The sequence below is a fragment of the Sceloporus occidentalis genome, unplaced genomic scaffold (genome assembly GCF_023333645.1).
Source record: "Sceloporus occidentalis isolate IW3139 unplaced genomic scaffold, rSceOcc1.0.p SCAF_6, whole genome shotgun sequence".
In the NCBI taxonomy this organism is placed as follows: domain Eukaryota; kingdom Metazoa; phylum Chordata; class Lepidosauria; order Squamata; family Phrynosomatidae; genus Sceloporus; species Sceloporus occidentalis.
Genome location: NW_028316986.1, coordinates 123,279,490 through 123,423,668, shown reverse-complemented (window position 1 = coordinate 123,423,668; position 144,179 = coordinate 123,279,490). Strand labels below are relative to the sequence as shown.

Here is a 144,179-nt window from a genome sequence, read left to right as displayed (position 1 = left end):
GTAGCATCAATACATTACAGATGATTTGCAAATATTGTGACAAACTGCTTTGCAAATAACTAATTAACTCCCCAGTAACTCAGTTGCTTGCAAAGTATATTGGAAAATGCAATTAGAAATATTCAGACTATTTTATTAGTTTCATCATCCTTCCTATCATTTCAATAATTTTGTGACTTTTACCTGGTTTTTTTTTTTTCACCTTGTCTGTATATCAAATGTAGATGCACTGTTTAATTTTTGAAGTGGTTCTATGAAAAGTTCTCACATTAAAGAGCTGTATATTTCAAAGTAAATGTCTAAGTGTGGGAACTTGGCCAGGATATTACCATCCAGTGTGCAAATCTCACCAGAGACTGGTTCTTTGCCATTGTTTTTAATTGTCATCAGCTTTGAATTATTTAAATGCCATTTAAATCATTTAGGTTTAAATGATTTCTTTAAAATTTGAATGTCATCAACTTTGATGTAAGATGATCTCATGAATGAGAAACTTTCAATACACCCTGCTATTAACAGTCCTGCTCAAGTCCTGCAGATTTGGGGCCATGACTTTCTTGACTGAGGTCTGTTCTTAGTGCACACACAGGGCTCATTCACACTATGAAATACAGCAAATTGTCGATCGAATTATATGACCGTCGTTCCCATTTGAAACTGGTTCTGATCCTGGTGCGATCGATTGCAATAGCAATGAAGCGAGGCAGATGCAAAAGAAAAAAATGCTTTTTTTCAGAGAGTAATTTCAAAAGGGGTTCTTTTGAAAAGAATCAATTCCAAAGAGTGTTCAGCAAGTGGGAACGACAAACTGGAATCACATCATTCTTGACTCCTTGCTGAAAGGTACTAAACCAGTGGTTTGTAGGCCCGACAAGATGTCTTGGGAGGTGTGCTGTCTCCCTGGGGCAAAGATCTGTGATGTGACGGAGAGGCTGACAAGACCTGTCAAGCCTACTGACCATTACCCCTTTCTTTTGGTTCATGTGGGAACCAATGATACTGCAAGGCACAGCCTTCAGAACATCATAAGGGATTATGAGGCTTTGGGTAGGAAGTTGAAAGAGATGGATGCACAGGTTTTCATCTCTTCTCTTCTCTCAGTCAAAGGGCATGGTCCAGAAAGGGAGAGGAAAATAGCTGGCTCCGTAGATGGTGTCACCAAGAATGGTTTGGATTCTTGGATCATGGGCTGCGGTTCCATGAGGAGGGACTTCTGGCAAGGGATGGGTTGCATCTCACACCAGTTGGCAAAAACGTTTTTGTCAATAGTCTCAAAAATTTGATCAGGAGGGCTTTAAACTGAGTTATGTGGGGAAGGGAGACAGTATTCTGGAAGGCAAAAGGGCTGGAGAAAATAGTCAAACTGACATAGAAGGAACAAAGCAAATAGTGCAAGGACCCAAAAGTGGGAGGCAAAAAAACTTGCACAGGCAGCAAGTAAAGGGGACATATGGTCTTCGATGTCTCTACACTAATGCACAGAGCATGGGAAATAAGCAAGATGAACTCGAACTCCTAGTACAACAAAGCAAATATGATATAATAGGCATCACTGAAACCTGGTGGGATGAGTCTCATGATTGGAATGTGGAAATAGAGGGGTATAACCTTATTAAGAGAAATAGACCAAACAGGAAAGGAAGAGGAATAGCCCTATATGTCAGGGATATTTACACCAGTGAAGAGATCCAGGACATCAATCCTGGAAGCCAGGTGGAGAGCATATGGATAAAAATTAAAGGGGAGGGAAACAACAAGGATGTTACGGTGGGAGTCTACTACAGACCCCCAAGTCAGACGGAGGAATTGGATGATGCCTTTCTAGAACAGATGACCACACACTCAGAAAGGAGAGATGTAGTAGTGATGTGTGACTTCAACTATCCTGATATTTGCTGGAAGTCAAACTCAGCCAAATCCTCAAGGTCTAGCAAATTCCTCACTTGCCTGGAAGACAATTTCATTGTCCAAAAGGTGGAAGAGGCAACAAGGGGGTCATCTATTTTAGATCTGATTCTAACCAACAAGGATGACTTGGTTAATAGGGTGCAAGTGGTGGGATCATTAGATGGAAGTGTCCATGTTCTCCTGGAGTTTGTTATACAATGGAAAGGAGAAGCCAGGCATAGTCAGACATGCATTCTAGACTTTAGGAGAGCGGATTTCAGTAAACTTAAAGAAGTATTGAGGGTGATCCCATGGTCAGAAATACTAAAAGAGAAGGGAGTTCAGGACGGATGGGAGTTTCTCAAAAGGGAGATACTGAAGGCACAATTTAAAACAGTTCCAATGAGAAAGAAAAATCGGAGATGTCTCAAAAAACCAGGATGGATGATTAAAGAACTTTCAACTGAACTAAGTTTTAAACGGAACATGTATAAGAAATGGCAAAAAGGGGAAATCACAAAAAAGAAATTCAAAGAAATAGTAGGCAATTGTAGGGGTAAAGTCAGAAAAGCTAAAGCACAGCATGAGCTCAGGCTTGCTGGAAAGGTTAAAAAGAATAAAAAGGGATTTTTTGGATATGTCTACAGCAAAAGGAAGAAGAAAGAAACGGTAGGGCCACTGCATGAAGAAGATGGCAAAATGCTAACAGGGGACAGAGAAAAGGCAGAATTACTCAACACCTTCTTTGCCTCAGCCTTCTCAGAAAAGGCAAAGGGTGCTCAATCTGAGAATAATGGAGCAGAGGACAGAACAGGGGAATTTCAGCACAGAATAAGTAAAGAGATAGTAGAGGAATACCTTGTTAATCTAAATGAATTTAAGTCTCCAGGACCAGATGAACTACATCCAAGTAGGGTTGCCATATCCCGCCTGTGGGCGGGACTTTCCCATTTTTGGGCAGGTCTGCACAGTCCTGCCCAGGTTTGGCCCCGCCCCCAGGATTTCCCCACCCCCGGGCTGAGGGGAGGATTCCCTCCCCACTTGGAGGACAAAATTGGGGGGCATGCTTATCAAATTTGCAGATGACACCAAACTAGGAGGAGTAGCTAATACCCCAGAGGACAGGATTGAAATTCAAAATGACCTTAATAGATTAGAAAGCTGGGCCAAAGCTAATAAAATGAATTTCAACATGGAGAAATGTAAGGTACTGCACTTAGGGCAGAAAAATGAAATGCACAGATATAGGATGGGGACACCTGACTGAATGAAACTACATGTGAAAGGGATCTAGGAGTTCAAGTAGACCACAAGTTGAACATGAGTCAACAGTGCGATGCGGCAGCTAACAAGGCCAATGCGATTTTAGGCTGCATCAATAGAAGTATAGTGTCTAGATCAAGGAAATTAATAGTGCCACTCTATTCTGCTCTGGTCAGGCCCCACACAGCCATGGACACTCCAGTTTTATACACACCCTTTGCATGCAAATGAATTACTCCCCCTGGTCTTGCACCAGTTTCATTATGGACCTCAGTACACACATGCAACTGTCCAGATAAACCCCCACTCCCCCAGATTAAAGTCCTGAGGTGATTAAAAGGCCCGAATTCAGCCCCAGTTATCCCATACATCATTTGGAGAGCTCACTGTGAAAACTGGATGAGCCCATTTTATTTGGCCCATGCAGACATGCCTGAAAAGAGTCTTCTGGCCCAAAAAATTCATCTTGCCCTTTGACCAACAATCTACACTTGACACAGCACCCATTCACTCTGTTAATTTTTCATGTATGCTGGCTGTAGCTGAGATTTATGTCCTTTCCCCACAAAGTGAACAGGCAGTGTCCCTGTCACAGCAGGTTTAACAGTTATTTTGTCAACACCAGCCTGGTTTATGAGTGGATAATCCTAATGCTCAGCTTTCCAAATCTACAGTTTCAGAGTGGGGGTGGCATCACAGTGTAAATATTCAGATGTGTGTTCCTTTCTTTCTTCTTCCTGTTATAACAGCCATGCTTTCTTTTATTTTTTTCAGGATGAGCTTTATGAAAGACAAAAGGAAGAGGGGAGACTTTAGGTTCACAATGCATGCAGGATATCTAATACATATTGTTGCCAGGTTTTCAAAACAGCAATAAGGGACAATCAAAATTTGTGACATACAGGGTTGGCAATCAGAAAGTGACTATGAACAAGTATGCATTCTGCCTAAATTGTTGCTGGGTCATCAAGTCATTTATGTCTTATGGAGACCACTGTAAGGTCTCCGTGGTGTTTTCCTGGCAAGATTTGTTGTGAGGGTGTTTGTCCTTCCTTTCCTCTAAGGCTGAGAGAACGTGACTTCCCCAGGGTCACCCACTGGTTTTCCATGGCCCAGCAGGAATTTGAATTTTGGCCTCCCAGTGTCCTACTCCAACACTCAAACCACTACACCACACTGACTCTGTCTAAGTACCAAATAAAAGTACTGATTTCAATTAACCTAACCATGTATTTCTCTGTTAAAATTATCATGCTGTTCACATTCATAAATTACATAGTGCACACACTTCTGTCTTTATGAAGAGCCCACATCCCAAAACACGGGACACAGGGGGGATCTTATTCAATCGCTATAAATAGAAAAGCTTTCCAGACCTATAACAGGGGACATCCCTTCTAATAAGAGACACCAGCCAGCTCTATAAGGGTCACTGCTTATAAAAGGGATACCTGGCAACCCTAATATACCAAATAACAAATCCATCAAAACTGACACTTGGTCCCTGACTAGTGTTCACATCCAAATATGACATACAGGCTATGTATTTCAAGATTTGGGAAGTTCTTGCTGAACTACCCTCTTTGGAATTGGTCCTCTTCCCCTTTTCCCTATTGGGTTACAGGTGTTCTGAACCCATACCAGGGGGTTCCATTTTTGAAGCAAAAAATGGATGTTGTCATTCCAAATGCTTCAACTGTTCCTCATATTCTCCTTTAATGGTGATCAGCAGCAATAAAACCATAAGCCAGTTAATTTTTCAATTTATATTTAAAAATAATAATAAACAACAATAATCCAATTATGAACTAAAATAAAAAAGATGCTTGCATCCATTTGCTTTTATTGAAAGATCTAATATTGACAGAGGCACACACACTCAAATGTGTACATATTTCTAAAGTGGGTTTAATATTTTTAATCCTCATTTGGATAATGAGGGTAGAACTGGAATAGCTAATACTACAATGAAATCCTCCACAGCTCTGAAAGAAAGTACATCTCAATTTAACAATAGTCAAACAAATTCTCTTCCTTGGGAATTTAAAAAAAACAATAACTTCTTTCAAGCCAGCCAAATTAGGCAAATCTGTCTGCAACGGCAAGAAACAAAACAAAGCATTTTATTATAGTACTTTCTATTTCTGGCCCAAAATACAGTTGCTGAAATGTTGGCAGCTAATTATGTTAAACACAAAATGGTATCAGATTTTATGCTTTGTTACTTTTTTGGTCAGACCACTTTTCAACTAACCTTTCTGCTACTTATTCACTGATTTCTCCATATCCCAACTCAACACATAATTTCTTCCTAGCTGCACTCTCTTTCTCTCTCCCTTTCTACATCTCTTCTTACCCATTTCAAATTCTTCATCCCCACCCATTCTTATCTTGCTCATGTGTTTTCTTTTTGTTCTTGTCCAGCATCTTGTATACTCCTCCCTGCATTCTTCTGGCCTCCTTCCTTCTTTGCCTTCCCCTCTTGCACCTCATCTTTCCATCTGAGCACTCTACTTTGCTTTTGCCCCTCTTTCATGCACTCTCTTTCTATTCCTCCATGGGTCTCTAGTTTCATCTCCATGATTCTCTCCCTTTGCTCTTTCTCCACATCTTTCTTTCTCTTCTTACCCCTTGTCTTTTCTCATCTCATCTTACCAGTCTTTCCCCCTCCTCACTTTCTGCAAAGGCAGACCTTCCTCCTTCCCTTCCTCACATGTGTTTGGACCAGAAGAAAGCTAACATAGGGGGTGTTCCCACTTAGGGTTTAAAGTGACTTATAATGCAGCGACTTAAAATACAGCGATTCTCAATTCGCTTTCTTAATCTTTTTTTTTTCAATCGTTCCTATTTGTGTTGATGAGGGTAAACATTCAGGGTTAATCTATCTCTCTTTCGTTCCCATTTCATTTACATTGATGTATATTTAAACCGGTTTTACTTGCCATTCATTCCCATTGGCTGTCAATCAACATAACATCATCATGTCGTCATTAAACTGTGAATCAAGTTTATTTGATTTATCCTTGCCCCCCGTTCCCATTTCTTGTCCATTGTTACCCTCCCTCCTTTTTTGGCTTTTTTTAAAATAAGCCAATGAGAAGCGCTTATGCGCATACCCGCATATTTTGCCTTGCTCTCTAGCTGTTTCCAGCTACTCTTCCAGTCATTGTTTATCCCTTCTGCCTTGTTTATCCCTACTCCTTCTAATTCTCCTACTCTACAAAATGATTGAAACCAGCGATGCTGTGCTGCTGATGTATTATCTTTTTTGTATGTTGTTTCAAAATTGGTTGCAGCGGAGAATAGAGGTTCTGGGTATCCTTGATGCTGGCCGCTCCGACATCGCTGCCCAATTTGATCTTATGGATGGTGTCCTGTCTTCCTATCTGCATGGTGTTCAGAAGTGCTTCGAGCCGATGCTGAGAAGGTGGTGGATTTATCCAAAAACCGATGTCCACTGTAACGTTTTTGCCAGAACTGTCTGGTTAGACTGGGTGTGGAAAAGGTACTTTCGAATGCCACGAGCTGTATTTAATATGATTGTGGAGGAGCTGCGTCCTCACCTAACCCGTAGGGACACAAGACTGCGGAAGGCCGTTCCAGTTGATAAGCAGGTCGCCATCGCCATATATTTCCTTGCTCATAAGGGATCCTACTCCACTGTTGCAACTTTTTTTGGAGATGGCAAGACTACAGCTTACAAAGCAATTATTCAAGTGGTGCTTTGCATGGAAATGGTGCTGCTCAGAAGGGCAGTCTACCTTGGTGATTTCAGAAAGGTATGCTTATTAATATGTTTCCAATAACCATGACAAACACATGTTGTATTTTAACCGTGCAGAATATGCTCAAAATGCTCCTTCTTGCTCATTAGTAATGATTACCTTAATTCTAATTTGATGTGCTTTTAATAACATAAATGATTATTGAGAAATAGATCATACTTTGTGACTAATCTACACTGTACTTTTTCTTTAGACATTTACATTTTATTTTTATCTTACTTTTAGGTCATGGTTGGCTTTGCGGATTTAGGATTCCGACAGGTGGTTGGTGCAATCGATGGGTACCATATTAACAGCTTATGTCCTGTTCATCAGGGTGCACAGTACATCAACAGGAATCCGCGGCACTCAATGATTCTGCAAGCGACATGTGATCACACAGGACGTTTTACAGATATTGTAACCGGGTATGCAGGAAGTAACCACAACACCTTTGTTGTCAAAGAGTCCCCCATATTCCACACTTTGAAAGCAGGTATATATGTACCTGGTTGTCCTGGTTGACAATTGTTGGGAAGCAGGTTGGACCTATTCTCCTTGGTGACGGAGGCTACCCAATAAAGCCTTGGCTGCTCATCCTGTTTAAGGTCGGAGATAGCAGGAGGGAGGGGGTGTACAACAGAAAACACGCGAGGGCCAGATGCGTGGTGGAACATGCTTTTGGCAGATTGAAATCGAGATTTCGTGTTCTGACAAGCAATCTTGAGGTTGGCACTGAAAATGTGAATTCTGTAATTGCATCCTGTGCCATTCTGCACAATATCATAGAGACCAATGGTGACATTCTGAGAGGAAAAAATGATTCCCCTGTTAATTATGTTGTTGATCCTACAGACTATTTAACTGATGATGAGGAAAAAAAACAAGGGGAGGAGATAAGGAACGCGTTTGTGGATTATTTTAACACCAGACACCACTGAGTTTCAATAAAAGTTATACATGTGTTTCAGCAATATTTCACTCATCTTGGTCCTTCATCATGTTTTTCTGTAATTTACATAGTTTATTTTTTCAGGATATATATTGTACTCAATAAAATTATAACAAAAAAATCAATTTGTGTCTGTTCATTGTAAAAGCATACATACAGCAAAAATGAGTAAAATAGCTATCATACATTTTAATACGTAATAATATTTGAAATGTAGAAATGTATTCAGAAGGCCAAAATTTAGGATTTCAAAATGATATTGTTCATTAGCCCTTTGCATAGGAAATGCTACTTGCAAAATAAATTTTAAAGAAAAAAAGATATCATTTCATGCATATAAACAACTATTATTTTTTTTAACTCTCTAATTATCCAAAGGTTCTAAATGATGCATTTGTATGCATTGCTTGTCCTCCAAAATTAGGGCATTTGCATTACGGCATTGTAATGTAACATATTATAGCATTGAAAGCAGTCGAATATATCTAAACGCTATATAAAGTGCAAAATAAATTGAAAATTTATCTTGCAAAATCAGCTAATGTTATGCAACATACTTAAGCTGTGCTATTGAAGGAAAAGAGACATGGAAGCTGTGCATTGCCCTCAGATGCATAATAGCAATTGCAAGTGGAAATTGCAATGAAACTTATTTTACAAGCACAGCCATTAATGGCTTGCAACCAAAACCACACTATATATGCTGAATTATGCAATGCTAAAGATACTATGCTGTTGCTAGTATTCCAGCGTTCTTCCATTCCAAAATTTTGGACTTGAATGCCCGGTCCAGCCCCCTGTATATGCGCTTATTCGCGTACCCTATTAAGCGAATGCATTTTAGTTTTTCAAAATTACAGCGAGACTCAACGACACAAACTTAAAAAACTTTTTGGCGCCACTCTTAATGCCCTCCTCTTGAGCCCTATGGGACTATAAAAGGCAGGGCTGCAGGGACACAGATTTGTGGGTAGAGAAGATGGCAGCAGTAAGGCGACACTGCTATTGGAGGACTGAGGAATCAGGGTTAATGCTATGCATCATTCGCTCTATGCCTCAGGTGGTCCCCCAAATAATGCAGTCCACCCCGAAGAAAAACATACATTTTCCATAGGGTGGCTGCACTTATGCGGACCAAGGGCGAGTACATCAGGAGCGGGGAACAGGTCCACTCAAAATTCAAATATTTAAAATCTTATTTTTATGCATGCATTGCTCGTCATGGGGTTGACTCCCCCCCCAGTCCGAAAAGAGCCTACATTTCGACGAAATGAAGGAACTTTGGTTAATGGTGGGCCATCCTCATCACAGAGAGAGATATCCCGTGGGTAAGAAGCTTTGGACTATATTTCATTATTCCCTACCCCATTAATAGTTTAAATTAATTTTAAAAAATATTCAAACATTTATTGTAATCCATTACAGGTCGGGGACCCTCGCCGCCACCACCCCGAGCTGCGGCTGCATCACCGCAGCATGAGCAAATACATGGTATGTTTGGTTAAACACAAACAGCTAATTTGCGTTTAATGATAAACTAAATATTGTTGTTGTTGTTTGTTGTTGTTTTGCCATAAGGCTGGACAACAAACCATTGCTTCTTCCTGTATTACATTGGTATTTTACACAAATAAATATCATAGAGGTTTGGAGGTGTAGGACAAGCTACACGCTCTCAGCTACATGCTAGGTCAAGTTACCATGGTCTCCAAACGTATTCTGTTGCACTCCTATGGCATATCTTTGCAACCCAGAAATTATGTATGTAGGAAAAAGGTGTTTCTTTGGAAAAAAGACTTTAAAAGAGGTTAGGAGAGTGTCAGCTATTTCCTATGAATGTATAAGGGTATTACAAAAACATGGCTACACTAGTGGGGCATGTTTTTCCTATTAATGACTTAGCCAGTGTCCAATGATGGGTAACCTCCCAAATTTCAACAACTCTTGTTGAATTGAATGAACTTGGACAAGTGTGACAAACTACACTCTCTCAGCCACATGCTAGGTCTAGTTAACCTGATTTTCAAATGTATTCTGCTGCATTCCTATGGCATATATTTGTAACCCAGAAATCATGTTTGTAAGATTGACTTTATTTTTGGGAAAAGGCCTTTATAAGAGGTTATGAGAGAGTGAGTTCACCAATGTCATGGCTACCCTACTTGGGCATGTTTTAGAGTTGCTTAATTATAAAGTGACCAATGGTGGGTTACTTACCCAATTTCAACAACTAGTTAGTAAAGAATTTAGAGAAGTAGGATAAGGAACACTCTCTCAGCCACATACTAAGTCCAGTTACCCTGATCTCCAAAATTGTACAGCTACAGTCGTGTGACATAGCTTTGCTGTCCACAAATAATGTATGTTGGCAAGACCTTCCTTTTTTTTCAACAAAAGGGCTTTTAAAGCCCTTTTGTTTATAGGTTTATAGAGTGAGACTCCACCAATGTCAGCAATTTGCCATGAATGAACCAGGTTACTACAATGACATGGATACCCTAGTGGAGCATGATTTCTGAGTTAATGACTTAGCCAGTGTCCAATAGTTTGTTACTTGCTCTAATTCACAAATTCACCAAGTTACCACAGCACCAACACTCCTAGATTTTGAGGTAATGAGCAAACCACACTATCTCAGCCACAAACTAAGTCAATTGGCAATGTTAACCATACCTATATCAGCTGTCACATGTTCTTTCATTCGATGCAAAACATTGAGTTGAGTATGAAAGCACATAAAACCAGCGTTACAATTACAAACAATTTCTATTACATTTTCATTAATTGATTATTTATTACAAGTAGTTATATCTGGTATGTGGACTGATACATATGCTTGGTGATTTTACAATTGTCAAGATTGTTATATTTTCATGAGTGTTTCTTTGCTGCTAACCACCTACCACTGAGTGAACAACTCAAGTGAGGATTTCAGAAAAGGCAGTGATAGGGGAGGGGGGGGCAAGATAACAAATCAAAATGCTTATTTCCCCACATCTCATTTTTTTAAAAAAAAACACTTTCAAAAATTGCATTGAATTTTGTCAGGGAAAGAAGTATTTCACTTTATGACTTAAACTTTTCTTTCTTAAAAAATGTAGACTCTAATGTAATCAAATTCAACACATTGGTTCCAACCTCAATTTAGCACCATCAATGTAGATGGTGCTTTACAAAGAAGAGGCATGGTAGATCTCTACTACTAGAAGGGGTTTATACTCTAAAACAAGTGTAGACAAATGACGGAAGAAGGGAAGAAATGAAGGCATGGGTAAGCCAGGGAACAATACCTGGTTACTTCAATTTAATTGGATTACTCCACTATGGTACATACTCCAGGGGATGATCCAAATCCTTCTCAGAAAATACCAAATTTGCAGGAGAGTCTAAAAAGCTATCCGGGAAGTGGTCATGTTGAGACATTCTGGGAGGGAGGTTCAGGTGTAAGAGATAGCAAGGGGAAATGAGCAGAGTTGTTTCAAGAAACAGAAGACCTTTGGACAGTTGACGGTGGTAGAGCTGGGCAAAGAAATATTGCAGCAAGGGGTAGATCAAGGGATATAAGTAAAGATAATCAAGGAAAAGAAGCTTTTGTGGGAGCTGAGAGCGGTCAGGGCACCTCTTGAACCACCACACTTTTGAGTTTAATTTGTTCTGTTTAGGCATGCTATGACTTCAGGCAGACAAGCACAAGTCTTATAAAATTATTAATATCACTGTGTAAGAGTAGTTTATATGGGACTCAAGGACATCATGCTGCAGTTTTCACCTCTTGGAAAGAACCGCTTCCTGGGAAGTGACATCTATGCCCTGAGATTTAACAAAATCACTATGTGGCCACTTACTGCAATCACTCTTTGACACATTTCATACAGAGAGTTCCCTGTATGGTAGCAAGTTCAGTCTTGTTAAAACCCAGCATGAAGAAAACCTCCTGGAAATCAATTAAGTTGCTATTTTCTGTGGAGCAAAGTATACTTCTCCTGCCTGATTACTCGTTCTGCCCTTTTCCCATCAGATCAACGTGAAGTAGTTTCCAGTGTCTTGTGTACACAAGATGCTATAATAAATGTCTGCATATATAAATAATTGATTTACCACCTTCCTGTGTTGATATCAGAGATGTAAATGGAGTTAGTGCATTCCATATTCAGCTAGTTCACCCAAGCAGATTGCATTGTTTCCATCTCATTAAATTAAAAAAGAACAACGACGCTGTTCCTAAACAAAGTGCTTCCTGCACAACCCTCACCCCTCATATTTTAATTAATCTCATCTTTATAAACATGACTAAAGTTTTGCAAGCCTTCCAAAATGTAGGTTGCTTCACTATACACCTCAGGATTTACAACTTTTGGCCCTTTAGATTTTGGACTGTAATTCTCTTCATTTCTCACCACTGGCTATGCTTACTAGGGATGATGGCACTTGCAGTCCAACATCAGCTGGAGATGCAGATAAATGGCCAGAAAGAGCTTCCATTTTCTTAGTTGGTTTATTCAGTGTGTTTTAAGCAAATTATACAAATATTGGTTGGAATTTTCTACCAGCTATGTAGCTATGTAAGTGAGGTGATTATGTAGCTGATGCAGAATTCTGGCCAATATTTGTATCTCCCAATCTGTGACCCCCCCCCCTCCCAAGCATCCCAGCTTACTAGGTTGCATTATGAGCCTGTTCCCCTATCAATTGGAAACTAGCTGACTGCCTTTCCCACTGATTCCTTTGAGTGATCTCCATTGCAACAGTTGAAAGAAGGGTCCCCAAAACTGCTCCTCTCCCTGGTGTGGTTCAATCTGCTGCTTCCCAGTCAACAGGGAGAAAGACCCCTTTTGTTCACAGTAGCTGCTGCCCAGTAGGTAGGATCTGGGAGACTTTCACAATCCCTACATGTTCCTAAAGCAGTGAATACATAGGGACCATGAATACAAACTGTATTCATGTAACTCTTAGTGAATCCTGGCCATTGTTATCTTAAAAAATAGAAATAATTTTTTGTTGACTATTCCATTACCAAGTCAACGCTTGCTGACAGATTGTGCATGTCCTTTGTGAGAAAGAGGCAGTGTACCCTTCAATGAGTTTAGGACTTTCTAGAAGTTACTCCACTTCATAGCCATGTGAAAATGGTAGTAATGGTAATTCGTTCTGGAAAATGGACACAAGTATACTGCAGGTGCTTGACTTTTAACAACAGCTGGAGACAAAAACACATAGATAAAAGAAAAGGTTTAGTGTCAAAAGGAACAGTGTTGTGAAATATGCTAAGGGCACTTCCATAGTTAATTAGTTAAACTAATTGAACTGAAAAGTGTTATGCTGTTGTTTGAGTTGCTGTAAGGAGTTGAAAGTTCTTCCAGTGTTTGATGTGATGAGTCATACACATATACAAATCTCTGTTTGATGCTGGTGCTATCAAATAATGGAAATGCATGTTTTACACCAGCCTTACGTCATTAGAGTAGCACGGACTTTAGAGAATAGCTTCACTTGGTGCTTTGTAAAATCAGGTAGAAGACTGCTGGTAGCCCAATCTAACACTGCCACAACTCAGACCAGTGCCACAACTCAAATCAGCGCAGACTACTGTAATGCCCATGTTAAATGCTTTTGGAAACCACATAAAATGTACATGTAATTAGAACTGACACATTTTGGAGTGTAGTAGAGTCTCCTTCCTTGGAGGCCTTTAAACAGAGTCTGGATGGCCATCTGTCAGGGATGCTTTGATTGAGAGTTCCTGCATGGCAGGGGGGTTGGACTGGATGGCCCTTGTGGCCTCTTCCAGTTCTACAATTATATGATTCTATGGCCCATTACAGACGGGCATAAAAGTACGTGCTCAGCACGTACTAGGGTTAGAAAGGGGTGTCCCTTCCGGACGCCCCCAACCCTAGTACGTGCTCAGCACATACAAAATGGTGGCTCCCATTCCACATGGGGGCCGCCATTATGACGTCACGACCGCATCGTCTCAGTTGTGACGAAGTGGGGCCGCGCGAGGGCACCTAGAGCCCCCTTTCTGCGGCCCCGGAAGGAGCTCAGTTTCGGCTGCGCCCAGCGTTTACATGGCTGTGCCCAGCGACACAGAGGAGAAAGGGGCCAAGCGGCCCCTTTCTCCTCCTCCCCGCCGTTGCCGGGTGTCCTTGGGGCTTGAAGCCCCAAGGACACCCCTTTCCAGGCCGCGGGGAAGCGGCCTTTTGACGCTTCCCCGCAGCCTGGAAAGCGGCGGATCGGGACCTCAGAGGCTGCCGGTCTGGCAGCTGAGGCCCCGATACGAAATGTGGGGAAAGGGGCAGGTGCAGGCCGCCCCAAACTGGCAGTCTGTAACCCGCCTATGATTTCCTCTCAAAAAAGTAGTTCCCATTTCCTCCCCTCATTCTTCAGCAAGGAATTACAGACAGGGCAAGGTCTAAATAAAAGATTCTATTACCATCACTTACCCCATCCATTTCTGAGTGTTTTCTTCCCTAGGTATACAAGTTCCAGTTGGGCTTGAGCATGGAGTCCTTTACCAAGAGTGGTTGGCAAAAGAAAGCACAAATATTTCAAGCATGCTTTCTGTTCCTTATTTCAGTCATTACAGGAAATATATTGTCCTGTCTTATTTAGGCTGTAACCTGAGAGCAGGGAACTGCTAAATTAGCAATTTATAAGTTGCTTTGAGAGCCTTTGTGGATGAAGAGTGGAATATAAATACTCTAAATACATTGTATAGTTGTACCTGATATGCAAGAACAACCAAATGATGGGGATTTCCTCTCTTATATTTGTGCTATCTATTTATACCACTTGATGGAGTGGTGTAGGTGTAGTGGTGTACAGTACTATGTATGTATAATTAGAACTGCAAAAATGTAGAAGTATTAATGGTTTGTGCATGACATCTTGAAAAAACACTGCCATCTCTTCAGTAAAATTTGTAACTTGAATCATATACTGAATGACACACTGTGTTTTAAGAGACTATAATTCCACACACAGTTAATTGGGACTAAAGATATTTGAACCCAGTAGGGACTTAATCCCAAATAAACATACATGTTTTGAGGATTCTAAAAAAGCTGTATTTATTAACAGTAGCAGCCTGTGGCCATGGAAATGATAAATTTGCAGAAGCATATAGGATGAGCTGGATGGGAATACTGTAAGTTCACTACTCTGTCTTAACAAATGTATACAGGTGCACTCCCATCAATTATCAAACAAATGAAATAAAAAAGGGCAAGGAATTGGTTAGTTCTTGGTGCTTTTGTCTCATTTCCTAAAATGTTGTTTTTAATATAATTACTATAGACAAAAATATCACCTAGATAATTAATCAGCTTTGGAGGGGGGGTCCCCCTATGATTAAAATATGTGTTTGTTGTTGTTAACTGCTCTCAAGTCAACATTGACTCATGGTGAACTTGTGGATGAGGACTCCAAAACTCTGCTTTTCACTGCTTTGCTCAGATTCTGTAAACTCATGCCTATGGCCTGCCTGATTAAGTTTATCCATCTGGCACGCAGTCTGGCTGCCTTCTACCTTCCCTAGCATTATTGCCACATTATGCCTTCCCATGATGTGGCCAAAGTACACCAGCCTCAGTTTTATCATCTTGGCTTCCAGAGAGAGTTCAGGCTTAATCTGATCAAGGAACCATTTGTTTGTCTTTTTGACTGTCCACAGTATCCTCAGCACTCTCTTCCAGCACCGTATTTCAAATGAGCTTATTTTCATTCTGTTGGCTTTCTTCACTGTCCAGCTCTCACAACTGGGAAAGATAAAGTTTTGACAATTCTGATTTTAGTGCTCTGTTGTATATCTTTACACTTTAGAATGTTGTCTGGTTCTTTCATGGCTGCTCTTCCCATATTTGTACTCCACACTTTAGTACATTGTTCTTAAAATTGCATCATAAATCACTGCCATGTTTCTCAAAATACCAGATTTTGCCTTTCCATCTCTAGCAGAGTTGGTGAGAGGAACCATAGAAGTCCTGGCTGTCTCACAGTTGGCTACACTAATGTAAAAGCTGAAAGAAATCAATTATTTCAGCCAACTTCACCATTAGTTTAATTCTTCCAAGCAGATCTTTTCCTGAGGGAACACTATTCACTAATGTTAGATGGCAGCTAGTCTGGCAAGCAAAAAACAAAATCAGAGAAGAAAAAAATAGGAAGAAGAATATTCTTGTAGAATATTCTCCAAACTAAATTTGGCTCTTTTGCAAGCTTTATAAAATTAGGCTCTTATATCTAATTTAAACAGGCAAAATGTTTTCATATAAATGAGCTTTATTAACTAGAAGGGACGTACAGTGATCAACTGTATTTGGCTCTTTGGTGATGCCCATCTCATTGCTGGATCTACCTCTCCTTCCTTGCTTGATGGCACTGGTTGATCCCCTGCGATGTCATAGTAGCCTTGACTAGTCACACAGTTCCTGTGGAAACAGAAGATGCCTAAACAGTTGAATGAATTCCTTGGGAATTTTCAAGGAAAGGCTGCGCAAACATTTTTGCATGTATACAGAGATTTATAGAGGGTTCAAAGCATTCCACATACTGTAAAACAATTACAATTTTTTAAAAACTCTCCAAAACACATTGTACATGGGGAAAGTGGACTTCATAGTGTTTGTTACAGTTGTGTGCCTTCAAGACATTTCTGACATATGGTAACCCTAAGGCAAACTTATCGCAGGGTTTTTTGTGGCAGAATTAGTTCAGAGTGGGGTTGCTCTTGCCTTCCTCCAAGGCTGGAGGGTATGACTTGCCTGAGGTCATTGAATGGGTTTCCATGACCAAGCAGGAATTTGAAACCAGTGACCCAATCCAACACTCAAACCACACTGGCTCTCAAAACAGTTTGCAAGTAGGGAAAGGGGACTTCATAATGTGTCTTAGTGCTATCTTCACATTTGTCTCATCACTTGGAGGTAAAGAAGTTTAATTCACAAAGCAGGTCTGGACAGCTGGACAAAGCAGGCGCTGCTCTAGACCTCTATAAACCAGGAGAGCTTGATTGTGTGTTCTCAAGGTGGTTCATACAAGTGCCTAGTTTATATAAAATTGAGTCATGAAAGGGAAATGTCAGCCTGTAGTGAAGAGGAAGAGGGCAAAGGGGAAAAGTCAGCTTGCATTGTGTAGACATGCAGATTAATTTTTTTAAAAAACCAGTTACTGCCTGGACATATTTGTTGTGTTGAAACACATCTTAACAGAGAAGGCATGGCCTAGGTTCATTACATTCCCACAGTGCACCAGAACTCTCTGAGAGACCAGGCTGAATATCTCACCAAACTACAAATCCCAAGATGCAGTAGGATAGATTCATAACAGTTAAAAGCAGTGTCAAATAATTCTGCAGTGTAGATAAACCCTGAGAAAAAAATGCCACCTAATTCAGCTGGGCTTATTCAGATCCTGTCTTAGCCTCCATGCTACAGTAGCTCTAGATAAAGAATTTGAAATTTTGAGCATTGGTTCAAAATAGATGGATTTTTGCCATATGATTCTGTAATTGTACAACTCTGCCTCTTGCAGATGTGAATGTAAGATGCAGCGCTTAGGAAGGAACTATCCTTTAGAATTGCTGGAGGCAAAGGAAATGTTTTATTTCTTTGACAAACAGAATGAAAATAAAAATGCACAGATGCAGCTAAACAATTCCATTTTGACATAAGTTACAGCATGTAACTTCAGTTGTACTGAGATAATGACTCAAGACAATATATGCAAAGGGATCTTGCAGCACCTTTGAGAAAGAAGTTGGTAGCATAAGCTTTCAGACTTATGATTACAGTGAGCCCTTGGTATCCACTGGGGTTTGATTCCAGGACCACCTGTAGATACCAAAATCCGTGGATGCTCAAGTCCCATTAAATCAGTGGTTCCCAACCTTCCTAATGCCGCAACCCCTTAATACAATTCCTCATGTTGTGGTGACCCAAACCCATGAAATTATGTTCATTGCTACTTCATAACTGTAATTAAATAGATGTTTTCCAATGATCTTAGGCAACCCCCATGAAAGGGTCATTCAACCCCCAAAGGGGTCCCGACCCACAGGTTGGGAACCACTGCATTAAATACAATGACATAATAAAATGGTGTCCCTTGTATAAATTGGCAAAATCAAGGTTTGCTTATTTGAATTTGTATATTTTAAAAATATTTTCCAGTTGTGGATGCTTGAATCCATGGATAAAAAAATCTGTGGATATGGAGGGCTCAGAAGCATGAAGTGACTTAAGTCTACTAAAACCCATGCTATGAACTCCTTTCTCTCACTGTCAAAGATGCTACAAGATTCCTTTGTATACTGATCCAGACGAGTATAGCTATATCTTGGAATCACTACAATGAGTCAGGTTGAATATTTTGCAGTCTCTTACTGCCACCGTATGTGATTTCTTGCTACTGCACATTGGACCACATACTGTTTTCCCATGCTAAACAGTAATTATCATCCTGGTTAGTGAAAGGAAAGCTTGTTATAGCAACACTGTAGAAGAGAGAATGACAGCAGTTCCTTCTTTTCTAGTCCTGTACTATAACTTTACATTTTTACCTCTATAGCTGTTAAAGATACAGGAGAGTTGCCTTATTGCATGGTATCCCCTTGGACACTTTCTCAAAACAAGACTTATTTAAAGAATTTATGAGACTGAATGATGGTCATAATCCAAGGCAACAGTACTATGTGGCTGTGCTCTCAGGGACACTCCATGCTACTGAAATGGCCCAAGAGACAGAAATACATTTTTCCCTTCAAAGCATCTTAACCTAATGGAATCACAGTTACAGAGCAGTATGTACAAAAACTTTCCCCCAAAAATGATATGGTACTTATACACAGAATATATTTTTAGTATTCAACTTTTGAAAAACATTTATTATTAATACAACTGTAAGATATTTTTTAAACCAAATGTTGATTAACAATTGCAAGGCCATACTTAAAGAGGTGACAAATTTGCTTTCAGCTGTCAATTGATAAGGTAGAAAAGGGTAATGAGAAGCAAGCAAAATCAGAACTTTTGAATGCATAGTCTTAAATGATGTGGTTTCTTTCCAATATTGTGGTAAAGTATTTTTCAGTTTCATTTTAGTGCAATCCTATTGATATAAATTCAGAAGCAAATTCAACTGAGTTCACTGGAAGGTACAGTATTCCCAGGTAGTGTGTCCAGCAGGAGTGGGCAATTGCAAACAGGGCAGGGTATGTTTTTCCTTCCTGCACCTTCCCAATGAGTTGCAGCAAAGCTTTTCGTTGTGCCTGATGTGGTGTGATGTCACTTCCAGATGCCATTTGGATGATTTTTTGTCTGTTTTGAGGAGGTTTGGAGGCCCGAGGGGCTGTTATGGGGCAAAACTGTTAGTTTGGGGGAGATTTGGGGTAGTTTTGGGGGAAAGTGCCCCAAAAATAGCCCACAAATAATGTTAAAAATTGAGGGGATTTGGGAGCTTTGAGGGGTTTAGAGGGGTCCCAAGGGCTGTATGACATCCTTGGAGCCCACTTTCTCCATTCCTGGTGAACACAAGTGCACCAGGGCTTTGATAATTCACTTGTTTTATGTATGTAAAATATGACTACCATTGTTAAATAAATATTAGAAAATACCAAAGCTGTCTGTAGAATATTGAACTTGCTTCAACATGTGCATATATGTACTAAAATGAACAAATAAACAAAAAAGTCGGCAAAGTACAGCATGTTGATGTGTGTCTCTCATTTGTGTTTGCTGCTAATAATAATAATAATAATAATAATAATATTTATTTGTATACTGCCCTCTGGCAAACCAATCCGGGCGGTTAACAACAGTAAAATATAAAATATGACAATTAAAAACACTTTATCCCTCCCCACCTTAAGACAGTATTAAACAGTATAACATATTAAAAACACAATATCAAAGCATAAAAACAACAATTAAAAACTAAAAAACCTGATATCCCTCTGTTGATCCTCAACCATCACTAAGATGGGGCCACGGGAGGAATGAGGGAATCAGGGAACCTGGGCCGGGATGGTTAATCTGGAAAGGCCTGCCGGAAGAGATCCGTCTTGACCGCTTTTTTAAAGCTGTCTAATGATGTTATCTGACGGATCTCATTCGGCAGGTCGTTCCAGAGTTTGGGGGCGACAGCAGAGAACGCCCTCTGGGAGGTCGCCGCAAGCCTAGATTTTAGAGGCTGTAGTAAGTTCCTCCCAGAGGACCGGAGAGCGCGGAGAGGATTGTACGGGAGGAGGCGGTCCCTGAGATAGCTTGGACCCAAGCCATTTAGGGCTTTAAAGGTGATAACCAACACCTTGTACTGGGCCCGGAAGCTGATAGGCAGCCAGTGGAGGGACCTCAAAACCGGAGTAATGTGGTCCCTCCTAGATGTTCCTGAGACAAGCCTGGCTGCCATGTTTTGAACCAGCTGTAATTTCCGAGTCAAGCACAGGGGTAGCCCCATGTAGAGTGCATTACAGAAGTCAAGGCGTGAGGTTACCAGCGCGTGCACAACCGTCTCAAGATCCCTTACTTCCAGAAAAGGGCGCAGCTGGCGTATCAGCCGAAGCTGATAACAGGCACTCCTGACCGTCGCATTTACCTGATTTGCCATCAGGAGCAACGAGTCAAGGAGCACCCCCAGACTGCGAACACAGTCGCTGGAGGAGAGTGTGACCCCATCCAGGACTGGAGGTTGCAACCCAATTCTTGGTTTCGGGGCCGCTACCATGAGCACCTCCGTCTTGTCTGGATTCAGTTTCAATCTGTTTTTCCTCATCCAGCCCATTACCGCCTGAAGACATTCATTGAGAGAAGAGATGCCATCGGAATTCAAGGCCGACGAACGAGATACGGAGAAATAGATTTGGGTGTCATCAGCGTACTGATAACACCCAGCACCATGACTCCGTATTATCTCACCCAGCGGCTTCATATAGATGTTAAATAACATCGGGGACAAAATAGCCCCCTGAGGAACCCCACAAGTGAGGTACCTCTTACTGGAGCTACAGTCCCCGAGTAGCACCCTCTGAGACCTGCCCGAGAGGAAGGACCGGAACCACTGCAAAGCAGTGCTACTAGTCATTAGCCCTTGGGAAACGGTTAGATTACATTACAGAGTAACTAAATTGTGCCCTCAGACCAGGCTCTGATCTATAGTCTGCAATAAGAATCACAGATTATTCCCTAAAGTGTTTATGTAGTAACCCTTTCCAAACAGCATATTTAGAAGCAAAATGTCAGCAAGTTCTTTCAATAAGAATGCTGTAAAAACAAAATCAATTTTCTCTTGCTGTGGCTGTGGTGGATCATACAACAATTAACACTGAAAAAGCACAACAGAACTCAGCACCTTAGTACAACAAAAATCAACAAGGTTTCTCATTCAGTGAATACTCTGCAATTGCCATCTTGCTGCAATTTCCAAGTAATCAAAAGCTATTTCTATTTTTCTTTAATGCACTAGCTTTAAGCATTCCCTGGTATCTTCTTAACCTAAAGGAAAACAAAGAGCAGATAACTAATGTTAGTATTGATTTTCTGAAAGGTTCTGTAATAACTTCTTAAACACACTCCAGCGATCACACTAAATGATAAAGTAACCGAACAAGCATTGTGCATCATATAAGCATTCTGTCTGTTTGCCAATAGCAGGGAAAGTAACTACCAGGAAGGGGGGCAAGTTTTACTTCCATGATGCCCATTTCACCTGTATCAACATGAAAATAAAGACAAAACAATATGTGTGGTCAGTTTTCTACTAACTCCAGCTTTCATAGATGTTAGAGCCATTTGGAAGAACAAGAAAAAATAAGCCTTACAGTTGCAGGTCTTATATTTCAAATCTAGTTGTTATGAGCAAATCAACCAATCCAACTTATCACTTCAAAGATCCTAACACTAGAGAGATTTTACAAAACTTGGCTTCTATTGACATGAATTATGCTAACTAAAGGAGTCATACAATCAACACATTAGTAAACTGCAGAAAGAGATATTGCATAACAACCCTTTCTTTCCTCTCATCAGTAGCACAATCCTTTCCCAATGCTCTCAAAGTAATAGATAGTGACAATGTAATATTATTGTCAGTTATTGTTGGTCTTGGTTGTACATGTTTGTAATGACTGGTAATATTCTTTAAAAAATCAATAAATACAATAAATAAAACCATTGCCACAAGCACAACCCAACCTATAAACTTGTTAATAAGGGGTTGAATTCTCTCCCCAAATTAACTCATACATAACATAACACATTCTCTCAGAGGCTGACAGCTTAAATTGAATAGTAAAATAAACTCTGGTTCAAAGCTATCACATATACTGGTGGTGGTAATGATGATTTATATTTTTATCCCACCTTTCTCTCAATCATGAGGCTCAAGATGGTTAACAGCATATGTAAAACAATATGCAAAAGCTGCAATAAAAATATAAATATAAAAATCATTTCAGAAACTATTATTATTATTAACTCAAAGCAGCTTATAATTTAAAAGAACACAGTTAAAAACATACAAAAGTGAACATCGAAATAGAATGAAACTGTTACAGTATAAAAACACATTGCTCATTAAAAGAATAAAATGCAGTTTAAAAAGATAAAAGTATTTAAAATTAAAGCACAATTAAAGCAGTACAACATCCCCAGCCCATTCTTTAAAGACTTCTGTTTTTAAAACTTCTTTGAATAAAAAAATGTCCTTTAAAGCCCTAAATGGCTTGGGTCTAAGCTATCTTCGAGACCACCTTCTCCCCTACAATCCTCCCCCGCACTCTGCTCCTCTGGGAGAGGTCTACTTCAGCCACAAAAATCTAGGCTCTTGGCTACCTCCCAGAGGGCATTTTCCATCCTTTCCCCCAGACTGTGGAACGGCCTGCCGGATGAGATCCGTCTGCTTACATCCTTAGACAGCTTTAAAAAGGCTGTCAAGACGGATCTCTTCTGGCAGGCCTTCCCAGAATAGAGAACCTGGCCTCAGGAAACTCCTATCAATAGATACCGCCGCTCATGTTCTTTGACCCTTGGGTAGGCTTGCCATATCCCGCCTAGGGGCGGGACTTTCCCGGTTTGGGGTGGGGCCACACAGTCCCGCCCCAGCTTGGCCCCTCCCCCAGGACCTCCCCCCCCCAGCAAGGCCCTGGAGGCAGCTCCACCCCTCCCTCCCCATGGCTGTGTGCCACCCTCCCCGCCTCCCTGCCTGACTTAAGCCTAGAGAGCAGGTCTTAAAGACATCTGCCACTCAGAGCTATTGCCAGCCCACTTGGTGTATATACCCTGCAAAAGGCATTACTTTCAGGTTACAGTGAGCAAAGAAAAAAAGGCCATCAATCGTTCCTGTTTCCCTGGGAGTCTAAATGCCTCCTCATCTTTTAAATGTTTACCACTCAGTATTCTTGTAATTCTTTATCACAGGGTCGTTTTTGAGGCCCTAAACACCTTTCCTTGTAATATGCAAATTTCTCCCGAAGCTGACCAATGGGAAAGAAGCAATCAGCCCCCCTCCCCTTGGGTTGGTTTTCAAGGGCTTGGAAGGAAGAGATTTTTGCCTTGCAAGTTGCTGGTAAATAATAGAAGGCTTTGGGGTAGCAAAGGCTGCAGAAATAGTTTGACTCCCCCCTTAAACATCCATGGCTCAGTGCTATGGGATTCTGGGAATTGTAGTTTCTTGTGGCACCAGAGCTCTTTTGACAAAAGGAGACTGAATGGAGGCGTTGCCTGGCTGGGGGCAGAGCCTCTTGCCAGCAGTGAGAAGGCTGTGATGATGAGGAAAAGCAGGGGCTCCTCTGGTGGTCCTGGCCACTTCCCTTGGCTCCCTCCCTCCTTCTCCTCTTCCTCTCAGAGCTCATTCACACTCCCTGGCTTTTCTCTCTCCCCCCCCCCCTCTGCACTTTGAGACCCCTTTAACTGCCAAAGCTCAATGCTCTGGAATTCTGGGGTCTGTGAGGCATTTGGCCTTCTCTGTCAGAGAGCTCTGGTGCCACAATAAACTACAATTCCCAGGATTCCATAGCACTGAGCCCTGGCAGTCCAAGCAGTGTGTTTTGGACACAGAGATCCTCCAAATGAATCCAGTCCCTAGCTTTTATATCTCTCACACACACTGCAGGAATAATAACCCACTTTGAGACTGCTTTAACTCAGTGCTAGGGAATCCTGGGAATGCTAGTGTTTGGGAGACATTGAGACTTCTCTGTCAGTGATGGCTCTGAGGCCACAATAGACTACAATTCCCAGGATTCCCCAGCACTGAGCAGTCTCAAACTGGACCATTTCCTCAGTGTGGATGCACCTGGGGAGGCATTCTGGGCACTGCAGTTCAACTACGTTTGGAGGGTTATGGGACTCCCTGTCAGAGATAGCTCTGGGGCCACAGTGTACTACAATTCCCAGCATTCCCCAGCACTAACCCAGGACAGTTAAGTCACTCTCAAACTGGATTATTTCCTCAGTGTGGATGCAGCTTTGGTGAGGAACTCTGGGCATTTCAGTCCAGCTGTGTTTTATTTCTGCAGTGTATTTTGGACCAGAGACAAGGTGACCAGGCATCCTCCTCCTTTTCCAGGACATGTCCTCTTCTGTCAAATTTCAAAAGGTCCTCCATTTGGATCATGGCTAAGAAGCATGGATTTATAAGTACATGGGTGTTTTTAGCTTTTATTTTTGGCCATGTCCTACATTTTTTTTGCTTGGGTGCCCTACATTTTGGGGTGAGGGCATTGGTCACCTTGGTCAGAGAGCTTTCCAGGGGTTAACTGCCATTCTGCTGTGGTGCTGGAACAAACCACCATTCCCAGAATTCCATAGCATTCAGGCAAGACAGTTAAAGTGGTCTCAAACCAGATTATTTCTCCAGTGTAGATGCAGCCCAAGCCTTTTGCCTCTCTTATGCCTGAGATTTCAAAGCCCAGCCTTGGCACCACAACAAACTACAAATCCCAGGATTCCATAGGATGGAGTGATGAGAGTGAAAGCAGTGTGGCAGCAGCCTAAGTGTGCTTAATGCAGTTCTTAACATGGTGCACCTCTTGCCTACAGAGTCTCACAAGACTTTTTTGTTTAACAACTTGTACCCATTTCATGTCTCCTTTATTTAGTGGGGAGGAATACAGACAAAACAAGTCAAAATGAAGGAAAACCAAAGTCCCTTGACCAAAGGGTTTGGTTGTGGAATAAGCCTCTGAAATATGCAAGAGGCAATGTTAAAATAAAGCCATGTTCAATGCTCAAATGTGCTGTTTGGAATGGGGAGAGGGGGTGGCCAGAAAGGGAAGTACATTTCCGTGATCTGTCTAGGAATAATGTCAAAATGTCCTCCATTTTGATCATGCCTAAGAAACATGCATTTATATTAACATTTCTAAAAAAAGTCTCAATTTTTTGAGTGTCCTCCATTTTTATAAAATGTGTCCTACATTTGAAAATGTTGTCCTGCATTTGTCCTACATTTGTCCCGGTTTGGAGGTCCTACCCTTGGGTCAGTTTTAACTTGTATGGTTTTAATTCTTTATTAGATTTAATACCTTTTTAAGGGGGGGAGGGTACTAGGGATTTGGTATGTTTTGCGTTTTTAACTTGTTAGTCGCCCCAATTGTTCTCAGAGGGGCGGGATACAAATAAATTTTATTATTATTATTATTATTATTATGTCTTAGCTTGCCAGTGGAAGGGCAACAAGGAGTGGGCCATTCTGGCCTTCCTGGGAAGGGAGTTTCAGAGTCCAGAGGCAGCCACTGAGAAGGCCCTCTCTCGCATCCCCATCTACCATGCTTGTGATGGTGGTAGGACTGAGAGAAGTAGGAGTTTATCACACAGTGACCTGTGTGCTGTCATCCCAAAAATGGTTAAAGTGGAGTCACTCCAGAAAAGCAAACCCATTTGCTAATGGTTATCACACGCAAGAGCACAACAAGGGTTTAAAGGCACAGTATTTAGGGTTAGATTCTAATTTGGCTATCAGATGGGTGAAGACAAATCCCCATTGCTTAGCATGCTCTAAACTGTCACTTCCACAAGTGCCCTCCCACATGCTGCAGGGAGGGAGGGAGGGGAAAACAGGGAGGGAAGCCTCTTTGCCACAAAAGCCACAAAAGCTGTGTCTGAGGAAGGCAGACAAAATCCGTCAAACCACAAAGACACACACATACACACAATAGTCACATGCGTCCTATTTCCTCTGGGGCTGAGAGTGTGATTCTCTCAAGGTCAGTCACTGGGTTTCATGACCAAAAAGGGTCCCTGTCTGTCATCCATCCATCCATATCTGTCTGTCTGTCTATCTGTCTGTCCATCCATCTTTCTCTGTGTGTGTGTCATCTATCCATCCACCTACCATACCTATCTATCTCCGTCATCTGTCTCTCTGTGTCATTTCTCTCTGCCATCTATCTGTCTGTCTGTCTATCTATCTATCTATCTATCTATCTGTCTATGCACTTACATCTCTCTCTCTCTCTCTGTCAGAGAGAGAGGGTCCATAAACTTTCCTGGTTCCAGTGAGAATGAGCCTCCCAGATGCCTTCCTTTTCCAGGATATGTCCTCCATTTCTCCCTCCTTTCCAGGAGGACTTCCAAAATGCTCTTTCCAAGCTCCAAAACCAGATACAGACACACAAGAGAGAGAGAGAGAGAGAAAGGAGGAGGCTGGGGCCAGAAGCCTGCCTGATTCCATGTCCTCCATTACTCCCAAAGGCTTCCTCTCTGCCTTCTCCCAGGAGAAAGCAGCAAAGAGGAGGAAAGCCAGGGAAGTGTGTGTGTGTCCCTTTAAATTTTCCCTTTTTGGCAAGAAAAGGCACCCCAGGAAGCGAACTCTTCAGGGGCTTGCTCTCCACTCGGCTGGCATTATGTCAAAGGAGTCAGTTCCCAAGCAAAAGGGACTCCAGGGACGTAGCCAGGAAGGGGGGGGGGTCTTGGGGTCCAGACCCCCCCCTTCCATTAGAAAAATGAATGGTGTGTGCTGCTGCGCCACCGTGCCCAAGCCCCATTATAATGGTGGCACTTAATCTGGAACCCCCCCCTTCCCAAAATCCTGGCTACGTCCCTGGGGACTCCTAACTCCAGTAGTTTTGCAAACTTACTTCCTCCTCATTGGCCTCCCATTCACCCCAGATTCCCTGGGTATTAGCTGCTGGGTCCTTTTTGAGGACAGCTGCGTTTTTGCCCTTGAACCCTGGATGACCCTGCATTGCCCCCACTTTAACCTTCCAATTTTGCCTCTTTTGATAAACTCCGTAGTCTCTCTTGATGGTCTCAGTGCAGACTGCCATACAGAGAGATATGGTCTGCCACACAGCCTGGACCTGAGCCATATAGGGCTTTGTGGGTCATAACATTATTTTGCAATGTCCTACATTTTTCTTGAATGTCCTATATTTGGGGTGCCTTGTCCTCATTTGCACTTATGAGATCCGGTCACCCTGACCATGGTGTAATAATAGTATTATTATTAACAGTAATATTGCTATTAATAGTAGTAGCAGTAGTAGTAATAGTAATAATGGCCAGGGGAGGCAGTGTGGTGTAGTGGTTTAGTTGTTGGACTAGTGCACTGGGAGACAAGGGTTTGAATCCATGCTTGGCCAGGTAAACCCACTGGGAGACCCTGGGTAAGTCACACTGTCTCAGCCTCAGGGGAAGGCAATAGCAAACCCCCTCTGAAGAAGTTTGACAAGAAAACCCTATAGGTACAGTTCAAAGATATAGCAGTGTTAGTCTCCAGATTCAGTATGTAGAGAGATATTGTAAATACATCTGAGGAAATAGACTGAAGTCTACAAACGCACTTGCTGCCAATTTCTTCCTGTCAGTTAGTCTGAAAGGTGCTACAAGATCTCTCTATGTAAAGAAAACCTTATGATAGGGTCACTGTAAGGAAAGGACTTGACGGCACACAACAACAAAAACCACACACAGATAAACACAAAACTCCACACTACTGAAGGGAAAGCACTGCTCCAAAGCACAGAAACATAATGTAACACTTTAATATTATTGCCAGTTGTTGTTGGCCTTAGTTGTACATATTTGTAGTGATTGGTAAATTGGAGATTATCACACTGCCCTCTTATAGTGCTGCTGTTCCACTTTTACTGCTGTGGCTGCCTCCTGTTGCATTCTGGGATTTGTAGTTCAGTGAGGCCTAAGAGAATCCTAAATGCCCCTTATTGAACTGCGTATCCCAGAATGCAGGAGGAGGCAGCCAGAGCAGTTACAAGTGGGGTAGCAACAGTTTAAGAGCGTAGTGCAATAATCTCCACTGTGTTGGTCCTAGTTTTATATGTGTGTATAAAACACCTCAAGCAACAGCCCAGAAGCTGCTATTAAACATTTTAAGAGGGCGGGGGGAGTAAGTGAGCAAAGAACTAGAAGCCGGCGCAAGGGCTGATGGGAATGCCACTTCTAAGGCCGCTCGAAAACGGCGCCTCAGTTCGAGGCGGCCTCCAGCGAGGTCACGTGACCCCCCCGTTGCTATGGCGACCTGAGGACTCCCTCCCTGCGGCCTGCTACCCAGCGTGGGCCCAGTCATGGCGCCTCCTCCTCCTCCGCCTCCGCCTGCGCGGGTGTTTGCGGAGTCGGTGCCTCCTCCTGCTGCGGCCGCGGCGGGGGAGAGCGAGGCTCCTCCGGGGTGCAGGGAGGTCCGCGTGAGCGGCAGCGCCGAGCTGAGCGCCGCCCCGGACCGGGCCAGAGTCACGGTGCGCCTGAGCAGCCGCAAAGGGGAGGCCGGCGCGGCACGGAGCAGCGTCGCCCGCAGGCTGGACTACGTCGCCCAGGCGGCCCGGCAGCGCGGAGGGGTCCCGGTGGGTGGCTGGAGGAGAAGGAAGGAAGGAAGGAAGGGCGGTTGGGCCTGACAAGGCCTTTGGACTTCAGCTCCCAGGAGCCCCGGCCAGCTTGGCCCACCGCGAGGGATCCTGGGAGATGAAGTCCAAGACCTTAGGAGAGCCATCATCCTTTTTCCAGGACGTGTCCTCCATTTCAGGCTTCTGCCCAGGAGGACTTCCAAAATGCAGGGCAGGTGGTTGCACTGGATGGAAACAGTCCTGCTTGAGGGCGCTTGGGCTGCCCTGGCTGGCTGCTAGGGAATCCTGGGAACTGTAGTTCTGGGAGGCGTTCAGCCTTGTCCTGTCAGAGAGCTCTGGCGCCAGAATGAACTGCACTTCCCAGTGCTCCCTCCCTCGCGGCTTAGACAAGGCAGCTGAAGCCACTCAGACTGCGTTGTCCCTGCGGCGTGTTTTGGCCTTTGGTAGTTTTTGTACCATGCCTATATAATTATGATCTAAACTGACACTTACTGCAACATGAGCTAAAAGGATTCCCAGAAGAATTGTACAGACAGTCTAAATTTGGGATCAGAATCAATAGCTCAAAATATAGCATGCAGTAATAGGCTTATATGATTAAGTTTTTAAAAATCAGGGTAATTATGAATTTCTTTAAGAAAGGTATATCTCACTAAATCGGTACATGGCTTCCAAGATTTAAACTGTAGCTATAAACTTTGCACTTGGACTCAGTCTCAAAGTAGAGATTTCAGACTAAATGAATTAGACTAAATGAATTAGACACTGTGATGGCTCTATCCTATGTAAACTTGAGATTTGTAGTTCATGAGGCATTTAGAGCTATCTACCAAAAAGCTCTAGTGTCTCACTAAATCACCCATCCCAGGATCCATAGGTTGCGTGAAATTGGTGTCAAAGCTCTATAATTGTGTAGTCTGAAAGAGACCCTGGCTATCCGCTACAGGTATTAGTTTGTACCTAAGATTTGATGTTAAAGAAGCAAATGAAGGCCTCAGAGTAGTCCTAGCTCTAATTGTAGTCATACAATTGTAGTGGTAGTCCTAACCCTAGCTCTAAACCTAGTTGCAGACCTATTGAATCAAGAGGAATTTGGTATTTTCCATACTTTGGCTCAGTCATTAATCAGAATAAACACTGCAGTCAAGAATAAGAAGAAGACTAGGATTTGGAAGGGCAGCTATGAAGGAACTAGGCAGGATCCTGAAGTGTAGAGGTACTAAGTTAGGATTGCCCATGCCACTCTGTTTCCCATTTCTATAGATGGTTGTGAAAGCTGATAGGAGGAAAATCAACTCGTTTGAAATATGGTGCAGGAAAAGAATTCTATGGATGCTGTGGACTGCTTAAAAGACCAATAAATGGGTCATAGAGTAAATTAAGCTTCTCCCGCCTAGAAGCTAAGATGACTCAACTGAGACTGTTGAACTCTGGCCATATCATGAGAAGAGATGACTCTCTAGTAAAGACAATTATGCTTGGAAAGGTGGAAGGCAGCAGGAAAAGAGGAAGACTACATTCCTGATGGATAACAGTGCAAGGGTAGGCTTAATACTGAACATAAAGAAAACAAAAATAATGACCATGAAAGAAATATATAAATTCAACCTAGATAGTCAAGACACTGAAGTAGTCAAAGTGTTCCTGTACCTTGGATCAAACATTGACTGGAATGGAGACTGCAGTCAAGAAATCAGAAGACCAGGAATGGGAAGGGCAGCTATTAAAGAGCTAGACAAGATCCTGAAGAGTAAAGATGTACAAATGAGCACTGAAGTTACAATCATCCAAGCCGTTGTATTCCCCATCACCATGTATGGATGTAGGGACTTGGGGGGTGGGGGTGGGGTGCGGTATGTCTTCAAGTCTTGGAAATGTTTTCAAACAAGGTTTGCCATTTTCCTCCCTCCTCTTCCTCCCTTCCCTTCTTCTCCCCTCCTCCCTCCCTCCATTTCCTCTTCCTTCTCTTCTTTTCCTCTCCCCTCTGTACTCCATACTTTCTTGGTAACTTTCTTCAAATGAGGTTTTCCATTGTTGTTCTCTGAGGCTGAGAGAGTGTGACTTTGTGTGTGTGCGCGCGCACTTTCAAGTAGTTTCTAGGGACTCTTTCCTTGGGGTTTCTGGTTACCTACATGGGGTTTTGGCATGTTTTGTCGAGGGGTTCTGCCATTGCAATCTTCTGACACTGAAAGAGTGTCACTTTGGGGATGAGCATGTGTTTTGTGCCTTTGAGTTGTTTCTGGTGACCTACCATGGAGTTTTCATTGCCATCTTCTGAGGCTGAGAGAGTGTGTCCTGCTCAAGGTTCCCCCCCCCCCCCAAGTGGGTTTCATAGCCCACCAGATACTACATTTCTGCAGTGGGCATGAATCTAGAGAACCAGTCCTCTTGGTCTGGAATATCAGTATACACAGGGTGTTCTATGGAGGTCATTCACAGAAAATGTAGGGCATGATCAAATAAACACTTAAAAAAACACTCCTGTAAATGTATGCTTCTTAGTCATGCTAAAAATGTAGGATATTCAAGGGAAATGGAGCATCCGAAGTCTCACGCTCAAACTGCTGGCTCTCTTTGCTCATGTCCTTGTGCTGAGCCTTCTGTGCTTTATTATGCTTGTTGTTGTTGTTGTTGTTGTTGTTGTTGTTGTTGTTGTGTGCCTCCAAGTTGTTTCCAACTTATGGGCCCAGAGCACCCTTCCAAGCACCGGTTCCTGGCGACCCCAAGAGGAAACTATCATGGAGTTTTCTTGGCAAGTTCTGTCGGAGGGGGAGGTTTGTTATTGCTAGCCTGAGGCTGAGAGAGTGTGTCTTAGGGTTCCCTCTGGAAGTCCCGCCCCCAGAAGGCAGAAGTCCCCCCCCCCAGAAGTCCTGCCCCTGGAAGGTGGAAGTCCCACCCCTAGAATTCCTGCCCCTTGGAAGTCCCGCCCCCAGCACCCGGAGATGCCCAGTGCAGGGATGCCACTGAGTTTGGGCACTCAGTCTCTGAAAGGTTCACCATCACTGTCATATAAAGTTGTCAATGTTACGATCAGGGTAGCGATGCTAAAAACACCCAATATATTCTTAGATTGCTGTGCTATCTTGATCATGGGACAGTTTTCATAGTTGTTTTTTTAATGTCCCTCTGAACACAGTTTTGTTGAAATTCATGATGCCTCCTGCGTGAAACATGAATATAACACTCTTCTGTGTTAGTGCTTTGGATTCTCTGCTACAGTGTAGGTTTCTAAACGTTATGAAATGTGATGCCAAAAACCAAAAGGATAAGGTGGCACCCTGTGTATGCAGATTGCAAACATATCACGGATGTTTTGCCTCCTCTCTAGGAAGAAGAAAGTCTTGCAGATGCTCATAGTAATATTTCATGTGGTTAGCTGTTGCATACTCACTTCCAAGTTGCAATAATACATAGGGCCACATGAGGACAGTATTTTTACTTGTCATAAATGGAGTTTCGAATCTAAAATCATTGAGGAAAATATACTAACCAGTAGTTGAACCCTTGATTTTTCCTAAAGAAAGTTTGTATACATTTTTCCTTAAATTATTTTTACAGGTTTCTTCTTATTATTAAACTACTCGTTATTTTTAAATTACCTCCTTTGTTCAGTATGAACAAGGTAACATTTTGTTAGCTTATAATTTGATTACCGTAATAATTTCATCCTCGAATTATGCTTGTGTTAGCACTAAAGATGTGAGTATTGTACTTAAAATTGCTGTGTTTTTGTCCTAGGAGAACAATGTGACTGTGACAAAAAACTTCAGTAGAATTGACAAGGCTTATAAGATGGAAGCAGAGGCAAGTATTTACCATATGTGTGAGCATGGGCAATAACACCATGGTAGTTTAGTAGGGAAAAATAGACATTTGGACATGAATATCTTATTTTGTACAAAAATCATTAAATCATTAAATATAGTTGGGTTTCTTTTTTAGATTATGCAGTTAGAGTGAATAAATTAACACTGCTGTAGAAGTATATGACTATAAAGCAATGCAGATTCTTACATGGCACAGTGGTCCATCTCAAGGAGCTTACAGAAATTTTACAAACTTTAATGCTTTCATGTATGGTGATTTAGCAGCATTCCAAGAGAGGTTTATTGCATTAAGAGTATTAGCGTATTTGTCCACTTCCTATCCCACTTCTGAAACATTTGTATTCAGGTTTTTTAAATGAGAATGAAAACTTATTGATATTATACCTTTTTAAACATTTTGCATTTTTGAAGACTGGTATTTTAACTAGTCTTGTATTTTATTAGTACTCTGTTTTTCCCTTTTTGATGAATATGATTTAAAAACATATCCCTTAAAAAGGAAGAAATAAGAACAGTATAGCATACTGTTAAAAGCCCTTTCCCTATAAACTGTTTCCAAAGGCTTGTCAAAATAATTTTAGAAAAATCTTCACCTGCCACTGGATGGACACCATGGAGGGAGCCAACCTGGCCTTTCTGGAAGAGAAGTCCAAAACACACTGCAGAAATAATCCAGTTTGAGGATGCTTTAATTGCCTTGGCTCGATGCTAGGGAATTAGAGGAACTGTAGTTTTGTGAAATATTTAGTCTTCTCTATCAGAGAGCTCTGGTGCCACAATAAACTACAAATCCCAGGATTCCCTGGCACTGAGCCAGGGCAGTTAAAGCAATCTCAAACTTGATTATTTCTGCAGTGTGTTTTGGGCCAGAGTTCAAAATCCAGGGAGCAGCCACCAAGAAGACCCTCTCCTGTGTTCCCACACCTGCCTGTGTGTGTGTGGGGGGGGGGTGCTAAGATCTCAATGCCCAGGCTGGCATGTCTATAAGTACAGCTCTTCAGATAACCTAAACCCTGGTATGCTAATTTTTGATCAATTTGGAGCTGGAGCACTGAAAAAAACTTAACTGAATTTTTTTCACATGCAGGTGTGCATTACATTTAGTGATTTTGGGAAAATGCAAGACGTTTGTAACCTCCTGGTTGAAAAGCTAGATAGTTCTGTCATCATCAGCCCACCTCATTTTTATCATACACTAGAGACTGTTGATGCTCTTCGGTAAGTTATTTTTCTCCTTCTCTGAGGAAAGTTAAGTTTCTTCAGTTAGATTTACCAATGGTACTTCCAGTGTTCCCTGAAAATGTTTATTCTGTTGCTTTGTCACATGTTCTGTGCCTGGGGAAGGAGAACACAGTGGGCAGGGAGATTAAGTTAAACCTATTTATTTGTTTTGTATAAAGCATTTCTATCCTCCTCTCTAACCATGAAAGCTCTCAGGGTACCTTACACAGAATAGTGAGAGAGACCCTGCCTGTAAACTTATAGTTTAAAAGACATGGCTCTAAATCCATATAATGTTTAGACCCATGCTGTAATGTTTTAACAACTGTTTTTAGAGTTTTTATCTTTTTAATTTTTTGTTTGCCCTCTTGAGTCCCTATATTGGGAGAAAGGTGGAATATAAGAAAATTATCATCATCATCATCATCATCATTATTATTATTTATTGTGATTTGTTTTAATACTATAATAGTTCGATTCTATTTTGATGCTCACTTTCTGGATGACGACGACGATGATAGTAATAATAGTCTCAACTAAAGTTGACTCAAATGCTCAGTTAGTTGTAAGCCAGTGTTTATGTAAAAGCTGTTGACTTAGTAGATTTAATCTAGCAGAGTCTAGATGTTAGATCTATTCTATGGCTTATGTGGAAGAGGGGACATGAGAAGAAAAGCAAGCTCACACCCCAGATCTTAACATAATTTTGTCTTTGTTTTAGAGTTTTCCTAATTTAAATAGTCAATGGGCTCATTCCCACCGCAGTTTGCTGCGAAGCGTGATTTGGTGCAAACGACCCTCATTCCCATTTGAAACCGCTTCTGATCCTCATTGGATTGATTCCAGGACGAAAGAAGTGGGGTAAATGCAAAAAAACAGGGTTTCCTGACACTACTTTCAAAGTGTTTCCCCCCCCAAAGAATCAATTCTGAAGCGTGCCCAATAAGTGGGAACGCCAGATCAGAATCGATTCTTTCCAAAAAGGGGATAAAGGAGAGGGACAAATGGCACAGGGTTGTGTACCATTCCCCCCCCCAGAGATGTCACTCCCCCCCCCCCCAAGTGCTGCCTTTTTGGGTCCTTCTTTTTTTCTTTTTTTTAAATCATATTTAACCAAAAAACTGATAGATTGGTCAAGCACCTACTTGCAAAAGCCTTTGCAAGTAGTTGCTAAATCATTCTATTGATTTTTCGGTTAAATTTGATTTAAAAAAAAGAAGCTCCCTTCCTCCTCCTCCTGGCCTTCTCTCCATCCTCCTCCTCTCTGCTCCCTTCCTCAGCCTTGCCTTGGTCCCAGAGTAGAGTCCATGGCAAACGGAACACGGAGACTGGGAACGGAGCCTTGTCTCCATCCTCCTCTTCTCCGCTTCCTCCCCTGGCCTTGGCCTGGTCTACACTCTGGGACCAAGGTAAGGCTGGAGGAGGGAGCAGAGAGGAGGAGGAGGATGGAGGCAAGGCCAGAAACAGAGCACGGAGGCTGGGAACAGTGCCTTGTCTCCCTCCTCCTCCTCTCTGCTCCCTCCTCCAGCCTTGTCTTGGTCCCAGGGTAGAGTCCTCCTTGGTGGTAAGGACACCTTCAAGGCTCCTTCTCATCCTCCTCCTCCCTGCTCCCTCCCCTCGCCTCTCTGCTCTGTTTCTCTGTCCTGTCACTGCTCTGGGACCAAGGCAAGGCCGAGGGAGGGAGCGGAGAGGAGGAGGAGGAAGACTGAGACAAGGCAGAAATGGACCGCCAAGGCCAGGAACGGAGCCTTGTCCCCCTTGGCAGTGAGGACACCTCTGGGCACCTTCAAGGCTCCTTCTCCTCCTAAACCCATCGTGGTTTAGGCTGCATCCACACTGGAGAGATAACCTGGTTTAGCACTGCTTTAACTCTTTCTGGTTCAAGGCTGTGGAATTCTGGGAGTTGGAGTTTGTTGTGGGGCCGGGAAACAGAGCGCTGTAGCCGGAGGAGGAAGCGGAGAGGAGGTGGAGGAGGATGGAGAGAAGGCTGGGGGAGGGGCAAGGCAAGGCCGGGAACAACAGCCGGTCAAAAAATAGCAATTCCAAAAAAGGTCCCAATTCATAGTGTGAATTAGGGACCTTTTGGAATCGATTTACATAGAGGAGCGGAGCCGGATCGCGAAGTGGATTTTACAGTAATTGAGAATGACCCCAATAATAAGGACAGCTTCACCAGATCCAGTGGGTGGCCTTGGAGTAGTCACATGCTCTCAGGCTCACGGGAAGGCAATGGCAAACCTCCTCTGAATAAATCTTTCCAAGAAAACCCCACGATAGATTCGCCTTGGCGTCTCCATAAGTTGGAAATGAATTGAAGACAACAGCAGCAGCATGGAAGAATTGAAATTGTTTCAGATGTGCATTATGAGATAATAATGATGTGTGGTCTGCAGATTTCTTGAAGCTGTTGTCCTAAATACACTTGCCTTAAATCAAGTCCCTACTTACTTGTGAATATACAGGTGTAGTTTTCTTTTGTGATTTTGTGAAAAGTAGGATAAAAGGTAGATAAATAATGGTTTGAATGGACAAACTATTTCCTGTGATTCAACAAATGGAATCTTTCTGTTGTTTTCTTTCCAGCCGTCAGGTATGTCTTGCTGCTGTGGGAAGTGCCCAACAAAAAGCACAAGAAGTTTGCCAGTTGTTTGGCCAAACTTTGGGGAAGCCTTTGTTAATAAGAGAAGAGGAAGTGAAGGAATGGGAAGGCCATCCAGAAAGTCATATGGCCAGTTTCTCAGACTCACCCAGTTTGCAACAAAGACTCCAAAGTGCTACCATCTATGCCTCTTCAAGGGTATTTGCTGCTTTTGAAATAAAGGGTGACAGGAAGAGGAAAAAAGCAGCTCTTCTAAATTTGAGCTGATTTATTACTGCCCTTCTGAATTTGTATTCATTTTCATTGAAAATAAAATGTTCCCAAGAAGATCAGCTTCTTTATCCATAATCAAAAATTGAAGTGAAAATATTTCTTACTTTCTTGGTGACTGAATAAAACTAACCAACTCATCTTACACTGGGCATCACATGCAGTATACAGTTAAGTTTGTGTTTTTCATAAGAGGAATTCTCTACAAGAATCTCTTGTATTCATAAAAACATTCCATTCTGTTCAGGAAATCATATGTACGATCATGTTGTTGCATAATACACTCAGCCCCATATCCACAGATTCTTTATCTCCAGATTCAAGCATCCACAACTTGAAAATATTCCTCAATACGCATATATATTCCGAAGAGCAAACCTTGTTTTTGCCATTTTATATATGAGACACCATTTTACTGTGCCATTGTATTTAATGGGACTTGAGCATCCACAGATTTTGGCATCCATGTGGGGTCCTGGAACTCAACCCCAGTGGATACCAAGGGCAGAGAAGGAGTGGATACCAAGGGCACGCTGTAATATGCTGTTTATTAGATGTTTTATTAACTTATTCAGATTCTAAAAACTACTATCCTAAGTTTTAAAAAACAATTGTGCCAAGCACCTTTTAATGGTGTGAAGTAGTTTTCACTGAAAAGTCTTCAAGTGGCCTACCCACACTGTATAGAGCTAGATTTAGACTTGAGTCCTGTGGAGGAAGGGGGCAGGGTGGCACCTTTCTATACTGGGCTGGAATGTTGAAGGACTCACCAGACCAGTTTCATATGGGAAAAGGAAGCCTGCTCTGGAGCCCATTTCCTTCTGTGAATGGGAGGAAACAGGGACGTAGCCGGGGGGGGGGGGGAGTCTTGGGGTCTGGACCCCCCTCCATTAGAAAAATTAATGGTGTGTGCTGCTGTGCCCAAGCCCCATTATAATGGTGGCACTTAGTCTGGACCCCCCCCCTTCCTAAAATCCTGGCTACGTCCCTGGAGGAAAGTCTTGATCAGAATTATTAAACAAGGATATTAATGTACTTGATAGTTTACTAGTGACTGGCCAGCATCTTATTGAGGGACTGTGCTAGCATACAGATAAGTGATGGAAGTGGCTGCTCTTTCTCTGATATAAAGTGTGGTTCCCCTAGTATAGCCAATTGTTTTGCAAGGGCACCTCCCCTAACATTTGATTTCATGAGTGAGACATGTTCCAATCTTTTCACAGCAGATGAGTGAAAGGCATAAAAAATCTATCCTAGTTAACAAGAACAACCTGGACTGTCTTTGTGGACACACTGCCAGTACAACCTTTGAAAAGGTGGCAGAGTAGGTTTTAATACCTCCTTTGGAAGATAAGCCAAAGTCATCATGGAATTGAAAATGGCATCAATGAACTTGTTGAGATGGATTCAGGGAAGATTTTTTGAAATTGACTGTTAGGCCTAACATGATGAGAAGATTGAGAGTATAGTCGTGATGAGATTTGCCCCTTAAATTAACAAGAAGCTAATAATAATATCATAACAATAGGATTTATTTATATGCCGCCCAATCACTGGGAATCCGGGCGGCTTACAACAGAGGGGATAATAGATGGTTCTCTGCCCTCAGGCTTACAATCTAAAAAGACACAACACAAAAGGAGAAGGGAATGGTGGGGGAGGTGGGAATCAGGTCCAGCATTCTTCTCTCCCTCTGAGGCCTGGACAAAGGCAGATGGACTGGAGGGAGGGCTCTTCTTAATCAAGGCTGGGCCTGATGGCGTTATAGTTTGTATAGGGAAACTTTAACCTGCTCCACCTGAGCCAGGCAGTGATGATAGCCACACATTCCTGTGAATACATGAGGCACTGTGGACAAACTAAAGGAAGAATATGAAATTTATAAGCTCTTTTTCATATATAGCAAACAAAAGAAAGCATCTCTGTGACAGCTGAATTCCTATGTGAAAATAAGCATCTTTCAGGTCAAGCATTGCAAACCAGTCCCTTTCCAGCTGCAGGGGAAAGATGGAAGTCAGTGATCATCTCTGTGGTCCAAAATAGAATGAAGTCTTTCTAAGCAATGGCAAAGTATCAGGAGAAAAAGCCCTGAAAGATGGCTGTTACTGAAATGGCACCTTTCAATTATGCCTTTCTTGAGTAAGGTATTTACTTCATCAAGCAGGAATCAGTTGGGATTAATACTAAATATCCGTTCTGGAGAGTTTTCTCCAAATACAATAGCATAACCCCTCCATACAGTATCAATGACACGGGTGTCCATGGTCATCTTCAACCCATTGATGGTAATACTAGGCCAACTTGTTGCCAACATGGAGAGATGGTGCAAAAAGAGGAACACCAGGTGAGTCACAGATGTCTCTTGCGTGGGTCCTAGCTCTTTTTCTTGTAAGACTGTCGGTATCAACCAGAAGCTTCTTGCTTTCAGGAAGAAGAAAATTATTGTGGAACTAATAAAAGCCTAAAGTACAGTATGACTTCTGCACACCCAAAGAGGGCTTATTCCAACCAGAGCAAGACCTACTCACTTGGTGGTGTGATGGAAGACAGTTTGTGAGTCATCAACCTCTCATCTGCATCAATTCCAGCTTCTAGGTTTAGACTAAAGCATGATCTGCTGAAGGAATATTGCACAGAGGCTTTTTTAAAAATTGTATGTTAATTTTTATTCTATTTTTTTGTTTTGAAGGAAATTTCTGCACACATGTAAACTTCACTTTCCCTCAGATAATCAAGCTCATTGCAACTTATCAACATATCCATGGAATTCTATAAAGCCCTATACAGCTAAGGTTCAGATTATTTGAAAGAAAGCTTGAAGCCACCCCTGCTCAAGATGCCTTGGGACCACAGCAACCACATGTCACAGTCCTCAGGGCATCTTCTACTGCAGGCCAAAATTGGAGAAAAACAACTCTCTTTTTTGGGCCAGGTTGCAGAGGTCTGGGCGCACCTTTGGCATGTCTTGGGGGTATGCATCATCTAGTCACCATGCCTCCAAGCTGCATGAAAGCCGGCTTTTTCTGCCTGTCTATTCCGTCCCCATATTTCCTCGGTTGAACATACCAGAACCCTAAGATCTTCAGGGGAAGGCTTTCTCTTGTTCCCACCATGATCAGAGGCTTGTTTGGTGAGGACACAAGAGAGCGCCTGCTCAGTGGCTGATGATATCCTCCCTCCCAGAGAGGCTAGACTGACCCCCAATCTGTTTTTTCTTTTGCTGGCAGGCAAAGACCTCTCTTTTCAAGCTGGCAGTTAATATGTAATTGTACCCAAGGGGGTTCTTACTAGTGATAGCTTTTGTATGTTTCTAATAGTTTTATACTTTTAGCTTAGCATGCTTTTATTTGTTTTGTTTTTTTAACTTGTATTATTGATTTGATGTGTTTAATTTTCTCCCAATTGGGTCCAATTTAGGAGAAAGGAGGCATATATATAAATAAAATAAATAATCCTAGTAGTGTAAAGCATCTCAAAATGGAAGTGACAACCTTTGCAAACTACTATTTTATAAAGAGGCTGTGCAAATTAGAAGAACTATCTGTTGTAATTATACTCTCTTTAGGCCCAATGTGACAACTATTCTGTATTCTCTGTTCCCTAAAGGGAACAAATGCCATTTCTTCTGCTTCAATAAAATCTCTAAATAGCAGATTCTCCAAGGCTGTTTTATACGCACACAAAAGGACAGCATTCAAATTAACTAGTTTTTATTAGCATAAGCACTGCATTCTGTATTAAACAGTTTGTGACTTTGACAATATTTGCATTCTCTAAAAACCATATTAGCTGAAACGTATTGGATTCGGAACAGCCCTACTGTTTTCGGATAGAATGGACCTAGTAGACACTTACCATTGCAAGAAGCAGACCATCAAGATTTTCTCCCATTCTCTATTCCTTCAGGCACTAACTGTACTTCTTGAGGTTTTTAAATTGACAAAATTGCAGGGGGAAGTGGCAAAGAAAACTGTCTTTTCATTTCTTCCATTGGAACTCTGCTGAGTCTAACCCACTGCCTACTTAATCTCAGTATTTACAGTGAGGACAGAAACAAACAAAGCACTTAGAAAAACGAGTTTTCTATTTATTTAAAAATAGGTTTGTAGTTACTACATTGCAGTGACAGTAATTCTTACACATACATTCTAGTTTGTATAAAAGGATTCCAAGTATTATTCATCAAAACCAACATAGGTGTTTCACATAACAATAAAAGTTTTAATCAGTATGTACAAAAAGAAAGGGCACTGTTCATCCAGGTGAGAGACTGCACTTTATAACATGATAAAGCAGAAAGTAACGTTTGACAAAAATTATTTTTTTTTTGTAAAACTGTATGCTATGTTTTGGATTTACATCATACTATACAAAATAAACATAGCATTAAAATGTGTCAGTTTCAAAACTCGGTATTCCAGACAATTTCCTTAAGTTGCTCTATAATATGTCTCAACATTAAGTGACGATTTAAATAATTCACTCAAGGACCTACTTGTCAGGTTTTTGCAGTGTTATGGTCCAAAAATGTAACTCTGAAAGGTGTATCCACAGCCTATTTTTATTAAATATGTGTTTGATACATAAACCATGTTAATTGCCTTCTGTGCAAGTGTACTAATTTGGTGCTGATATTTTGTCTTTAAAGGTACAGTATTTCATCAACATAAAAATAAGTTTTTGTAACATAGCTTAACGTTTCCTGATGCAATTATCAGCATTTCTTTAAAAAACCCAATATTTAGTATTTGCCAATTTCTGTATCAAAAGGAAAAAATGTTTACTTTCCTCTAATTTGACACAAACAGCTCCTAAATTATTTACATTTTAAAGAGGCAGATTTGGTCTTTGTAACATGTTCAAAACGTTGTCTCTCCTCTATGGTACTTTTAAAATCACAAAAATCTACAGTGAGTTCTATCCATGGTGTCTGTCAGCTCATGCAAAAATATTTCCAGTAGCAGAAATCCTGCTCTCATGTGCAACAGGCAAATTCAATACTTGAATTATGCTTGTGCAAGAAAATCCATTAAAGAATTTTGACACTAACGTCGTGTTGGATTTCACCCAATAACCTTCAACCTTCCTGAAACACTAAAACTGATCTGAGCTGAACTAAAAAACAAAAATATGAGTGCTTCCAAAGTAAAAAAAAAATGATTCACAATTTTAATAGTAATTTTAAATCTTGATTAAAATACAAATTATGTAAAGTTAACATATTAAAAATGCAATACCAGATTTTTATATTAGAAATAATTTTCAAACTTGACCACTATATATGAAATGTACACCATTTTTTAAAAAGTATAAACATGTATATATACATTATTTACAGCAAAAAAAAAACTGAACAGCCCTTTTATCAGATGAATGCTTAGGTCCAATTAAATGAAGTGCAAGATTAAGAGATACATGAAAACATATAGTCTAGCCCGATCCAGTCGGTCTCATACATACACTGTTGCACATACACAGCTATCCCACCAGCGCAGCTTCCATTTGTGGGGAACTCTGCTGATGGAGATGGGAAACCAGGGGCAGGAAATGTCTGTATGTGCTGCTCCATGCAGAGAATACAAAGCATGAGTAGATTATGCCCTAAGTCATCAGAAATGAGTTGTGTTTCAAAGCTGAAGCTGTAGATCCATCAGCACATTGGGATTTATTCTAGCCACAGAAAACAACATCAGTGAGTTGGGTGTACATGGGACACGACTGGGGCCTTTAACATTTAAAAGCCACTTTAGATATACTCAAACTTGTGAAATTGAAAGCCCACAATGATACTTCATGAATGCTGGTATTGTAACATAGCACATACCCTATGTATACAAAATACATATATGTGCCTGTTTATTTTAAAATATTGAGAGTATTTTTTCAAACAGTGTGTTACACCAAATAAACAAAAATAATACTAAATTAGCAACTGAATGTTCACACATGGATAAGCTGCCCATATGGAACAAATAACTGTTTGGGAAATTTAGCTCACATTGGCCCACTGCTATAGGAAGATAGTTCTTGTAAAACTGCAGTCGTTTATCATAGTATGATGATAAAAACTATTTATTCAATATCCAATATTAGGCTGATATAATTAAAGCTATATTCCTTGGAAACAATTAGAATGTAAGCCTACTACCTATGCTTTATCAACCAAATACTGGGCTTGCAGCTACTACTGAACTGAGTTACCAAGTTGCTTCTCAGAGGACATGGAATGTTCTGCTAACCAGACACCACTATGTAATAACCAATGGTTAACATTAAAGTAATTCAGCAGCCAAAATGATGGATTAAAGGACTACCCTGTATCAGAAGCAGTACCAGTACACAACCTTTACCATTTGTTTTCATAACTGAAAGATTTGTAAATCACTTGAATGAATAAGTGGAATTACCAACATTAATAGCATCTACATGTTATCCATGTAACTGTGCCATAAAATAAATAACAGGTTTTTCTTGAGATAGCATTTATCCGTAACACATTTCTTATATTTCCCATCCACCCAAAGCTACCAAACCAGTATTGCTCACTTTAAAATGTGCTAGATGAAAAGTTCACTGTGTTGATACAATAAGAATTTTGAAGATCACTCAAATCCAGTATCATTAAATCCTATCTGTGCAACCTAAATCACAAGAAAAGCTAGCATTTTATAAGTGTTGTTTCTACCCAATAAATTACTGAAATAATTTTTTGAAAAATTAAAAGTGAACATGAATTCTTAGTGCTATTCTTTGCAGATAACTTTTAATTTAGTAGTTTTGAAAGGTATAGTTTTTACACTCTGATGGCTATGTGTGCCATTTCATTTACCATACTTGAGGTGTTGTGTATGTGTACACATATCTACACATACACCAAGTGGGACACACTTATAAATGGAATACCTACAGCAATAGAATGGGTATCTTTAGGATTATGAATAAAATAGCATCAGAGAATCAGACATTTCAAACTGACCAACTTAAATGAGATTAAGGAGAGAAACAGGCCATGGTCCCACTCTGGCGTTTTGCCGTCACAAAAAAGAAGTGGCAAATTGCCACTCTTTTTTGCAGTGGCTTTTCCTGCCCTGCCAGGACTTTCTGATGCTGCAGCGGCACACGGCATCTAAATGCCACATGCTGGCACACATGCAGTCAACCATGTGGCTTCCTGGCGGTGTATGGGTGTGTGCCGTCTGTATGCCATGCCCCCACACCTCCATGGGTGCAACGCTCTTGGCCTCTGGGGCTGAATGTACTTGTAGTTCTCAAGACTGGATTGGAAACTGCATGTGGTACTAAACAGGTAAAGATGCCACAATTTGTGGTAAAGTCGATAACTGATTTGGAGTGATGGCAAACAGAATTACCCTCCCCTTTCCACTAATGGAAGCACAATAGGTTGACTCAGTTTTCACAATGCACTTCTAAAAGTTGACAGCACCATGTCCCTTTTGTACAGAAGTGCACATATGCACAAGTAGTCCACTGCTGCAAATGTTCATCAATTGATCAAGGCCAGGGTGTTTTCACAAAGAAACTTTCATTCTTGCACATCTGTTTTTCCCCAAGTGTGTTAAATGAAAAGCGTTGTTACATTTTTGTACCATGCAACTGTTTTACTATATATTTTTTCCTTTCAAATTGGACTATACTTTTAAACAACAAAATTGTATTAAAATTTTGGAAGTATAAAATAAGTAAATGTACCATAAACAAATAAATAACTGTTTTTTCCATAGCAGTACATACAGCATTACATTCCCCTAAGTCATATAGTTATCATTTACAATAGACAACTTAAGCTTACTAAAGATGCACAAAATAACAGAATACAAGGCACAATCATAAAGTGGGATTTTCCTTTAGGGTGTTTATATTGACTCATGTCAGCTTGATAAGTATACTGTAAAAAGTGCAGAAAAACAATGTGCAATGAGAATACTGTATAAAACATGATTGCATAAAAAGTGATTTGGCCTTTATCTTAAATGACTGAAAATAACCAATCTTCCTCTTAAAATTATAGTATGACATTTTTAAAATTCTTAATATTCTAGTACTATCTAAAAAGTCCTGAAAAAATTATACCTGGGTAATATTGTATATTTATGTGCTTGTGTACATATTCAATATATACATACACATACACTTCTTCTTAAAGTAATTTTAGTCAGTTTAACACAATTGGCAGAAATAACTAATATCATCATAACATAAACACCAAAATCTCAAATTTTCCTGCATTTTCCTTGATCCCTTTAACTCAACGTATACTTTGTCCTCAAATATTTGTTAAAGGATCCCACCAGTGCATTACCTGTATTTATTACAAAGTACCAGTAGAGATGATTTTTCAGAACAATCTATATTTTGAACATGGGAGTCATAAACATAATTGAAAACTGTATGCTGCACTGACACTCAGAACTATTCCACTGCACCGGTTTTCAGTCTTTGGCACGATAAACAGAGATTTGATTGATATGAGAATGAAGGTCTGAAAAATTAGACATATTAGTCAAACTTTTTCCAATGTGGATATATATATATATGTGTGTGTGTGTATATATATCTACATATTTATGTATAAATATATAGATATACACACTGTGATTTCTCTCTGGTAGAACATAGATAAAACAACCTGTACTACATTTTGTTTGTACAAAGCTGTGTGCCCAAACACTACTGAATTAAATGTTACTGTATTAGCAAAGTTTGGTAATTTTGCATTTCTTCTCAATAGAATTTACTGCCATACTCTGCTAATACCCTGCAAAACACAGATACCACACTCTATACAAATGCACTGTACCTTTCTCATTCAAAAATAGTTCTGTTCTCAGTCTGTAACATTAAAAATTCTCTTATTTTAATCAAATAGAGATTGTACTGTTCAAAATTACAGTAGCATCTCTGGAAATCAAGAGTTCCATTTATACAGTCTTTGATACCAACTGAAGTGAATTGAAATGCATAACCTACTTGGAGGGCAATAAATAGCAAAAGTTTAAAATACATACTTCTTTCAAAGAAATGTTTCATTTGTTTTTGCTATACTTCTCCAAATCAGAAACTAATCTCATTTGTAAATAGCAGCAGAAAGCAGTATCCTTAGTTTTTCAGATTCCTCAGTTGTACCCACTTATCAGCATTTTTAAATGCCAAAGTTACCAACCAATCAGATTGGCCTTTGCTTTTTCAGTCAACTTTCGGACTCTGCCTCTGCTAGATGTCCCAAATGTCAAAGAGGTGTCTTCAAATAACAGCTGCCTTTGTTCCTCCTCTGAGTCATCTTCATTGTAAAAAGCTGTCCTCCTACCCTGGTTTCTAGTTCTCATATGAGGTTCAGAATCTTTAAATTCCTCAGGCTCTTGTTCCTGTTCTTCAATTGGCCCATCTGTCTTTTTTCTCCTGCTTCTTGTCTGAATCTTAGGATCTGCAGAAAATTTAAGTTCCGATCCAGGCTGTTCTGCTTGCGGCTTTCTTTTTGGCTTTCTGCCTACACGCCCTCTTCGCTTTAATATGTCTTCTTTCACATTATTTTCAGAGAGAGAATTGCATGCAGTAGAAGCACATGCCTCCTCTGTTGGCAAGCCTTTAGGAGTTTGGTTTGTATTCTGCTCTAAACTCTTTTGCTGAGCAAGTAACAAGCTTTTTGGTTTCCTCCCTCTTTTCTTGTGCACCACTTCAATAGTAGCTGTAGTCTCAAGCTTGGGTTTCCGTCCAGGACCCCTCTTAAACACAGGCTTTGAAGATTGTCCCCCATGTCCATTTACCTGGATGCTTCCTGAGGCCAAAGCCACAGCGCTCTTCTTGCAATCTGCTAAAAGACAGAACAACATGTAAGAGGTTTGCATCAGCTATATTCAACAACACAACATCCAGAACTCAACTATATTTAACATATGGAATTGGGGTGAGCTATGAATTTCCCAACAGTCACCTTCTTTGTATTATCATATAATATGCATCAGCTGTGTAAACACACCTTCCCCATTTCGTATTATATATCTCTTCACCTTGGGAGTATAGTCAGATGTGACTGGACTTTTGCAATATATTATGAAGAGACATGCAAGTGAATGAGTCAAGTTTCAAAGAGCTGCATCCCCAACAGTTGATGTATTCGAATCACCCAGCCAAAAAATTCAGAGAAGGAAATTCACAGCAATGGCGCCATTTGACACTTACTCACAGCATTAGAGTCATATCTTTGCTTTCAGTGAAAACAACACAATATCCAACTATGCAGAGCTGGCAAGGCAGGAAATTAAAACGTGACAGGCAAGGGAAGAGAGTAAACCAACATGATCAAAAAAGAATTTAGAGTCCTCCCTATCCAGCTGGCACTTGGGGAATAACCCATGGGTTTGTTGATCACTTCTCCTAACCCATCTAGAGAAGCATCACTAGGGATATACCTGCTTGGTTCTCAGTTGCAAGAAAATAATGTTGATTCCTACCTGGTCAGGTTGGCATGGGGGATAAACCCAATTGTGGTGGGTTGTTCCTCCATGCCATCCCAAGAATAGCAATGACATCTGTCACAACCATCTGATCACCAAAATTATGGTGACTTCCTACATTCCCTTATCTTTCTGTCACTTTTGAAAAGGAAATAGATGGTATGCCTTGTAGTCTCATAGTGCTCTAAGGTGAATGCCATTACTGTACCAAAAGTGGATCTAGAAAGATGACTGAACATCTGAGTGACTAACTGGAATGGAATCGTTACGTTCTTTTTACATGACACAGAGAACTTAAATGTGATAGTCACATAATCCAAGACATCCTTGATTATCAGAAAAGAAGACACTTGAATTATTTCAATAACAACAAGTAACTTCAGTATAACACTAAATATTTCCACACAAACACCACAGACAAAATGAGATGCAAGATCTTGATTCTTTGTTCCTCAGAGCTGTGAATCAGTTATGACCTGCAATGGTTGCAGTATTGAGGATCTACCCAACAAGTGAAATTTGGCACCATTTTTTGAATCCTAAAAGGTTACTGGATCTCTTATATAGACTGGTAGAGATATTTTAAAATACACTACAAAATCAAGATTCCTTATGGAATCTTGATGAGTACCTTAGAGCTAACAAGGAAACCACAGCTTTAATTTATTCTTAAGTAGTGCATGTCAAGGAACAACAACAACAACAATTAAGAATTTTTCAAAGGATGTGGCATGGAGGACACTGCTGACAAGGTCATATACAACATTAATTTTTTTAAAAAGAAGTGCAGAACAATTCCAATTACAGAATGAAGCAGGCATCCAAAAAGCTGCATTACAAATGGGACTCACCTGAAATATACAACATGCACTGAACACATAAAATGAACGATAGGCAAAATTCTAGTATTAATTATTTGAGCTGATAAACTATCAACAAAAATCCTTTACATCAACTCTTTTAACAGATTACATTAAGTAAAGCTGCAGTATTGCCATAATCCTAATATCTGAAATATTAAAAAGAGTGCAGGATATCTTAAGAAGTGTTCATCTGAAAGTGCCACTGACTCAATTTTTTTCCACTGATTAAAACGATTTCTTACCAGCCAATAAATTAAAACTTTAGTCAGGAAACCTAATAATGCAATTTGCCCTCCTTGTTACTACATACTGCAAAATAAATGTTTAAAAAACCCAGAACAAGCTCACCCTGTGGGTTGATAGTGGATGATTTTGGTTTACGTTTAATTTGTTTATCCTTTTCCACATTTTCTCTTACAGTATTATTCCTAGTGTTGTGAGTGTAATTGGTTTGATTAGGAACTTGCACCATATTCTGGTTCCTGGAGAGTTTGGTGGAATTCTCTGACACTGTGGAGACAAAATTATAATGAATGGATATTTAAGATCAAGATCTTCAACTAGTATTACCTACTCACCAAGCAAATAAATGTTATTAATGTATTAAATATCCTTTAATAAAAATGGATGAGGGGAATCCAAGATTATTTCATTTGTTCATCTCTTTCTTCACGATTTACATAATAAGACTTTTTAATTTATAAGCTAAACCCAAGTTCCTTCCTCAGTCAAAAAGTACAGAAAAGGGTGGATTTATGTTAATGTATGCCCCAACAGTTGACTCTAGCTGAGGCTAAAATTAGATTTAGATTTGTGAATTTTATAACTGATACAGGCTGACTATTAATGTGTATTACCTAGATTGTTCACAAGGTAAAACAATATTAGAATGCAATAAAATAAAACAAGAGAAACAGATAAAACGAGTTTAGTAGCACAAATATATAACACATTACACATCAGGTAATAAGATAACATTCCTTAAATAAGATAACATTCCTTAGAATTTTTAAAAGCCTCTTCTTGCAAATATCTCAAGTTCAGGTTGCCAACACTGAAAATGTCCCTGAAAGCTGAGCAGTGTAGAGCTATAGAATGTTTACAATAGGAGCCATCACGGATTTAAAAGTTGAAAGGGGTGGCAACGAATTCACCCACCTGACATCCCCTGGGCAACAGTACTACTAGGTTTCACAGTTAAAGGTTTTCCTGATGAAGAAGTGGAAGGCTGATCATTAGCAGCCATTTCTGTAACTGCTCTTGTACTTCTTGTTCGGACCAAAGTCACAGAGTCAACAGCTTTTCCATTCATCTGAGCAGCAATGTTCCTCAAGGATGTTCCACGTGTAGGTGCAGAGGACGAAGGTGCAGAAGGGGGTTCAGCTTTCAGCTGTGGCTTTATTAGTCTCCGTTTTCTATCCGGACTACAAATAAATAGTAATAATTGGAGATATTTTATAGTGCAATGAAAGCAGTATGTCCTGTCATTAATTAAAAGCTTTTCAGATTTTATTATTTATTTATTTTTACTTTGATTTCCTCCTCCACCTGGATGAGCATGTGTGATCTGATTCAACCAACCACTCATTCTCAGAGTTTCCTCAGAACTTAAAAGGACTGGTTTCAACCTTTGAAGTCTTTGGTCCAAGATGCCTAAAGAAATGCCAGCTCCCACATGTACATGTCTAGGTATTAAAGGCTGTCAGTGGAAACACATTCCCAGTTAGTTTGTGATCAACCTGATAAATGGTTGGCAAACTCAGAGAAGTCTGTTGAAGATGCCTGGCTCTGGAATACTCTCCCTAGAAAAGTCTATCTGGTACTAAACTTGAAAACCTTAACTGCCAGGCTAAATTATTTTTATCACCTAACCTTTACTGCCTTCTAATGTATGAACTATTCAAGGTTTTTTGCTTTAAACACTGATTTTATTGCTTTATTCAGAAGTTTTAATTATTAAAATAAATTATTTAAAGTCTTATTTAATCACAGTGGCATTGCTAAGGTTGGTGTCACCTGGTACCAGGGTGAGGGGAGACTGCCTTGCCTTCCTTCTCCCTCAGCTGCCCAGACAGCTTGCTGCAGGGGGCAGTGCTGCAGCCTCCAGAGTACCCATTCGGGGACTAGTGCAGCTGCTTTCCAAGAAGCCATGACAGACTGACCCTTAAGGCATAGCCCCCTCCCCCAGCAACAGTCGCTGCTATGGGGGGGGGGGCATCACTGCGGCCTCCAGTGGGCCCATTTAGGATGTGGTGCCACTGCTGGGTGAGTGAAAAGGGGAGGTGAATCCCTTTTTAGCTATCCAAGTAGTCATGCCAGTCCCTCCAGGTGCACCGCCCCACTGGGTAATATCCCTCTGAAGTTTCACCCTGTGTGGTTTTGCAGCCACCAACCCCCATCTAGTGATGCCTCTGTTTAATCATGTTTTGTCTTTAAAGAACATTTTTACAAACTGAATCACCTGAAAACATACTCTCTGGAGTATTCAATGAGTTATCACCCACTCCAACATTAACACTTGATAACATTAAAGAACAACCAACATCCAACAGAAGGAAAATGGAAAAACAGAAATGTCTTCATCGCAACAGTGTCTATAAATCTAGCCATCTTCACCTGTTGAAGTAAAATGAACAAAGTATCTGTGGCATCATAAAGGCTAACTGTGATCATAAGGTCACAGGACCTTGAGTTTGCTTCACTGGATGCTTAAAGTTTTACAGCTAAAATGTAGACAAGAATATGCAGTCTTACAGCTCCTATTTCATCCGTACAAGATGTAACATTTCCAGGGCCCCAGTAGCCAATCTAGGAGCCTGGGGGCAGAACAATGCTTTAGATTGTGTTGATATTATTTATTTAAAATAATATTCTCTCCCTTATTACAAAGAATGTAATTGTTTAAAACTAGCAAGATTCCAACCACTGCTTCTATCTCCCATTGTTATTATTTCATGCTTAAAAATGTATGATCTCCTTTCTCCTGATGTATTTCAGGAGGTGAGTAAATGAAGAAAGAATTGCCAGTAAGATGGGTGTCAGAAAGCTTTAATAGGTTAGTCTGGTTCTCAAGTGGAGGAAGGATAGGGGTAACAATTCAAACTGTGGGGGTCAAAAAACCTCTGCTGTGGTACAGCAAATCGGCAGCTGGACAGAATAAATTAGCAGCTCCCCTGGCTCTTTTCTGGGGTCAAGATGGCAAACCTCTTTTCATATAAAGTACAGGAGTAATAAAAGCAGGTATTAAGTACTGCCATGCCAATAGAAACAAGCAGGGCTTTGGAATAGTGGTGATTTGGGGGTTACTACTTGTCCTGCTCCAGAGTAAGATATTTTTTCTTAATGTTACTTCTACTCCAGCTCCTGTAAAAACCACTTACTCCTTTACTCCTTCTACTCCTACTCCCCAGCCCTGGAAACAAGTCAGATATTAATCAAATCTAACTGTTACTCCCAATCAGAGCAGACCCGCTGAATCAATTGGAACTTAAGCCAATATTTAGGTAGATTCCATTGATTTAACAGATCTTTTCTAGTTAAGACTAACACTGAATTTAGGCCACTGCACCCAGAAGAACAACATGATGTACCATACCTTGATGCAACGCTACTAGAAACAGAACTGCTTCTACTTCTTTTCTTCCTTCTCTTTTTAACTGTGCTTCTTTTATGAAAGCGCAGAGCAGATTTGTAATCTGATAAAATTGAACTAATGTGTTCCTCAAAGAAGGCAGACAGGCGCAGGCTCATGCTGTAAATCTATTAAAGATTTTAAACAATATGAGAGTAAAACATGAAGAGTTTATTTCAAATGTTAATTTCTTTCTATAAAATCTTTTATGATAACCTAAACAAATAGATGGATATATAAAGACAAATAAACTTATATTGCTGGCATGGCACTTGCAAATGCAAGATCCATCCAAAGGTTCAACATAGTTTACTCTCCACCTGTTCCCATCCTGCACTCACAGAGATAAAAAAAAAAGTGGTGATGAGGGTGGGACTGGTGGCCTTTGCCCACTTCCCATGCAGCTCATGTTTTACAAGTTGTGTTGAGAAGAAAGTGGGAACAAGCTGGATAGTGATAGGAGGGAGAACCACAATGACCCCACATCCTTACTTATTATCGTTGTCACTGTTGTCTGTGCATGCAGGAAGGATCGATGGAGAAGTAAAACTCTAATCTTATAAGGCAACTCCACAAGTGCATATGGAGCTAATACATCACTCCCAGAGAACTGTGAGTATATTCATATCCAACCTTATTTTTGAATATAATGCCTTGATGTGAAACTCCTAGAAAGAAAACTGCTTCTGCTTTTTTCTTCCTCCCTTTAATTGTCCTTCTTTTCTGACAATGCAAAACAGATTTGTAATCTGATAAAATGGAACTCAAAGCAGGAAATGTACTATTGTGAAATATTCTCCTGATTCTCTGTCCTGTCTTTCAGTTCCAACATATAAACCATTATCATCATCTCAGTAGACAGAAACTCAGTGAAAGATATCTAGACAAAAGCTAGAAATGATTCTTGCATCAACTGGGATACATGTATAATTGTAATACAAAAAGGGAATACAAAATACCACCACAATTATTAAATACAGTGGTACCCCGGGATACGAATGCGCCGCCTTACGAAATTTCCAGGTTACGAAAAAAATCCATGTAAAAACATTTTTCCGGGTTACGAAAGTTATTTCGGGTTACGAAAAAAAATTTGGTGCTTTTCGGCGCGATTTCACACGGAATCGCGGCTTTCGCTATTAGCGCCTAAGGGCATTTCGGCTAGCGAAAGTTTCCGGGTTACGAAAGCGGCGGCGGAACGAATTAATTTCGTAACCCGGGGTACCACTGTATAAACTAATAGGAAAAAGCCCTAAACACAGAGAAAATCAATTTACTGGGGGGGGGGGGGGGGAGGGGAATGAAAATGAAAATCAGTCAACATCTAGCTTCATCGCCTTTTTTCCAGTACTTATTTCACAAGATGTTAGAACTTTATATCATCAGAGGAAAGCAGCTTTGTGACCAAGAACAACATTTCCATAAACAAACTGAAAATCCATACTGTCCTTATTAAAAGGATTAACTGATTTTTTTGTTTGTTTTATGCATCTGCACAAGGCATAACTCTCATGTCATATTACTTTTCAAATACACTTTCATGTATCTATGAACAGGTTATATCAAAGACTGTTCTAGCAACAGAAACTGTGAGAATAAAAGAGTCCTTCCATTTATCAAATGTTTTTAGATTTCTTTATTTTACAAAATATGTTATTCTCAGGTAAAATTAACTAAGGGCCAGTAAAGACCGGCACAGTACACCAGCTTCCTGGTGGCGTGGCATACAGACAGTGCACACCCCAACACCGCCCCGAAGCCAGCATCATGACACCCTGCTGCCCACATGAGGGCAGGTTTTCAGTGCTCCAGCAATGCAGCGTTTAGACACTCCAAGCTGTAGGAGTACCAAAAAGCCATAGCGTGGGCAAAAAGGGCGGATTTTTTCTGGTGCAAAAAGAAGCAGCATTTTGCCGCTTCTTTTTGGGCCAGAAAAACGCCCGATCAGGGTTGTGGCATTTGGTTGATCCAGTAATCAAAAGGGCAACATCAAGCCGCCCTTTTAGGGCCATCTGTTTCAGCCCTAAGTCTTTCTAATGCTTTAGAATAAAGCATCTCAGATGTGCTTTGGTGTCCATACAGTATCAGTTGAACACTATGCTCAACAAAACAGCACAGCAAAAATCAAATATGTATAAATTATGAAGCCTTACTCTTGATCTTTTGCATGGTGTATAAACTTTGGAGTTGCTGAAGATTAGTCTCACATCTTTACACAACTCCATTGGGGATTCATAATTCCCTGCTTCTAGTGTTTCCCGAACAGTAGCAAAATCCATTGGTGTATCAATGATGTCTCTGTAATCCTTGGTTTAAAAAAAAACGGCAACAATTTTAATTCATTTATTTCAAACATATAATATTACATTATTATTTTATGAGGAGTGATTTTGGATAAGCTTTTAGGAAAATAAAAAATGTGGACTTAAACTGTACTTTAAACCCAGGAGCATATCATCTTTTAGGAAAAGGTCAGACAATGTACAAAAAAAATCCATTTTTTATAAACATATGAATCCAACTACAAGCATGATGATTATAGTAGAAAGGAGAAAAAGCTTAATCTCTCACTTAAAACTAAATGTTGGACATTAATTTTTTTTAAAAGTAGCAGTCATTGTTCTGCTTTAGTTTTTAATGTGAATGCTTCAACAGAAACGTAATAGTTTTAAATACTCACTGGATATTCAAGTAGATCCACTGGCTGGCGAAATGGTTCAGAATCCTCACACTGAAAAATCAGATTTAACAATTCCTGACATTGCCTTTTCCATGCCTGAATATCATAGGATTGTGCTCTGTTACGCAGCCTCCGCTTTGGCTGATGATCCTGGAACAACAATAGTGAATATGCCTTATTTTTAAAAAGCAGCTAGATACAAAATAAAGAGAAAGCTATTCTTTTTAGAATCCATTATCAGCTCTTTGTTTCAACTTTTACAGCCCTACATGATCTAGCTCATCCCTATTGTTCAGCCTTCATTTCCTTTTACCACTTGCAGGACAGTTTGTTTCTGTATTCATGGCAGCATTTTTTATATTTTTTATGTCTTCATATTCCTTTTTAAATATTACACTGTTGGTTGTATCTCAGTTTTATTTTTGTACATTAATGGTTCTATATAGATAATTTACAATGGTTATGATCATCACCATCTGATTTTCTCTTTATCAGTGATTTATTACCCATCTTGCTAATGTGCACTAGAGACATAAATTAGGCTGCATCTGCCCTACAGAAATGATCCAGTTTGTCACCACTTGCCATGGCTCAATGCTTTAGAATTCTGGGAATCGTAATTTGCTGTGGCATCAGAGCTCTCTGGCAGAGAAGGCTAGATGTCTCACAAAACTACAATTCCCAGGATTCCATAGCATTCAGCCATGGCAGTTAAAGTGGCGTCGAACTGGATTATTTCTGCAGCCTTAGTGTTTGTGTGGGATCAACAACAGTTTTACCCTAAAACACTAAAGTAAGCATATCAGTTTTAGTGTAAATCTGCTAGTGGCAGACTTTTGTTTCAAGCCTCTCCATTTGTGGAATTATGATAACAGCAATTATTAATATTAAGAGTTGCTTATGCAAAACAAGTATTACCTTCCTCTTTCTAGTGGAAGTGCCTGGTATGTTAAGGTCTTTCTCTTCTTCCTTTGAGTAATAAAATATTAATTATATGATGTAAATTTATTAAACACTTCAAAAAAACACTTAACTTCAGTATATTTCATATTTGCTTATTCAGTTATACTTCCTTCCTATGTTGAGTAAGATGCAAGACATGTGAACCTCATGTGGAACCCAAATCACAAACAAAACATACAAGTAAGAAAGGAGAATCATGCCTTTGGAAGTTTCCAGGGGGCATGATTATCCTCCAGACCCAACATCCATTCATAACTTGAATTTTTAAATAAATAAATAAAAATCCAAAAACTAAACCTTGATTGACATTGACATTTTATAGAAGGGTGTTGCAGATATGGTATCATGGAGGGTCCTGGAACCAAACCTCAGCAGATACTGTTTCTGTTACTGTTTTGTGACAAATGAAACTGTGACACAATCTTTGGCAACAAGAACATCTGTGGATGAAGATCTGAATTATCTCTATGGAAAGCTAAGTGGGGTAGATCTGAACTTGTCAGATATGGCTACTACAATGCACCTGCATCATACGCAATAAGCCACGGTGCGCCCTGGAAAGGGGTAATAAGCCACAGCGCGCCCTGGAAGGGGTAATGGCATGCGCACCCATGGCGCACACACTATGCCACACTGCAAGCATGAGCCCCATTATTTTTAATGGGGCTCGAGTATACATGGATTTCTCCTTACTTGGGGGGGGGGGGTGGATCCCCACATAAGGGAAGGGTCCACTGTACAATAACAAATCAAACTGAATGATGAAGAAAGTGATATTCAAGTTAAGTAATCAAGGACCACATGTGGGAAGAGAGTAAAATGGTTTTCCCATCAAATGAGTCAGAACCAAGACAAAAACCATCAGGTACCTATTCACCAAGGTATGTGAAAAACGGGAGAGGAGGCTATTAGATCAGCCTACAAAGAGCACTAGTAAGACATGACATATAAGCATACAGAGATATAAAGCCTTAATGAAGAAAAAAAAGTTTTCTCTTTCAAAGGCAAGAAATTGGCGGATGATCAAGACTTTAAGCGGACAATTTGAAAAGTCCTGGATTCAAAGAAAGAGGAATGATAGCACTAGTGCTGTTTTGCTTCATGGTGTAATACACTGGGGTCATGTTGTCCATCACAACACTGACTATCCTTTGCTTTCAACTCAAAAGCTCTGAATGCCTTGATAACTGCAGGGATCTACAGGACAATGAGAAAGAATAAGAAAATACAGTCAGCCCTCCGTTTTCGCGGGGGATCTGTTCCAGACCCCCCCACTCCACAAAACGGAATTTCGCACATATTCCAGCCCCATAGACTTGACTGGGGGCACGTGCCCACGAGTGGCTGCAGGCGTGCACCCCATTTTAATCCCCTCCATTTGCTCCTTGCGAGTAAATGAGGGTTGTGGATATAAAGTCAGCGCAAACGTAGGAGCAACTGTAGTGTTCTTTCTTTCTGAACATAAACATGGAAGTAGAAACAGTATGCTCCCAATCCAAGATCTACAACATTCATTGTGACAGTAGCAGACGAAAGATGTCAGTGGTGTCAGTGAAATGGAAGTCAAGTGCTCAGACTGGAAAGTAAAGTGACAAACACTGCATCTCCACTCAGGCAATACCTCTGGTCCCATATCCATCTGCAGTTGCAGATGAACATATGCTGAAGCAAGTTAAGAGGAGCATACATGAGAACAAAGAATACTATCATGATTAAGAGCCTCTGGCGGATGCAAATTGTAGACATGGCTTCTGATCTGACAGTCTCTAAGGACAGCAGCTATGTGATCCATCAGGAGAAAAGTCCTGTTCCAAGTGGAATCTGTGGTCTCTCATAAACTGAATCATGCAGAGGAAGAAAGTTATGATTTCCCCAAATTGATATACAGACCTAGATCTTCCAGAAAGGAAATGATGCAATCCCAGTCCTGTGCTAAGCAACACGAAGATTGTACCAGCTGCCAGTTATCCAGTCATGGGAAAACTTGGTTCTGAGAACTATATCCATAACTGCCATATTTTTCATCAATACATGTGGCAATGCAGACAGCTCAAATGGAAGAACTTTGGACTAGAAGAACTGTTTGCCAAGGATGACGTGAATGCATCCATAATATTAGAGATATATGGGGATGTGTACTATTTACACAGACATTGTTAACTTTTATTCCCATTAACCAAACCATACAGAGAGAAAAGAAGATAAAATGACCATTCAGAACTTCTTCACCTTCATGAAATCATCATGGGTCCAGAGGACGGCGACCAAAATGGTGAAAGATCTGGAAATCCATGCTCTATGAGAAGTGACTGATATGATAGCTCTGTTTAAATATTTGAGGGGATGTCATACTGAAGACTGAGAAAGCATGTTTTCTGTTGCAGAGACTAGGACACAGAGCAATGGATTCAAACTACAGGAAAAGAGAGTCCACCTCAACATTAGGAAGAAGTTCCTGACAGTAAGAGTTTGACAGTGGAACATATTCTGTCAGAGTGTGGTGGAGTCTTCTTCTTTGGAGGTTTTTAACTAGAGGCTAGATGGCCATCTGGCTTGGGTACAGGGCATCATGTTTAAGAACAAGTGAAACTCTAGGAATCAATGGCTCAAGGAACAAAGCAACACAGAGGCACTGTGGTTCGCAGCAAAAGAATGGTCTTGGCCATTCTGATTCATAGCTTGCTGTAGGTCAGCACAGCTGGCCCAATTACCTCAACTTGTTCCTTTTATGGCCAGCCAATGCACCTCCTAGTCTTTTGAAGCTGGAGGTTTAGCCTGCAATGCTTAGAGGATTTAAGTGGCTGAGCCTCTAACTCCTGCCCTTGAGAAGCTTCCAATAGTTACAGAGCTCAAATCAGAGTCTGTTTTCTACTCTCCTCTTCCCCTATTTCCTATAAGGAGGCCTCCTCCAAAAGGTGACACCAAAAACTATGTCTCAGAAATGGGGGAAAAAATGTTAGCAGATGGAAAACAGTGGTCAGAAGAGGGAAAGACACAGCATACATATCAAAAGTGTGGGATTCCTACCAACTGTTATTCAGTTCTGAAATGTTCTGATTGTATGGCTGCACAGGTACAAGACCCAACTGTATGAGTTACAGAAACCATGAAGAAACAGCATGACTTCCTCAAAAGTTAGGATAATGCATCCAGGACATAATGGATATGAAAAACTCAAAGTAGCAAGTAGAGGTGTAAACCATGCTTGGCGGGGGATGATTTTTCTTCCTAGGTTTTTCACAGGGGAAAATTGATTATTTTTTTTTAAAAATTGAAAAATGCAATAACTGTTCATACTTTGTTCACTTAAAAGCAGTTCTCAACCTTTGCTCCTCCAGATGGTTTGGATTTCAGCTCCCACAAAACCCAGCCAATAACAGAAATGTCCAGGAATTTTGGGAGTTGAAGTCCGAAACATCTGGAAGACATTAGGTTGAAAATCCCTACTTTAAAGACATAGCCATGTTAGTCTAGAAAATCAGTATGTAACAAGATCCTGAAGCACCTTTGATACTAACTGAAGGAGAGGGGTCAGTAGCATGAGCTTTCGTAGGCTTGTATCTGAGGAAATAAACTCAAGTCTATGAAAGCTCATACTATCATTTCTCTTTGTTACTTTACATTATACATAAGATATATACAACTTGGTTTGGCACAAAAGTATCTTGTTTGATACTGAAAGTACAATCTTTTAACACTATAATAACAAATTAAACCTATTTTCAGAACTTTATTTCTGTTACAAATGGAGCTAATAATTATAAAGGAACCTCTTGGTTTGCCAGTTGAGAAACAAACAAATAAACAAAAATGGAAACCAAGATTTGTAAAACAGAAAAGAATACTTTATATATCTCCAGTGTCAAGCAAACATAACACATTTATTCCTATAAAAAGAACTCAGAAAAGGAAACTAAGATAAGGAACTATGAAGTGAAACTGACCGCCCCAAAAGGACAGATTGGGGCTACCCCAAACCTGCTCGTTCTGGAGCCACGGCAAACAGACGTTTGCAGCCTGGCTCCCTCGGTCTTGGACAATGCTCTGAAAAGAAGCATGTTTTTAACACTCCTTTTGAGAGTGGCTTTTCCAGGTTGGAGAGGCTTCTGGGTGGCTTTGGGGCATGTGTCAAGATCACCATGCCCCCAAGCCACCCAGAAACAGGCTTATTATGCCTATAAAGTCTTACATAAATGTCTTCCTAATTTTTGGGGCAGTCAAAATCTTATCTTAGACATATTATTCATATGTCTAAAAAAAAAAGGGTCACTATCTTATTTTCCCCATCTTTTCAGGAAAAAGGGCTTCAGAAAAACATTTTTTCCTAAACTGATGTTTCCCCCTGGGTCTTCACATTCTAGTAGCAAGAATCTGCAAATGCAACATAACCATATGGCAAAGATAGAAAGGACAGCTTGCTTACCTGTAACTGTAGTTCTTCGAGTGAAGCCTCACAACTGGATATTCCCGCACCTGTGGAAAGCAACTTTGGAACCTTCTAGAATAGCTTATGCCCTTATGTAGAATCCAACATCTGACTCTGAGCAAGCCCTAGATTCCCTTGAAGCATGTAGAGCTCTTGCTTTCTAGACAGAATATCAAATTTGAGGAAAACAAGTAGACTGTTCATATGTTGCTCAAGTCTGAAGCTGGGTCTCTTGGTATTGCCAATTCAACTTGCCTATGAACTGACTGGGAGGCCCCCCCTCCATCGGTGTTAGAGTCCATTTTACCAGGGCAGCAGCTGCTTCTTCTACCTTCCTTACGGGTGTGCCACTGGATGATACTTGCCAAGCTGCTGTGTGGTCACACTCCTCAACATTCATTTTGCATTAAAGACTTGATGGTTGGTCCAGAGCTGATACAGCATTGGAGAATGGTTTTGCTTTTAAGTTTAAAGTGATCTCCTTGTTCACTGCCTTCTGGTAAGAGCATTTTGCTTCCAGCTGTTTAATACAGTCGTTTGGTTATATGATTACACATGTTTTTAGTTTGACACTCCCATCTCTTGATATGGTAGCCTGCTAGTCTCCTAGTTGTGTGATTCAGAGAGACCACAAAAGAGGAGGACAGCGGTCATTTGTGAGGTCACACAAACCTGACCACCCTCCCCTCACATGTGTCCTGCTTTCTTTGGTTATGGGATGCTGCAATATAACATCCTTGGGAACTGAGGCAGGAACAGAGGGATATAGTTGGTGGGTGGAGCTACCACCAAAAATCTTGCCTAGCTAGAACTCTAGAAGATTCCAAAGATGCTCTACACAGGTGCAGGAATAACCAGTTGTGTGATTCAAAGAATAATCAGTTCTCAGAGTTTTGGAGGGAAGAGAAGCTAATGTTAGAAGGGTCTCCATGGAATCAAGATCCACTCTCAGTTATCAACTATCATTTCCAAGGTCAGACATTAATGATATTGCTCAACTACATTCATTCCAGTTCCACCAAAGATCTACAACCTGCAATAATACTTAGTACTGCATGAGATGCAGAAATATTTTATAATATACCAAAGAAAAGCTTTGTCCCCACACTCAAGAATCATTACATACTAAATTAGCTTACCTCTTCCGAATCAGACAAGACTTTTTTCTTCATTGCATTATAAAGCGGGATTATGTCATAGCAAGTCTGATCTCTGTTTAATACAAATATTGCATTAATGTTTGCAAAATTTCAAAAATGAAAATTATCTTAAAATACAAGTTTTAAATGTTTTGCCTCCTTTGTATCCTTCTATTATTTAGTTTATAATAGCTACAAAAGCTGGATCTTACCACCAAAAAATCAGTTTCCAAAAATAATTCCTTACTATTAAAAACCTATTCCTATCATATTAGAAACGATGTACAGCATTCTGTTATTAACACTTAAACATTTACAGCAGAGGTGTTCAAAGCACAGTCTATGGGCTGCATGCAGCCCCAGGACCCTCTAGGTGTCCCCACTCCTCACTCCAATGCTTTAAAAATTATCTCCGTGAGTTTGGAGAGCATTTCCATCATGTCTGGATGCCCAGGGGTCATAAAAATTGCACATTTTTTCAAAAACATTTTATTTAACCTCAAAATGAGTCAGGAAGGATCAAAACTATGATGAAATGCCCCCATGCTCCCTAGAGGCCATGGAGGGGGGAATTTCTCTTTTTGCAGGTACAGGAAAAGCTGCAGCCCTCAGTCCTGGGCGGTTAATGTGGCCACACGGCCACCCATAGTTGCCCATCCAATTTACAGTAACATAATAAGGTCACATCTAGGATATCAATAAATTACTTGAACTATTGGTTTATTCTTAACACAGGCTGAAGGATACAAACAAATCCAATTCATGTTGGCTACATATCTGTATATATCAGCTTACTTCATGAATTGCAGAAGGAGATCTGTGACAAACTTCGCTGATTTGACAATGGGACTTCCTGGTTCATTGAATGTTCGAGTATTATATTCTATATAGCGGACTTCCCACATAAGTGAAGAAAGACGCCTTTTTAAAAAATGGAAAAAAGAGGTTTGTGAATGAAATACAGCAAGGGAGAGGAACTATCTATTTAATTTGAAATACATGTCCATCAAGCTTAATGGAAACTACTTTCATTTAGAAGGATAATAATGTTATAGCAACTTGTAATAACTAGTTTCAATTTAGAAGTGAAAAGTGCACTCTGTACTTCTTGAGTAATTTCTCTGTATTACTGTTTCACTTCTTCCATGGCAGATCTTTGGCAATAACAGCAAATGTGAGTGCTAAGCAAAGGTGATCTCTGGTTCTAATTAAATGGTTGTTATGCTCTCTGTTTTTACCTTATAATACCTCATAATATCCATGTATCATCACTAACGTGGTACATGGATATTGTAAGGGTCAAAGAGAAAATTTAGAAAATGAACAAAAAAAAATGAAAAGACTTATCTCCTATGTATTCCATTGTAATTTATTTTTATTAAACGTTTATACATAGCCTTCATTTTTGAAACCTAAGGTGTCTAACAGAAATAACAATGAGAACATTGTATATTTATTTAATTTTATTTATTTATTTATTTAATATTGTTTAAATGAATGTATTTATTTAATGTACATGAGTCCAGCTTTAAAATGAAACACAAAAACAACAACTGAAAACTGCCATAAAATAATTTTAAAAATTTATAAAGTAAACTTTTAACTTTATTTTATTTTAAAAATAAATTGTATAAAACAGTAAAATATTTTGTATTCAAAAGCTAGTTCAAAACATTATGTAAAAATATATACCAGATCTCTCCCTTGAAAGAACATTATGAAAGAAAATGAGATTGACTTCCTTTGGAAGACAATTCCAAAAGCTAAGCCACTGAAAAGTCCCTCTCTTTAGACTAAGTGCATCTCAGGAGTGGTTGGGAAATCCAGCAGATTTTTGAAGATTATCTTAATTGGTGAGTCGGGTTTATATTTGAGAAAAGGATTCTGCAGCTATTCTGGTACTAATGCATGCAGGGCTTGAACAGTCATCATAACCATTTACAATTATACATGGAAACTAAGTAATCAAGTGCAGCAGTTTCAACAAGAAAGTCACTCCATGCACATGGTCCCTGTTAACAATAACCTTGATACATATGGAACAAATGAATCAAATGCAAAGGCAGCTTTATGTACAATACATTGTAATACTCCAGATGTAATTATGTAAAAAGACAGGTGTTGGAGTAGGCAGAATTGTAATTATAAGAGGAACAAACCTGTAAAATCTATTTTCCAGTCTCTGCTTAATTGTGCTGAGATCAGTAGGATATGCCACCACAGTACAGTACATTGGATAAGCTTGGAAATCCACAGGTGCCACAAAAGCAGAGGCAATATCTAAATATGAAAACAACAAAGATGTAATTACTGCATCATAGAACAGCAATTTTTTAAAAGTTGCAAAAGTATTTTAAAAGAAACACTGAAGTCTGGAGCAAAGGGGCAGGAAAAAGTGACTCAATCCTAAATTCTCTGAAAGATGACTAAAACCCTACTGTCCGCACAGCCTGCTCCCAAGGCAAGCCAAACACCCATGGACTGTCTGCACCATGAGGTGTCAAGCTGCACTGCATAGTTGTTGTTTTTCTCACTTTCCCACCACATATGTGCATCACTGCACAAACACATTACCTACATCTTCCTGCTCAGATGCCATTCCATCAGATGCCCACCTGTAAGACTGGCCAGACAGTCACATGTTTGATGTACAGGGCATTGGTGCACCCAGTGATACATTGGCAAAACACAAACATGGAGGTCCCCCATACATGCCCCTTTCACTCCCTGTCATCCCATGCCCTCCTGTTGGATTGTCTGGCTTGGGTATGTTGCAATTATATCCATGGCATAATTGACCATCATGATTTGCTCTGCTGCAGTCCCATACTGACGTCTGGCTGTTTATACTCCAGTGCGATGATGCACATTTTCTGTCCTGAGTCAGAGTGTCCCAGCTTCCTTTTCCTCTGATTTTTAGTGCCAGTGTGGCTTCATTTCGCTTCCATCCGGTTTCACCTCATGTGTTGTCTAAACACCTTGCCTTCAAAGCAGTAAGAAGCTGCTTTATTTGTCCAGTGCAGACTACCCCATAGTAGTTAAAGATAGATACTAGCTAAAGATAGGTACTTTTAAAATAAATTTTCTAAAAGGACCGCTAAGCAGTCTTTCTTGATCAGATATTTGTATTTAAGTTTGTTGTTGTGTGCCTTCAAACCATTTCCAACTTATGGAAACACTAAGGCCGTAACAGGGTTTTCTTGGAAAGATTTGTTCAGAGGCGGTTTGCCACTGCCTTCCTCTGAGGCTGAGAAAATGTGACTTGCTCAGGGTTACCCAGTGGGTTTCCATGGCCCAATGGGGGTTTGAACTGTGGTCTCCAGAATTTCAAGCCAATGCTCAAAGCATTATGCCTCACTGCCTCTCTTGTATTTATACACCAATGTTAATGTGTGCTTTTTCATAGTCAGTGACACAAACGTTATTTCTCCCTTTAGAATGTTTGAAAAGTGTTACAGATTAACTGGTCTCAGTAACAACATAGCCTTCAGTAAGTGCTTCAAGAAAAGCAACAAAGATCAAATTTAAAAAAAATGTTTCAATTATAGATAATCTAAACATTTAGAAAGCATCGATGTAAGTTGTTATATTCATTCATACTAAACATTACCTAGAGTTGTAAGTTGGTTTATCCCTGAAATTATTCTTTCACATTCATCATCACGACTCCTGGAGCCCCATTCTCCATCCAGAGGCTTATATATCAGTGATCTGCTCTCAGCACTAGTTAAAGGAACACTAGTTCCAAGTTCCTCTGGAAAGACAGCTGAAATGAAGCATAAAATGAACGTAACAGCTGGTACAGTAATCCTTGCAAATGAAAGTACTGCATATCTATATTAAGGAAACAATGATATGAATAATCCATGGCCCACTACTATTTATGAGCAGTAGCTGATTGTGATCATTATGAATATAACATTATACATGTGGGTGCATGCACATTATTCAACATTTGTCATTAACATTCTATATTAATAATTTGTAATCCACTCTGAGCATTTCTGAAGAGTGGGATTTAAATACAACAACAACAATAATAATAACAACAAGAAGTATCATATTTAAGGTACAGGTAATACCAAATGCTTTGTTATAAGGGAGGTTAATTTGTCCCTTTTCTGACATTACCATAAAAATGAGCAAATTTTATTTAACATAAACTCGCAGAGACTGCTGTCCAATTCACCAAATGTAGGCTGCAACAGACTAACGTTACTACCTCCTTGAAATCTCTTCTTTTATTATGTCAAAACTAGCCAAGGAATTTTAGGAAACAAAACGGCATATTCTTATTGGATCAGGACTGAATGAAAGTCTTCACAATGTTACTATATGTCTAAACACTGTTAGTTTGTCCTTATTTTTACAGCATTTTAAATCCTACAGTGAAGTATATTGGTAAATAAATAAGTCCATCTTCACATCATGCAAGCATGACAATTAAGTTTTAATAACTGGTCTGGACTCCTGCACTAAGATGTTTAGATTTCTAGGGAAGGACTTGAGAGTACTCTTATTACTAATCTTAATAGCCTTATTTGAAGCAAAACATTAGAAAGGAAGAATGAAACATAGAGTGGGAAAGGAGAGTATAATCCTCTTCCAGCATTAAAACAGTATCTGCGTAAATGTAAGCCAGTCTTGAAAAGTGTCATGTTACATTGTTCCTTTGTTAACTTCAATGATTTCCACACTTATGGTTGAAGCTTCTGTGACTCTCTACATTTTGACTGCCACATTCATAATCATGAGTAAACAGCCCTCATTCTGCTTTTGGAGCTGCAGATTTGGATGTGGATCATCCTGCCCATTCCCAGCATTAGAGCTGGTACAGGCAGCTCAATGTTCTTTGACTGCTCTGTTGTTAAGGTTTACAGCACAGATTCATAATGATCAAACCTGCAAACTCATACCAGTCTGTCTAAAAGGAGGAAAAGACTGGTACATAGAAAACATCAAGCTTAGAGGATGGTGGCCATCATTTCTGGCTTTTCTAGCAATGGTGGATACCTACTGATGAGTGTGGCTGCTCACATTATTTAGATAATATGAATCATAGCAAAGCAAACTGAAAAGAGTTTGACTTTTATAAACCACATGGAGATTTAAGTCTACCAAATGAGATGATTTACCATTCACCAACTGATTCATTGGTTTTAATCTAGCTGGGACAACCAATAGGATTTAGGCTTTGATGTGATAATCAAAATATGATGACCTTGAGAGTTAAGGTTTATTATCAAGGCGCTTACAGAGGAATGTATTGTTAATTCTGAAGTTGGCAATTTACTCTAGCAATGCAGCGGACAGAAAAACTTGGGAAAATGTTTGCCTCTAAAGAACTTCATATTGCACATGGCATATTGGAATTCAACATGTTCAGAGCTAAAAAATGCACTTTTCAATATGTATATAAAAATGGTTTTTGAGTAAATAACAAATCATTTCACAGTTTTACGAATGTATTAAAAATAGCTTTGTTCCCCTTCTTTACAGCACAATCAGCTTAACTTCTTTATGGTTGATCACATACGTACATAGTAAGTTCTGTCTCCTTTCTGTACATCTAGGGGAAAGTAGACACATACCATTGTTTGGTATTGGCTCCATATCCCAAGGACTCATTTTCTCAGTGTCTCCATTGTCCCAACTTCAAGAAAAAAGAATCAAGTTTAAGTTATTAGTGAAATTACTTACATGAATATTTTGAGGATCAACACATATTATACTTTCACGTTTTGAAGAAGATAAAAGAATGAGATATAAAAGGAGAAAAATAAACACTATATATATAAACAAAGTTACTAACCAGACATTGTAGCACTGAAACAAGCTGTCAGGATAATCAGACTGAAGAGGCTCTTGACTTTCTATTGTTCCAAACCACCAAGCATCATCAATTACTGATCTAAATCGATCACCTGGACAGAAACATCACACTATTTTATTAATCTGTGTTTTTTCATAAATGTTACCAGTAATTTTAGATTCAACTAACTACTTCACAAACACAAAGATGCAAGATGAAGAACAGATCCTAACTTAAGATAAACTGACAGAGGAAGGCTCTTTCTCAAGTTGAGACTTACTATGGCATGTCTATTTTCATATACAGGGAACAATATGAATAATATATCCCAGTACATTCCTGTAAGATTTTTAAAGTCTTCCATAGCCTCTCCTAGGATAGCATTTTCACAAACATTCACACACGTAAACGAACACTGCTAAAAGCTGTTCAAAATATAGCAGATATAAATACTACTCTTGTAGCTCAAACCATCTTGAACTGATAAACTGGCTACTACAGTGGAAATGGAACAGAGGTTAGCATTAGGACTGAATTCTGCACCTGGGACTTTGTGAGCCAGCTATCTACTCTAGGGGATTTTTCTCTAGATTAGATACAGACTAATGATTTCAACTTAACCTCTGTCTCCTTCCTAACAAGTTCAACAGGTATTCTAAGGACATGAACAAAATCTTAAATTCTTACTATTAAACTTGCAATAATAAAAGGAAAGAAAATAAAAGGAAGGAAAAACAGCATTCATCTATTCATTCATAACACGCTCCCAAATTAAATGTATTACACTGGCAAATTAGATTTTTGTGTAACTCAAAAAGATGAAATACATCCAATAATCAGCAATGTTAACATCTACAAGGGAGGAGTGAACAAAAAATGGGTGAGGTGGCTGGATAAGCATGAGTCTATCAGTCATGATTTAGGGCCAAAACAGATGGCTCTGAAGGGGCGGTTTAACACCACCCCTTTGATCACCAGATTGGGGCTGCAGCAACTACATGCCATGGCCCCGATCTGGCTTTTTTACTGGCCCAAAAAGAAGCGGCAAAAAGCCAACTTTTCCACTGCTGCTGCAGCTTTGCAGTGCTCCTGTAAACACCATACTGCCAGAGCACTGCAAAGCTGCCCACTGTGTGGTCAGGCAGGCAGCTTCACCGCAGCTTCCTGTTGGCTTGAGGGTATGCATCATCTAAACGAGATGCCCCCAAACTACCAGGAAGCCGTTTCGTCCCTTAGTTAATTTTCAAATTCACGATTTGTTATTTATCAGTTTATTAAATTAGAGATTTTCATATAGACATTGTGTAATTGTATAGAAAAGGAACCTATATTGCTATCAAATGTACTAGATCACTGTTTATTATAGAAACTAATCATTCTAATTTTGATTTAGTGTTGTTGCTGTTTATTTTTATTTAGTTATATCCCACTTCCCCCTAAAATCGGGACTCAAAGCGGCTTATAATTTAAATTAACAATAAAATTAAAAGTATACAAATGTGAGCATAAAAATACAATTAAACTATTATAGTATTAAAACACATCACTCATTAGAAGAATAAAGTGTATAATGATAAAATTGTTTAGAAACAGTTCAATCTTGTACTTTACATTAAACTGTATATATTACATTGCTAATACAGTATAGGTGCTTAAAAGGACCGTTTCCTTCAAAACATGCTAATAACCCACTTCTGTTATAATCAAATGAAATTTTGACACACTCACACACATACAATCACTGGTATATGATTGTATCCTAAGAGACCCACCTATGTTCCATCGTCTGTGTTTTGCATCATCAAATTGCTGCCTTAACACCAGGAAATCTATAACATCTGGCATATCATGATACCTACATACAACCAAAATAATATGAAAACAGTGCTTACTATTTTATAGTCAATTATATTTGAAAACATATCAATTCCAACATAGAATTTAGCAGAAATAACAGATTCACCTGGGTTAGAAATATATGTTTATTAACAGAGATCAATCAAGAACAGATTAAAAAGTGTGGGGTGGATGGAGGTAACCTGGAAGTGAGCTGCCACTCAAACAACAGAATTTTCCCTTCCTCTACCTCCTGCTGCCTCTACCTGCTCTATCCCCCCCAACCTGGTCCCCAGGGAATCCTTACTGTTGAGACATGTAATTCAACTCCGCTCTCCATAACTGCCATCCTCCGGCCTGAGAGGAAGGAGACTCCTCCCTCCATAACTGCCATCCGCCAGCCTGAGAGGGAGTTCACCAGGCAGGTCCAGCTCCATCAGGGCTAGCCTGGAAGAAGGAAGAGCCCTCCCTCCAATCCATCTGCCTTGGTCCAGGCCTTAGAGGGAGAGAAGAACCACTAGACCTCATCCCCTTTCCCTCCACCATTCTCTTCTCCTTTTGTTTCGTGTCTTTTAGATTGTAAGCCTGAGGACAGGGAACTGTCTGATTAAAAATAATATTGTAAGCCCTGAGAGCCATTAGGGCTGAAGGGCGGGATATAAATACCTAAATAAATAAATAAAAATAAAACTGATGGATGCTATTCAATAATATAACTCAATAAATTTCATTACAGCATATTTCAAAAATTTACAAAACAACAATTTAGTATTTGACTATAATGCCAACTGCTCCATGAAGAGCAGGAGTTTATTTTTCAGAAGTTCAAAGGTATGAACACATGAAAACTACTTTTAAACCAGGTTCATTTTACAAGCACTTCTTAATTTATCTACAGCAGATCTATTACAAAAGAGGAAACACTGTGTTGTGTGACTAAACACCACAATAGCTATCAAACACTATGTTGTATGACTAAACACCACATTAGCTATATGTGAACTTTTATTTTCCTTACTTCATTGTAAAAGATCCTCCAGTCAGTTTACCAGTATCTGGGTCAAGAAAAGCAAGTTTAAGGCAGCAAAGTGTAGGCAGCCCAACTTCATATTTTATTCCAACTATCTTCATCAGCTCTTGTTCCTAACAGAAAAAAAAATATACACACATATATATATAAATATTTTAACCCACCTCTTCAGCTAAAGAAGGCTATCCTAATTTTAAGTCTAGTTGGATCTACCCTGTAGATATGTGTAGGTTTGTAGCAAGGTATTTTTTTTTTTAAAAAAAAATTAAAAATTAAAAAGAGAGATGAGAAAGAGACATACCCGTAGTTCCATTTTATGCCATGGCTGTTTTTTGGGATTAATGCTATATATTTTGTTCTTCTTTGCCATTGAAACGTATGCTTCATGGCCTTGTCGGAAATAGTAAACCTGAAAAACGTAAAGCAGAATTTAAAACGTGGATTACTTACTGTGAAGATCCATTCCAGAACACTGTCTCCCAGGCCAGACAGGGAGTAACATGCCCTATTTTAAACTATTGTATAACTGGCCCCTTCCCCAGTACTTTCACAACCAAGCACAGGGAAGAAAAATTAAGAACCTAATAAGGAGGCAGTGTTGGTAGTGGTCTAAGTGTTGTCCTAGGACTCCAGGAAGCCAGAGTTCAATTCCGTACTCAGAAAAAGAAACCCAGTGGGGGGACAAATCACACTATCTCTGCCTAAGAGGAAGGCAATGGCAAGCTGCCTTAAAAGATATTGCCAAGAAAACTCCAGGATAGGTCAGAAGTCAGAGTGAGCCTTGAAGTTACATAACAAACAACAAACTGAACTGACAGAGACTAAGAGGCAAAGCAGACTGCCCCAAAGGAGTGCCTTGCCACTGCCTCTTTGAGCACCAGATCAGGGCCATGTCAACCACAAGTTGTGGCCTCAACCTAGTATTTCCCTGGTGCTTTTGCCACTGTGGCAGAGGTTTTTCCGCATTTTGGAGGCATGCAGAATCTAAATGCCATACCGCCAAAATACTGCAACACTGCCATCATGTGGTCAGTTGGGCAGCTTCACGGTGGCCTCCAGGGGCTTGGGTTGCATTGAGCATATGCCAAGCCCCCAAGCTGCCAGAATGCCAGCTCTTTTTTGCCAGTCTGTTCAGCCCCTAAGCCTCACCTAGAGTGGGTCTGGATGTCTCTTTCTCTGCTATGTACCGTAAAAGCCTACATGTTAAGTAACAAATGTTTCATTCTCCAAACCTCGGAAGGAGCTGTCTAACAACAGGATTTACTCACAAGAAATGCAAACATAATTCCTTGATAGTTCTTTCCCTGTGAGACTTAAGGAACAGTCCACAGCACTTGATATTAATCTATTAGTGAACTACTTCCTGTAAAACTCATCTACCAAAAATATCTTAAACAGACTGTACTTACAAACACTTAAAGTGTTCAGCAGCAAATATGAGACCATTACTTTTCTATTTAAAAAGCAGATTTTAAAATAAAAAACCACTGGAACACTCTTCTGCCACATACTGATCCATTAAATTTGTAACACCTAGTGAAAAGTTATATTATGTGGCTGATGTGCAAATGTCAGAAAGAAGCATTAGATGAAGTTTCCTACTGCCTTTGTGGAGTATAAAGTGATATGCAATCACCCCTCCTTTTTTGTGGGGGATCCATTCCGGACCCCCTCGCAAAAATGGAGTTTCGCATATATTCAAGCCCCATTGGTTTGAATATAGGTGTGGGCATGTGAGGGTGAGCAGGTGCATGCCCCATACATTCTCCCTCCACTTGTCCCGCAAGGAATGTGAGTCCAAAGACCACGAGAATGGAGGGGGGACCATACTTTAGTTTTGACAAGTGCAGAGATTTATATGTTATGGAAATACAAACTTCCATCACATGGCTAAGAACAGTGGTATCATTAGGAGGGTGCAGGGGGTTCAGATTGCACCGTGTGACACCCTTGGGAATGTACACCTGGTGGGATGGTACAGGGACTGGCTTGGCTATTGGACAAGTGAGAAAGGGCATACCTCCCTTTCTCACTTGCCCAGCAGATGCACCACACACCAAATGAACCCTATGGAAGCCACAGAACTTCCCCTTCAAGCAGCAGCTGCTTTCCATTCAGAATGGGCCGTCTGGAGACTAAAAGCATTTTGGCCAGATGGTGTGCAGCCAGCCAAGTAAGCAAGGTAGGAAAAGGGTAACAGGGACAGTCCTCTACCACCTGCAGCCTTTTGAGGACCTATACCAAGTGACACCAACCTCAGTGGTGCCACTGGCTAAGAGGGAAACAGTTATCTTGCCGTACACAATAAAGAGGACGTAAACCAACAAGAGATTCGTAGTCCTAGGTATGTAAATTTTAATTGCCCTGTGCACATTCAGGCTGTGACATGCTCTTTTGGAGGAACAAGATGAACTTTAACAAAAGAAAAGAAAAGAAAAGAAAAGAAAAAAGCCCCCTGGAACTGTAAGGCGGAAATGGGTCTAAAGATAATATACTTGGAAAACAAAAGAGGCCCTATAATTATTTCACACAAACTGCTGTAAACATCATACAGAACTAAGAAAAGGTTTGGCTGTGTTCTCATTCTCTGATTTAGCATAGGGGTAAAACTTTTTTCCCCAAAAACAAAGGAGGACAATCAAACAGCCAGTTCTGAAAAATGCACTCTCTATAATGTAACTGCACTTTTAGTTTGATCATATTTGTTACTAGAATGCAGGCAGAAAATATATAGCAAAAATCTTGTAACATCAGTTATGACCATGTCACACCATGGCTTGCTTGTAGGAGGGCTAGACATGTCATCCTTCAGCAGCCCTTTTGTATAACTATTTTATTGTTATTATGTTTGTTGTGCTACAATTGGTGGGAAGGCTATATTTTTTGTATTCAATATCTTTTTTTGTAATCCACTTTGAATCCGCGAGAAAAAAGTGGAATATAAATAAATAATTTATAGTTCCTTTGTGGGTTTTTCGGGCTATGTGGCCATGTTCTATAAGAGTTTATTAATAATTTATATTTATTATTATTATTAGCACCACAGCACTCCTTCAGTTGCTGTGGCTGTTGTTGTTGTTATTATTATTATTATTATTATTATTATTATTATCTTAGCAGGTCAAGTACAGGAGATAGCTTATAGCTATGTCACTTTAGCTATCTACATCTTCCACACAGTATCTTGGCCAATGTTTAAAAGAGAGCTGTGAACTGAGGTAGTGCCTTCTATGATTTCCATGCAACTGTGGATCTCTTGCTTAAACTGGGCTTTAGCTTCCGAAACACATATCTATTGTCAAAACTTTTAAAATGATGACACAATGATCATTTCACATTAGAGCTACCTCCTGTATATTTCTACGTTATCTTATGCAAGTGCCTCTTTCCAACAGGGATATGCAAAATTTTCATACAGCAATGACTTATGGGCACATTATGTATACTACACTATTTGTGATTTAACACACTAAAAAAGCAAGCCACAAAAGCTCAAAACTATCTACAAAGAGAGAGTTCAACCGTGAGCATTTTGAAGCTTACAGTGCATGTTCAGATGAGTGAGAAAAAGACCACACTTAGAACAATTTCCAGGCCCAATTTGAAGTGTGTGTGTGTGTGTGTGTGTGTGTGTGTGTAAATAAAAAGGAAAAGCTTTAGACATCTCAAGACCCCCATAATTCCTGACTGTTGGCCAAGGTCTAATATATATTGCAAAAATAATCGAGTTTGAGGCTGCTTTAAATGCTCTGGCTCAGTGCTAAGGAATCTGGGAACTGTAGTTTAATGTGGCACCAGAGCTCTCTGACAGATAAGGCTAAATGTCTCACAAAACTAATGTTCCCAGGATTCCCTAGCACTGAGCCAGGGCAGTTAAAGCAGTCGCAAACTGGATTATTTCTGCAGTGTGTTTTGGACCCAAGTTGGCACAGGGATCTGAAGTCCAAACAAAGGACCAAAGGTTGAGAACCACTGCAGAACATTTTGGTTTTAAAGATAGACTGTCAGAATGACCTAATACATTGCCACATGAAAGCCTAGAGTAAGGGCAGCACAGAAGACAGAAAATGAAATACCTCATCTCCCATTTGTGGTACAAATGGACATCGGCGGGGAACAGGATCTGTAATCCACACTGAAGGCAGCCATTCTTCCAATGTCAAGCCATTTTCTGCTAACACTCCCACAGGCAACCTCTAAAAAAACCCACACAAATCTAAGTAAAATCTACCACTTCAAGAAACTGCCTTTAGGGCATCACTTACACCCAAACACTTAGAGGAAACTATATTTAATTTGTACTTTGATTAGACATCCTGTTGGGGGGAGGGGGAAGAGGAGAGACATGAAAGTGTATTGCAATAGCAGCAAACCTGACATTCTACTTTTATGCACAGAGTTTAAAACTACAATGGGCCCTTGGTATCTGCTGGGATTTGGTTCCAGGATCTCTCCCCCCCCCCCAATGGATACCATCATGGATGCTCAAGTCTCACTAGATACAATAGCATAGTGAAATGGTGTATCTTATATAAAATGGCAAAATCAAGGTTTGCTTTTTTAAATTTATATACTTTTTGAGTATTTTCCAGCCGTGGATGCTTGAATCCATGGATAAGAAACTTGGAGAAAACTGCATTATGTTAACTGTGATTAACATATTGCCCCTTAGAGGCATAGTTTGTTTTCTTCCACAGCATGAGTTTTCAGGTCATCCAGTAAAAGCTCATGTAACAGGGGTACATTTAATAAGAGAACTGCCCTAGAGCATGCTCAGGCTGAGGTCTCTAGGATGTGTGAGAGCTGCTCGGCTCTAATATAAACAAGGAAGGTGTGAGGAGCAGAGGGTGGTGCCATGGAACAGCCCTTCAAAAGGCAGGATGCCAAGCAGGAGAGAAAGGGGAGGAGAACATGAGATAGTAGAGGAACAATACAAAAGAGAGAATATAGAGTACAGAAAGAAGGAGCCGACAGCCTTCTCTCAGCCCTCACAGCCTTTGGATATGTCCTGCTGTGGGAAGCTCAAGAGGACAGCACAAGCAACAGACCCCAGCAGAGTGAGTAAACAGCTGCCTTTCATAGGGAGAAAAAACCTCTTAAAAAGAAAAGCCATGGCTTAAATGCTAGCACCATCTAGCAGTCTCTGGTGTTATAGCAGCTCAAGCGTTTGCTGAACTGAGCTTTTATTACAATAGACTGGAGGGCTTGAAATCTATTGGTTCTCCTTGAGACAGGGAGAAAAGGCCATGTTACTTGAGTTTCAAGGAAAGCTGTTTTGGAAGAAGTAATTTGTAAGTACCAAATCATATAATTCACTGGCAAGAGGAGTATAATACTTTGTATAAACCATGTAAGCTGCAACTTTTGATGTCCCTTTCCCTATGGAGGGGGGTAAACTCCAACAGCTTCATAGTTCAATTGCTGGCTGGGGATGGTGCAATTTGTGATATAATATAGACAGCCTTCCGTCATCCGCAGATTAAACCAACCATGGTTTGAAATATTCACACACACACACACACACACACACACACACACCCCAAAGGCAAACCTTGATTTTGTCATTTTATGGAACAGATACATTTTACTATCCCACTAAATATGAGACTTGAGCATTCACAGATTTTGCTATCTATTTGGGGGGAGGGGTGTTGTTCTGGAACCAAACCCTAATGATATCAAGGGCCCACTATCCATCTAGAAATTAAGTTAAAGAAAATTATCATAAAATATGGCAACTGGCAAGCTGTCAATTATGATCTGATCTGGAACTCTCCTCTACTCATCGATCCTGACACAATGTACACTATTCTCTCATTTATCAAATCGATTTTGTTTTTCTTGTATAGTGTTCTGTGTAGTATCTTGTGTACATCACACAGCAACAATGCCATTTAAATTCATTCCAATTCCAGTGTGTAAAATAACAAAATGTGGAAAGGCTGAAGGAGAAGAATAAATATTTCTGCAAACCACACTAAGTAAAACAGATCTTTGGCATGAAAAATCTGAGCCAAAGCAACATCAAAACCTTACTGTGAAATATGGATTGAAAAATCGAACTGAACGCGTGCTACAAATGAGATCCAAAGAACTAAATTTTCTATGACAGAATGGAACTATTAATCCAACTCTATGACCTTATTACAGATGAATATTCAAAATTTAAAGCATGTATTAAAAATGACATCTCACATACACATTTTCAGTTTGCAAATAATGTAAACATGTGTTAAAGCATTCATATTAATTAATCGTTCATATTAATTTAATGCTAAGAAGAAATTAAGCAATATTACTAGAAGCATTTTTAAATGTTAGGTATCCTGTAGCTATAATACAACCTTTTGTTTTCTCTCTTTGGGTTTCCTTTTCTTTGGTGATGTTGGACCATCTTTTTCTTCAATACCTTTTTTTCTTTCTTTTCTGATCTGCTTTTGCCTTTGTTTTTCAGGACCTTCCTCATCTTCTGAGCTACTCTCTACTTTTTTTGTTTTGATTTTAGGAACTTTCTTTGGTGGTTGCAGATTAATTCCAGCATCTGCTGTCCAATCAGAATAATCACTAGAATAATCACTGGGAAGAGAAAAATTTAATCATTACAAGTTTTATCCACATTGTAAAAAAATATAACTTTCCAGTTGGATTGGAAGTCCAGGAAAATGGTGCATGGAGTAAAATCCAAAGGTAGTGGATTGCTCCACCTGCCATCCTGAGAATGAGTCCCACTCTCACACTAACTTTATTGAAATTGAAATGGGGTAAATTTAAGTGCTGAATATTACTGAAAAAGGGGCTCTTTCAATTTCACTCAAAAATTATACAATATAATTATAACAGGTGAGCAGAAACAATTTCAGGAATGAAAGTTAACTAACATTAACATATTTGATACTTTCCCCTTGACAGAGCAGTCATTTTTCATACATCCATGAGGAGAGGATTCCATTGCTGAAGTGCCACAGCTGAAAATGCTCTCTTCTTTGTTAATACCCAAGGCTCTTGAAGCAGAGCTTCTCCTGATAAGTTTAATTCAGAGACGGATGGATTTGGAGATATGTCTCTGCAAATATTGTTTTCCAAACCATTTAGGACTTTAAAGATTACCACTAACAATAAGTAGTCATTGTTTAGGAAAACAGCTACAACTGTTAAAAGGTCCGCCCAGCCACTGAAATTAATTGAACCTCAAATGACTGAGTTGATTCAAGAAACAGCCTAAGCTACAGATCTGCTCTTTCAGAGGAATGAAACTCCCGTGTTGTTGATTCACACTAGATTGTCTTTATTATTAAAAAAAATAACCAAAAATTAATTATAAATCAGGATTAGATCCTAGAAATAACTGTCTACATGCAAGCAGTAGAAGAATTCAGGACAGCAGCACCTACATGTTATGAAAACATCACACATGACAACCTCTCTGCTTTCAGGGTAGACCAGAAAAGAAGGCATGGATTATCAATTAAAAGAGAAAGGTTAAAAAAAAAACCTATTTGCAAACAGCCTTTTGGATCCTTATTTAAGTTTTCTAGAGCATTTCCTCTTCTGTCTAAATCTTAATTTTTTTCTGTCTAAACAGTAATCAATATTGCAAACTATGAGATTTTTTTTTTAATTGACTAGCACCAGAAAAGTATCTTAAAAGTGAATTTCCCTGCATTAAAGTAACACATATATAGCTTATTGAGCCATTCTGTCTCCCATGCTCTTTAACATTTACATGAAACCGCTGGGAGAGATCATCCGGAGACATGGGACGCAGGGTTATCAGTACGCTGATGACACCCAAATAGTCTTCTCTATGTCTCCAACTGATGCAGTGACCAAGGATGGCATCTCTCCTCTTGTGGCCTGTCTGGAGTCGGTAATGGGCTGGATGAGGGAAAACAGACTCAGCCTGAATCCAGAGAAAACGGAAGTACTTGTGATAGGTTCTTCCGGCCCAGGGATGGTGGTGGTTCCACCTGTCCTGAATGGGATCACGCTTCCTGTGAAGGACTCAGTACGCAGTCTGGGGGTGCTCCTTGACTCGTCGCTCCACCTTACATCTCAGGTGGATGCGACAGTCAGGAGTACCTGTTATCAGCTTCGGCTGATACGCCAGCTGCGTCCCTACCTGGGCAGGAGGGACCTGGAAACTGTAGTACATGCTCTGGTAACCTCTCATTTGGATTTCTGCAATGCGCTCTACATGGGGCAGCCCTTGTATCATACCTGGAAGCTGCAATAAGTGCAGAATATGGCAGCACAACTGGTCACTGGTTCATCCAAGGCCAGTCATATAACACCGGTCCTTAAAGACCTACACTGGCTGCCTATTCGTTTCCGGGCGCAATACAAGTTGTTGGTTATTACCTATAAAGCCCTAAATGGCTTGGGCCCAGGTTACTTAGAGGACCGCCTCTCCCCATACAATCCGCCCCGCACACTCAGATCATCTGGGCAGCAATTGTTAAGAGCTCCAGAGGTTTGACTAGTCACCACCACCAGGAGGGCCTTTACCACCTCAGCCCCCAACCTCTGGAACTAGCTGCCTGTCGAGCTCCGCTCGGCCACCTCCCTTGTCCAATTTAAGAAGGGTCTGAAGACCTATCTTTTCGAGCAGGCTTACCCCTGACTTCCACCCCTGGATACTCTCTCCCCCCCTCCTTCGTCAGCATTGTTCAGCTGGCATGAGTTTGGGTTATTGGGTTGCTGTTTTTACTGTATGTTTTAACTGTTTTGGATTTTGTTGTATGCATTTTTGTTGTAAACCGCCTTGATTTTCTTAGAAGGGCGGTATAGAAATAAATTATTATTATTATTATTATTATTATTATTTACTCCTCCCTGCATTTTTACTGAAATCTACAACTTCGTAGTACAAAAAGAAACAGCCATGCCCTTTAACAAGAGCATCATAATATAAACCCCAAAGAAAGGAAAAGAAAAACAACAACAATTAGCATCACCTGGCTTCACATTTTAGGTACTAAGTATTGAGGAGTCTTTTTGAAAAAAACATTTCTCCAAAATTTCAGCAGGGAAGGAGGGGCCCAATGTGAGGCCTCTATATTAGCATAAACAATAAAGGTAAACCATATATTCAAAACTGTTTCTCGTCTTTACTCCTTTGGCTTGTTTTAAATTATAGGCAAGTTTCTCGGCCAACGCAAGTGACCACATCCTATCTAGCTAGGAGCATAGGGACAAGTCATTGACTGTTGGGCTATTTCCGTATATGCCACCAAAAGTAAGAAGAAAATTAATTCTTTGTGGTGCAAATATGCATTATCATATTTAGAATAGAGACGAGAGAAGCAAAGCATTGTACCACTTAACATTCTGATTTGTTGCAGCAATTAGCTGTACGACCTTCTTCCAAAACTTGCTAAATTTGGAGCATTCAAGCCAAAGATGTTTCAGGTTATCTTTAGTACCACTTTTTCCCCAGAACAAAGTAGAGACATCAAGGACCATTTTTGCAGGCTTGTCCAGAGACCAGTATCATCTATGGACTAATTTTAATGTATATTCCTTGTTGCTGGAGGAAATGGAGGAGTAGGAAGGGAGGACCAGATTTTACACCATTGCTTTTCTGTACATGATTTACATATAGACAGAATGCATCCTCACATTCAATCATTTACCTAGAACTGCCATCACTGTGCCATGCCTTCCCCTCATCTTCAGACGTTCCACCGCTGGCAACAACTGCTTCTCCCTCCTAGGATCAAAACAGTATTTTCTTTATGGCTGACTTTGCTTATATTAATAATAACAAATACTACCATTTAACATCATTCACCCACACATTTGTATGTTTACATAAAATTTCCACAAAAAATGTGTGTTCATATACTAGTACATTTTTTCTCATCTTTACAGAACACATCTTTATTAGAAATTGAGAATTAAGTTTTACAATAGCCTTGTTCAATGAGAACAATATTCACAACTATTTTTGAAATGTGAGTATACATATCTTAATCCATTATCACAAATACACAGCAACCCAAAATATAAATGCCTTGTAAAAGAAAGGCGATGACTCTCCCTCCTATGAAAGCATTCAATAAACAGATTTCTTTTGGCTCCAAAGAAATGCTAAAGTATTTGCCCCAATGTTAATTCAAGGCTCCTTCAAATACAAGGGTACCCAATTTAAGACATGGTGGGCAATTTTCAACATCTGGGAGGCATTTTTGTCCTTTTCCAGGGCCTAAAGGGCTACCTCCCAAACCTACATCCCACCATGGCAAAACCATGCCCTCTAGAGAGTGTGATTTTCCATTTTTATGAAAAATTTTACCCACGACTCTGCCTACCAGTGTGATTCCACATACAATTCAAAATGCTAGGTATGACCTAGATTACCCTGTACAGCTTGTATCTAGTCTCTCTGAAGGACTATATTTTTCCATTAAAGCCTTCTGAGGTGCTGGGGTCTTTGAAAATGTTGTTTTCTCAGTTCTGCTACCTTCTAACAATTGCTAGTGGAGGTGTGAAAGAGATGTGGTTGTTCCCAGGTTCTAGAATTTCCTATCGGGTAAATTCAGGCAGTTCTTTCACAACTTACTTTTTTGCCATAGAAAGGGATGCTAACTGTTGTATTTTATTTTACTAATAAGTTCTGAAATGTTGCTTTATATTTTTAACATAACAATTTTATTTTATTGTAGGTTTACTTGAATCTCATTCATGGAAAAAAGGAGAATGTAGATCAAGCACACAAATGAGCATTAAACTTATCTCAACACTTAAGCTTGTGTTATTACTCCAAACTAATATTTTTAAATTCAAAAGCCCCAGAGCTCAGGACTTTGATGTCCTAATGCAGTAGATAAAGGAATTACACTCAGATATTACCAAAGATTTGTAAATTGCACTTAAATACTACCAAATATCTTTGTATATGCAAACCTTTTTCAATTCAAGGTAAATAAGTCTCCTAATTGAAAAGCAATAGAACGTTAACTAATGATCAGATATACTAGCAGAAAATTCATTTTCTGAGTGCTGACTTCAGCGAAAATGGTACCATCCAGAGATGAGATGTCAGAAACACTGGGGTGAAACACTAGACTAATGGAAGCTCCCTGAAAAACAAACAAACAAACAAACAAACACCACAGTCTTTATTAAATATAGCTTAGTATCTTACATCTGATGAACTGCTTCCATTTTCCATGTCTTCATTTGGCCTTGCAGTTTCTTCCAATGCATGTCTAGTGCGGTAGTTATGTAAATTGGCCTGTTGTTTTTTTGAATCACTGGCATCTAATATATGATCGTTAGAATGATTCTATGAAGATATAAAATAACTATTATTTAAAAAAATAAATAACAATTTGAAATTAAATTTTAATTCCAGTGTTAATTGATTTTTAAACATAGGAGAAAATATGCTAAAATTAAATTCTGTGTAATAGAGAAGACCAGGATGAAGCACCCATAACATATAATAAGTAACAAAAAAATGTATGGATTGTAGAACATCAATAATGTATCACCTTTGCATACAGAAGGTCTCATATTCAATCCCTAGCAACACTAGCTACAACTAAGAAAGAGCACTCTGTCCTGGCGATACAATGCCAGTCACTACAGGTGATTCTGAATTAGACGAACAAATAGTTTGACTCGATATGGGGCAGTTTCCTATGCTTCTCTGTTAATATTGCTATCTGAACATTCAAGTGTTAGAAATCACCAGATATCCTATAAACAGACTGAAACACAGTATAAAGTTACATAAATATCTGTATAAACATTATCTGATGCACACTGCTATAAAATGAATTCACGAACAACCATACTTTTTATTAAACACATTATACTTTTTATGAAGCATGCTACTTTTTATTATGATATCCTACATTAAAATATAGATCTATTATTGCAAAGAACAGGTTTCAGGTAAATAATAATAATAATAAATAAAAATTTTATTTGTATACCGCCCTTCCAACGATCAGGGCGGTGAACAACATGTTAATAACACAGTACAATTACATCATAAAACACAGTAGAGATACTACACAGCATATTAAAATCAAATTAAAACCCTGTCAGCCAGCTACCACTGCCGTCAAAGGGGGAAGACTAGTTGGAGCTTGCTTCGGGGAATGCTGATTGAAATAAGAAGGTTTTTAACTCCCTTCTAAACTGAGCCAGGGAGGTAGCCGAGCGGAGCTCTATGGGCAGCGTATTCCAGAGGGCCAGGGCGACGATGGAATACGACCTCCTCATAGTGGAGGCTAGTCTGGCCCCTGGGGCCCTCAGTAGTTGCTGCCCAGAAGTTCTGAGGGTGCGGGGCGGAATGTATGGAGAGAGGTGGTCCTTCAGGTATCCTGGGCCCAAGCCATATAGGGCTTTATAGGTTATCACCAACACCTTGTACTGTGCCCGGAAGCAGATGGGCAGCCAATGCTACTCTTTTAGTATAGGTGTAATATGACTGGCCCTGGAGGTACCAGTGACCAGTCTGGCTGCCATATTCTGTACCATCTGTAGCTTCCGGGTGTGGTATAAGGGTTGCCCCATGTAGAGCGCATTGCAGAAATCCAATCGAGAGGTTACCAGAGCATGTACCACCGTTTCAAGGTCTCTCTGGGCCAGGTACGGGCGCAGCTGGCAAATAAGCCGAAGCTGATAACATGTGCTCTTGACCGTCGCATTCACCTGAGAGCTGTAAGGTGAAGCAATGAGTCAAGAAGCACCCCCAGACTGCGCACGGAGTCCTTCACAGGAAGCGTGATCCCGTTCAGGAAAGGTGGAACCACCGCCATTCCTGGACCAGGAGAACCTATCACAAGTACCTCCGTTTTCTCTGGATTCAGACTGAGTCAGTTTTCCCTCATCCAGCCCATTACCGACTCCAGACAGGCCACGAGGAGAGACGCCATCCTCAGTCACTGCATCAGTCGGAGACATAGAGAAGACTATTTGGGTGTCATCAGCATACTGATAACCCCGCGCCCCATGTCTCCGGATGATCTCTCCCAGCGGTTTCATGTAAATGTTGAAAAGCATGGGAGACAGAATGGCTCCTTGAGGGACCCCAGTTGTGAGGGCCCTCTTATCGGAGCACACGTCTCCCAGCTGCACCATCTGGAACCTCCCAGAGAGGTAGGACCGGAACCACTGGAGCGCAGTGCCCCCGATCCCCACCTCTACCAGGCGCTCCAGAAGGATACCATGGTCTATGGTATCGAAAGCCGCTGAGATGTCCAAGAGCACCAACAGGGACACGCTTCCCCTGTCGATGCCCAGACGGAGATCATCGACCAAGGCGACCATGGCCGTCTCAACCCCGTAACCTGCCCGAAAGCCAGTTTGAAATGGGTCCAGATAATCCGTTTCATCCAAGATCGATCGAAGCTGGATTGCAACCGCCCTCTCAATCACCTTCCCCAGGAATGGCAGCAGCGAAACTGGCTGATAATTATTATGTATCAGGGGGTCGAGGGAGGGCTTTTTTAACAAAGGTTTTACAATGGCCAATTTCAAATTGGTTGGAAATTGCCCTTCCCTCAAGGATGTATTAATAATCCGACGTAACAATGAAGTTACTGTCGGTCCCCCCTGCGCCGCCAGCCATGAGGGACAGGGATCGAGAGAGCAAGTTGTCTTCCGAACGCTTCCAAGGATCTTGTCCACATCATCGGTACTGACCAACTCAAACTGATCCAGTTTAATGGAGTCCACGGAGGCTCTGGATGCCTCTACCCTAGGTTCTGCCCTAATGCCGGCGTTAAGACCTTCGCTTATCCGAGAGGTTTTATCCGCGAAGAAGTTGTTAAATTGGTCACAGCAGGCCTTCGAAGGTTCAAAGATCTGGTTCAGAGTGGGAGGGAGCTGAGTTAGCTCCCTGACCACCCTGAACAACTCTGCTGGACGCGACTCCGCGGACGCGACACGAGCACCATAGAATGAGTTCTTAGCTACTCGTATCGCCTCTCCATAGTCCTCCAACGGGCGGTCTAGGAGAGCCATGTCGGCTAAGCGTAGGTGTTTCCGCCAGCGATGCTCTAGCCGTCGCAGGTCCCGCTTCCTCGCCCGGAGAGCTTCCGTGTACCAAGGCTTACGTTTGGAAGCAGGCCTGAGAGGGCGCTTGGGAGCGATACTGTGTATAGCCCTAGAAAGACCGGTATTCCAGGTACCTGTCAGGGCATCAACAGAGTCACCGTCACTTCCAACCATGTATCCCTCTAGGGCTTCCTGGAACCTTTTGGGTTCCATCAGCCTTCGAGGGTGGACCATCCTAATAGGTCCACCACCCCCGGGGGGGATCTGGGTAGAGGCCTTGATTTTTGCCTCCACCAGGAAATGATCCGTCCATGACAGGGGGGAAATATTGGTTATTTCCGCCCACGGATTTTCCGCATCCGAACAAAAAACCAAATCCAGTGTATTACCCGCAAAATGCGTTGGACCCGAAATCAGCTGGGACAGGCCCATGGCCGTCATGGTATCCATGAATTCCCGAGCCGCACCGGATGGAACATAGTTGGTCGCGAAGGGGATGCTGAAGTCACCCAGGACTAGCAGCCTGAGTGTCTCCAGCATCAGCTCCGCGACCAACTGTGTCAGCTCGTTAAGGGAGTCCGTTAGCGCACGGGGTGGCCGATACACCAACAGAATCCCTAGACTGTCCCTAGCCTTTAGGGTCAGGTAAATACACTCGATAAAGGAAGTCTGTCGGATGTGGTTCCTGGTAACAGGCAAGGTGTTCTTATGTATCAAGGCCACACACCCCCCGCCCACCTAACCTGGGCTGGTCCTTCACCGAGAACCCGGCAGGGAGGGCCTGTGCCCACACAGCATCCCCTTCAGGCCCAAGCCAGGTTTCGGTAATGCAAGCCAGGTCGCACTTGCTGTCATCCAGTAAGTCGTAGATTATGTGGGACTTGTTATTAATCGACCTGGCATTGCACAGGAGCAGCGACAGGGTTTGTGGCACGGTTGGAGTGACCCTCAGGTCCCTTTGGTTGGGGGAGGGACAGGAAGGAGAGATGGATATGACGCATCGATCTCGCCTTCCCCTGTAACGCAAGTCCCTTCTCCAGACAGTCCGTGGGCGGCCTCCCTGGGGCGGTGCGCAGATGTGCACCTCCGACACCCCAGAGAGAGCCGCCCGGCAGCAGCGCAGCCCCTGGCCCAAAGTCCGGAAGTAGAGGGAGGCGTGGTGAAGGAGGAGTCCAGCGGGCTGGTTTTAGCGTGTTGCTGCCCCAACACGCCCCTCACTCCACCTTCCTCCCAGGTGTCCCAAATCTGGTCCTCCGGAGCCGCCTTGGAGCCGCAGGCAAAGCAAAGAGGAGTCCTCCAAACAGTCCGTGGGCGGCCTCCCTGGGGCGGTGCGCAGATGTGCACCTCCGACACCCCAGAGAGAGCCGCCCGGCAGCAGCGCAGCCCCTGGCCCAAAGTTCGGAAGGAGAGGGAGGCATGGTGAAGGAGGAGTCCAGCGGGCTGGTTTTAGCGTGTTGCTGCCCGAACACGCCCCTCACTCCACCTTCTTCCCAGGTGTCCCAAATCTGGTCCTCTAATCTAATGAGGCTCTGTCCACAAGTGATCTTCTCTTGGTTTTGCTCACAATAGCAAAGAATAACAAGCATCCCTCCATTCATATTTTTCAAGAAAAAGTCACCAATGCTATGATCTTGCACAATATTAAAATTAATTTCTATTCTCCCAGATATTTTGTTCTTATTCCCAACAGTTTTAAAACTATGTATTATGGGAATATTATTACTAAGTCTCCTCCCACTTTCTCAGTGCTGGAGAGGAGTTTCTAAGACCTGAGGTCCCACATTGTACACAGACAAACATCAACTAAATTTCATGTTTATGAATAAATATTTATTCAAGAAGAAAGGCACGTTTCCAAGGTTTCCTATAATGTGTCCTTAATCATTAGCACCTATTTCACGTATTTTAAAAACATTTACTTGTATATTCTTTCTCTTCTCAACAGAGCTCAAATCGGTTTACAACAATATTTAAAACAACTGCAAAATAATAAAATATTAAAAACAGGACTATATTAAAACAGTTTGATCAGGCAACTCCTAGCAAGTTAAAAAATAATTCAGTGAGAGAGCTGAATTATTCTTTAGAAAAAAAATCTTTCTAAAGGTGTTAACAATCTGCTAGAAGGCCATTTAAGAGAAGGCAAAAGGGCATCCTTGCAGGTGGGGGGTCCACTACGCCCACCACTCACTTTTTTAGACTACATTAGCTAGGATATGCAGCATACACATCCAGTCTCACTACTTGAAGAATCTTGTACAAGACACCAAACTGCACAAATGGCAAAGTATTTACCAGAACTGGACAATGAAATGCTGAAGGTTCAGTTACTAGTAGTATTCTACCATGCAGCATCTAAGTGGGAGTAGATTAAAACAACTTTGTCCACAATGTGACAAGTAAATTAATAAGATTATGATCTCCCCAATAGGGTCAAAAAGCAAAAATAAAAAACCTCCACCCAAACTGAGTAGATGTAATGCTACATCATTAACAGAACAGACAAAGAGGGTCCTTATCTCATGCTTGATTGAACGAACCATGATACTTTCCAGCACCACCACCACCACCACGCTCGTTGTCATCAGTGCCATTTCACTGTTGCTAGCACCTTAAGCCATCAATAAACTAGCTGAGCTCTGGGAGCAGAAAGAAGCTATTCCAGATCAGGTATATCAATTGTCTGGGCCATTTCCACTCCAGAGTCCAGCCGTCAACAGAACTCCAAACCTGAATGAAAATAAAATTCCCAAGAACCTCCAGAAACCATTTAGATCCACCATCCTCCCATGTTGAGCACAATTTATTTTGGGTGCAATACAAAAATTGCCAATATCTAAAAGTTCAGCATAACTCACAGAGTAGTTTGAATTAAGAGAGGACAAACTTATAGCCTTCCAGAAGACTGTTATATAGCAATTCCCATACGCCTTGGCTAACACAGGCAATAATAATTGTCTTATGATTCAGCAACAGCTATAAGGCCACAAGCAGCCCGCTTTTAGTTTATATCTGTGCCTCGTTCAAGACCTTTGTCTTCACAACTTCAGCCCCCAGTCCAACAACATGTTCAGAACTACTTTAATATCACACTCTACCATGTTTTATTTCACTATCCTGAGCTTCCATACAAGTAACAATAACTTTTCGACTATTTATTCAGTACAAGTAAAATACATACAATAAAATCACTGCAGCAATTCTTATAAATCTTTCTTCAAGGTATAATGATTCAAAAGATGCAAAGGCTTTTCAGAAGTCTTTCAATACAGGCTTTTTATCCTGTTTCAGTATGTGTACATATATTAATGCAAAGAAACATTATTTTTAGATAGCAATAGCAAGTACATTTTTATACTGCTTATCAGTGCATTTAAGCACCCCCTAAATGGTTTAGAATGTGTAAGCTAATTGCCCCCAACAAGCTGGCTACTCATTTAGTGCTCTTGGAAGGATGCCAGGCTGGGTCGACCCTGAGCCCCTGGCTGGTACTGAACTCACAACCTTGTAGTCTGTGAGTTAGTGGCTGCAGTACAGGCATTTAACTGCTGTGCCACCAAAGTACTGTAATTCTCACTTACGGTAATTTTTTTTTTTAAATCAGTAACTGATACAGTATAATGATCTGAGTCATACATGGCTACATTATTTTATATCAGCCTACTTTCAAGCTTTCCATAAGACTAGCTTTGGCTTGTGTGAAATCTTGATGTGTTGAATCTTTAATTTCTAGCTCAATACTAATCAAATCTACTCCACAGTGATTCCTGCTAATTCTGATCAAGTCTACCTCTCTAAGTAACTCTTTTAGGATTCCAGTACCCATGACATTTTGCATTATGGAGAGTAAGTGTGCTGCATACCTTAGGTAAAGAAGGTATCTTGTTCTCTCTTACAACATGACTTGTAATATGTTTTCTTTTCTCTTCTGACCTGTAGATCTTTATTTCTTCTTCTCCCTTAGCTGTTCGCCATTCTTCCTGCCGACTACAAAGAAGATTTGATGTTAATATGAATTTATTTCTATATTAAGTGAATTATTAGCTTCAAATTGCTGTAAACCAACACCCCAGCCACTCCAATCTGCTCTATCAAACAGATAAATTGAAATCTAGAAATGTAAATTTACAGCTTTCACACCATAAATGCTGTATTTACCTGGCTACTCCTGCTGTTAGCTCTGGCACCACAACCCTTCGACTCCATGCCACTAGGTCCCTTTCAGTAGCTATTTCACTTCTTGGTGCATTGCTGTGCATCTGTCGTACTCCCTCAATCTGTCCACTGCGTCTTAATCCTACATTTGGTGGTGAATGGACTTCTGAGGTGGCATTTACAGAACCTATAAAACAAAAACAAAATTATCAACCAAGATTTTTTGAGATTATGCTGAGAAACACAGATAAAATCTGCAGTAATTAGAAACATGAGTGTAAAGTTAATAACCTGGATCCTATGACCAAATCTAACTCACAGAATGATTGAAGGGGAGAGGATGCCCCTTTCCCATTCCTCCTGTGTTCACTGTTCCAGATGGTTGGAAGACCTTTTTGAACAGCAGTGAAAGTGATATCAGAGGATGTGGGATTGTACAAAAATATTCTCCCTTACTCTTTAACACTGAAAGGTGCTACTGAATTGGAGCTCCTTCCATAAATGGAAAAAGTTCTTGGGTTTATGGAAGAGAAATTAAGGACCCAAGTCAGTACAATTACACAGAGATGAAAACTCCACATCACCCTGAAGACATATTTTTCACAGCTAAGAAGAAAATGCTCTTACTTAAAAGACAGTTTAGGTAACCTGAATTAAATCTTCTGCTAGCACACTACCATGAGTCCACAATATTCAACCATAAAATTTGTAAATATAAAATAAGTGACATGATATAACTTCATTAGGTTTCCTTGATAATTTCTGTAACTGATTAAATCCCACTGGTTTAGAACACATAAAAACCTTTCATTACTGGAAAATAACTGTAAGGGATGAAGAGGAGGAGGACGAGGAAGATACTTAAATGTTCTTTTTTTTTTTGATAAATATAATATACTGAATGTCATTATCAGATTCTGATTATCCAGCTCTTTAAATAAAAAGGTGTTTTTTTTACCCCTGCCAATTATGTTAATATTGCTAGTTCCAGCCTCTCCAGACCGTCTCTGGTCTTGCTCCTGCTGAAGTCTTTGTATCATGCTGTCCAAAGGGCTAACCTGTTGACTCAAAACCTGGTTCAATCCTATGAAAAGAAGAACATGTATTTAGTTCTTTAACAGATTTAAAACATATAATTGTGCATATATGTACAAAATATATAAATGTGCATTACTTAACAAGTTATAGACTCCATGGATCATTTACCTATTATTTTTGCATAACAAAATTCTTCACATCTCAAGAAAACAATAAAGTTCCATATAATATTGAAGGTAGGTATACCTGAGGAAGTTACCCCCATCTGAGGAATAAGTTGCTCCTCTCTACAGTTTTCACGTCCTGGAACTAATCTCTGATATCTTGATGGATGAGGATTACCATCCACATCAACCAAAAATGGGGGAGGCATGAGATGTGGTGCTTGTTGTGTCTGTTCATCCAACACAAAATTGTTGGCATCACGGATAAGAGGCCGATAATCGCTGTGAAAGAACATCTGATCTGCTATCTGTAAATAGATACAAAGTAGTATTCAGAAACAATTTTACAAAAATGCAGTCATAACCGCTAGAAGATACAGTAGAAAGCAGAAGTGATTTTTACCAGATTTTATTTACCATTCAACTGAAATTAATTTTAATGGTTAAAATTAACAAACACTATGGTTTGTTATTATTAGTTTTAAACATCTCTTTCAAGAACTAGCTGACCAGAGATCTCCATCAGATATTCACTATTAGCCTCCCATCAAATAATACACCAATTATACTACAGTGTGAACCTGTTGGTTCCCAAGTGGTGTTGCATTTCATTTCCCATCAACCCTGGCCATAAGTAGCCAATGGCAATAGTTCACTGACATCCAGAGAACAACAGGTTTCACCTTAATGTATTTAATCAATTTTGAAAAAAACCCTGAATGGCCTAGGAGACAGCAGCCGATCCAAACATCCCCAAAGAGCAAGTGCAAGGTACACTCCAATCCCCCTTTTAAAGAATCTTCTTCATGGAGGACCAAGATAAAATGCTTCCCAAATGAAGCATTAAAAGAAAAACAAGAACTGCAGAACTACCACTGTAAAATCATTAAAACTGTATCACCACATCCTAGATAAAATGCAGGCTAAGTATTCCTTATCCAGAATTCCAAAATCCTCGCTAGTCCAAAACCCCAAACCTTTTGAGCCATGACACAAACAACATAGTACATACCTCTACTCTATTTGTAAGGCTGGAGAGAGATGAGACGATCTGTGAAATGGCAGGAATCCATGTCTCCTTCCATTTCACAGCTCCTCAGTCTCTCTTCAGCCTTGTTATGTCTATGCAAATATAGGTATTTCAAAATTCAAAATTCAAAATAAAAAAATCTGAAATGTGGAACACTTCTAGTCCCAAGAGATTCAGAAAAGGAATGCTCAACTTGTAGTACCAGGAAGCTTGCATTAAGAATAAAGATACCTGTTTCACTTTATTATTATTTCAATCATGGACTAAAGGGCATGTTTTATTTTCTTTAGCAGCTTATTTTCATAGTATTTATCCTTACATAGTATAAGTAGTTATTTCAGAACAGTCATTAAGCAGCCATGAACTACAGAAACATCTCTCAGGTGCTTTAGTTACAAAAAGAGAAAATGAAGACTAAAGACAGTTTCCCCTCCTTTTTCACAGGGGATCCATTCTGGACCCCCTCATGAAAACAGAGTTTTGCCTATATTCAAGCCCCATTGGCTTGAATATAGGTGCAGGTGCACAGACGCGAGCACACGCCCCATTCATTCTCCCTTCGTTCACGCATAAGTGAGGGATGCGGATCCGAAGACTGTGAGAATAGAGGAAGGACTGTATAACAATATGTGTATAGATTTCAGTCAGGTTGGAAGATCATGGGACTAACAGAAAAGACAGTTTATAATTCTTGTACAAAACCAGGTTAAATAAATTTAGTTACCTTGTCATATTTACTGCTGGAGCCAAAGCCAAATATCAAAAGATGTCCATGAGAATCCGTACAAGCAAAATGCTGGCCATCAGGAGAACACTTGCAGTCAAAAACTGCCCCATGTCCTTGTCCTTCAATCTGAAATACAGCAGCAAACAAATTAACAGAATACTAGTAATCTGCACTCTTAATTTCAAGCATGTGTCCATGATAAACCTATTTAAAAGAGGTATGCAGTTAGATGGGAACTATATTCAACATGTCATTTATTTTGTCATATCATTTATAAACAAAATCAGGCAAACTGTGCATGAATTGAGGCTACATTTTCTATTTCATGACATTTTAATAAATCATATAAAGTTATCTGAATAGGTTTACACTGTCTTTGACGATATTTTTCCTCTACTGTATGTTCTCTACATAAAGTGCAATTCTGAAAATGTATGCCTAAGAAACAAGTTTCACTGACTTTATTTCTGAGTAAACCCGTTTAGAATCAGTCGTCTATTACTTTTAACTGTCAAAATAAATAAGGAAAATAATACTCCACCAAATATCAGCAGAACACTTTCTTGTGGTTCCTCTTTATGCCTAGATAACACCTGTGGTTTCTCCTCATGCCTAAATAACAATTTACATACCGATTCCAGTTAGCAATAATTCTTGGTCTTCCTGGTTTATTGGAGGAATTCTCCATAGCCTTTGCTACTGTACTTAAATAAGCTACATAGATACCTGAAAAAGCTGATTACTGAGTGGAACCCAAGCACTGTATTTGACTGCTTGCAACTCATCTAAGGTACTGCAAATATTTTAAAAAGAATTTTACCTGATACTCATTTTCTGTTTTCCACTTCCATTAATCCAGAACAAATGGGTTTTTGTTTTTCCCTGTAACCTGTCAATCAAGCACAGGTGACCAATCACCACTCTGAACTTTCATAACCTGAGTACACTACCAATATTCCCTGTTGCAAAACAATTTCAGTAGAACTAGAGCAAAAACATCTTCCTTCCTCCTGACTACTGCAAGTCTATGAAGCAGCAATGTAAGCAAGGGAGTGGGGATTTCTTCCCCAAATAATCCAATCAACAGAATATTAAAATCCTTGGAAACAGAATGATATATAGTCCTATTTCTGACTGAGAAGACAAAGTAGTAGGTCAGTGGTTCTTAACCTTTTCTTTACCAGGGATTTTAAATATATACAGTTGCCATAGATCCTCAAGACTTAACACAAGATTTAAAAAAATAATAATAATGATGTAAGAATAAATAATATCTGAACACTGAACCATTAACAATTACAATATCTGTTAAATCTTAACTCAGAGGTGCAAGAGGACCATGGAAGGCTTTTCTCCTGCTTCTTCCCACCAGTTTGCAGATTGAGCAGATTGAATGGCCCATCCAGCCAGCCTTTGCCTCGGCTCCAGTCACGTGGCTGCTCTGCTCCAGAGAGAAAGCAGTCTGAGCAGTTGAGCCATAGCAAAGCAGCCACATGACAGGGGCCAAGGCAAAGGCTGGCTGGCTGGGCCTATATATTGTTCAATATGCTTGAGAAGACTGAAATTGGAGGTAGTTATCATGTTGCATAAGGAACTGCATGAGAAGGCCTGTCTAACTGTAGGAAGCAATGTTTTGTAGGAGAGGAGATGCACTAAACATATGTCTATCCTATCCAACGGATCTCCTCTAATCTGATTTTGAACATCTGAATACAATGACTTGATTCTTATAACTGTGAGCAATACTGTAACAACTCTTCCCTTTTTATTTCTGATTAATGTATTTTGTATTGTCTATGTATTTTATGATGTTTTTATTGCTGTAATCCCGCTTTGCTCTGAAGGGAGAAGTGGGAGATAAATAAAAAGTATTATTATTATTATTATTATTATTATTATTTCATACTAGTAGAAATCCTCATGTGGACTTTACATTCAAATCTATATTTTCTCTAGGGTTGTTTTGATGTAGTTGTCTGTTTCTGGGCACTGAAGTAGATTGTATTATATATTTATAATGCATATTTCTTAGCAGTCACAAGTTGATCCAAAGTGTTAACAAACACAGTCAAACTCGCTGTTTTTGCAAGGGTTCCGTTCCGTTCCGCGCACCTGTTGCGCCCCGCGTGCACCCGTGCCGCCGCGCACGAGCCCCATTGTTTCCAATGGGGCTCGAGCATAGGTGGAATTCGCCTTATGCCGAGGGATCCGGAACGAATCCCCCGCGTAAGGGGAGGATGCACTGTATCTATCCTTTACTTCAAGGAAATGACATTCTCTGTAGTAGTATCCCAGAACACTCTTCAGACAGGTTTGTGAGGGACCAAAATTGGTGTCCTTTTAGTTATCTGACTGAGCACTTTCATTTTCCAACTTTTTTAAATTAGCATTTGGCTCTTTCTGTGTTATAATGTTCTATTTTACTTCTGCAAAGTTACTCTGTACAAAAGTCCTGTCCATTTCACAATTTAGTAAGCCAAGATCCAAGTGTCTGACTCCACTCAACCAAGAGTACTACTCATACGACAATACTACTCATACTATAATAAACTGGTCTTCCTTCTTGTAAATGGAATTTTTTTCAAAATGTTTTCAGTAATCTGAATTGACATTTAAGCACACATTCTAACTACAGTGGGATCTAAATCATGAGAGTACACATATACATGAAGGCCAGCATGGTATGGTGATTTGAATGTTAGACTAGGACACTGTGACAGCAGGGTTCAAATCCTAGCTCAGTGACGGAAACCCACTGGGTGACCTTGAGCTAGTCCCACTCTCTTAGCCTCAGAGGATGGCAATAACAAGCCTCCTCTGAAGAAACTTGCCAAGAAAACCCTATGATAGGTTGCCTTAGGGTTGCCATAAGTCAGAAACAACCTGAAGGTACACAACAACAACAACAACAACAACAACAGAAGCAAACACATATAAAAGCACCAAAGTAACAAAGAACTTATCCCTTTTAAAGAACCAAGCTAGAACACAGAGTTGCAAAAACCAAACAGTGCTCTGAAAGCAACTATTTAAGAGGTATGTAATGGCTTAAGTTACTGTTACATCAGCATATATCTATATAAAGATGAAAAAGATATTCTCCCAAATTGGGTGGAGAGACCTTCAGAGAATTATTCTCAACTATCCAATAAGAACTACATTGATTCTAATCAATTTATATAAACTTCGGCCATAAAAAGGATCACCTCCAACAGAAAGTTAAAGCCAGATTAAACTGACAAGGGAGCCCTGGTGGCGCAGTGGTTAAATGCCGATACCGCATTCAGGGGCTCCAAGGTTGCTAAAATGAGTACCCAGCCTGTTGGAGGCAATTGGCTTATATGTTGTAAACCGCTTAGAGAGTGGTGAGTTCACTGATATGCAATACAGAAATGTACACGCTATTGCTAACTGTTTTAAAGTTTAGCAGAGGCCTTGTAACTTATATCCTCAAGATTTAGGACATGATTTTAAACAGAGGCTGGATGGCTATTTGTCTGGAGTGCTTTGATTGTGTATTCCTGTATGGCAGGGGGTTGTATTGCATGGCCCTTGTGGTCTTTTCCAACTCTATGACTCTATCTATGAATCCTTCTATGGCATAATATATATAAGTTGTCTGATACTGGACTAATGAAAGTAATAATTAAGAACTTGACTTCTTTTTACCTCACAGCAGCTCCTACACTTATCTACAGTGACAAAAGATTCAAGAAATTTGACTATGAAGTTACTTTTTAAAAAACTTAACAAAATCAACTGACCACTCAGTTGAGTAGTTTTTGCTCAAGACAACATTCACAGTCTGAGCATATGCACCGAGGGAAGGCAACTGTTGGGGCTTATGGACTTGTACTGGTCCATCTGGGGACATCAGAGGGCCACCCCAACCCCCACAAAAAAGTATTTTAAAAACTTGCCCCTCAAAGTCATATGAGGGCATGGGAACAATTTTTCCACATTTTTGGTTCCTCTGGCAGCTTTAGGTCTTTTTTTAGTAAGAAGTGACCTAGGCGGGTTATAAACCGCCATAAAGTACGCGCTCCGTGTGTACTAGGGTTAGGAAGGGCCGTATTAGGGTTAGGAAGGTTCTTACCTTCCTGACGGCCCTTCCTCCCAGTATGTGCAGAGCGCGGACTTTATGGCGGCGCCCATCCACATGGGCGCCACCATTTTGACGTCTTGGACGCTGTGCGTCCAGACGTGTCGTGGCGGAAGTGACGCCGCGAGGGCACATTCCGCCCCTCACAGCGCAACTTCCGCATTCCGAAAAGGAGCGCCATTTCGGCGCTCCTTTTTCGCTGCGCGGGGAAGCCTCGCGGTCTGGCCGCTGGGGCTTCCCTATGCAGCGAATGGCAGCGGCGGGAAAACGGCCCCTTGAGGGCCGTTTGTAACCCACCCTAGGGTCCCCAAATGTGGTGAAATTTTCCCCTACCCCCCTCTAGTGGCCATGGAAGATTGGGGGAGTGGCTAAAATGCCTTAGGTGGCCATATGTAGCCTGTACTTTTCCAAAATAAAAAATTTTAAAAATCCAATATCCCAAACACTTTTGGTCCCAAGCATTTTGGATAAGGGAGATTCAACCTGCACTGAGTGTGCCACATAGCATTAAGGGCACAGAATACTCAATTTTTAGATTAAGTTATCCATAATTTGTATAGCTGCTATTGTGCTACATTTACAGCAAAATTATGCTGTCTGTTTCCCTTAAATAGCCTAATATAGCCCTATTATGAATTAAAAACACAAGAAACAACATTGGGGTGTTGTCTCCCCCCCCCCCCCACTCCCTTTATCTATACCTTTTGTATAGCACCTTCAGGAAGAGACAATAAATTGTTTTTTTAATATCAGCATGAGATCAGAATAATAGTAAGTACTATAAACTATAACCTCTGCTTGATTTACCAGTTTACAAAAACCCATTTGCTCTGAATTAACAGACAGTATCTCATTATCCAAAGAACAGTCAAGGAAAAAAAATGAATGTAACATTTCAGTACATTTGAGACACCTGTTTAAAGACAGTTTGAAAATGAACAGTCTCAATAACAGAACCCTTTTAATGACAAGTTCACACAAACAATTGTATACAAATTGTTTATGCAGTTTACAAGAGTGAAAAGAGAAAGTAGTGCCAGTGTATCCACATGCTATGGCAAACAGTAATTGTCCCAGGCAACAAGATGTTGGGATAATCATAACTGTTTAATATATTGATACAAATGAACACCTTGTTTTTGTGTGTAGCCTTTGCACAAGTAGTAGTTAAACATAACCTGTTTCACCTGCAGCACATTCAGATGCACTGCAAAGGGGAGGAAGCTGTTTACAATCACATTTCAATTTAATAAGCCATGATATAACAATCCAAATCAGCACTGGAGTTTTTCTTTCAGACTATTAGTGCTGTATATAATAGTCAGCTGAGAGTGTAAGCATTTTGTTAGCTAGATGTTTTTGTGGACTGATTAGCTAGCATTGTGTAGCAGTAAACTTATTTCAACATTAACTCCATGTAAAATGGTTTTCGGTTACTAGATCAGTCAATGGCCTGGTTAGGAAAGTAATTGGGGAAGTAGTGAGAATAACCCAAGTGTCTGTAGGTTTCCTCCTTCCCTTGCAAGCCTTTTACCTCACTCTAGGATAAGGTTTAATTACAACACAATTTCCTATTACTTCTGAAGAAGGAAACTGTGACTTATTTTCTGCTTAATTACTAGAATTATGACAACCCCAACATAATTCATACACTTGTGCCATTACCTCTGACCACCAGTTAAAATTAAGGCAAATAGATGTAAAGCTGCTTAGCTCCCTCCTTAGGCTATTGTTCTTCATTACATATCAATAATCAATTAAAGTTACCAATCTAATTAAATTTAAACATAATACTAGGCTGTATAATTTATAATACATGATATTATATATAATAGTATGCTCACTGTCTACTGTAAAATAATTGTTTTTAACTCATTAACAGATTCATTTCAGCCAGATTCAGCTAGAAAGGTAGAATATAAATTCAAGTTAATAAATAAATCCATTTTCAAACACTGTTGAAAAATCAAATTCTGGGTTTAAATGTTTCACAGTGAGGAAAGTAGGACAGATCTTCATTCTAACATAAAACAAAAGTCTTTGCTAGTAATTCTAAAGCCTATTTCCAAGTATTATTTAGTTATTAAATCAATAGTTAATCTGTATCTAAATGGTATCTCAGAGTAGTGACAACACACATTCTAGAATTCTATCCATAGTATGTTCTACATTTCCTCAGTATAGTCATAGAAATTGTGTTAATCCAGGACCCAAAAAAGAGCATGCAATAATAGTTCTGTGTTCAAACAGCAACAAAGACTTTGGGTGAAAGGACAGAGTTCTGGACACACTAATTACTAAGATTTTATGTTTGTGAGATTCAGCCATACTTTGAAAACAATATATATATTATACACACACACACACTCAAAATACTACAGTAACTGGGTACAGTCCTCAATTATTTAAGTCCCCTTCACATGTCCAAATAAAAGTATGAATGGGTAGCAGAAGTCACATATTAATTTGGTTCTGCCCCTTAAAGTTGCTGTCCCAGCTGGAGAGAGCTTCAAACCTTCACACATTCAAATCAAAATCACTGGAAAAAGAACTCCAGATATGGGTTTGCACACATGGCACCACTTGAAGAAAGCTTTAAGCTTGTCCAAATCCAGGCTATGAGTCAGAACTGGATAGTGTCAAAATTAATCATACATAACAGCATAGGTTGTCACATCACCAAATACAAACCAGATATATTCATTATCTGATTAAGAAATAAGATCTCAAAACTAAATACAATGCTGCATAGTATAAAATTAATTGGCTAGTTCTGCACTAGCATTACATTACATTTTATTTTAATTTGGGCCTCAGAATTAATGTTGACATAGGCCCAAAACAGATGGGCCAAATGCTTCGGTATCCTGCTGCATTTGGGGCATAGCATTTAGAGAACGCTTGCCCCAAATGCGGTGGGAACCCGTGCTTGACACCACGTCTTTGCAAATGAACGAGGCCATAAAGGAATGGAAAAATCCGCTCCTTTTCAGCAGCCCAGTTCAGTGACCCAGATCAGGACCAAGCGCATGTGGTTGCTGCAGCCCCAGCTCAGTCTGTGTGTTTCAGGCGTAGGTAAACTTTAATTTTAATTTATTAACCAAGATATATCAGTTAATGTTGTTAAAAATGTATAACATGTCAGCATCATACAAATGTTTTAACACTAAACATAATTTTTAACTTAAAAATTACATTACTTAGGATTAATAAATGTCAAACAAATTTCTGTGACATCTTTTTCTCATAGAAGTATCAAAAATATTTACCATATTAAAATAAGACCTGATTTTTACTCCTTTTGCCAAATCCCATACTATTACATTTCCATCATGGCCAGCAGAGAAGAGCACTCTAGGATCAAAAGGGTGACTCTCAAGCACAAACACCTCATCTTCATGACCCTGAAATATTTTTAAACATAAGCAACAGAAAACAGTTAGTTGGGTTGAACATGTTGTGACATGACAACATTAGGGTTAGAGACTAAAGCAAGGATAATGCACATAACAGAAAAATTGGCTACCGACAATTATTTGTTAGCTATTTTTGGCTACATCACTGTCAACTCCAAAACAAAAAAAGATACTGTGAAGTCAAAGGCTTTTATGGCCGGCATCTGTAGTTTTTTCTGGGCTATGTGGCCATGTTCTGTAAGAGTTTATTCCTGATGTTTCGCCAGCATCTGTGGCTGACATCTTCAGATAATGTTAACCTGGAAGAGAGTGAGTATGTATGTATGTATGTGTGTACACACACACACACACACACACACACAGTGTGTGACCCTGGGTGAGGAGGAGTGACTCCCATGTTAATCTGTGTATTGTTTTGTTGATGGCCTCCTCAGGGCAGGAGGCTATGCAAAAGAGGATTGGTGTCTGCTAATTAGTGATCATGGTATGCTGGGAAAGCCTCTGACCCTGAGTGGTTTCTCATTCTCATAAATTCTTACAGAACATGGCCACATAGCCCAAAAAACCCACAAAAAACTATAGAAAAGATATTGTTCAGTTCACTAGTGACTTGTTTCTTTGGGTGTAGAAACTGTTTCAGACATATCAGTAACATTCAATTGATGGGGAAAGATCTCTAAAATGCAGGGAACTGGTTTGGTTCTTTAGATCCTCAACTATACCTCCAATAGGCAGGGTACATCCAGTTACTTTATTTACAAAGAATAATACAGTAAGTATCCTTCAGTTCCACTACCTACAAGTCTATCCATAAGAAGTGCAATTCAGCAAATGTGATATAAGCTTGGAGAAAGTTAAAAACAAGCAACAAATGAAATGTTTCTTTAGCGGATAAAGTGATCCTTAAAACATTTTGACCTTCATTTTAAAACAGTCTCACATGCATCAGGGTTTTCAGTATTTAAAACTATTTGAACAACCATTAAGAAAAAGAAAACTTGTTTTTTCAATTAAAAATTCAGTTGTTGGAAAAAGTCTACAGCAGTCGTTCCCAAACCTTGGTTCCTCAGGTGTTTTGGATATCAACTCTTGTAAGCCCCAGGCAGCTTAGACAACAGTCCCAGGAATTCAGGGAGCAGAAGTCCAAACCACTGGACTACAGCAAAGACTTATCATTACTATTTTTTCCTTACCATGAGGACATGGATAAGTTGGCCGGTAAAGGAGTTCCAAACTTTCAAAGTCATATTATTAACAGCAGTAATAACTGAACTGTCATGACGATCCCATGCTACCATAGTAACTTTCAGTTTTGTGATTTTGTCTTCTATTCCTTGAGAGTTTTGACTACAATTAATGAATAAAAATCATATGGTCAGAACATAGTTCAACAGCTATGACAAAGCATCAAGAATGTATTAAACCATTAAGACTATTGTAACAGATCTGGGCAATGAGTAGAGCAATTTTACATAAGCCACATACATTAGATAACAGAAACCATCAATGTTTTCTAGAATGATACCTCACCATCCTAACTGGACAAACTAGATACTGAACAGGATATCCCCATTCAAAGCACCAACTTACCACTAAACTATATTCTCTTCCCAGACATAAATTATAGCTGAATATAAATAAGAGGGAAAGTATTTTAAATTGTGTGTAGGCAAAAATAAAAACTTGCCCTGCAGGACGAGTAGCCATATCTAACAAAATGCTCTTCCATTCCCTTCTTTTAAACATCCAAATGCGCGCTGTCCCATCACGACTACCACTGACAAATCTGGGGGAGGAAGAAAGAAAAGCTGTTAATCATCCTTTGCAAGCAGGGTATTTTCCTGTGAAAGCTTATACCATAGAATATGCTAAAGATAAATTTGCAAAATAACAACACTCAAGTGGTCTGATATCTTTATGATTTCTTTATTACTGAATTAACAGCTTTAGACAGAATTTGGAGCGGGCACAAAGGACTATGTGAAGGGAAAGCAGTAAAATTATATCACCCAGAGTCCAATATAAAAACTTTCACCTCTCATCTGAAATATTAATATATAACCTAATAATATGTTTTTCATTAATACAGTGGAGAAAAATGTAAAGCTATAAACCAACTGTTAACTTACTTACCGATTACTAGTGTTAGAAAACTGAATGCTATCCACTTTGTCCTGTGTAAACAAGAAAAAAATTAACAACATGACTACAAGATGTTAATTCATTTCAAACAAATAGCTAAGCAATTTTGAGGAGGTATTTACAGTATGAAACTCCAACTCTGATATCTTCTCTGGCTGACCTGATCCAAAGAAATAAACCCTAATGATGTGATCTGTACTTCCAGTGGCCAGAAACATTCCACCTGAAGAAAAGCAAGAACACAATAAATGTCATGAGGGCAACAGGTTACTTAGCAATTTGACAATCTTACTAACACCTGCTTCAACGAAGTGCCTGCAACAATATATCATGACCAATGTTAGCATCAGGATGTTAAGTTTATTCATTTTACATCTCTCTAGATCTATACTGAGATTCAAGATAGTAACGTGATAGCATCTAAAAATGTTATCTAATAACTGCTTTAGTAATTATGCCTCCATAGGCAACAGATATAGGTGTTGATGCATCAGTTAAAAACACCGCCAGTTAATACAAAATCATACGTATTTCATTGCTGCTGTTTTCATTACAAGATTCCCATCAAGAAATCCTCCCTTTGTTATATACGATTCAGTTTTCTATGACTCTCAATCAGAATACTGTTGCAACAAATTCAGTTGGAACTACGTATCCGCAAGTTGAGTTACACAGGCTACTTTTCACTGTATTGCAATAATGCTATTACTGTTAGAATGTGAATGTGTGTACGCGTGTTTTGCAGAGAACTGACACTTTACCAGCACTAAAAGAAGAACAGATCATTTGGACTCCAGGTCTTGGACGTTCTGTAAACTTTGCTGGCCTTGGACTGCAAGATTTAAAAACACAGCATGTAGTTAAATTCCTGAAAGCAATTTAAGATGCTAACCAAACTGGTCAAAAGCTTCACAATTAAACATGAAGGAACACACTTATCTGGTAGATAGTTTATTATACTCTCTCACAGGCCAAAAGTCATTTTTAAATAGAAAGAATGCAATAGCATTATCTATATGTTGGGTGAAGAGACCACAATATAGCCTTCTATATTAAAATCCCCATATATTTCAAAATCGCCACACACACACACACACACACACATCACACTGAGTATCAAAATCCCAGATTTTGTCAAGAAACCATTTGTATATTTTATGATTATGAAATAGAAGTTCTCTATCAATGCAAAATCTAGCTTTAAGTCTCAGATTCCATCTAAATGGAGAGGTGAGAGAAATCGTATTTAACTGGCCATGGTCCATTATAAGTTTCTTCTGGGCTGAGTCTGAACTCTGTTATTATTTGGAAGAGTACCACTTTATTCCTTTTTATACGGCTTACAATATTATTTCATGAACTATTTGTTCCACGCCTGGCAAAAAGTGGGATAGAAATAAAAATTTTATTTATTTTATTTATTATTTTGATTTTTTCTCTTTTTTTACACATTTCATTGTTGTGCTTGATTTGAATGTTGCTTCAATTCACTGTATTTTTATTTTATTGTCTTAAAACATTATTGTGTAAGCCACCTTGGAGGTGCCTGGCCCTGAAATGTGGAAAAACTGTTTAATCATTGACTTTAATCAGTGATTTTAATAATCAAACCTTAACTAATTCATAATTAGTTTACTTCCTGAATAAGAATGTATACTTATCTAGTCTTAAACTGTAATCATTTAAGAAAAGGTAAGCATAATTTTGAAATAATTAATTGTTCTGAAATAATTTTAAATAACAATGATTCCCCTTTAATACTGTCTACACATCGGGTTGCCGTTGTAGTATGCCTTCAAGTCATTTCGAACTTCTGTTGACCCTAAGGTGAACTTATCATGGAGTTTTCTTGACAACATTTGGTCAGTAGAGGTTTGCCATTGCTTTCCCTTGAGGCTGAGAGCATCTGACTTGCCCAAGGTCACCCAGTGGGTTTCATGGCCAATCTGGGAATCGATGGTCTCTAGAGTCCTAGTCCAAAACTCAAACTACTTAATTGTTCCCCAGTGATTTTTTCTTTTACACAGAAAGGACCCCTTTAATTAATTGTGTTTGGCAATGTTGTGGATTTAGTTCTGAGGGATACTATAGATTTAGTGTTTATACTCAGCTAAGAATTCATTTGAAGCATTTTAGGAGAGCTAGAGATACAAATAGATACATGGTGTCTAAAATCAGTAAAATTAAATTAACTAAACAGAGTCCATTTAATGCTTTTGCATCATTTCAAAATCTTCTGAGAACTGGATAGACTTGTAAGGAAATCCAGTGCCTATCTACTGGGAAGCACATAAGGTTCAAACCTGTACCTAGCTACCTGGCAAAAAGTACAATTTAAATGACTTCTGAGTGCATGTGCAAAGGAATTATTTATACATTCTACTGCAACCATTTCATCTTTATTCTTTATCACAAATTAATGTTAATTAGAAATTAACAGCATAAGCAAAAAAATCCAACCAACAACTAGCTTCTAAAATTACCTACAAAGCAACTGCAGTGTTTCTAAACACTAGTGCAAGGTTAGAAACATGTAAGACAGAAACTAACTTTATTTTAAGGGTGCCAGCATCCCACAACCAAAAGCATATTGTTCCATCGGCCCCCGTTGAAGACAGGTATCGCTTGGAGCCACTGCATAGTGGAGAAAACTGCAAAACAAACACAGCTATTTATAAATCTTTGATCTTTAGCAAAAAGTGACACAAATGATCCAAATGGTCCAGAATAAATGGAAATTTCTATCATAATTATAACTTCTATAAAGAGTCACTTAATCAACAATATGCAGAACTCTGTCAGAAAGCTCTTCACTGCAGACACATTCTCCCTACCCCCCACCCACCCAATATCATTGTTATATGCAAAAATACTCTTCCTTCTTTTCTACTGTATTCTTTGTCTATAATGAGTAATCTTCACACAAGAATTCAAAAACTAGAAAGCAAGGCAATCCACTCAAGAAATAATTCATACATACATTTATCAACAGTTAAGGCATCTGATATATTCCCTGTTGATCAAGTATTATAGCTACCTACAACATTTATATGTACTGCCAAGATTCATTCAACTTGTTCCTAAATAAATTTAACAAAGAAAATGGTTCAATTTAAAATGGTATTCATTAACTGCCTATTCTCACTGCAGCTTTTATTCATTGGCAGGAGAAGGAAGAGGGAGCCATCTTCGTCACTGCCATGATGCCACCTATCCCATGTACTCCTTCCCCACTTCCCAGACCAAAGACACATTCTCTGCTCCTAGCTAGTACTGTCAGTATTGCAAATGAAAAGAAAGCACAACCTGTTCCTCTTAAAGAGTATCTCTTTCTCTTTTCAAAATGTTCAACCACTCCACTCTTCTATGACAAAACAAACTTGCTGGATCATAGTACAGGAATGGGAATTGTGAGGCTCTCAGATGCCAAACTGCCCAATACCTATCGGTGACGAGAGGTTAGAGTTGCAGCTCCAAACATTTGGAGGGTCACACGAATTTCACACGTTACAGAAGAAAACAGTACCTGTAGTGATGTTATGGATGCACTGTGGCCTTGCAAAACAGCCAAAGGGGCACACGTTCTGAGACACCATACTCTTATCATTTTGTCACAGCTGCCTGCAGCAATCATTGTGTTTTCATAATTAACAGCCATGTCTGATATTTCAGCTGCATGTCCTCTTAAAGTAGCAAGCAATCTTCCATCATCTGTTGCCCAGATTTTCACAAGACAATCATCAGAACCCTAAAAAGAAATTAATCACAAGTACTGGCCTATTAAAATCCACTGCACTTAAATTAGTCTATGAAACCGATATAATTAACAGTTACTCTTGTGTAAGCATGATATCAACTTTCAGCAAGCAAGTAACACATAAACAGGTTTTTACACTGTCTTTCAATTAATTTTAATGTTTAATGTTTTGAACTTTATCAATTCAAAGTCATAGCAGTGCTGGTCTGGAATATCAATATGCAAAGTTTCTGAACCAGAGGCTAAATGGACATACATCAAACATTAGAAATGGAAATATACAAAAACCAGTTGCAGAATCTTTCCTGGGCATTTTGTCTCTGATCTCAGGACAGCTACCCTTGAACAGGAAAAGACTGGAAAGAGAAGAAGCTGTATTGGAATATATCCACAAATTGTAGTCAATCAACAGTGGGTTGAACAGAGACAATGGTCTCCTGGCACACCACACTAGCTTAACATTTTATAAGCATATGCTCAAGGAGGACATAGAAGCACTTAGTTTTCCCCAACTTATTTTTCTTCAGCCATTTAATTTAGGCACCTCTGAATATTCCTTTCCTATGAGAACCCTATGAAATCCATGCATTCACGATAAATCAGCAGTTGACTTGAAGGCGCGCGCGCGCGCGCACACACACACACACATTTTTAATTGTTGCTCATAGGAAACTGGCAGAAAGCTTTATCAATCTCTTGCTGGTTATCCATTTCTCAACATACCATGATCAACCTTTTTCCTACCTTTGGTGTAAAGAGTCTCCTTAGTCTTGGGCGATTAAGCAGTCACCAACCCAACCAGATATCACAGAAATCATTCCAGTAGGAATCTGGATTCAGCTATCACTGTACTAGATTCCTAACAACACAGCTATATACCAAAACTACAGCACAAATGCCACCAGACTCCGTTTCATTGGCTTCCATTTCTAGGCAATGAAACTGCAATCCAAGTCAGAACTGTCATAGTACAGTATGGCAGGAGGCCCTGCCTGTACACAAGCCTTGGAGTAAAGTCTCCCCACAGACAAAGAAAAAAATAAGACTGTTTCATTTAAAGTCTCAAGCAGAAAGTACATCCTGTCCCATTTGTATTTTGTCAAAAAAGGAACAGATGAAAGAAAAATACAATTAAAGTAAGGTGATTAAGCAAAGTAAGCAGAAACAGCATGGGAATAATAGATAAACATTTTCATGAATTTGCACTTACCGTGAATATTCGTCTGCCTGTTCGATCAAACGTTACACAATATACAGAAGACAAATGTCCTAGGATCCGCTTGTGCATTTTCATATGTTGATAAACAGCAGTTGGAACAAGGTGTTCAAGTCTGTATTTTCCATTTAGTTTTCTTGAAAAGAGAGTTTCACCTATGAGGAGAAAAACATGTTGACTGTCACACACAGATTTTTGTCCAAAAACTGATGAATAGTATTTAAAAATCAGTATTATTGAACATTTCCCTGTACAAAATTTAGAGCAATACATATCATCACAATGTACAGTTACAGTAACTCACTTGATCACTCACTCATCACCATAATTCAAGAAAAAAGATCTCTGCTTCCCCAAGTCTCTGGGTTCATAGGCAACAAGAATAAAGTATTTCAACTACAACAGCTGGGGGCACATAACAGAAAAGGAGAGCTGACCCTCTCAGAAACATATATACGGGAGCTGTAACTCATAGTAGTCAAGCGTTACTGTATATACTCATGTATAAGTCTAGAAATTTTAGTCAAAAAACAACCAAAAAAACCTGAATCGACTTATCCACAGGTCAATGTAAGTACTGTTCTTTAACTCTTATTTAAAAAACAAACAAACAAGCAATCATCCCATGGTTAAGACAAGAGTGCAATCTGTCATAGAAGCACTGATCCCCTCTATTCTGTCATCCATCTAGACTTTAGCATTACCCTTGACTTATTCATGGGTCATATTAAAATCCATAATTTTGGTCCAAAAACATGCCCTCGACTTATACATGAGGTCAACTTATAGTCAAGTATATACGGTAATTCTGAGAAGCAAGCAGCAAGAACAACTATATAGTTTTCATATTGAGAAGTGGAAGACATATAGGTATACCTAATGCATGTAATGAGATGAGAAGGCATTACAACATTAACAGTTGCCCCTGCAAAGATGCCTTAAGGCCCTTGTAATATCCTGGAGGAGAATGCTGCAAAATGAAGATACCAGCAAACATAGTTCAGAAATTCCAGCCAGAACTCCAATTTAAAAGTTCAGTTCTGGATCAAGATTTATTTCAGGCAATAGATTATTCTAAAGCTAAAACTCCTCCACTGACTATTAGTAAAGCTTCAGTATCAGTACAAGATGCCTTCCTTACTTTGAGTACATGGTAACATTCAGAAAGTGTCTTCTTCTGTACAAATTCATTGATACCTTCAAATCAAACTCTACTTTCTATATTTGGGCTATCTGGAACTGGTAATTACAAGCAGGATTTCTTCAGTTGTAATCCTGGCATGCTTGTGCACACTTAAACAGAATCCTGTGTTTGAATTCTAATTTAAAGCTAACATACCGTAGGTATTAAGTCACCCCTATTTTAAAACAACACTAAATGCAGCTAGAAACAGGTAAACATTCATTTATTATCCTGACCCCCAAATATACATAACTGCAGAATATCCAGTCCTGTAAAAGACCCTTCCATATGTGTTTACTTGCTCACACCAAAGCAGGGAGCTGTTTGTGCCAGGAACTTTTTCAGAGTGGGGGAAAAAGTCCTGGCTTAATAAAATGTATGAACATAACCGTTTATTTTGTCATAAACAACTGTGTTCAGTTTTTTGTGGGTTTTTCGGGCTATGTGGCCATATTCTAGAAGAGTTTATTCCTGACATTTCGCCAGCATCTGTGGCAGACATCTTCAGATAATGTCAGTATAGAGGGGACCTATATATATATATATATATATATATACACACACACACACACACACACACACACACACACACACACTGTGTGATCCTGGGTAGGGAAGAAATTCCATGTTAATCTGTGCAATGTTCTGTTGTTAATGGCAGAGCCTCAAGGTGGGATGATATGCAAAGGAGGATTAGTGTCTGCTAATTGGTGATCATTATCTGCTGGGAAAGCCCCTGACCCTGGGTGATTTCTAATTTGCATTTGCTGAGTCCTTATTTTGCTATTCTTCAGGTCTGGTAGCCAAACTTTGGCCTGTTACAGACTGCCAAAATAAAGCTGCTTCGGGTCTCTTTGGAGGTATGCTGTTTAAAAGATGCATGGGTCTTAAGAGTCTGGAGGTCGCGCCAAAGCCACACTCCATTCCTAAGCACTAGAGTGCAGCTTTGGTGGAGCTTCCAGATTCTTAGGATGCATGCATCATTTAAACAGCATACCTCCAAAGAGACCCGAAGCAGCTTTATTTTGGCAGTCTGTAACAGGCTTTTGCTAACTTTAAGGGTTTCTTCTTTCCTGCTGAAGTTGTCCAGGTGATTGTGGATTTCAATGGCTTCCCTGTGCATTCTGATACTGATAGTTGTTGGCATGGTCCAGAACTTCAGTGTTTTAAAACAGCATTTTATGCTCAGGATAGTTTATAACGTATTCTGCTACTGTTGATTTTTCTGGCTGACCCAGGTCCCATACAGACAGGCCAAAACAAAGCGCAGCTTCTGGACTCTTAGGACGCATGCATCATTTAAACAGCATGCCTCCAAAGTGACCCAAAGCAGCTTTATTCTGGCCTGTCTGTATGGGTCCCCAGTCTGCACTTCCATGCAAGCATTCTCTGAAGATGCCAGCCACAGATGATGGTGAAACATCAGAAACAAACTCTTCTAGAACATGGACACATAGCCCAAAAAACCCGTAAAAAACTATGGATGCCAGCCATGAAAGCCATTGACTTCACAATTTAAGGATGGAATCCCAAGAATGCAATCTTAAGTGAGAAATCCTGTTCTTCAAACCCTGCTTGCTAAATCCTTTATAGCCGAGACAGACTTGAACCTTGTGGTGAGACAGAAAAAACACTTGGAAGGGCTGTCTGACAGGAATTGTACCTCCACGTGAGGTACACTTCTTAAATAAGGCCTCAGAGGCCAAAGACAAAAGGAACCTATGACAAGCAGTCAAAAAAGTACATAGAAGCCAATGAGAAAGAAGGTACTCAAGCATGAAGAAAAGACAAATATGGAGAATGTCCCAAATGCTGCTGCTTGTGCAGCAGGCAAAGAGGAATTAAGGCACATAACAGAATGCACCAGATCAAGCATGTAAGAGAATAGGGGCAGGAAGAGCACCAAAAACCTATTCTGCATTAGATTGGTTTGAACAGGGATATTGACAAGTACAAAATCCATTTGTGTAATTCAAAGAGATCATGAAGGAGTAAGGTTTTTGGGAGGTGGCACTATCACACATAACTACAATGATGAATCCCCATCATCATAGTTATGCCTGAAAAACTGCAGGAGGAATATGAGACATCCTAAGCACAGTGTGGCAATACAGTCCAATCCCCATTTCCATGGGGGGATATATTTCCAGACTTACCACAGATAGCAGTAACTGTTGATAATGGCCAATGTTATCTTTCTATCAGACATTGGCCATAGAGTCACCCTGGAGGACCTTCAGATGCAGAGAGAGACCTAATAACAGGGCAGGTCTTATTGAAACAGGCAATACTTAAAATACTAAATTATTTAGGGCTTTATAGGTAGTCCATAACAAGGACTTCTAATCCATATTATAAGTTTACAGAGGTAGATCATCTTCCATGTTGTCCTCTTAGCAGGTAGTACATTCACCTAATTTCTAAATTAAAATGCTAGCCTACCTTGCTAGGACACCAGTGGCACAGAATTTGGAAGCTGTTCTTTTAAGAGACTTAATTCCACTGATTATTTTAAAGGGAAACTTGGAAGAGCAAAGAAATGTTACTTACAATAAGTGAAATATTTATTTTATCCACCATGTAAGCTAACATCATCTATGACTCCCTTTCCTAAAACCTTTTAGGGATGGGAAAGGTAACAGAGAGACTCCAATTACACAGCCCTTGTGAACAATCTCCTAAAAGCCCTACTGTGATTTCATCTGCTGCAAAACTACTATATATGATTAGGATCAGTGGTATGCGTGGCTTAGTGCTGTTACCTCACGTGTATGAGGTAACAGCACTAAACCACACATATCTCTGATGTTGCCCTTCAGCAGCCACAAAGCAACAAGCCATTTTATTACTATTTAGCAAGTCTCCAAATACTACTTAATAGTTATCAAATCCAATGTGCTTGGAGAGATTATCAGGTTCTGGCACCTTCTTCCAACTTTTAATATTAGTAAACATGGTAGAGAGAGAGAAAGATGAGGGGAGAAAAGATAAGTGGAAGCCAAACATCTGCACAAACAAGAGTACAGTTAAGGTGGAGAAGTAGGTGTGACGAACTGATTCAAAAACCAGCCAATCAGAAGCCAGAGACCCTAAGCCAATCAGGAGCTGGCTGAGGAGTTTGAAGATTCCACTTGGCAGTTGGTTTTGTCAGTTAGGGTTTGGAATCCTGAGGGAGGAAGCTGGTGTTCAGTTGGGGAACAGTAGAGTCCAGGAGAGGACTGTGTTCCAGAAGTTCCTGAGGGAACAGCATTTTGTTAAGAGTGGGGTGTTGATAATAGACTAAGAAAGGATCTGATAGGTCCAGAGAGGGACAGTATTAGTTTGGAGAGTCTAGAGAAGAGAGACTCAGTGTAGCCAGACTCAGAAAGAGGGGTTTCGGTTACATAATTTCTTTAGCCTTGGTGGCTGAGTTAGTAAAAAGAATTGCCTAAAAAGGGACAGGAAAGTCCTGAGGTGGTTAAAAAATATCTGGGGAAAGAGGAGTACAGTAACGAAGTAAAGAGTACCAATGTAACGAAGTTACACGTGCCTGAACCAACAGCTGTTTAATGTCGTTCAGTTCAATAGCTGTTCAAACCCTTTGTTCAATAAAGTTCATATTTTGTTTTATCTAAAGGCTTGTCAGCCATATATATTTTATCCACGCTACTATATTACATAATACTGTGAACCTGCCACATAAGAAAGGGGGTTTGTTACATAAATTGGTTGCCAGCGGGTGGGATTAGAAAACCCCATAGGACTGCCAAAAGGTGAAGGAGTGGTGCCCTGACATAAATTGTTGTGCAGCGTCGGGATACGTAAAGTCCAGTGGCTGGAAATTTGAGGAGAAGTGTGCTGGAGACAATTGGTGTTACTGGGTTCTGAGTTCAAGTTACCAGAAATCCGAGATTTGATTTGAACCTGAAAAGTAAAAGGTTCAACAGTTCAAATAAGGAGACATAAGTCAGTGAGGGGAATCTCTGAGGTAATAGTCAAGGGTGTACTGTGTAAGCGATTACCTATAGACTGACTAGGCTAGATAAGAAAAGTAATACGAGTCCCTGAGGTAATTTGCTGAGGTAAATTGTAGGGGACTGAGGGGGAGAAAGTTGCAGTTTTAGAGTGCCTGGATTTGACAAATCAGGTGGCCAGAAGAAGTGTGCTGAAGTTAAGGGGTCTGAGTGGAAATACCAGATATCCGATAGTAGGTTTAAACTGAAAGAAAGGAAAACCTACAGTTTAAAATCTAGGCATTGGATTCAGAGGAATGATCTCTGAGGTAAAACAAAAAGTGTAGTTTGTAGGAGATCACTTGAAAACTGACAACCCTAGATAAGGCTAGTCTCTGAGGTAAACGTACTGGGTAATTGTAAGAGACTAGTTGACAGAGATAAAAAGCACACATAGTGATTCCTGAGGTAAAAGTCAGTGGTAAAGTAAGGAATCACTGATCTAACTATAAGGTTCAAGTGGATTTGTGGTAATAAGTGGAAACACAGTCACATTTGAGTATTTCCTGAGGTAAAAGTTGGAGGTATTTGTGAGGAAATACATAAAACATGCCTCCTAACAAAGTCAAACCTCCAACAATGAGAGAAGTGGTGGAGGAGGAGGAAGTCAGAGAAGAAATGGTAGCTAGTGCTGACCCAAGAATTTCTGAGCCTCAGGAGAGTGTGGAGATTTGGAAAATAAAAGAAAGAATAGAAATGGCTAAGATAGAAAGTGAGAGACTGTGTAGAGAAAAAGAACTTGAAAATGAATATACTCATAATAGAGAAATACATGACATTGAAATGAAGGAACTGAAGAATGAGCGTGCCCATAACGGAAAAATGCATGACATAAATATAAAGACATGGGATTTAATGTTCAATTTAAAATCTAGAGTTATTCATATTGTCAAGAATAACATTAATGGGTTCCATCTATATGATATAAAACATTTCCTAAATATGACATAGGAGTTAGACCTGAATTATATATTGCCAGTTTTGAAAAAGCTTGTGATGATATGGGGATATCAGACAAGGAGTGTGATTTGATTAGGCTTGAGTTAAAGGAATTAAAACACAGAAAAGAATGAAAAGAAAAAGAATATGAAGGAGAGTTAAGAGAACTGAAATATTTGAGAGAAATGAAAGAAAAAGAATGGCAACATGAGAGGGAAATAAGAAGAAAAGAATATGAGGCACAGCAAAGAGAGATGGAGCTTCAAAAACAGTTGATAGAACTAAAGCATAACAAAGATGTATTAGAAGAAAAATATGAGAAAAAGTTAGCAGAAAAACTGGATGGTTTTAAAGAAAAATTTAAAAAATTTAAAAACCAGGATAAAGTTATTAATACACTTAAAGAACAAATAGCTAAACTGGAATCCGAAAACCAGGTCTTATAGAAGGAAAAACAGAGGAGACTGTTACTCTAAAAACAAGTTTGGACAAGAAAGAAAAGATTGTTTCAGAGTTAGAATATATCATTTCTGATATGAAACATTCCTCAAAAAGTGCTAATGAAACCATTCATAAATATGAAAAAGATATTCACAGACTTCAGGGTTTGTTAGATGAAACAAATGAAAGATTTTAGTCAAAAAGAGAGAGAAAAAGAGGCTTTAGTACAAGAAAATAAAAAGTTACAAGAACAACTTTATGATTTAAAAACAAGAAAATCAGATTCTGCATCAAAAAGTCAATAAAGATCAGAATGAGCTTGATAACATAAAGTTAAAAACTGAAGATCTATACACAGAGATTGCCAAATTGGAAAATAGGCTAAACTCTAAAGACAGAGAAGTTCAAACTCTTGTGGGAAATTGCCATAAAGCCAATACACAAACAAAAGGATGGAAAACCTTGTTTTACCACATAAAAGCAAAATACAATACTCTCCAATTTGAGCTTTTTGATATAAAAACTAAGAGTCACAGACAAAAAGGAAAAATAGAGGTTACACAAGAAGAAAAAGCCTTACAAGAACAAGTAGAAATAATAAATAAAGAGGAAAAAGTAGCAGTCATGGATAATAAGATTAATAGGTTTAATGAGCCTGATGAAAAATTGGCTGTGATCATAGGAGCTAAAAAGAGAAAAGAATTTAGCCAAAAAAGAAAGAGTCCTAAAAGTTTAAAACCTTTGGTAAAATCAGATAAAGAGAAAGCCTCCAAGTTAAAGGAAAAAATCCTTACAGAGTCAAAAGGACACAACATCATACTGTCAGCAAGTTTTTAATAATAATGGTAAAATTCATGTGTAATCCACCTCTTATAGAAATGGAGGACATACTTCATAGATCCCAGCTAGACAAACTTTCTATACTTTCAGAGCTGACATATATCTGGAAGCTATATATTAAATGGGACAGTATAAAAAAATGTTTAGTTTGGCAAATGGGTGATATAACCCAGTATAAGAAAATGGTTTAGTTCACAGAGACTTGAAGAATCTTTAAAAAGTAAAGCTTAAAAAAATAGATGTGTGTATGCAGAACATGCAAACATCTATAAACTTCACTGTCAAACATACTGGTGGTGACCAGATGACAGACAAGCGTTGGTGGGACCCAAAAAGCCATCAACCAACTGGAAAAGGAGATTCAACGGAAAAAGAAAAACCAGAGATTGTGATGACCTATATAGAAAATATGATGACTTCGATAAGGGACGCTTTACAGTCTACAGAAGAAGATGTAAAGATTGCTGAACGCACTCAAGGAACTGGGTCCAAGTGAAACAGGAAGAAACAAAGACTTTTTACCAGATGAAGTGTTAAGTCCACAGCTGGTAAAAAGAGACACGTTGTCAGTTATAAGAACTGATCCAGAAAAAAACTCTTGAAAAGGACAATGATATAAATGAGTTGATAGACTGGAAAACCAATGTATTGTTGTTTGCCATTAATATAAGGGAAGATGAAATATTTTCAAAGCTATAATGGGAATGGGGGAAAGTGGTTGGAGCTAATGTTCCATCAATCTTCAATCTATTAAAAGAGAGGTTAGAAGACTGAATATATGGTTGGGAATTTTTTTTTTTAAATGGATCATGCAAAGGATCTGAAGTTGGAAGAAAAGGTTATTTAAGTGTTATTAAAGTGTTGAAACCCAACAAGTGATATGGGGTAGTTATAATATGCTAAACTTATAAGAAAAGTATGGTAAGTTGCTGTAACAGGTAGAATTGATATTAGATATGTTTAAAAGGGGAACATACAGAAAAATCCCGAAGATATTTAAGTTGGCAATGGTTATTGATAAAACAAGTATATAAAATATAGTGATGATGGTTAAGTGATGTTTATATAATGTTATAGATATAAGGTTGTATAATGGGTAAGTATAACTGGGAGTTCATTGGCCCATATGACCGTTTGGTTATGTGTGTCAATGAACCTATTAAAGGGGGGAGGTGTGTGACGAACTGATTCAAAAACCAGCCAATCAGAAGCCAGAGACCCTAAGCCAATCAGGAGCTGGCTGAGGAGTTTGAAGATTCCACTTGGCAGTTGGTTTTAGTCAGTTAGGGTTTAGAATGTTGAGACATGAAGTTGGAATGTTGACAGAGAGACAGTTGGGGAACAGGAGAGTCCGGGAGAGGACTGTGTTCCCATAGTTCCTGAGGGAACAGCATTTTGTTAGAGCGGGGTGTTGATAATAGGCCAAGAAAGGGTCTGATAGGTCCAGATAGGGACAGTATTAGTTTGGGAGTCTAGAAACGAGAGACTCATTGTAGCCAGACTCAGAAAGAGGGGTTTTGGTTACATAATTTCCAGAGAGATATTATAGCCTTGGTGGCTGAGTTAGTAAAAAGAATTGCCTAAAGAGGGACAGGAAGGTCCTGAGGTGGTTAAAGAATATCCGGGGAAAGAGGAATAACAGTAACAAAATAAAGAGTACCAATGTAACAAAGTAACATGTGCCTGAACTAACAGCTGTTTAATGTCGTTCAGTTCAAGTAATAGCTGTTCAATAAAGTTCATATTTTGTTTTATCTAAAGGCTTGTCGGCCATATATATTTTATCCACGCTACTATATTACATAATACTGTGAACCTGCCACATAAGAAAGGGGGTTCGTTACATAAATTGGTTGCCAGCGGGTGGGATTTGAAAACCCCATAGGACTGCCATAAGGTGAAAGAGTGGTGCCGTTACAGTAGGCTACTAATATTTGGCCAGTTCTTTTCTATGTTCTTTTTCTTCTTTCAAGAACCCACCATGAGATCTTACTCAAATTCTTCACTGCTTTTATTTTATATTATTTTATAGATTATGGCTTTCCTTCAGCTATTTTCCATACCAGCTTGCAAAGATACAAACATCATGACATCTCCAAAATATGAGACACCTTTTTACACACTAGTATTTGGCTGCAGACAGGAAGGAATTTGTGGAGGAGAAAGACTTGCTACTTAACTAAACCAATGAAAAACTCATTTAAAAAGAGAAAAGACAGATTACAAATACACATAGAAGTATCCAGACCTCTTCAGCCCAAGACAAGGTCTCGGACACTGGAACTAACATACAAGCAGTACCAGTCCCACAGAAAGCGGAAGAAGTAACAGACCATGCAGGAACAAGTATATGTCAAACCTTTTCCCCACAGTAAAAAATGCTACAATACCCCAGATTTGTGTAATAATGCTCTTACCTATGCTTGGAGAACTGCCATAGTTTACTGGCAACTCTGGAGGTCTTCCACAGTGCAATGCAGCAAGAGCAGATCCCTTCCACACCACATGCTTGCAGCCTGTTATTTAAAGAAAAAAAGTAAATATAGAAATATATGGCAATATAACTACACAAGTCAATTTGCATAATAGGCATACTTTTGCTTGTGCGAAGCAAAGACTGTCTTCCAGCTCCTAACAATGTTTGGACTCCTGGAACACTCTGAGGAATTTCTTGCTCTAGAAGTGGTCCTAATCGATGGCATATCTGAAGTAGGTGATCAGGTGCCAAATGCCTATAATATTTTACCTATTAAGAAAAGAAAAAGTACATATTCAGTATTTTCTCATTAATGTGAAGAAAAACCAATTGGAGAAACAACTTTTTTTGAAAAGTTAGCAGTTGTTTACATATAAGAATACTTTACTATAATTTCTACTGTAGAAGGTTGCAGAGAAAACAGTTCATAATGACAATTCCACTCTTCACTCCAAAAAACCACAACATGATTTGCAAATCATACATGAATTTAACACAGATTTCAAATTCTGTTTAAAAAAGTGGGATCTCAAATCCCATTCTACCTACTGGCAGTGCAATGTACACACACTGCCGCCCCTGGGGACAACGGGGTCTTGTTGTCTGGGGATGCTTAAATCTGCAGATGGCAAGCAAGCCTATGGATAAGGAGGCTCCATTGTGTAAGATTATGGATGGATGGTATCTAGCCCCAAATAAACTGAAGAAAATAGCCCTGACTGTCTCAAATCAATGTTAGAGATGTCAAGATAACAATACTTTTTGAAAGACTGAAAACTGTTGATGAACTTTATGGGCAATAAGAAATCTAACAATGTAATAATCTATGGTTATTAATAATTCTAGTATAATTATTCAGCTGAATCTTTAATGGTAGATTAATATTTCAAATGTTGTTATTTTTCTTTCCATTGCAGTCAGGATTGGGGGGGTTGGGGGGTTTCAGGGCCCTTCTCTGTATTAGTTGCATGCTATTTCTCCCTTTTTTTCCCCTTTCTTTTTTTCTGGAAGCTGGAAACAGCTTATGATTTAATCAGCGATAACTAACTCATCTTTCCATACAGTCAAACCAAAGCACAAAAGGTATTCAAGTCAGCAAAGAGTGACTTCACTGGCTGTGCTGAGAGACCCCCTTCGGATCACATGCAACTCTATTTTCAATCATAGCTTTTCTTTATTGTATGTGTTGTGTGCCTGCAAGTCATTACTGACTTATGGCGATCCTAAGGCAAACCTATAATGAGGTTTTCTTGGCAAGATTTATTCAAAGGTGGTTTGCCATTGCCTTCCCCTGAGCATGTGACTTGCCCAAGATCACCAAGTGGGTTTCATGGCCAAGTGGGAAATTGAACCCTGGTCTCCAGAGTCATAGTCCAACACTCAAACCACTACAGCAAAGTGTAATTAAAATATGGTGTCTGAATTTTCTTGTTTCTCTTTTCCCTCCTCATTCCTTTTCTTTCTATTAGGTTAAGCTTCTGGGCAAGATTTTTAACTGATGTTGTACAAGTCACTCTGATTGCCTTTTCAGTTGAAGAACAAGGGAAAAAATTAAATAAATGAAGATGCCCACATCCGCCCAGTGCAGAAAAAAGCATTCCAGTTACACATACTCTATTTACTTACAACTTAGCTTCCATACATCCTTTATTTCCTCTCGGTTTTTCAGCTATGACCCTTTTCTTTGTTGGTTGAAGACTAAAACAGAGCAATGTTTACTGCTTACATGAAGCAGAATTACTAACCATACTTAATATCTGCATGCCTCAGATGCATGAGCAAATTTATAAGTAACTGAACTTACTCTAACCTGAAAGTTTTTGGTCCTAGAGTAGTTCCTCTTGGATATTCCAATACAAGATATAAAATAAGCACATTAGTGGGAAGTTGTAAGTATTAGGCCACATATAGAGAAACAGAGACAAGCCCTCATAAGCCAAGTACACAGAGGAATTCGCAAATAAAGTCAAGAAGACTTATATTTCCATAATACAAAGTTACAAAGATACGCAGGAATAAATTAAACAATTTAGTAGATTAATTCTCCTTTAATTTAAAAGAAAATAACCACAAAAACCTCAATATAGACAAATTTCATAGGATACTAAGTTATTTCTTGGCTGTAACGCAGTTTGCCTCATAGTGAAGATGGCAAGCACAGGGTGACCTTATACCCAAATTGGCCTTGCATGGGTATTTACCAATATTCAACAAACTAATGGGGCATGTTTAAGGCTATTTTAAATCAAGGTAGAATATTAGTCCATCTAGCTCATTACTGTCTACACCAGCAGTTCACAGCGTGGTTCCCACAGCCATAGTGGCCACCTGTGGAGACCACCCATGGGGTTTGATGTTACAAAACTTGTAAAAAATAGTTTGGTTTTCTATATTGTACTGTAGAATAAAAATGGATGGTAAGTATGGTTGGGGCACCTAGAAAAACTCAGTGATGTGTTGAATACCAAATGGAGTTAATTTAGTGATGAATGATGACTAATTGAAAGAGTGAGAGTAGGAGGTGCTGTTGTAATGATGTGGTGAGAATGAAAAGCGAGTCACATAGGATTCAGGTTCTAAAGAAAACAGAAGCGCTGTTCAGGTATTAAAATTAGTATGAAAGGGTGGCGTTAATTGGTAATCTAGTGGGACCTCAGTATCTGCAGGGGATCTGTTCCGAACACACACATACACCCCGTGGATGCCTAAATCCATGGATGCTCAAGTCTCATTGTGCAGTCACGTGGCCATGCCACCATTAGGGAGAATGGGACTGGAGTCCCTCCTCCTTCCTTCTGCCTCCGAAGGCTTGGCTCATTTGAATGGGGCTTGAGCATCCACGTTTTTTCCCTTACACGGGAGAGTCCAGAACGGATCTCCCGTGTATGGGAAGGGACAACTGTACAATAAATATAGAACATAATAAAACTACAACTACAAAACATACAGAAACAGAAAAAACCAAAGCTGCAACTACAAAGTTTTACAAACTTTATAAATATATAGAAAAAAGAAAAAGTGAAACATTGATTTCCAGCTTTCTTAATGATCATTATATATGCTCTATAGTTTTACTTCCTTTATTACAAAGTATCTTGCACTTTGCATTACTTCTTACTCCTGCCAATACTAAAAACACCATCAAAAAAGTTGTACTTTCCCCCCTCTTATTGAAATAGATGAATTCTCCATATTATTCAGTTTCTACAAACTAAAAGCAATCAAGAATTCTCAATTTTACAAATATCATCAATAAATTTTCACCTCATAAATAGCTTATCCATATCATCTAAACCCAGCAATTCCAACTTCCATTTATTGACATTACAATATGATGGGCCCTTGGTATCTATCTGCTGGAGTTTGGTTCCAGGTCCCTCCGTGGATCTTAAAATCCATAGATGCTCAGGTCCAATTGTATACAATGGTTTAGTAAAATGAGTTCTCATACACACACACACACACAAATCTTCTAAGACTATCCCATTTTAAGGGTATATACAAGTGAAGTGAAGACTGATGGGTGGTATGATCACACTCTTTAAATACCTTGAGGGTTGCCACAAAGAGGAAGGCATAGCCTTGTTCTCTGCTGCCTCAGAGGGTATGAACAGATCTAATGGTTTTAAGTTATAAGAGGGTAGATTTTGACTGAACGTTAGAAGGAACTTCTTGACAGCAAGAGGCGTTGTTAGTGGAATCATTTGCCTAAAGAGGTGGTGGGATCTCCTTCTCTGGATGTCTTAAAAAGAGGCTGGACAGCTACTGGCTGGGGATGCTCTAGCAGCTGGAGATCCTACACTAAAGAGGGGGCTGGATCTGATGGCCCATAGGGACCCTTCTAACTGAATGATTCTAAGATTCTATGACTTAGCAGCTCAGATGTCCAGTCTTTTCCCTTCACGTCCCTCAAAAAATATAAGTCCTCGGATATCTGTTTTTTGATCTCCCCACAACCATGTATTCAGGGACACAGCCAAAAAAACAAAACACTCCCACAAGCCTTCACACTGCAAGTAGGCAATCAATATTGTCTCCCTCCCCACAAAACACAAGCTCACTCCTTAGCCCAGACGTTAGGCCAGAACTGGAAAAACAAAAACACACCAAGCACAGACAAGCCAAAGATTCCCCGCAGATACCAAGATCCCACTGTAATACTGATTAATAGCAAGTATTTATTATTGTTGCTGCTATTATTATTAACAATTCCATGATGTTAATAGGTTACAAAAAAAGACCTCAGCAGAGGTTTAATGTGAAGAGATCAGCTTTTAAAAAAGGAAAGCTACTCCAACCATAACTGAATATGTTCCATCCACAGGATGACAAGGTCTGTCAACCAAAATCTGGTTACAATACTCCACAAGTTCCACTGCCTTCAATAGATTGCACATTACTTTCAACCAGAGTTGGATAGTTTAAGCCATATTGGTTTACACCAAATTACTTTTTTAAAAAAACACTACTCCTGTTTTTTTTTTACCAGGGCTGGGGAATAGTGGTGATACTTGTCCTACTCTGGAGGAAGTTTTTTTCCCCTTAACATTACTCCTACTCCTGTAAAACCCTGACTCCTTTACTCCTTACTCCTACTCCCCAGTCCTGGGGAAAAGGCCCAGTTGCTTTGCAAGGCTGGCGCGCGTACATGTGTGTCTTTGCCTCCCAGTCCCTTCCCCAGAGCAATATAATAAAATTGTCTTTTGGTGTTTGCATGTATGATATAATAACAGGAATAAGGAGTAACAAATATGTTTTGTTACTCCTTTTTCCCACTCCTACTTCTGTAAAAACCTCTTACTCCTTTACTCCTTCTGCCCAGCCCTATTTTTTATAAAATGATTTTTAAAGCAGGGCTATTATTACTGTTTCCCAACCCTTTTACTGAAACAACAATGTTTGAATTTAAACATTTTTAAATAACAGTTTATTTGCAGTTGTTCATTACTAGATGAGTAACCACTGTCAAATGCTTCCTTTTTAATCACTTTATTGCTTAGTGCAAGAAAAGCCATTCAGAAACAAATTGTTAGCATAAATTCAACCAAAACAACTTGCTTTAAAAAGCACTTTTAAAACAATTATTATTTAAGCTACTGGCCATAACAGCAGAAGTGCATTCTGCTATTGAATTATCTGATTTAGGCCTGTTACAGACAGCCAAAATAAAGCTGCTTCGAGTCACAGTGGAGGTATGGTGTTTCAATGATGCATGCGTCCTAAGAGTCCAGAAGCCACACCAAAGCCACACTCCAGTCCTGAAGGGCTGGAGCATGGCTTTGGCGCAACTTCTGGACTCTTAGGACGCATGCATCATTGAAACACCATACCTCCACTGTGACTCGAAGCAGCTTTATTTTGGCTGTCTGTAACAGGCCTTAGTTCCTTATTGGTGTAGTCCTATACTCCTACATATAAGCTACCAATTTATAAATATAATTCCAAAGGCTTTATTGAAAGATATAAATCATATCAAATCCTAACAATTTTGGATTGTTAATTTTAGGAAGAATTAAAACATGGTTGATCAAGCTTTCTAATAATAAAATAATGCTTTACAGTATTAATGTAATAAGTAAGACTTAACTGTTTTCATTAAAACACTATTTAAAAAAACAGGTGGGGGTTAAATTTAAAAAAAATTGTCTTTTTCAATTCTGAAATTAACTAGAAATATAGCAAAACATTTAGAGTGGTTGTTTCTTCTATGTAAACAAGGAATGAAAAATCATTTGGAACAGCTGGAATCATGTGCCTACAAAGGTCAAACACTTTCAGAAGATATGTCACTGCAGTATGCAAATATAATGGTCATATCTAAATATATCCCAGTCCATGTTCTTTAACAGTTCTGTGTATGCAGTACTGGGATTTCCACAGTTGCTGTTTCCTAGGTCTTGCAAAGTTTGGAAGCAGTTTTTCAGGAGGCACAAGAACTGAAAATTGAGCACAGCTCTGTCATCCCAGCAAACATAGTATTAACCATGCTATACTATGCTTAGTTGAAACAAGCCAGCTTCATAAACCATGCCAATAATGAAGTATACTATTATTTAGCATTATTTGTTAAAACAACTATGGAAAGCAATAAAAGCAGCATACACTGATAAGTACGCTGAAGAAATCAGAAAACAATCATTAGGAAGCTGCTACTAAAAGGCAATAAGAAAGAAAGCTAGCCTCAAAATATTAATAAATTATAAACCTGTAGTAAGTAAAGTATTTTTACCGTCTTTTTGTATATATGCAAATTTGGGGCTGGAACTGGGAATCATAATCATAATACATGACCATGTGCATGCACACACAGCATGACATATACATAACAACATGAGATTAGAACTCTGTTTGTTCTTCCAGTACCCTGTTTGCCAGGCCTTAATGAAGCATCATGCACATTACAACAGTTATGAAAGACTTTAAACCCAAGTGGTGATCCCTGGTTTTCTCCCTTCTGGTGAAATGTAATATATTTCAATTCTCCATGGGGAAATCCTTATGTTGCAAAAATTGAGCTTCTGAAACCCTAAACAGAAGTATTATACATTGCATTATACTGTATAATACAGTATATACACTGTATAGTATTATACAATATCATGCACTCTATGGTATGATGCAATGTTGGTGGTCCCACTTGTAATTATAGAAATGTTGCATTCTGCAGTCCTTCCAATGTCAGGAGCTGAACTGTTCAGCTCACCTGCCATGATTTTTAATGTTAATTATGCATTGCTAACACTTGCTGGTTAGTTCTGACAACAAATGTCTCTGGTAAACATCCCCAGCTGATCAATAAAGGTATTCTGAATTTTCCTAATGAAGCTTGGATTTTGTTGGACCTGACATCCATATTGCAAGAGAAAACATTCCTCAGTTGCAGAGGAAATATTTATGCCTCACAACTTCAAAGACAAAATAGATAGGAAGAGATCATTTTTTAAAAAAGAAGAAGTGTAATTGAACATGTAATTGAACCTGGTTTAACAAACAAGGAGGGCAATACAGGGAGAAGCCTTTGCAGTTTCCAATTGATACACAGCTTCAAAAGTAAAAAACAACACTTTACATGGGGCCCAGAAGCACACCAACATATATCATACGTCACTTGTAGCTGATTAAAAACTATATTTTATTCACTCTCCCTAAGCATTTGGAAACATATACGTTTTCAAGAACGTTTAGGGAGCATCTGTCACTCTTCTATGATATGACAGCAAGAGAAACTAAGTGTTGCATTGTTTTCTTGCCTTAAAAGAAAAATAGAAGTAAAGTCTTCTCACTCTTATTTCACTGACTATTCACAGCATTAAAAAGTAACAACTGTGAGTTATTTATACCAAGGATAACATTGCTACATACTAAAATGTAACAGCTCCCCTAGCTACATAGAATGTAAAAATATGTACTACTGTACCATTCAAATAGATTGCACAGTCATCCCTCCACATTTGCAGCTTTGACTTTTGCAAATTTGCTTATTCACAGATTTGAGTAATATGTTCTCTCTAGGAATCTCTAGGTCCTCCAGCACAACCCTGCCAGAAGTTGACCACAGGGCTGCAATGAATGACCGAGAGATTCTTAGAGAAAACATTTCTGTAGGCATCTGTAGGTCCTCCAATGCAATTTTATAGTCAACGTCTGGTGGATGTTGACCATAGAGTTTCACCAGAGGACCTAGAGATTCCTAAATAGGCGTTGTCTTAGTAAAAAAAAAAAAGTAGTTTTTTAATTCAGTTTTCCCACTTTTGCTATGGTCCTGAGCCCCTAATCCCAGTAAATGTGAAGGACCCACTGTAATGTTAATCTGTTTAGTATTTTAAAAATCATTGTAATTTTTGTAATTTTGTAATTTTTTTAAAGCAATCAGTAATGTGACAGATTTCCTTCACATAAATACCAAATGCATCAGTTTTTCTTTACAAAGAATCAAGACTGAATCTCACTACCAGAGTTTTTGTAAATTCTCCACAGGATATTTGATATTTCCAGCCATACCCTCCACTAAACTGAATGGAAAGATTATACTGAAGATTTTTTCTCATGTTATGTAACACATGGTTTTGATAATTCTTTTTGTGAAAGCTTTAGGTTCCTCACTAAATCAGTACATCTCTCTATACCTAATTTTTCAGACAGCTGAACAAATCTTTCTTATATGCTAAAGAAGAAAACTGTACAAATCCTTGGAAGTCTTGATTAGTGATACAAAACCCAACATGCTAAGTGATGTATTGCAGATATAAAAACTAGTAGTCTCCCAAATCAGTAATTATTTGCAGGACCACCACTGCACAAGCAGAGCTTCGTCACTTTTGAGTGCCTAAAAGCACCTATAGCTCCAGCATAACACACTTTTACTACAAACAAGTGCATCAGAGTTTGATACCACACAGATTTTAAGCATCCATCTGGACTACCTTTATAGAACAGTTCTGTGCAGAAATTAAAATTAGGGATTCTAACCATCTTATATAACTTTTGCTTTGAAAATATATTGTATCTTCTATCAAAATGCTAAAATGCAATTACAAAATACCACAACTAAATCCTAGAGCCTGTGAGTGTGTGTTCCTTCAAGTTGACAGTGACCTCATGAATTTCATTATGCTTTCTTAGGCAAAGCATACTCATAGGTGGTTTTACCAGTCCCTTACTCTTAAATATATCATAACAGTCAACAATATACAGCCACATCTGAGCTGCAGCTGAGTCATAAGAAAAGATGACCACTTTGTCTTCATTATGTAATGTTATGGAAAGCAAACAATCACACAGAATATCAAGTGGCAAAAGTAAAGAAGCACAACTAGTGTTGGATGGAAGACAAACCAGTTGGAATTTGATCAGTGTTTTATTTTCTACTTTGATCCTACAAACATGGGCAGCACTAAACTCTGCATCTGTTGTTAACAGGTACACAACACCATAAACACAACATGTTATGGCTTTATAAGCAAACTGCTATTACAACTGTAAACAACTCAAGTGGTTTTATAAAGAAAAACTATTATAAACGCCAGACCAGGAAGTAAAAGATCTTCAGAAGATGAAGTATTCCACCTATAAGAATTACTGATCTCTAAGTACCTCTAAACTGCTCCTTTTTTGGAGGACAATTGGCTAGCTAATGGCTACAAATAGCCTCCAAACCAAAAGGTAATGATGAAAATCTTAATGAGCAAACAGTAAAATGTATTGATAAAATGAACAATAACAAGCAACCTTATATGTTAAAAGTGAGAAGAGGAAGAGATGCACTGAATGAAGCTAACAAATGCAGGAAGTTAACAAATGTAGATAAGCCAAACTATTTGCAATGCCACATTTTCAAAAGAAGGCAGAAGTGATCCAATGACAGCTGGTGAGAGGATGATCCCAAGGAAATGATGTAGCAAATACCTCACAACTATAAACCAACTGGATAGGACTGACCACATACCAATTATGAATTCAGCAATGTTATTCATTCAGCAGTCAGGAAGTACTATGTCAACAGAGGCAAACACCCTTAAGGAAATTATAGGCATGTGGTAGAAATCAGTATGGTCTATTCATTTATTAAAATATTTATATTGTTCCCACTCTCTTTTGGAGGAGGTTTGCTATTGCCTTCATCTGAGGGCGAGATAGTGTGTCCTGCCCAAGATCACCCGGTGGGCTTCCATGGCCAAGTCAGGATTCAAACTCTGGTTGTAGTCCAACATTCAAACCACTACACCACACTGGCTCTTTAAAAGACTACTGAATGATTTAATAAGTTCAATGAACAGATTAAAACTGGTTTAAACAGGTATAGGGACACATAAAGGAGTGGACAAAGGCAAGCACAAGCACATCATGAAGTAATTAGCAGAACCAAGACATACCACTTGAATAATGCCAACCACTCTGACTAGTCTTGTTCTCTCCAAGGTTTAAGAAAGAATTCATATTTTCTCTAGCCTCACTACAAACAAGTTGAACTCAGAACCTGAAATGAGCACTCTACTGACTAAACTGTGGATTGAAACTGAACAGATTCCAAGACCCAGCCATTTGCTAAATGGAGGAAAAGATAGGCCACACAATTTAAGTCTACAGATTAAAGAAGCAATGCTATGAATATATCTATTGCCTGTGCAACACATGGGTCAATTTAGTAGGTCTTCAAATGGGAGACTGGGCTTTATTCCTACTTCCTTGATTAACTTTGGTTTCCCATAGGTATTTGCCTATCAGCTGAAAGTAAGAATCACCTTCCTGGGCATAAGTAGTAAACTCAAGCAAGCTATCAAAATGCATCCAGGCTAGTAAGATGTCCACCCAATTTATACGGCTAATCCAATTTCAAACTTGTATCCATACTATCCTAATTAATAATGTAAGAGCAAAACAATATGACTAAGAATTATATTAGGCCAGGTACCCAATACTTGAGCTCCAACAACACCGAGCTGTCCCTCCCTATTTTGGTCTTACTTTCAAAACTCCATGTCCTCATCAGTCATCTCTTGCGTGTATGTTTCTGCCTTACTGAAATAACGTGTTTCTCATAGATTCAGAGCTCCTACCTCAAGGCTGCTATTATTATCAATACGGACTTATAGGAAATCTCCATATGTAGGATTATGTATTAACTGTGCTGTATATACCAGTGCTTCTTTAGCTATCTAATGTGGGAGACCAGCATTCCCACCCCCCCAACTTGCCAATGGACCAACACCATATTTGTGCCCATTGGCTACAACTATTTGTTTCCTGGAAACACTCCAAGGGCCAGCAGCAGAAGGCTCAGGGACCAACACTTTTAAGTGTCACTGTGCTAAGTAACCCTGGTGCTGAATGGCAAACATAAAGCAACAGAACCAAGACAAAAGAACTGGGAGAGGGCACAACCAAAGTCGATGTGCAAGGATCCTTAAAAGGCAACAAAAGGTCTATATACACAACATCCTGAACTGAATGCTGATATTCTGCATTCAGAATAAAAATGTCTAACCACTTCCACAGGGGAACTTGTAAATGCTTAAAACAGCAAGATAACTCCAGCCTTAGGTATACTTAAGGGTAAAACCACTGAAATTAACAGCATTTAAGTCAATCATGATCTTGACACCATCCATGGAATATATCTACAAATGCTACTGTATGAAAACATTAGCTGGACACAAATTAGAATCAGAAGCAAGCATCATCTACTAAGAACAGTATTTTGCCATTCATCCTCCTTTCACTGTTGTAGCACTATCACATAGTTTCAAGCCTGAAGTCAAAAAAGACTGTTGTTTCTCAATTTTAAAATGGTCACTGGCTGTAACTGAGAATTAATTAGCTCCACAGCTATTAGGACAGCCATGGTATCCTATATGTTTGCAAGAGTAGCTGTTCCTGTGAAATATGACCAGTGATAAATATGCAGAACTGAAAAGTATTCTGCAAATATATCAGAAACCCTGAATGTAACATCTTTTAAAGTCTGCTAGTATTGTGACATCTATTTATTTTTTATTTAATTTCCTTTGTATGCCACCTTTTTTTCCAGAGTGGGACCCAAGAGGGAGAAAGAGTCAATTAAAAAAAGCTTTACAATAATAATTTTAAAACAATTAAAATCACCACATATAACAATATAAAAATAATTTAAAAGACATACAAAAGTATTAAGTTAACTAAAACATCCCAATAAAAAGCTCTGCTGATTACACATTAAATGCTTGCTTAAACAAAAAGCTCTCTGACTGCCAGCAAAAGGAAGTAGGGAAGGAGCCAGCCTAGTCTCTCACAGGACATTCCAGAGGGTGGGAGCCCACACTGAAAAGTCTCTCTCTCTCTCATGTTATCATCAAGCAAGCCTATGGCAGGATGGTGAAAAGGTGTTCTCCTGTAGAACTCTGGCAGGTTTGTATGGGGAGATATGGCCCTTCAGATATTATGGACCAAAGCCATATACAGTTTTACAGGTCATGACCACCTCTTTGATTTGGGTCTGGAAAACATGTAACTGGCACACTGGTTTTAGCTGTGCATATGTGGTGACTGCTGAAACCTGGCATGCAGGCTCAGAGTTGAGTCCAGGGAAACACCCAAGCTGCAAACCTGAGATTTGGGGGATGGGGTGGGGATGTAACCCCATCCAGCACAGACAGAATCCCTAGACTTTGATCTGCTTTTTGGCTGACCATGAGCATTCCTGTATTGCCTGGATTAAATTTCCATTTGTTAGAACTTTGTTCATCCAGTCCATTACTGACAGCACACACTGGTTCAATACAAAGATACATTTGTTGGAGCTGGATGGGAAGGAGACAGAGTTGGGTGTAATCAGCATATTGGTAATACTGCTCCCCCAACCCCAAATGGCCTTCCCCAGCAGTTCCATGTAGATGTTAAACAACATGGGAGTCAGAACAGAACCCTGAGGGACCCCACAGGCCAACAGCCAGGGCATCGAACAGAAGTTAACAAGTACCACCTGAGTTCAGCCTTCCAAGAATGATCAGAACCACTGCATAACAATGCCCCAAAGTCTCATCACAGAGAGGTGACCTAGAAATACACCATGGTTGATGGTATCCAAAGCCACTGAGAGTTCCAGCAGAACCAACAAGGACACACTCCCCCTGTCCAGTTCCTTGTGTAGGTCATCCACCAAGGTGACCAAAGCTATATTCCTCACATGATCAGTCCTGAAGCCAACCTGAAAGGAGATAATCTACCTCATCTGAAAACCCCTGCAGTTGGGGGGCCACCAAAGGCTCCAGAACCTTATTCCAAAATAGAAAGTTAAAGACTGGCTAAAAATGATTACCCAGGGAGGCCTTTTTAAAGTAACATCTTCCCTACAGTCTCTTTTAGGCAAGATGGAAAGAACCCTTGCTGCTGTGAGGCATTCACCACTCTCCTTATCCACTCAGCCAATGCTCCTGTAGCTGCCTTCAGAAGTCAGGAGGGGCAAGGATCCAGTATACATCCTGACAGACCTGGATACTGCTGCCTAAAACTGATCTGCTTGTAAGTCCACCAAGCAGCAATGGACATCTTAGCTGGACCACAACAAAGACAATGATGGAAGCACAATGCTTGGGTTCAATGGATACAACTTTGTGAACACAAACAAGATATTTAAGTCAGCAGTACTACTTAAGACAACTTATATTAGTCTATAGAGATATTTAATTCAACTTTCTTAAATAGGAGAACTGCTTGATACAAAAAACACATACCCAAAATAAAAGATGAATCTTAATGATAGTCATTTAACACTGATACATGGGGATAAATATATAGAAGGTAAACCTTGCAGTGAAAGATACAGCAGATCTGCACAATTCATAACTCATCAAACTGAATGTAGCCTTTCAGCCTTGTGTATAGACTAAAAAGTCTTTAACAAGCCTGTTTTTTGCAGTTCTAAGTAGGCATCAAAAACCTGAGATTTAGTCAACCCTCAGTAAACTATGCACATGGCTGCAGGATGCATTCTATTTGTTGGGTATTACACAATGCATAAATACAAAAAAAAGTCTATTTCTATATGAACACACTCACAAATACACCTCTGACCACAAACTGCCTAAATAAGTGCAAGTGGTACTAAAGAATACTGAAAGAACATACATCACTTTTGGAAAAGTGAGAAACTACATTGCAAACCTTTGCTTCCAAAAATTCAGAATCTCTGAGGCTTAGTAAGGGATACCGCAGTTTTCTTCTGCTTTCTAGAGAAAAAATAATTATTCTGTCACAAAACTAACACACACATCCTCAAAGAGGAGCAAGCCCCACCTTGATAATGTTCACACAAGCAAGAAATTTAGTAATAAATGTGTTTCTGAGCGAAGAATCTATATTGCTCTTAAACCTCCCTTCAGGTCCTCTTCCAGTAAAAAGTTGGAAGTGCCTTACGAATTTGGAAAGTTAAACTATGTTCACAGGACATCAGTGGTACAACTATTACTGTACTGGTAACCAGCAACGCAAAGAAGCTTCTGGCTTCACAGTGTGGGGTAGAAGGTAAGTAAAAATGCCAGGAATTCAGTTACATCAAAATATAAAAATTGCTAAAAGAACTGCACAGGAACTGTAGCTCTCAGAGACCCTCCTGCCTTCCTTATGACTTTCTGTCTCACGTAAATGTGAAACATCAATGGACAACATAAACACTCCAGAGCTGCCATGCCTGGGATATCACTCATATAGTGTAGCAAAAACATACAACAGAAATATTTAAATTGGAGTAAAATATTATTTCCTTGGTAGGAATAAAGACAATTCCTTTGAAATCTAGGCAGTATCTGTCCTGTCCAAGGCTACAAGTCACTGAAAGCAGAATACAGTGAATAACTCAAAAAGCCCCTATCCTGACACAGCTGAAAACAAGGTTAATTGTTGTAAAATGTGCTAAGGATAGGCAAATTCAAATTACGGCCTAGATCTCAAAGGAAGTCTTTTTGTTTCTACTACTGGAGAAGGAAACATTATTTCTTTGCTTTGGCTGTTTCTATCCCTAGCTGCTTCATGGCCAACAAGGAGTGTGGCCCCTACCTGAAACAAACCCTCCCTCACATCATTAACACCTCTTTCATCTCAAAGATGCAGCTCTTTAATTCTCCAATGTCATGCTTTTCCCCTTAATTTTTTTAACATCTACACCCAATGAAGAAGCCTGTGAGTTTTGAAAGCTTGCATAATGTATATTGCAACTTTTCGCTAGCCTAATAATGGTATCAACTTAGCATACATTTTGTTATATTTTGTTGATTGGCCTACATAGCTACTGCTAGATATACACTTAAATCATTTAGGTTAACTATAAATCTAAATCATATAGGTTCATCAGCTATTTGATATGGGGGACAAGAAGGGTTTTTTCCTCAGTGTGCCAGGGACTGGTAGTCCAGAACCATTCCAACCAACAATCATCACTTTGATACATACAAATAGAGCAAAATGTTAAAAGTAATGCAGGAGAAATAAGTGAAGCCCTTTGTCTTTCATTAGCCATTTCCAGAATACAGGTTTTAACTAACATCATACTAAAGACATTTAGGATCAACAATACCCAAACTGAGCACAAGTAATGATTAGTGTATCACTATATTAAAAGGCTTCCATTAGCAAATAATTTGTTCAGAGGGGTCTGTCTAACATATTTCTGCATGATTCGGTGCTCTAGTTTTCTGGCAACATGCCTCTACTATGCACTCCCCTGTTTAGCAAGCAGTTTTGATGCATGTATAGATTGGATGTAATGCAGAAACAGCACGGTTGTGGCAGCTCCCTGTCTCTCTGTGTGAGTCACTGCTCTAGGCCCACTTTCTTCCACTCAGGAGGTAAGGCCAGATCAGTGACTCAAACACAAAAAGACGGTTTCCAAAAAAGCCTGAACTGAGGCTTTTGACAAGTGAAATATTCCTGCGGCTAAACAGGGGATTCAAAATAAAATAAACTGTCCCCATCCTTCCTATCATCTGTGTCCCTGAAACCCTATTCCAAAATTATGGTGGGTCCTGAATGAAAAAAAAGTTCTGGGGGATGGATGGATCTTTTTCTCTTCCACAGGAGGGGAGCAAATTTAACTCTTCCTTTATATCAACAATTCCCAAACTCTGGCCTTCTAGGTGTTTTGGACGTCAGCTTGACCACTGGCCAAGATGGCTGGAGTTTCTGGCATCTGAAATGAACCACTGCTTTATTCTAATCTAAAATCATGTTATTTCCATTTCTTACTCTGCATTCTACAAAACAGTGTTACCCTGAGAGGTTTTGGGTGCTGAAGTACTTACAAAATAAGCCCATGCAGGTGATCTCATCACAAATCTCCTATTTTAAAGAGATATCTCACAATACAGAAAACATTCAGGGGTAGCTGTGTTGACCATTTAAAAAATACAAAGAAAAATCCATCAGTGATACCTTTATTGGCCAACCAAAATGCACAATATACTTGCTCCAAGCTTTCAAAGCTCCATGAGCTTCTTCATCTCTGCCTACAAAGAGGCCTGTGACCTCACTGGAATGGAGACACATTGGATTGCAAAAGAGGGGCCCCTGTTGAGATGCAAATGGACTTTAAATTTCCTGGATTTGGAAAACCTCCCTATTGCCCCATGGCCAAAAGGAGGAGGAGCCTGCCTGCAAAAGATATCCTCCTCAGTTTTACTAAGGACTGAAACACCATGCTGGCATCTGACTAACATCTCCAATTGTGTTTTTCCCCCTCCCATTTGGTTTGTAACATCTTGGCTGATGAAGAAGCCACTGGAGCTTCCAAAGCTTTCAACAAGTATATTGTGCATTTTGGTTGGCCAATAAAGCTCTCACTGATGGATTTTTGTTTGCATTTTCAGGAGAGTTGTTCAAAAGCAGTGGTTCCCAAACGTTGTGCCTCCATGATTTTGGCCTGGAACTTCCGTATGCCCCTGCCAAGTTGGAAATACAGTCAGGAATCCTGGGTGCTGAAGTCCAAAAAGACTTGGAGGAGCAAAGTGTGGGCAGCACTGTTCTAAAGTATCTCAACAGTAAAATACAAAAACCACCAAAAACATGGCAAACCATGTTATGAGGTGAAGGGAAAAATGTCTTCAGCCAAAGCAATCTGTTAAGGCACAACTACTGTGTCATAAAACAGCACAATGGTCAAAACACAGTGGAGAAATAATCCAGTTTGAGACTGCTCTAAGAGCTATGGCTCAAGGCTATGGCATTCTGGGAGTTGAAGCTTGTTGTGGGCTCTGCTCTGGGCCCCACAACAAGCTCCAACTCCCATAATGCCCTAGCCTTGAGCCAGAGCACTTAAAGCAGTCTCAAACTGGATTATTTCTCCAGTGTGGATGTAGCCAAAGAGAGCGAGCGTGCTCACAGTGGCTGTGTGCTGTGTATCCATTGTGCGTGTATGTAGTGAGCAGCTGTGGAGTTGTGGGAAAGAGCGCCCCCGTCTCCTTCCAGGCTGGCTCCAGCAACCTCGCTCGCTCACTGCTGCTGCTCCTCCTCCTTCCCTCTCTGCTCTCTCTGCACAACATCCATGACGTACCTTTATTTCCAGCCTCCTCCTCCCAGCCGCTCTGGGGCTGGCACTCGCTCGCTCTCTCTCTGGCTGGCATTAGCACCAATATTAGTATTATTATTTACCCTAAAGACGTCAAACAAAAAGGATGGACTTCCCAGCTCTCCCTCAGGAAACACATCCCGCGAGGGAGAGTTTAATAACCTTTAGTGTGTCTGTGGTGTGTGTGGGGTGTGTGTGTGTGTTTTAAGTTCTTTAAAAAAATTGCGGGAAATTCAATTTTTAAAGGGCTGCTGGTGTTGCTGCCTGCCTGAAACTTGGCCCGGTGCTGGTGTCCTTACTAGGCTGTCGTAGCTCCTGGGGTGCTCCTGGCCGGTCCAGTCCGTGCGCCTGGGCAGCAGCTGGGGAAGGAAGGAAGGAAGGAAAGCAGGGAGGGGGGGAAGAGGGGTCAGAGGATAGGAATAATAAACCCGGGCCTCCCCAGGAGCCCCCCGCCGCCCGCCAAAACCACGCCGCCGGAGGAGGAGGAGGAGGCCATGGCCTCGGAGGCGCTGCAGCTGCACCGCCAGCACTCACCTCCTTCTCGGCCACTTCTCGGATCAGGACCTGCGGAGGGAAGCGGGAGAAAGGGGTGAGGGCAGGGAGGCGAAGGGGCGCCCCCTCCCCCAGTTCTCCCTCCCTCTCTCCCTCCCTCTCTCCCTGCCTCCGCCCCGAAGGCAGGCCCCGGCTCCTGCTCCTTCTGCTCCTGCTTCTTACCTGAGCCGCTTGCTGGCAGGGTCCGCTCTCCAGAAAGCGGGCGATGAGGAAATAGAGCTCTGGGGAAAGAAGAGAGGGAGAAGGAAGAGAGACGCCGTGAGGAAGAGGAGGAGGAGGAGGAAGGGATGGGGGCAGGGAGGGAACAGAGGGAGGCCCTGGCGCCCAGGCTCCCGCTCTCTCCCTGGCTTGCTCGCTCATTCCCTCACCGGCTCTGAGCTCCGCCGTGTGCCTTCCTCCTTCGCCTTCTCCTCCTCCTCCTCCTCCGCCGCCGCCGCCTCCTCCTCCGCCATCCCCTGCCATGGCCATGAGCGAGGAGCCCCGCTCGCCCAGGCCTCCGCCGTTGTCAGCCTCCCCTCAGCCGCCCAGCTCCACCATCCAAGGGAATCCAGGGAGGGAAGAGGAATAAGGGAAGGCAAGAACAACCCGCGCCGACCCCTGCTTCCAGCCCAGCCAGGCTGCCTCTGCCTCTGCCTCTGCTGCTCTTGCTCCCGCAGACACCGCCAGCCCCAGCGCCCAGAGAGAGAGAGAGAAAGGGGATCCCTCCGCCCGGACAAAGAGTCCCGGCCTCTTCCCTCAGGCGCGCGCACGCACGCACACACACGCCCCTCTCCACTGCCTCTTCTCAGGGCTCTCCTCGGGCGAGGGGATAAGGAAGGGGAAGCAGGAGGAGGAGGAGGAGGAGGAGGAGGAGGAGGAAGGTGTCGGAGGCAGGAGCAGGAAGGGGCTTTCTCTACTGCCAAGGGCCTGGGAGGGAGGGAGGCCTCGGCGGAGGGATACAAAGGCGCGCGCGACGAAGGACAGGGGAGGGGGGAGGCAGGGAAGAGGAGGAGGAGGAGGAGGAGGGGTCTCGGTTTCAATGGAGGCGGAAGAGGGACTGAGAGAGGCAGGAGAAGCGCCCCCGGGAGGGAGGCAAGGGAGGAGGTACCCCCCTCTGGGCCAGGAGCAGGAGGGAGCTACTCCTACTTCCTCCTCCTCCCCTTTGCAGGGGCCAAACTGGGGCTCCCCCAGAAGCCCTACAAGGCTCCCTCCTTGTCGCCTCAGTCTCTTCCTCCTCCTCCTCCTCCTCCTCGCCTTTAAAAGGCTGCAGCACAGTCCCTCCGTCCTGCTCCTAAGTCCACGGCCACCTCACGCCGCCTTCTTGCTGCTCTTGCTGGACGGTGAGTATGGCGAAGGAAGGAAGGAAGGAAGGAAGGAACTGTCTACATGTTAAAGCCTCCCGTTCAATACCCTCTTTGCTTCGCTCTAACCATTTTGATGGTATTATTACAGTTATCGTTCTCCATTTGGGGTTTATTCCGGGTGGGTGGGTGGGTTTGTGGCGGATTTCATGGTATTAGATTTATATTTTGATGTTGTAAGACGCCTCAATCTCATTCAAGAGGCAGGGTGTAAATTATTATGATTATTATTATTATCATCATTATTAATTTACTTAGAGTATTTATACTTTTATTGTATTCTTAAACTGCAGCTGCTGCTCTGGCCTCACATTATAACCCTACCTCTTCTATTTCTTTTTTTGTACCTAATAATCTTAATTTTTAATTTAGACTTTAACTCTGGCTATGCTCTATATCATGATTGTTGTTGTTGTCAAAGCCATAACCATGAAAAGGGAGCCATCAGGAAGGAGAGCAATGGACACTGTGTTGAGGTGATTGGAGCTGGATCGATAAGGCACCAGAGGATCAGAAGCAAAACCAGAATTCATGGCCATCTTCACATCTTCGCCTTTCGTGCCCAATGCTGGGAAGGAACAGGGACCAGCCGCCTCAAGAGACCTCTGCCACCTCTGGCTGCATCCACACTGGAGAAATAACCCAGTTTGGCACCGCTTTCACTGCCCTGGTTCAAGGCTATGACATTCTGGGAGTTGGAGCTTGTCGTGGGGCCCTGCTTTGCTCTGCTCTGGGCCCCACAACAAACTCCAGCTCCCAGAATTACATAGCCTTGAGCCAGACAAAGAGTTAAAGCAGTGCCAAACCAGGTTATTTCTCCAGTGTGTTCTCTCAAGGGTAAGAAGTGGCTAACATGGGCTCTGTAATGCATCCGTGTTAAAATGCCTCATTTCCAATGGTAGTTGATGTAACTTGCGTGGATTCGACTCATCTGATAAAAGCCGAGGTTCCATGTTTTGGCAAAACACAACCTTAAAAGTGACATCTTTCCTGATCGGAAATATTGCTGTGTTTCATTCAGACGAGATGACTGACTGCTCCTATTAAAAAAACCCTACGTCCACATTGTGGCTATTGCTATGCTGTTTTAAGTCTAAAGCTAAGTATAAAGCGGTTTTCCAGGCCGCAGCCCACGAAAGGAAGAAGGGAGATTGCGTTGATGCTTTGTTTAAAAGTGCAATGCTGGAGCTGTTAGTAAGAGTAACTACAGTACTGCAATAATCTTCCTCTCCATATGCCACAGTGTTTCTCTGGAAGACGAAACAATGTGTGTTGCCAGTCTAGCAGTATGAAGTTAAATATCTGCAAAGGGAAGGATTTTCTTTTTGAATAGAAAGTGCACACGTTATCTGCTTGTCCTCAGTTCTGAGTATAGAATTACACAATTTTGAATGTTGTGATTCTGTTTTATTGCTTTTTGTGCAGCCTCCCTGTATTGATCGCTTCTGTATTATTTTTCGGTACTTCTTCCCGAGGCTGAAATGTTTCATTTGTATGTCATAGAACTGTATAAAGATTTACATTTTATTGATATTTTAAATAAAGTTTTCTCTCTTTTAATTACACTGGATGGAGCCTTTTTTAAGATGCAGAACATGACTAGCAATCCTAGTAAGCAATACTAATAAGGCTTGGAAGTTTAACTTACTGTTTTTGCAATTCGGTATGTGTACAACAATAGATAAGATATTTCCTTATGAATTCTGACCCAGTATTTATATGGGGTTCAGTTTTATGTAAAAAGGTCAGGAAGAAAGCTTATTGTGAACAGCTTTCTCTTTTTTCATTTCATATATAGTACCATAATTTTGTTTGAATTCATATGCAAAGACACTTACACTTTTGTTATCAAAGATGGTAGCTGGCTAAACGTCCAAGCAAAAGATGCAGTTCTTTCATTTTAAAATCACTGCTCTGTAACGTGATCATTGGCTTTGTTTTGCATGCAAGTTGCTTTGTCTTCAGAGGATTTAGCTTTATTTGGGTATTAAACATTTAGAACTGAGGGTATTGGGGCTTGTATGGTTTATTTAATTGTAACCATGTTCCATTAGCTTATTTTCAGGGATGTTTTAACAGTATATTGTGCTCAAATCCAATAAGATGTTCTTAGTTATCATGCAAGAAGAACATTTCAGAATTACTTACACTGTCTCAAGAAATATATTTTGAAATTTCTGCATATTTGTGAACTTAGACTATCCTTAGTGTAGTTTGACTGTGTCATTGTGATGTGATGGTTCTTTGTGAACCATTTCTGTTGCAATGAAGCATGCTTTAAACAAATGTGATGCCCCCTTTTCAGATTAAAATGGCTGTAGAAAATATGAATTTATTGTAGTAGTAACATTGTGGTCTTCTACAAAATCATATTGTATTTACATAAAAATAGTGTTTGACTTATTGTTTTAATTTGGCTTTCTGAAGATTAGCATTTGACATTTGTATCTTTAATGCAGGGCTGTTAAGCTTCAGAAAACTTAAAGAGGATTTCCCCCCTTGCCCCATGGTTGAGATAACAGCATATTTATCAGAAAAAATAGAGTTTGCTCTTTAGAATTGTTTTCTTCTTGAGAAATGAGAAATATTATTTACTTAAAACAATAACATGTGCTATAGTTGGATAAATTCAGCTTTCTCTAACCTTTCTGGGCTATTTGAAATATTAGATATAAACAGGTGTATATACCATTGGCTGTTGAATAAAATTGAGGAAAAAACATTATTAGCATTGCTCCTAGGGAAGATGTTATCCTTCAAAATGGGAAGCACATTGGATTACATCCAAAAAAAAATGAGTGGAACAAGTCGTCTTCTTAGTGTTCTTTTATTAATTGTTCTGTAAGCACTGATGGAAAGCTTCATAGAATCAGATACCTGGAACTGTGTTACAATATGCTAGACAAGAGTCATGATCCTGACTGTAAACAATGCAGTGTGTTGTGAAAACATAACCAGAGGCCTGTGTTGGTTTAATACAGTGGACCCTTGGTATCCGCTGGGGTTTGCTTCAAGGAACCCCATGGATACCAAAATCCATGGCTGCTCAAGCCCCATTATTATTATTATTATTATTATTATTATTAAGCTTTATTTATATAGCACTGTAAATTTACACAGCACTGTACTGTACATTAAATACAATGGCATAGTAAAACGGTGTCCCTTATTTAAAATTACAAAATCAAGATTTGCTTTTCTTTTCTTTTCTTTCTTTTTTTTTTTTTTTCTTTTTTGAATTTATATTCTTTTGAACAGTTTCAAGCTGTGGATAGTTGAATCTGTGGATAAAGAATCGATGGATATGGGGGGCTGACTGCTTGTTATTGCAAAGCAAACCCTAACTATTGCCATTTGTGAAGTTCTACAATATAGAACTGCTTGCACACCAGTCATTATGGTTATCTCCCCAATGAAGAAAACCTCCATTTGAACTTCCTTAACAAATGTGTAAGGGGATTTAACTGTAAACAGTAAGATGCAAGGCTGGATCTAGAATCACCTTTGTGGAAATGCAAAGTACTGCAGAATCTTCTGCAAATGAAGGGAACACAAGTGTTTTTCACTGTTTCCATCTTCCCTTGGAGCCACCCAGCACCTCATCCCACACTGTTCTGCAGGTCATGCAGCCTTCTAGAACAGATTTTCATGAAATGCAGACCTTCCCTTTTCCATTTGTGGAAGGTGGAAGTGCCCTTTCTCTGAATGGGACCTGAGTCTTGGGATCCCTGGATTCATGCCTATCAAAACTAAAGAAAAATAGTGAAGAGGCTTGTACAAGTGGTTGTGCCCAACAGAAGCATATGTCTTGCATTTTCTTGTACAGGTCACCCACTAATTCAAAAACAGTATTTAAGTAAGCAGAAAAACAACTGTCAAAACTATAATAAATTGATAAGGAATAAGTGTTTCTTTAAAATAGAAATATTAATATAGCTCAGTGTCAGGATACTACTTGAGGCATAAAGGATCTTTAAAAAAATTCCATACATAGCCAAATGTTAACAGTACTAATTCCATACATTATTAGTATACATCAAAAGTGTTTGCCAGCTCAGACCCTTTTCAGTATAGATTATTACAAGAAGTCCATAGAATTGCTTTATGTCTCTCTTTTCTTCAGCATGGGAGGACAAAAGAATGCATTATGCTGTACCTATGGAAAGCCTATTTTGTCCGTTCTAACTTTTCAGTTTACTTTTGTCAATGATACCACTTTTAACTGTCATGATTCCATCCTATGGAATCCTGGGACTTGTTTATTTAGAAACAAAGAATTCACCACTGGAGAGCTCTAGTGCCTGGCTAGAGATAACTCTGAAGTATCCCCCTCAAACTACAAATCCCAGGATTTTACAGAATGGAGCCATGGCAGTTAAAATGGCATCAAAATATAACAGGCTTGGGTACACCTTAAAAGAGTAGTAAGTTATCCAAAGTTTCATGTATTATACTAAATTTCCCATGGTTGCTTGCTGTGTACCCATAGCTAAGATGAAGGATGAGTACTCCATAGTTCTTTTCTAGAAAAGAAGGGTTTTGATTCAAACGTACTGTATAAGTGACTGAGGGGAAACTTAATTAAACAACTAGTATACCTTTTAGGACACAGCTGCCCAGCTTTTCTTCAGAGTAAGTCTGGGACACTAGAAAGAGTCTTAAAATTTAATCTACATCTTAACTGCCAGATATCATTGTAAACATGCCTCAAAATAATAAAAGTTCAAAAATACAGCATCCAATAGGTCTGTTGATCAGAATTGACAACTGTTTCTTAAGATTTAAAGTACTTCAAAACAAAGATATGTACAGGAAACTCTTACAAAAAGATTAAACTCTCACCAATTGGATTTTGTCAGGGAAGAAGGAGTAGATCTAGAACTCACTCCCCTTTCCTGAACAAATGATCAATGAAACGTTAAACTTTTTCAAATAGTTCCCCTCATGCAGTTAACGTTTTGTCTGGGAGAAGGGCTGGGTGGCATTGAGTTCTATAAACGGTTTCCATCTAGCTGGGGAAACACTCCTAGAAAGCAGCTTCTACACCAATTGAGGGGCCTGTAGATCAGAACAAGCAGGTCTGAAGTATTTTAGCATGTGTTTCTCTCTCTTCCCATACATTGGCCATACAGTGATCTGCTCAGAAAGTAGGCTGTTTAATGACAGCTATACTATCATAGAATTGCATAGCATATTTCACTGTTCTGTTACAAATATCAGCAATTTCAACTATTACTAGTGTGTCCCTCAGGGAAATTACATATAAGTGTATACACAGCACAGGTGTCAAAATTATTTCAATTTGCACACTTAGTGTCAATTTACTGATACTAAAATCTACTTCAAAATGCTTTCTTGGCATAATCCTAAAGCAATATTCACCAACAAACCATTCTAAAATGTGGTTTATGAACCGGGGAATAAGTGTCTGGGCCAAGGACCCTGCTTTCATGTGATCATTTCAGTGCTGCGTTCTTGAGTTATATATGTTTTGGGCCTATTGTTTTATTTTAGAGAACTTTGTATTAACACAAGTCGGAACTTAGTCTGCATTACAGGCCTACAAGGGGAGGAAATGGGCAAGAACAGGAAGAAACATTAATGTTAGTTCCTTGATTCGTCTGTCTTTTCATCAGTCAAACCCAACTACCTGCTCACCATCCACGCCAAGATTTTTCATCCTTTATAAAGTTTTCATCTCTCACAGTAGCTGAGAATTATATGGATAATAAAAGGGAAGCTTTCTGAAGAGAGAAAACAGCAATGATAAAGCAAGACCCAATATAGAGAGACCCAAGTTTAATCAACTAAAATTCCCAGTTAAAGTCTCTCAGCAACAGTGTTGGGAATAAGCTCCACCTCAGTCCCTTAAAAAAAAAAGGTCTAGCAGTCACATTAAACAGTGTTAACTGAACCTATGTACTGACTTGGTATAAGACAGTATCATGTATATTGACAGAAACTTAATAAAAAAACTTGCCATAAACCATCATCATTGTGTAGGTGGATAGCTAGCAAAGGTATGTGCTTGCCTGACTGATGGGAAAAGATTATTTGTGTCGCATCACTAGGGAGCAGCTTACTTAAAGGCGTGAGTGCTGGAGAGGAGGGATCATAAAATACTCCCTGCATTATAGCTGTAGGGTAAGCATCATTTTCAAGATTGACAGATTTGGTGGCTTCTGAAAGCTTATTTCACATGTTTTTTCTTCATTTATGAATAAAGTGATGTAACCAATTTCAGGAAAATCGATACAGATGTTATACTCCACTCTTTTAAAATGTTGGCCATTGCACTGTGTGGTTCACATTGACCCAGTCCAAGTGACACACTACCTTTCTTTGTTTTAGCCCAAATTTGCCATACTAGCATGGTGTTTTGCCACTTTTCTCCTGGGAGACCCCTGCCCCCCCAGGATTGCCAACTATCATTGTCTGTGAGCAAAATACTCACTAGTATTTCTTTTCCTGTTAGTCTCTGTGACTTTTACATATTGATCCCTCTAATTTTGGTGTGTTTTAATCTCCTTCTGCTCTCTACCTTTTCCCTCCATTGGTAGGAAAAATGAAGATGGAATCCCAGAAATCAGTTGGGTAGGTAGAGTAAAGAAGGGACTGGTGGCGAGGGGCAAATGTTGATAGGGACTTGTATAACTCTAACAATATCAACAGTTCTTCCATTGGACCAACACAGACAACTCATAGAGTCATGACCATGAAGAGAAAGTGATATTTCAGCTACAAGTGAAATGGAGAGTGAAAAACAACTCCAGTCTGGATTTCCTCTGTCTCTTTACATTTGATACTGATACAGATTTTTACAAAACTGAAAATGAACTGATATTAACAAGCTTATTAAAATCCACCAAGAAGTGAAATGCACTGTAAGTCTTTAGATCATGTGCTGATTATTTTTACATTTTCTGCTATAAAGCATATGTATTCAATTATACAGTTTATTTCATGGCCCTGCTGTCATATGTATAATGTACATGTAAAAACGAAGTTGGACAAATACTATGATTTTCACTGTAAAATATGGCAAAAGGAGGCATTATTCATATCAGTCAGAATATTGTCGGCTTTCGTTTTGTTGCATCTTATGACTTAGCTCTTGCAGCTGCTGAACTGTTTTGCTTACAAAATCATAAGTGGAGCTATCTACTGATGAAAGGCTTTTAGTCCATTTAGTCACCTGACTTCTTACCAAGTAATTTTAACCAAATCCGCATATTAATATACTCACAGGTCACTGAGTTATTGAAATGATGTCAGAATGTGAAGTTTAATAAAGAAAACTAGCTCATTTGTTACTTTAACATTTTCCTTTTCTTTCTCTACTGTTGACATAGTAGAACCAAAATAGCTTTTAAAAATAAAGAACTGCACCTTGGTACTTTATGTACATTCATATGCTAAAGCTTTAGTATATTTATCTAAGTGGTAGTGGATAAAATAAACACAGATTTTCCTGTGACAAATTGCCATACAGCAACTAATCTCAGTATCTCATTTGAATAAAATAAAGTAATTGAATTATGAATATTAGTAATGACCACTTCAAATGTTAACATGCTTACATGTGGTAAATATAGCCTTAACTGTGGCCAAGTTGGCTTCACCTTTCATATCACATGTCCAAGCAGTTATGGCCATTCTATTCTGCTTTGGTCAGGCCCCACCTGGAATACTGTGTCCAGTTCTGGGCACCACAATTCAAAAAGGACATTGAGAAACTGGAGTGTGTCCAAAGGAGGGCGACTAAAATGGTGAAGGGCCTGGAAACAATGTCCTATGAGGAACAATTTAGGGAGCTGGGGATGTTTAGCCTGGAGAAAAGAAGGTTAAGAGGTGATATGATAGCCCTGTTTAAATATTTGAAGGATGTCATATTGAGGAGGAAGCAAGCTTGTTTTCTGATGCTCCAGAGAACAGAACCCGGAACAATGGATGCAAGCTACAGGAAAAGAGATTCGACCTCAACATTAGGAGGAACTTCCTGATAGTAAGGGCTGTTCGACAGTGGAACACACTCCTTCAGAAAGTGGTAGAGTCTCCGTCCTTACAGATCTTTAAACAGAGGCTGCATGGCCATCTGTCGGGGATGCTTTGATTTAGATTTCCTGCATGGCAGGGGGGTTGGACTGGATGGCCCTTGTGATCTCTTCCAGCTCTACAATTCTCTGATTCTGTGGGCAGGAACAAATATTAAATGTACAAAGTATTCCTGATCTAGTGTTCCTGAATCTAGACTAAAACCTCTTTGGTAGTCTTAATCACTGCATTTTCATTCTAAGCTAACTTCTTTGTATTTACGTATATTTATTATTCAGACACACAGGTACATGTATTGTTAGCATTTAAAATTGTTTTGTCTGTGGTTCTATTTCCTCTTTGACTGTTTTCATTGTGTTTCTCATACATTTATTGTATCCTTAAAGCTGAACATCTTTATTGGAAAGATAAAGTCGGAGTCACTTTAACATTTTAATATGTTCTTTATACGTTGGATAATTGTTCCACATGCGCTCTTCCTTAGTGGAAAACACTGAAATACATGCAAGCAGGCCATCTGATTTTTACAGATCCCTCCTACCACTTTAGGCTCACCAATAGCATCAAAAGCTACTCCTAAGAGATTGGGACTCTAAAGCAGAATGGGCTATTTTATATAGAGGGTTGCATTTTTAGGGGTGATTAGGGCTGCCATAATTGTCCACTTTTACCAGGGACAAAATGTAGGACAAATTCAAGACCAAACTGTAGGGCAACTGCAGGACAAAACTCAGCTCAAAATGTAGGACATTTAAGGTCCACCATTTTTCTTCAATGTCCTACATTTTGGGCTGAGTTTTGTCCTGCAGTTGTCCTACAGTTTGGTCTTGAATTTGTTCCACATTTTGTCCCTGGTAAAAGTGGACAATTATGGCAACCCTAGGGGTGATCAAATAAAACTGAGTGCCCTGATCTATAGAAGCACTTTCTGCAGCTACCACTGGATACAAACCACTATCAAACACATAACAGCTACAGTTATGAAAGTAAATGTAATCATGGTCATGTTTACTCAGATCTAAGCCCAATCGTGTTTGGAATTACCACCAAACAAGATTAACCTATCTATTGCAGTCTAAGACTATCAGTCTGACAAGTGTTTCCCCAGAACTGTTCTCTTCCTCTATTAGCACACATTTTTAATGAATATTGAGCATTTATGACAACAGAATTGTGGGTTGTAACCAGCTGGATCACAATTAGAGTGGATCCACTGAAATTGATAGGGCTTCAATTATTCATAACTAAAATATGAGTGATTTGGTGGATGTTGTCTGCATCCAGCTCACTGCATCCCTGTTTATCCTCCTTTTACTTTCTTTAAGGTGGCTCTTTTTTTCTTTATATCTTCATACATGAACAATTTACATCTCTATTAGCGTATTGATAGATAAGAGATCTCTATACATAAACAATTTGCATCTCTGCTAGCATATTAACATGTAATGATCTAAAAAAAGTAGATGCATTTCTTTAGACTCCACTTTCAAGTAAATAAACTCAGATAATTTTGTTTTGAAATCTCTAAGATAAATATCTGAGATAAAAAAATGAAAAATCTAAGTTAGCATAAACAACATTAACACACATATTAAATAAACAGGCAAACAAACATCCTGACATAACATTGACATAACATAGATAACATGAAACATACTTCTGTTCTATTCTGTTAATTCCTATATTTTATAATAATGGCTTTTATCATTTCTTACTTTCATTACATAGGATTCATTGTATTTACAGTATATGTGGCTCTTTTACATACTCATGCAGAAGAGCCCCAGAAAATAGTAGTACACCTTTAAAAATATATTACAAATACTTATATATTTATTTTTCTAGAGAACCAGTTGGAGTACTTGTTAAATCAGTCACTTGTGCCTAGTTATAGGCTTTGTTACATTTATATACTGCCTTTCTTCCAAGAGTTCAGGGTGGTGTTTATGATCCTCCTTATCATTTTATCCTTGTAACCTTATTTGCTACTTTAGAATCTGAGAAACAGTGGCTAACCCAGGGAGCCTAATGATTGAATGAGGATTTGAATCCTGCTCTCCTTAATCTTTGTCCAGCGCTTTGTCTTTCAATCCCTGTACAATAAATTTTATCCAGTTTTAAAAGCCCTGTTACCCAGTTTAGA

At 39.7% G+C, this 144,179-nt stretch overlaps 2 protein-coding genes across 5 annotated transcripts; one reads left to right on the top strand and one right to left on the bottom strand.

Annotated features, from left to right (window-relative positions):
• The first annotated feature begins 28,255 nt into the window (after window positions 1-28,255).
• Window positions 28,256-36,667, top strand: IRAK1BP1 (interleukin 1 receptor associated kinase 1 binding protein 1). Of its 2 annotated transcripts, XM_089530880.1 has the most exons (5): window positions 28,256-28,657; window positions 32,396-32,461; window positions 33,572-33,702; window positions 34,471-34,566; window positions 36,289-36,667. In XM_089530880.1, the coding sequence occupies exons 1-5, from the start codon at window positions 28,385-28,387 to the stop codon at window positions 36,569-36,571; spliced, it is 849 nt and encodes a 282-aa protein (XP_089387006.1). In that variant the 5' UTR covers window positions 28,256-28,384; the 3' UTR covers window positions 36,572-36,667. The 2 variants fall into 2 exon arrangements, with proteins under 2 accessions (XP_089387006.1, XP_089387007.1); XM_089530881.1 differs by lacking the exon at window positions 34,471-34,566 and having other exon boundaries at window positions 28,264-28,657; window positions 36,289-36,663.
• A 4,018-nt stretch (window positions 36,668-40,685) lies between these two features.
• On the bottom strand, window positions 40,686-133,103 carry PHIP (PHIP subunit of CUL4-Ring ligase complex). Of its 3 annotated transcripts, XM_089530876.1 has the most exons (40): window positions 133,010-133,103; window positions 132,804-132,862; window positions 132,624-132,653; window positions 132,389-132,448; window positions 115,177-115,327; window positions 114,999-115,097; window positions 105,181-105,341; window positions 103,740-103,961; window positions 102,764-102,864; window positions 100,975-101,045; window positions 100,336-100,436; window positions 100,205-100,245; window positions 99,759-99,857; window positions 99,265-99,418; window positions 97,925-98,059; window positions 90,551-90,679; window positions 88,879-89,104; window positions 88,553-88,678; window positions 87,598-87,781; window positions 87,303-87,426; window positions 80,573-80,713; window positions 79,059-79,135; window positions 75,771-76,002; window positions 73,503-73,622; window positions 69,728-69,835; window positions 69,415-69,539; window positions 68,333-68,415; window positions 66,561-66,672; window positions 66,289-66,401; window positions 64,359-64,514; window positions 62,908-63,028; window positions 61,544-61,669; window positions 60,749-60,821; window positions 55,139-55,189; window positions 54,221-54,370; window positions 53,694-53,846; window positions 51,505-51,668; window positions 49,068-49,333; window positions 48,258-48,419; window positions 40,686-46,403 (listed from the first exon to the last, which is right to left on the bottom strand). In XM_089530876.1, exons 1-40 carry the CDS (start codon window positions 133,101-133,103, stop codon window positions 45,748-45,750), a joined length of 5,556 nt encoding a protein of 1,851 aa, XP_089387002.1. In that variant the 3' UTR covers window positions 40,686-45,747. The 3 variants fall into 3 exon arrangements, with proteins under 3 accessions (XP_089387002.1, XP_089387004.1, XP_089387005.1); XM_089530878.1 differs by lacking the exons at window positions 114,999-115,097; window positions 115,177-115,327; window positions 132,389-132,448; ... (1 more) ...; window positions 132,804-132,862; window positions 133,010-133,103 and adding an exon at window positions 108,526-108,769; XM_089530879.1 differs by lacking the exons at window positions 114,999-115,097; window positions 115,177-115,327; window positions 132,389-132,448; ... (1 more) ...; window positions 132,804-132,862; window positions 133,010-133,103 and adding an exon at window positions 108,526-108,769 and having other exon boundaries at window positions 40,686-46,400.
• Window positions 133,104-144,179: the final 11,076 nt, after the last annotated feature.

Excerpts from the sequence above, each read along its gene's own strand:
- IRAK1BP1 (XM_089530880.1), top strand. The coding sequence starts at position 28,385 with ATGGCGCCTCCTCCTCCTCCGCCTCCGCCTGCGCGGGTGTTTGCGGAG. Across the intron at positions 28,658-32,395 it reads GGCAGCGCGGAGGGGTCCCG|GAGAACAATGTGACTGTGAC; the intron begins GTGGGTGGCTGG and ends TTTTTGTCCTAG. Across the intron at positions 33,703-34,470 it reads GAGACTGTTGATGCTCTTCG|TTTGCTGCGAAGCGTGATTT; the intron begins GTAAGTTATTTT and ends TTCCCACCGCAG.
- PHIP (XM_089530876.1), bottom strand. The coding sequence starts at position 133,103 with ATGGCAGGGGATGGCGGAGGAGGAGGCGGCGGCGGCGGAGGAGGAGGA. Across the intron at positions 99,419-99,758 it reads ATGGCTACTCGTCCTGCAGG|TCAAAACTCTCAAGGAATAG; the intron begins GCAAGTTTTTAT and ends CATTAATTGTAG. Across the intron at positions 55,190-60,748 it reads TCTTGTCTGATTCGGAAGAG|GAAGAAGAGAAAGACCTTAA; the intron begins GTAAGCTAATTT and ends TATTACTCAAAG.